Raw genomic sequence first — 144,179 nt, forward strand, 5'->3', positions numbered from 1 at the left:
CAGTTCCACGGTACTGGATATCCAAGGCCCTTTGTTTTTTATATTGTTAAAAATTTCCCAGAATTCGATCAGTTTTATTACAAAAAATTAAAAATGGGTGAAAATTGGTGCAAAACGTTGACTCATTTTCTGGGTAAATTTGAGGGTAAACATTGTGGGACCAGGAAGGCAACAAATAGAGAAAAGTAAGAGTACTGAAAGAGTGCAAAAACAGTATAAACTGTGGTTTATTTCAGGAACAGTGCATTAATAGTACATACGCATGTGCGTATATTTTTCACAACATTAAATTACATTGCTTTAACAGAGCCTCACATTTAGATTTAAGACTAATTTATCATCATTCGCGGTGTTGCTGTAGCCACGTTAGTCCCAGGATATTAAGAGAGAAGTGCCAATAGACAGAGAAGCTCAAAATCTGGTCTTTCAGCAACAGAAACTGGCCAAATAAAAGATGTTAGCTCACTCACCTTGTCTTTTGAATTTATTAACAAACATCTACCTAACAATGTATTGATTTTCTTAGTCATATTTTCAGGTACTTGAATGATCCAATATTCAGGTGAAAATTAGTATACCTCTACCCCAATATAACACAAATTCGGATATAACGTGGTAAAGCAGCGCTCCTGGGGGGTGGGGCTGCGCGCTCCAGTGGATCAAAGCAAGTTCAATATAATGCGGTTTCACCTATAACGCGGTAAGATTTTTTGGCTCCCAAGAACAGTGTTATATCGAGGTAGATGTGTATAAACCAAACAGTTTTAGTAAAATCCAGGAATTTTTTTGGTAAAAACCAGAAATGAAGGGCCGTATTGATATCTAAGGTTTTTTCGACAGCATTTAATACTGTAATGTCTGAGGTCTTGTCTACACTACAGAATTATGTCAACCTAACTTACATTGGCATACAGCGACTGCAGTTATTAAATCATTTGCGCGCACACACACGGCTCCTTGTGTCAGCAGTATGTCCCTTCACAAGGAGCGTTGTAACAATTCTATTGTAAGTGTGAGATGGTTCCTGAAAGCCAGGAACAGTTGAGGTAAGCAATGCAGTGTCTACACTGACACTGCTTCAACTTAATTACATCAACTGTGACTCTACACTGCTCGGGGAGGTGGTGTTACTAAATCGGCATAGAGAGGCACTTAGGTCTGTGGGCACCAAATGTAAGTGAAGACACTTCCATAGCTAGGTCGATGTAAAGCAGATTACATCAACCTACCACTGTAGCGTACACAAGGACTAAGGCCTGATATGCTGAGAGAGATTTCCTTGCCATGACGGACATGAGACCATGCTTCAAGAAATGCTGTTCATTGCCAATGAGTTGGACAGGTCAGCTAGATGGCTGAAGTAAAATCATTTCAAAAAGCAGTCTCTGGAAAAATATTGCTTGGCAAAGCTGTATCTTTCTAATAGATCATGTAGACAAGATGCACACACAAGTCTTATTACTGAGTTTCTTTACTGTTCATTTAAAGGTTAAATGAATTAATTAGATTAGAGAATAACACTACCTTATCTACACTCTCAGACTCTTTAAAAAGTACAAAGCCAAAACCCCTTGATCGCCCTGTGATAGGATCTAACTTCAGAGTGCAGTCTACGACTTCACCAAATTTGGAAAAGTAGTCCTTCAGATCTTTCTTTGTTGTGTCCCAGCTAAGGCCTCCAATGAACATTTTCCTGTAAAGACAAGATTAATAATTTGTTAATATCTATCTGTTCTAAAATTTGACATACAGGATTTTTTTCCCCCATAAGAGCTCATTTTTCAAATTAGGGAACTTTGGTAGGATACTATCAGCAATACCCCTTTATACATCTGATCATTACTCTACATTTCAGAAAGTGGTCCTGGTCAAATTTGCCACAAGTGCAAATACACCCTGAAAAAAATCTATGTAAAAGTGACATTTTGAGTTCCATATTTGTGTCTGTCATTTATTTAGTTTACAAATAAGACTTATTAAGCTGCCAGCCCTACAAAAAACTCAACGTGGGGGCTGAAAAGACAATGAGGATACTTCCAACTTCACATCACCACTACTAAAGATCTTATTAACCACATTCTGTTCTCAATTGCACTCACTCAGCCTCACAGGGGGATCAAATGTTGATTAAGTTGTCATTATTCCATAGTTACTATTCAAAATAAATGCACAAAGTGAGTGCAGATTACCCACTGAGCCGTATGCGCCAGTCTGGGCTGGACAGGCACAAATATGTCTGGTTTGCCACTACTTAAGTGCCTAGACAAAAACTCTACCAGGTTGGGGACAAATTACTCTACTCACATAGAAGGGAAGTAAGTAGTATTGAAACATGACCGTAAAGTTACGTGCTCAGACCAAGACCAATACTAAATTTATAAAATTATATACTGATGAGGCCATGTGTTTTTTCCCAAAATGTGTGCCCAAACAAGTTGTAAATCTATTGTTTTCCCAATCACACTGGCCATGCAACGTAATGTGAGTAGGCTCATCTAAGTTTGAGTTCCATTTTAAATTGTCAATATGAGGTGGTACACTAGATAGTTTGGAATCAAATCACTCTCTCAATGCAAAGAGTTGGGAAATAAGGGGTGAAAAGGCCAAACATCTTACCTCCTCAAAAAGGGAGCATTTTATTATTTGTGTCAACTTAAATTAACCAAGTGAAATTGTAAATGGAATCTTTCTAAAAGCTATTAGACAAATGTTATTTGTACCCATTCAAGTGAAGAATAATTTTAAAATAATTTTGCTTTATTTTGGCTCCAAAAATCACAAGAGAAAACAAGATCCAGCCAGACCTGCAAAGACATTTCCTAAAAGACCCAGTTCTCTTTACTGCCTCAACTAAAATGTACTTCCACAAGGTGGTATTCATTCTAGAAATCCCTAGAACAGGGGCGGGCAAGCTACAGCCCGCAGGCCGGATCCAGCCCAACAGGGCTTTGGATTGCTGGCCCTGTGTCACTGCTGGAAGTGGCTGGCATCAAATCCCTGTGGCCCCTGGAGAACGAGGAGCAGAGGACTCTGTGTGCTGCCCTCGCCTCCAAGCACTCTGCAGCAGCTCCCACTGGCCAGGAACAGGGAACTGCAGTCAATGGGAGCTTCAGGGGAGAGTAGCTCACGGAGCCCTCTGAACCCCTCCTGTACCCTACACCCCAACCCCCTACCCTGAGCCCCCGCTGCACTCCACACCACCTCCTGTGCCCCAACCCCCTGCCCTGAGCCACTTCCTGCACACTGGACCCCCTCTCACACCCCGCACTCCCTCCAACACCCCAACCCCCTGCCCTACATTCATGGCCCTGCATGCAATTTCCCCACCCAGATGTGGCCCTCAGGCCAAAAAAGGTTGCTCACCCCTGCCTAGAATGTTCCTCTGCACACAATATATATCCAAACTCCTCTATGTTACACATGTGGAGAAAGTCACTTAAAAAATATATATACCAGCACATCTATAGCATGAGTTATGTCACATCACTATATGCCAGACGACCTCTTTAAATCAAAGCTGCACATACAGATCGGAACATCAAGGCTACTCACTTCCAGGTCTTGCTATGTTAGTCATGGCCTTAGGAATGCATAGACTTTTGACATATTTATCTAATCCTTATGCAACTGCAGTGGACACAGAGTGGCTTCAGCCTGCAGATGTTACATGCATAACATCAGTGACTACAACACATCCCCCTGCCTCCCCTAACCAAAAAAAAATTCTGAATTAATCTCCAGCAGACCCACTCCTCTCCATCCATTCACATAGTATTCCAACAGCCTTTGCTCTCTACCGCAGAGTACTAGAAGCTTTTCCCAGGATTGTCCTTTCAAGACAAATATGAAGGGATTGGTTCGGCAACTGAGTGTTGCACCACCACATTACTGGTGACAGACACTCAGAAGAGCTCTACACTCCAGAGATGCTTTAAAACACTGATATTCAGACTTCGGTGGTTCAGGAGTCAATTAGCAACCAACATTACCTAAAACAGCCCCAGTAGCGTGAACTCTCTATTTTCCATTTTTATATATATATTATTTTCACTGCAAAATGACTGACCAAGTATAATTATTTTATCAACTATAACGGGTTAATAAAAGCATCCTTATTGGTTAATATTAAAACACTGTGGGATTTGATTATGTGCTGCAAAGAGCCTCAGGAGACACATTAAAGAGCCACTTGCAGCTCGCAACCCTCAGTCTGAGTAGCACTGATTTAGGAGGACACACTTATGGGATAATTTCTTCAAGTTTTCTATGACAAAAGAAAAGGCTTAGTGTTTTATTCCTCAACATGCCATAGATATATGACTTCCCAACAAACTATTTGGGGAACTTTTTGCTGCGTGAAGCAAGGAAAGAAAAAGACGACATGTTTACAGGACTCAATAAATGAGCAAATTATAGCAATGCAAACTTACCAAAACCTTCCCTTATATCATTATGTCCATGAAAAGGCTAAATAACTGGAAAACTTACAGTACAAATCAAACATTTTATGTCTACTTCCATAAAATAAGCACTGCAATACTGTTTAGATTAAGACAGGCTATTAGCATGACTAGCATTTTTAGCTCTTAAAGATGTTAAAGTACTCCAACCTACTGTAATATCTTTAAAACTAGGGTTGTCAAGCAGTTAAATTAATTGTGATTAATTTGTTTAACTGCATGATTAATCAAGATTAGTCACAGTTAAACAATACCATTTATTTTAAATATTTGTGGATGTTTACTACATTTTCAAATATATTAATGTCAATTACAACATAGAATACAAAGTGTACAGTGCTCACTTTATATTTGATTAAAAATATTTGCAGTGTAAAAAACAAAAACATTGCATTTTTCAATTCACCTCATACAAGTACTGTAGTATAATCTCTATCATGAAAGTTGAATTTATAAATGTAGAATGATGCACAAAAAACTGCATTTAAAAATAGAACAATGTAAAATTTAGAGTCCACTCAGTCCTACTTCTTGGTTAGCCAATCACTCAGACAAACAAGACTGCTTACAATTTGCAGGAGATAATGCTGCCCGCTTCTTGTTTACTAGGTCATCTGAAAGTGAGAACACACATTTGCATGGAACTGTTGCAGCTGGGTGTTGCAAGATATTTACGTGCCAGATGCGCTAAAGATTCATATGTCCCTTCATGCTTTAACCATTATTCCAGAGAACGTGTTTCCATGCTGATGATGGGTTCTGCTTGATAATAATCTAAAGCAGTGCAGACTGAGGCATGTTCATTTTCATCATTTGAGTCAGATGCCACCAGCAGGTTGATTCTCTTTTTTGGTGGTTTGGGTTCTGTAGTTTCCGCATCAGTGTTGCTTTTTTAAGACTTCTAAAAGCATGCTCCACACCTCGTCCCTCCCAGATTTTGGACGGCACTTCAGATTCTTAAACCTAGGGTCAAGTGCTGTAGCTATTTTTAGAAATCTCACATCGATACCTTCTTTGCATTTTGTCAAATCCGCTGTGAAAGTGTTCTTAAAACGAACATGCGCTGGGTCATCATCTGAGACTGCTATAACATTAAATATATGCAAAATGCAGGTAAAACAGAGTAGGAGACATACAGTTCTCCCCCGCAACAAGTACACTCACTAATTTAAATGACTTTTTTTTTAAAAAAAAAAATGACTATCAGCACAGAAGCATGTCCTCTGGAATGGTGGCCGACGCGTGAAGGGGCATACAACTATTTAGCATATCTGGCACATAAATACCTTGCAACGCCAGCTACAAAAGTGCCATGCGAACACCTGTTCTCACTTTCAGGTGATATTGTAAATAAGCAGCAGGCAGCAGTATCTCCTGTCAATGTAAACAAACCTGTCTCTCTTAGCAATTGGCAGAATAAGAAGTAGGGACTGAGTGGACTTGTAGGCTCTAAAGTTTTACACAGTTTTGTTTTTGAGTGCAGTTATGTAACCAAAAAAAAATTCTACATTTGTAAGTTACACTTTCAGGATAAAGAGACTGCACTTCAGTACTTGTATGAGGTGAAATTTCTTTGATCATTTTTATAGTACATATTTGGAATCAGAAATAGTAATATAAAGTGAGCACTGTGCACTTTTATTGTGTGTTCTAATTGAAATCAATATTGAAAATGTAGAAAAACATCCAAAAATATTTAATAAATTTCAATTGGTATTCTACTGTTATAAGTGCGATTAATTGCAATTTATTTTTTTAACTGAGTGAGTTAACTGCAATTAACTGACAGCTCTACTTTAAACATTAAAAAGTTGTAAGAAAGGACTGTCTACTTGACAAAATGCATTGTACACCTCTACCCCAATATAATGTGACCCGATATAACAAATTCAGATATAAAGCAGTAAAGCACTGCTCCGGGGGGGGAGAGGGGGAGGGTGCACACTCCAGCGGATGAAAGCAAGTTCGATATAACACGGTAAGATTTTTTGGCTCCCCAGGACAGCATTATGTTGGGGCAGAGGTGTATGTCTATTGAAGAGTGAAGTTAACATGGTATTTACTCTTTTATAAAAGAGTAGCAACTTGAGTTTTTAAGTTCCCACTTTCAAAGGAGTGTTTTACTTTTGGATTCCCTAGAATCTGGGCTTTTGTATTTCTCTCAGTGTTTAAATATTATGTTTGATGAGAAGTGAAAATACCCAGATCTACCTTATTTTTGCCACTGTGAGGATTCCCTTTGGCTATACAGGATATCAGATGAATACTACACATCTCCCCCCATCCTGCCATTTTAAAATTAATTTAAAGTTAGATGTTTGAATTTAAAAGATTTTAACTGTGTACACTCATTTAAAAGTGTATTTCACTTGAGATCCATCTTAACGACTCGAATAGTTTAAGTTGGTTATTAAAATGATTTTCAAGTGTTGGAAAGGATAATTATGCTATGCATTACATGTTAATTTTGTAATAAAAAAGCAGCAAAGAATCCTGTGGCACCTTATAGACTAACAGATGTTTTGGAGCATGAGCTTTCGTGGGTGAATACCCACTTCGTCAGATGTAATAAAAAGTTACTGAATTATTGATATAGAAATACACTGTATGAAATGCTCCATTTAAAACAGGTTAAACATGGGAAGCCTTGGGAAAAATCCACTAATGACATGAACTTGATGCTGCTGGTACAACCCAGCCCAGTCACTAATGTTATTTGAATAAGCAAGAGCTCATGTCAATCTACCCAGCAAAATCAACCAACTTCCAGCTCAAGTGCTAATAGCCATCTATTCTAGGATTTTATACTGCTGCGCATCCCTGTAGTATCTAAAAATCTTCCACTTAAAATCAACAGCAACAATAAATTTCCTAACAGACTTCTTGTGGGCTATGGGTCCTTTCCCTTGGTGTAAAAACTCTTAAGAAAAACAACCCAAAACTTATTTGTAAAGATTATTAATTTTCTTTTTAAAATAGGCATTTAGTGGCAGTGCTGGATGTCCATGTTGTGTCTTAACACTCATGCCCAGAACCATCAAGTGCCCCATCGAGTCCCTTCTCTTCAGGAGTATGAGGAAGCAGAGAGACTTTACACTGTGCCTCAAAAGCGAGGCTAGCTCTATCATCCAAACTGGGAGAGAAGTACCATCACAATCAGCTTGAGCACCTGAACTGATCTTAACTGTGGTGATTCACAGGTGGTATCTGGTAGGAATACAACTGGAACAGTTCACATGATTTATCTAAAAAACAGAGGGCACATTATTCGCACCAGCCAAAGTCCAGGAAATTTTGTATTTGTAAAAGTTATCCCAGTTACACAACACTGGGTTTTAGAAGTGGCAACTTGCATGTTGAAGTTTCAGATAAACAGGGTTTTGTTGTGTGTGTGTGTTTTTTGTTTTTTTTTTTTTAGAAACACCCACTCATGCTGAGTACCCACACTACCAACTGAAGTCAATGGGAGCTTTAGCATCTTCAGGGGAAATGAAGCCTTTATAAACCCAGAGGTTAAAGTTAAGTGGAATTAGCACCATAGAGTTTAAAGACCTTATGCTAGCTATGGCATGGACTTCTGTATATAACTACCCTGATGTACGGTGGATATATGTAGGTAGCCAGTAATGTATATAGTAGCCTGTGATGCAGTAATGTAAGAATGGAACAATTTCATAAGACTAATAAGGCAGAAAAGCCTTCACTGCCAATGAGAGAGACTGCAGGAATATATTTTACAGGTACAATAAATAAGGTTAAGATTTTGTCATGGTTATTTTTAGTAAAAAAGCCACAGACATGTCACGGACAATAAACAAAAATTCACGGAAACTGTGACCTGTCTGTAACTTTTGCTGCTGTAGCTTCATGGTTTCTCCCACCACCATGGTGGCTGGGAGCTGTGGGGTTCCCCCTCTGGGCACAGCAGCTGGAAACTGCAGGGGGTCCCTCCTCCACCCATGGAAGCTGGGAGCTGCAGGGTGACCATATTTCCCAAAGAGCAAACTGAACACCCCCAGCCATCCCGCCTTGCATGCGCATGAGGCTATTCCCTGTTGCTGGAACCCCAAGGCAGGCCTCCTCAGGAATCTGTCACCGGAACATTGCAAGGGGCCCCCTGTTGCCTGTCACTGCTGTCGCCTGTTGCTAGAACCCTGCCAGGGCCCCGCTGGCCGCCAACTCGAGTCCAATAACCCCTGAGGCTGAAGCAGAGAGTCATGGAGGTTTCTGGAAATCACAGCTTCCCTGACTTCTATGACCACCATGACAAACATAGCCTTGACAATGAACAATGTTAGCAATATGGCCTCTGGAAAAGTGGAGTCTCTTCAGAAGAGCATTGCCTAGGCAAATTACTAGAGAAAAATGCAGTATCAAACCAACTCTCTAATGCACACAACACAAATTCTCTGGATATGCTGAATAAAGCCAAACTGACAATGTCTGACCAATGAACAAGAAAGAATCAAACTCCCTAAAAAAACCCCTTCAAAATACCTTTAGGAAGAATGACAGTATCAATAGTTTCCTCAGTGCAGAGCATTTCCTATGTAATCAGTATGGCCCTACCAAATGCACAGTCCATTTTGGTCAATTTCACAGTCATAAGATTTTAAAATAATAATAAATTTCATTATTTCAGCTATTTAAAACTGAAATTTCAGTGTTGTAATTGGAGGGGTCCTGAGCCAAAAAGGAGTTGTGGGGTGGTCATAACGTTATTGTGGTGGAGAGCAGTGGCTGCTGGCCAGAAGTCCAGCTTTGAAGGAAGTACCACCACCAGCAGCAGCACAGAAGTAAGGATGGCATGGTGTGGTATTGCCACCCTTACTTCACTGCTGCTGCCGGCACAACTGAGTCCTCAGTCAGCAGCCACCACTATCAGGCAGTGCAGAAGTAAGGGTGGCATGGTATTGCTACCCTTATTCTGTGCTAATGGCAGGGCACTGCCTTCAGAACTGGGCAGCTGGCCAACAGCCCCGCTCTCCAGCCACCCACCTCTGAAAGCAGTGCCGAAGTAAGGGTAGCAATACTATGCCGCCCCTAAAATAACCTTGCAACTCTGCTGCAACTACCTTTTGGGTGAGGATCCCCCAATTTGAGAAACGCTGGTCTCTCCCATGAAATCTGTATAGTACAAGGTAAAAGCACACAAAAGAGCAGATTTCACAGGCCACGACATGTTTTTCATGGTTGTGAATTTGGTAGGGCCCTAGTAATCAGTTACCAATCCTCTGTAGAAACTTGGACCATCACCTCTTCATACATAGTCACTAATTCCCAAGTAATGCACTCTCACAGTAGTGGTTCAGTGGATAACATGAGGCATGCTCAGAGACCTTGACCACAAATCAAGACTATACTCTGAATTTACACTTCAGGAGCTTACTTTCAATATGAACTGAAATGAGAAAGCTATAACGACAAAGATTTGGGGGGCCAGCCAATTCACATGGATGAGAACCACTGCAGCCAGTCACGGCTGAACATATCATAGAATCACAGAATATTAGGAGTTGGAAGGGACCTCAGGAGGTCATCTAGTCCAACCCCCTGCTCAAAGCAGGACCAATCCCCAGACAGATTTTTACCCCAGTTCCCTAAATGGCCCCCTCGAGGTTTGAACTCACAACCCTGGGTTTAGCCAGCCAATGCTCAAACCACTGAGCACTCCCTCCCACAAACTTTCAGACTGCAGAAGCAGCATTTACAGGACAGAGAGGAAGCCATGTCTTTCCAGCTCTCAGAAGAAGGGTTACAATGTCATGAAACCTTTACAAAGAAGAGATCTCGGAAACATCCCAGAAAACATAAGGATTGGAGACTCAAAGCTATACAGAAATGGAAAAAAGGGCAGAAAATACGGAGCAAATTACTGGAAAATGGGTGTGAGGGGGAGACAAGACAGAGCTAACAAGGTGACGGGTCTACCTTTAAAAGGCTGAGTTTATGACTGTCAACCAGTAGCCAAATAATTCAGAACATACTCAAACTTCAAAACTCTAGGGTAAGAAAAGCATAGTCATTGAGGCACTTAAATTTACAAACCAAGATTTCTAACATATACAGGCAAATAGGTAAGAAGATATACGTTTTCATGATTATACCATAAGATAAAGTGTAAGCAAGCCTTAATCAAAATATTTCAACATATATAGCACCCACTGAAATCTGTGTATATGCTATATTTTTGCCAGGAACTGTTCCTGACCTTTTTGGAAGGTGGGTTTTTCTTTTTTTAAAGATTAATCACTTCTGACTAGTGGAGATTTATAAACTTAAAGATGCTGGAAGGGAAATCAGTTGGTCTCTACTCCCACCTCAACAGCAGGTGTGCCTGTGGCAGGTTCGGTCTCTGCTACTCTAACTTCACCAACCCCAGCTTTTCCCCTTGGATCATTCCCCCATACGAATATATCCACAATGCTTGCCTCTGCTGTTGCTCTGATCTTGCCCAAGCAGTAATGTGAAGATGACATGCTACCTGAGAGCTTCAGTGCTGTACACAAGGTTTTGAGTATCAGCAGAACTGAGGACTCTTGTTAAAGGAATAGTCATCTTGGGGGAAAAGTCTCAAGAAGTCTTTAAACCTGCTAGTTATTTGGAATGCTTAATTTACGTAAAAAAGTTAGAGAACACATTTTTTGATTAAATAACTTGGTGCATCTGACGGTACTTGTTTATGGACAATTTCTCCTCTGTGTATCCCTGCTGGAAAAAAGGCAGCTGTGTGGGAGAGCAGAACCCCCCTTCTGAAGTTTTATTTTTATTTACTATTTAAAGGAAGTTCTATCAGGAAGCGAAAATTTGGGAATGTAGTGAATTTCAAGATTTGAAGTTTACAAGCTCCCTTTAATTGTGCCTACAGACTTGGTAAAACAATACTTCATCAGTTTACAATCAGATGACATTTGGAAGGTTACTGTCACAACTGCAAGAGCTTAAAACTGAGGCCAGATCTATACTACAAACTTTTGCAAGAATAGCTATGGTGGTGAGAGATCTGATTTGCGAGTGACACACAACAATACTGGCAAAAACCCTTAATATACACATAATTACGCTGGCAAAACTGCACTTTTGGACCTATAACTAATTTTGCTCAGGGGAAGTGAGGGACTGGAATACTTTTACCAACAAAGCCTTCCATGTGTAGAACTGGCTTAGAGGAAAGCTTAAATTCTGCAGAAACTGTTGGTGCTTGAATCCTCCTCTGTTCTGGGAGACTAGATCAACAACAGCCTGAGGCTGAGGGAATTAATGCAATGTTACGGTGCAAGCATTACCTAGTACATTCTGACACCACTCAGAAAAGTTACTCTTAAAGTCTAGGCTGAAAATCACGATCCTCCACAAAACCTCATTCACAACCTAGTCCCAACCCTCAACTGAGCATTCAATTGACTGCAAGGACATGGCAGAAACAACAGTTGCAAACTTTTAAGTTATAAAATCCAAAACTAAGTCAAAGGAAAACAGGAAGATACTGTACGTAAATATTTACTTTGCCAATGCCAAACAAAGTGTTTGAAGTTGGTTTGTTTCTTTTAAAGAGGAAAAATATTTTTTCTGATTTATCTCCCTGCCCTCAGTGAAGCCATTGTGGAAGCAGGGAGGGAAATCAGAAGGCTTCCACGCATGTTTGCAGAGAGCGGGAGACAGATCTGCCATATAGAAGTTATCCTCATCCAATAGGCCTGTCTTCTACTCTACCACTTGACTGGCATGTCACCCCCAGGAGGGGAGGGGCTATTCTTAAGAGTAAGGGTACTTAAGAGAAAAGTAGCTTGCTGCAGAGTCTGACTGTACTGGAGATCACAAACATATTTAGGACTAAGCTTCAATGAATCCTGGTCTACTACTATTGCGTTGTATACAGAAACAGAAAGAAGGGTAATAGAAGGGTGAGTACTCAGTGCCTGATCTAAAAAGATCAGCATATTGAACATTCCTGGAAGGTATACTTAAACTGTTTACTTTAAAGGTACTTTGGATGCATTTAATTTCAATTACTAGGTAAGGTAAACTTTAATGAGATACTTAGCATACCTTATAAGTTACTAATTCAAGGCAAGCTTTAAAATGAAATGCTATTTAAAAATTGGTAGATTTGCTCATCTCACACCAAGCATTAGCAGTTGTCTTCCGAAGGGCTAAATTTACTAAGAATATTTTCATGTAAGCAATCTAAGACAACCTTTGGTTACAGTAAATTCAGTAAGATCTTTGCCTGTTCCAAGAGGATGGCCCTTATAATCCAACACTTTCTACTGTTTAAAACAAAATATTTACTTTCAGTAAACCTCACTTCATTTTACTTGGAAATGAAAAATGTAAATGCATCAGGATGAAAATCAGAAGGACATTATATCCATTTAACACCACTCAGTCAATATTTAGATATTTCTCCATTAATATAAAGAACACTAATACAGTGCATCTTGTTTGACTAACTGGTAGTTACACACTCATAGAACACAAGCCATTTAAGTAAGTATTTTTTAAGCCTATACATTAGACCCTGCACATACAAAATTTTAGTTTCGCAGGTCATATATCCTATTATATATGTAAGCAATAACCACCGGGAATTTGTCCTGGGGATTAAAAGTTGCCAGTTAGTGGCACAAGCCAGACAGGTGCCCCCCAAAATGCTTTTCAATTTATTGCTATCAGAGCCCTTGAGCATTTAGAAATAAATGTAAAGTTTTACCATTCTTCCCGCTGTGGCGCTGCCGCTTCAGAAAGCCATGGGGAGGAGTTTGAATTGCTAGAGAACAACCAACCAATACAGTAACTGATCAAAATTCAATTTTCAGCATTTGTTAGGATTACAATTTTAACTTATTTATACTTTTTATAAGCTTTAGTGTAATCACTGTAGCTAGCTATCAAGCACAGATGTTTAAGTGTCTAAACAACTTGAAGATGAGCAAGAGCCCACAGCAGCCATTAAAATGATACCAGCAAAGGGGCCAAAAACATTACAGGGAAAAACAAGCTAAAACAGCAATTGGCAGAGTACCCTATCAATAAGCTATAGATGGATGTTCACAGCTCAAGACTGCATCTCAGTAATAAATTATGCACATGCCATAGTATCACACTTGGTAATACAACTAAAAATCTTGCACTTCTGTTATGGTTTAGTTTCTTGATGTTTATATCACCTTCCCAAAGACTAATTTTTTGTTCACCAACTAGAATCATTGGCTAAATTTTTCCAACATCAATGTCTATCTACAGTTAGGTACCTAAACAGAAGCAGCCTGATTTTCCAGAGCTACTGAGTAGAAGCTCTCCAACAAGAGCAGCAATGGGCTCCCCGTTCTGAAATACAGGCCACTGATTTACAAGCCAAATATGGATTTAAAGATTTGTCTTGATTAGGAAAAGTTATCGTTATTTAATAAGTGTTACCTAACCACAACCAAATCTCAACCACTCAATCCACACAGACCCTACATCTAGATTTAGGTATAGGTTTGAACACTCTTAAGTTAAGTGTTCTGAACAGTACAAATTTTGGAGTGCAATTCTATTCTGAAAAATAGCTAATAGCATTGTAAGGTTCCATATTACAAGTCCCGTAAAATCAATTAAAAAAACAAAATAAAAACTAAGTTCTTTTTGGCTTATGTACCATCACCAACAATAAAGATGGTGCAATTAGAATTTAGCAAATACTCCTGTCAAGACACAAGGAGAAATATAATCCATCTAACTTTTGCTGGGTTGCCTCTGTATGGCTTACAAGTGAAAAAAGCAGTGAATGCTTATTTCAGGCAGCAATAAAAAGCAGATGTAACTGAAGGATAGACAACAGATTGGCTAAGTTAAGATGCCATTTCTGTTTCCTAAAAAATGAGAATAAAAGCCTAAAAAACAAACACAAAAATACTCCAGGCAGAGTTTTTATCCTGAGAAGAGTCAGAATCCATGAAGTCCACTAAAGACTTTACTGTTGCTATTAACTTTTCGTAGAAGGCACTACAATGATAAGCAGAGCATAAAACCCTAAAATAGGGATTCAATTTATACTTCACACTAGATACGATAATTACCTCCTTTAAAGCTAAAGGCAGCAATAAATGTGAAAATACCACATTTTGAGCTGGGTGATATTGGGGAAGAGGTTTTCAGAAAAAGGAGACTGGGAGCTGCTGATGGCTCAAGTGTACTTTACCTGGCAGAGTATAAGCCAACATGAAGGTGTGGGGCAGATGGGGTAGAGCAAGGGTTCTCAAACTGGAGGTCAGAACCCCTCAGGGGGTCATGAGATTATTACATGGGGGGAGGGTCATGAGCTGTCAGCCTCCACTCTAAACCCTGCTTTGCCTCCAGCATTTATAATAGCGTTAAATACATTAAAAAGGTGTTTTTAATTTATAAGGGGGGATCACACGCAGAAATTTGCTATGTGAAAGGAGTCACCAGTAGAAAAGTTTGAGAACCACTGGGTTAGAGGAATACCAATAGTTCACAACACTAGCTGAGAGAGCACATTAAGTAGGAACTCCTGGATTCCATTCTGCCAGTACCTAACGGTGGGATACTGAGCAGTCACTTAAACACTGTCAACCTGAGATTAGTCAATCTTATTAGAGTATGATCCACAATTGCAACAAGACTCAGGTACAGCGGCACTGCATTATCTAACCCAGCTCACAGCAGAACTAGCCGGTAACTGATGTAGTCAGTGCACAAAGTAAACCGGAAACCAAAAGTATGCCTGATAGCTTTTCAGTTATGGCAATCTTAGGCGTGATCTGCCAGAGTGAAAAGTCCTCAGACAGAAGTGCCTAAGACAGTGTGTCTAAGTGCCTTTAGCGGTTGAGGGACGGAAAAAGCCTGCTGGGCCTATGGGGTTGAGGATTAGGGGCTCGATCCTGCAACCCGTGGAAGTGAAGTTATGGGGAGCACTCGCCTCAGGGCAACACTAGAGTGAGCGGGAGCTGGGAGCGGTTTGGCTAGTCAGTAGCGCAACTACTGAACTTTCCTAGGGCGGCCCACAGCGTCCCAGCCAGCCTCGTTTCCCACTTGCACACGCACTAAGCCGCTGTCTCCCTCCACCGCTCTGCGAAGGAGCCAGCCGAGCAGGGGCGGTGACAATCGCGCGGCATCTCCCGACGCGGCCCGAGGCGCTTTACTGCCGCCAAGTTGCGGGCGGGCGGAGACAGGCAGCCCCGCCACAGGCACACAGGGCTCCCGCGCAAACTGGCCCCGGGCCGGGGCTGTCACTGCAGGCCTCGGCGGGAAACCCCACCGCGCGGCCGGGGAACGGGGGGAACAGGCCGGGAGCCACCTCCCCGCCCAGAGCGGTCGTTACTCACCCTTCATCCTCCTCGTTCTTGCTCGCGTCTATCTTGGCGCCCTCCGACTCGGCGCCGCCGCCGCCGCCGCCGCCTCCTCCTCCTCCTCCGCCTCCGCCGCCTCCCCCTTCCGCGCCGCCCGCCCCAGCCATCCCCTCCTGCTGCTCCGCTTGCTCCGCCGAGCCGCCTCCGGCCGCCGAGTCTCCCCCGAACTGCTGCTCCGACATGACGCTGCCGCGCCCGAGGAGCAGCGGCGAGCACGAGACCGGCGCGCGCGGATGCCTGCTTCCGCCTGCCGGCTAAGACCGCGAGGGCTTGTCCCCCAGGCGGCAGACCTAGCTACTGTGCTTCCTTCTCCCGCTTTAATGGCGCCGCCGCGAACCCCAACGTAAAATGGCGGGCGGAAAGAACGCAGGATGATCACGTGACTCCGGTCCCTTCTCCAGCCCGCCTTCCTCCCATTGTGTATACACCGAGAGAGAGGAAGTGAGCGGGTAGAGCGGCTCAAGAGCCATAGAGACGACAGAAAGAGAGTAATCAACAGGCTACTGTATCCTGCCCCCAGTAGTACAGACAGGCGCTAAGCCGCCCTGGGGCGGGGTCCCGTGAGGCAGCGGCGGTAGCGAGCCGCTGTGGCCGGTGACAACAGAACTGCGGGACAGGAGCTGCCCTGGCTAAGGCAGCTTGGGCGGCAGCGAGCAGAGGTTGCGGGGGAAGCTTAGTTACGCCCCTTCCCTGAGCTACCGGGTCGGGCTGCGCCCAGTGCAGGGCCGCCCTGTCTAAATGCTGGGCGGAGTCCAGCAGACCCCCACCAGGCTTGGGCAGCCGGACCAGATAGCAGGTGTGAGAAATCAGGACAGGGCTGGGGTCATTGGGGCTTTTTCTTCTATAGGCTCCTAATATCAGAACTGTCCTTATAAAAGTGGGACATCTGGTCACCCTAGGGGGGCCCCAGCTATTGTATAGTTGCTGATTGGCATGGCCCTAGGGTCCCTTATACACACAAGTAACGGTCCCTTAGCCCAGTCCTAAGAGGCAGGCAAAGCCCACACCCCCACCACAGCTCAGCCTTGGAGGTAGATTATGCCCCCATGCTTTAGGGCAGGAAGTGAAGAATAGCAGCTCTAGGCCCCTTTGTTTTGAAAGGTGAACAATGAACTTACCCATCCAGCTAGTTCCCCTCCTATGGCTAATGGAGAAGAGGTAAAAGGATTGTTAGTCCTGGAAGGAGGAAGAGGTCCTTAGGAAAGCTGGTAGGAAAAAGGTAAGTAGGTTTTGAAAAACTATTGCATTCAGTTTCATAAAGTTCTGTTAGCTGAAACATACCACTCATGGCTTAGAACTTGCTTTCCCCCTTTTCCACTGACTTTTTAAAAACATTTCAAAGTTGTTAGTCTTTTCTTGAGACTGTCAAAAACCAATTCATTGTTAAAACCCCTTATTAAAACAAACAAACAAACAACTGTCATCTGTCTTTCATTGATTGGAGAAAGCAGCACTCCAAAAAGGGCAGGTGTTGGGCTACAGGAGTCCTTAGGTTTGGAGGACCATATGCTCTTTGGACCAAGAAATGTCATCTGGGGTTAAGTGTTAAAGACTGGGTGAAATCTTGGGTCCATAGACCAATAGCTTGGCTCTCATGATAAATTTCCTATTACTTGAATGGAGAGAGAGGATGAAATGCTATGTTCAGTTGAATGTGGACTATTGCTACTAGGTGTAGCATCTGCAAGAAATCAAGTGAGGGTTGCAAATAACTCCACCCCAGCAGGTGTAGATTATCTTTTCTGAAGTCTGGACCACAGGGTAACAGTCCTTGTTTACCTTCAATTTATGTCTCCTGTGACCCTTCAGTAGCTCATTTTTTCCCCAATGACTAAGAGGTTGCCTTCTGTGGGCAGTCCTTATGAATAATCACATCCTGTTTAAAAATTCATTTAGTGTAATTTTTTTATACCTGACATTGTCATTTCCTCCCCCTCCCCTGTGCACCTAAACAGGTTCATTTTTGTATATAATAATTTAATACTAGCACATAATCAGAGAAGCACCTAGAAACATTTTGATCCAAGAAAATCTCTTCGTAAGATGAGATATTTTAAAATCAAATTTGGTTCCACTAACTTCTGCTATTTCCCTTCACGTAAAGTGTAAATACTTGAAAATAGAAAGTCTTAGCTGTTTACCAACTATACATTAGGAGAGATGCTGACTGCAATCCTAAAAAAAAATAAAAATAAAAAACAATTAGGATTAGTTAGTTGCCTTCATTTTTCAGCATTTGTCAAAAACTTTAGCCATCAGCATAGGTCAAGTGATTGAAGATCATTTTTTAACTCCATAGAATCATAGACTAAAGTCAGAAGGGACCATTATGATCATCCAGTCTGAGCTCCTGCACAATGCTGGCCACAGAATCTCACACACACACTCCTGTATCAAACCTGTGTCTGAGCCATTGAAGTCCTCAAATCATGGTTTAAAGACTTCAGGGTGCAGAGAATCTTCCAGCAAGTGATTCGTACCCCACACTGCAGAGGAAGGAGAAAACCCCCAGGGCTTCTGCCAATCTGCCCTGGAGGAAAATTCCTTCCCAACCCCAAATATGGCAGTCAGCTAAACCCTGAGCAAGACTCACCAGCCAGACACCCAGGAAAAAATTCCTTGTAGTAACTCAGATCCCACCCCATCGGGCACATTTTCCACTAGACTAATTAACTGCCAGAATTAGGCTATCCCATTGTACCATCCCCTCCATAAACGGATCAGGCTTAGTCTTGAAGCCAGATATGTCTTTTGCCCCCACTATTCCCCTTGGAAGGCTGTTCCAGAACTTCACTCCTCTGATGGTTAAAAACCTTCATCTAATTTCAAGTCTAAACTTCCTGATGGCCAATTTATATCCATGTGTTTTTGTGTCCACTTTGGTACTGAGCTTATATAATTCCTCTCCCTCCCTAGTATTTATTCCTCTGATGTATTTATAGAGAACAATCATAGCGCCCCTCTGCCTGCTTTTGGTAAGGCTAAACAAGCCAAGCTCTTTGAGTCTCCTTTCATGAGAAGTTTTCCATTCCTCAGATCATCCTAGTAGCCCTTCTCTGAACCTGTTCCAGTTTGAATTCACCCTTCTTAAGCATGGGAAACCAGAACTGCACACAGTATTCCAGATGAGGTCTCACCAGTGCCTTGTATAACAGTACTAACACCTCCTTATCTCTACTGGAAATACCTCACCTGATGCATCCCAAGACCATATTAGCTTTTTTCATGGCCATATCACATTGGCATCTCAGTCATCCTGTGATCAACTAATACTTTAAGGTCCTTCTCCTCCTCTGTTACTTTCAACTGATGCCTCCCCAGCTTATAACAATAGTTCTTGTTATTAATCCCTAAATGCATGACCTTGCACTTTTCACTTAAAATTTCATCTTATTACTATTACTTCAATTTACAAGGTCATCCAGATCTTCCTGTATGATATCCCAGTCCTTCTCTGTATTGGCAATACCTCCCACCTTTGTGTCATCCGCAGACTTTATTAGCACATTCCCACTTTTTGTGCAAGGTCAGTAATAAAGAGATTAAATAAGATTGGTCCCCAAACCCATCCCTGAGGAACTCCACTAGTAACCTTCCTCCAGCCTGACAATTAACCTTTCAGTATGACCCTCTGTAGTCTCCCCTTTAAACAGTTCCTTATCCACCTTTCAATTTTCATATTGAGCCCTATCTTTTCCAATTTAGCTAATAATTCCCCATGTGGAACCATATCAAATGTCTTACTGAAATTGAGGTAAATTAGATCCACTGCATTTCCTTTGTCTAAAGAATATTACCTTCTCAAAAAGGAGATCAGGTTGGTTTGGCATAATCTACCTTTTGTAAAACCATGTTTATTTTGTCCCAATTACCGTTGACCTCAATGTCCTTGACTACTTTTTACTTCAAAATTTTTTCTAAGACCTTGCATACTACAGCTGTCAAACTGCCAGGCCTATAGTTGCCCAGATCACTTCCCCCACCCCCCCTTTCTTAAAAGATAGGGACTGTGTTAGCACTTCTCCAGTCATACAGTACCACCCTTGTTTAGAGATTCATTAAAAATTCTTCCTAATGGGCTTGCAATTTCATGTGCCAGCTCCTTTAAAATTCTTGGATGAAGGTTATCTGGGCCCCCTGATTTTGTCCCATTAAGCTGTTAGAGTTTAGCTTCTACCTCTGATGTGGTAATCTCTACTTCAATATCCTCATTCTTAATTGTTATCCTACCATTATCCCTAAGCTCCTCATTAAAGACTGAGGCAAAGTATTTGTTTAGATATTGGGCCATGCCTAGATTATCCTTAACCTCCACTCCATCCTGTGTTTAGTGGTCCCACTTCTTTGTTTTCTTATTTATATCACTATAGAACCTTTTACTATTGGTTTTAATTCCCTTTGCAAGGTCCAACTCTACATGGCTTTTGGCCTCTCTCACTTTATCCCTAAATGTTCTAACCTTAATAAGTAGCTTTCCTTGCTGATCACTCCCATCTTCCATTCCTTGTAGGCTTTCTGCTCTTTCATAATCACCTCTCTGAGATGCTTGCTCATCACTCAGGCCTATATTTGTGTGGCCCGCTATGTGCTGGAGCACAAACACCAGAGCTGAGTGGATAAGTCAAAACCTACATTTAGTACAATGTAAAACTGCAGAAAGAAATTTAGATAGTTTGTTTCTTTGGTTGTATCTATTAAGTGAAAAGGCCAACTTCGAGGGCAAGCAACTGCAAACTGTAAAGAAAAAAAGGCATAAAACTGGAACAAAAAGCAAAATGCTAACAAAATACCTCAAATAAGAGAGATGGGATGGGGGGCAGGTGAGACACCTCACACTACGACATACTAAAGGAAAGCTACAGTTGAACCTTACAAAAAAGAGAAACAGCTGAAGACTACCTGGATGATGCAATTTATACTTTTTCAAAGTGAGCATGATGATTGAGTTCATGTTCTTCAGACAGAGAGGCTGGCTGATTTTACCAATTGTTTTGTTCCACCCCCACCCCAGAAGTGTCCATTAACATTGTTAGAAATCAACCTGTAAGTAACCCTGAGCCAGAGACAAATCCTTTTATTTGGATTACGCATGAAGAACATATAATCAATGCTTAAAAATAATAAAGAGGGAAAAATAGGCCCCCCTTTTTTATAATGGCTAGCCTCCTCTTTACAAGAGCAAAACATCTGACCCAAATAGATCAACAGGAACTGCCAATTAAGTAGTCTGTAAACCTTGTAATAGTTACGGATTTTAGATGTACGATTCCCATTGACATTGTCTTAATTCTTGCTAAAGACCCATGTTTCCAAGATCTGGCTCTTAAGTAACCTGTATACTGGAGCAGTGACTTCAAGCAGACTACTAGTCTAAGTTTAGAAGATCAGTCCCCTAGAAAGAAAATACTTGGCTCTATCAGTACTTCAGACAAATATGAAATGCTAAATACATTCTATAGCACGTTTCAACCAAGGTGTTAATAGCCTTTTATAAAAAAAAAAGAAAGCCTTTTAAAATCCATTAGATGGGCAAAAAATCTCTCATTTAGAGAGCAAACTGAGGCAGAGGATGAGTAACTTCCCAAAGGTCATACAAGAAAGGTATAGCCAGTTAACTACACATAATTGAAGATCTTGGATAATAGAACAAGTTAAAGCAAGCATTTAGGTTGTAGGCCATTTTGGACTGTAGAATGACAAAGTAACAGAGCAAAAAAGTCTTGAAAAATATGGTCACTTTAAAAATCCACTGATAGGTACAAAAAGGGAGTAAACAGCTACCTCTACCAGCCACCAGGTGTTAATTCAATTGCCAGCTCCATCAAGGTGAGGTTCAGCTGGGCCTCATCCATGAGACTGTTTTTTCACACTATTGGTTTACCAGTAACAGTTCTCTTAGTGGTAGTGTACACTAGCTGAAGTTACTTTATCACCATGTGCAACATTAGATGTAGTGTAGATAACTTACAGGCATCTTTACTACCATTCCTCCAACATTGCCAGCTCTGCTGGAGCTGCACCAATGCTTGACCAACCAAAGGAGAATGTCTAAGTGACTCATTTTAGCATGGTATATCCACAGGAGAGACAGATAAGATGGACAAGTGAAATGAGCAAATACATAGAAAAATAATACACCAAAGGACATAGGGATAGAAGAACAGTACAGAAATGGAAAGGTTTATACTGCTATGGATAAAGTGCTCTCAGCTATCTTCTAAATAAGGGTTTATTTTAGATCCATGATTGGACATATGAATGCATGTGTGCATGGCCATGTTGAAAGAACAACGGCCATGTTGAAAGAACAACGGAGAGCTGCAAAGCAAAGCCACACTGGAGGCTACGGTGACTGCCCAAGCATTCAGAACATGGACTCAAGTCTGTTCTACACTAATAAATTGACCTGTTACTAAAAAATGGTTGTTGGGAGCAGATCTCCTTGAACTAATGCTTTCCATAGTGGGACTGCAGTTATATGCTAGCCATTAAACCATTTTCAGAACTGGTTTAGAGGAACCTGTTAGTAAAAGTCATCTTTAGCAATGGGTAAAACGCCAACCTCAAGGTAAAACTCACTGAAGAGTTGACTGCTTGGAATTCCTATTCAGTAACTATTTTAAATTTAACCAAGTGATCATGAACCATCAACACAGATGTAATGCATTAATCGATTTTGGGAACACAAACCGCAACTGAAACATTTCTCCAAACTGTTTCAGGCACTATGGTAAGGTGAATTTTTAGAAGTATTTGTTAACTGCTACATACAATAAAAGGAATGGATTTTGACTTTTTGCTTTGTGGTGTCAAAATTCACTAGTTCCAAACTTGTCCAGTTATTCAGACTAAGCAATTCAATATAAAATCCTCAGGCTCTCTATACACATAGTAAACCCCCACCAGCTCAAAGTAATACATAGTAACCCCACCATGCCCCCAACAGGCACAAACTGGAAAGTCAGTAAGCAATAAAATACAACAGTAAGAAATATATGAAACGCTAACAAAAGATATTTGCCAAAAAAAAAAAAAAAAAAGGTTACTTGGGGGTGCATGGCAGGAAGAGGTAGCAAAGGATGATTTCTAACACATCTAAGGTAATCTTTGTATTTCTCTTACTGCAACTAGGAGCCACCTCATTTAACAGCAGATTTTAAGTCTGGTGATAACACTTAAAAAAATAACCTCAAGCTCAGGGCAGATCTAGCAAGTTAGTGACCAGAGGGCATTCAAGGCCCTATTCCAATACTGGCCATCTTTCCTCCCAAATGGAAAGACTGAGCAATAACAAGGACAGCAATTAAAAATTAAGCAGCAGACACAGGAAGACAGACTCACATAAGTAAGCATTTATTCAAGAATCACTTAACATGAAATTATACAAATAAAATTTGTATAAAACACAAATCCACATTGTGTCATAACACAGATGGCAAAAAGGACAAAGTAAAAACCATAAAGAAAACTAATCAGCCGCTATATACAGTTGGACACTTGTGTCATACTCTAAAAAGTCTTTTGTAAAAGTCATCTCATGTCATGAGGACCACCCTCCATTCAATCCTGATGTTCTGCAAGATGACTTCGCTGTGGTATCTCCACCTAAAAACAAGACAAAACAACAATCAGATCTGTGCAACTTTTATAAGAATCGTTAAAAGGTCCATTTTCATGAACTGCTTTAAGTCCTCTATTTATTCCTTTCTTCACTGTTAAAGATCATATGCATATTAACAAATTATCGAGTAACTAAAAATCTTTCGTCTCCCCAAATATAGCAGTTCAGCCCATTCAGGAAGCTGTTTCAAAACAATGATTCTCCAAATTAGGCAAGAAGTTGCAATGTCTGTCACAAACTGGGTTGTGGAAAAAGTTTCCACTAGAAACGCTGTTATGTAAGAAAACAATTTGTCTGCAACTTAATTCTTGAATGAATGAATATTGCCAAAAACATGATTAGCCTGATGTAGTTTGTGTGCATATGATCTTTAATTTTTTCCAGATTTAAAAGTTCGTTTTGGTTTGCAGATTTCACTATTAGCTATAAAAAGAAAAAGCAAGCATTAAATCTTAACGAATGCACACTTAAAATGAGGCTCCACAATTGAAATACAACACTAAACAGAAGACCAAAATGATTAAGCTGTAAAGGCATTTATGTACTTTAACTCCTGTAAAAAACCATTTAAGTTAAGACACTTAATCTTCAAAAAGATTAAAAAGAAGCCAAAGTCTGAAGTTTTCCACTTTAATCTTTACGCTGGTACATGAAGTTGGAAGAGACCATACCACAGGACAGCGTTTTCTGGTGTATGCCTTGCGCTCTGCCTGCAACGTGCGACCCCCAGAGATAGACGTGGTCAGGGTGACACACGGCCTGCAATGAAGTTCCCGCTGGCGGGTACAAACAAGGTATAATGTCAGAGTTAGAAGACAACATTCTTGTTTTCCTTAAGTTGTACCCATTTCAGTACTTTACCTGTTAATACTTCTAATAAGTTTAATTATTCCTCTAGACCACCTGGTACACAACGCAAACAGAAAAACTTTTAAGTTTTTCTGAAGTACTAAAGAAGATGAAATCACATTTTACAAAGTTAAAGATCTATAGACACTTTAGGCAAAGCATGTTTTAAAAAAAAGTCTTTTAAGTTAACAAAGTTCAGTTAAAAAAAGTCAGACTACACAAGAAAAATGTTTTTACTCATTTTAATTTGTCTATTGATCTTTAAATTAGATTAGACATACTGAAAGTGGTCCTTGCACTCATATACACACCTGCTGCCCCCCCAAGTACTATGTACTGCTTTAATATGGCTGGTAGTTGTTTTGGTGATTGCCGCCACCTCGGGATGCCTTTCCATATGTGCTTTGCTGACCTGTTGAGAGAACGGAAAATTAGTTTTCACAGGAAGTTTTGACTAGGATACAAGCCTCTCATGAGCCACCTCCCGCAGTACCCTGCATAGTAGTTTACAGCTTTATGCAATACTTTAATGTTTATCCAAACTTACTTGTGGGATGCAACAATGAAATTTACTATACACTAGAATATTAAAGTCAGATTTTATTTTTAGTGTTCTACATCAATACCTATGTGGAGTTAAGTCAAACATTCTTACCACTGTAGTCTGCATATCCCTGTCCATATCCATAGCTTGGATAATTGTAACCAGAATAATCATAGCCACCATAACCACTGTAGCTTGGATCACTGTAAGTGCTGTTGTAATTTCCATATCCTTGATCATAATAGTTATTAAATCCTTGGTTCCAGTTTTGTCCCTGACCTGAAATAAAGCACAGCAATTAAGTTCCATCCCTCTTAAAAATATATGAAATATGATCTGTACTGTAATGGCTAGAGGAAAGACTCCCATCACTCTGCAAGCATACAACAGTTCTAAAAAAAAAAAAAAAAAAACGCAAACCAAGACATCTAACTTCAAAACATCGCATGAGATGCAAATCATGCGGTCTCTTTTCTTAATTTACTGTAATACATGTTTCATCTTTCATTTTTTATGTCACTGTCGTATAATAAAAGCGCATGCGAATCACACAAACGGCAAGCACAACTTGCCTTTTGTCTAAAGAAACTCCCACTTCCTTTAGAGTTCTTTCAATATGAATTTTAATATTCTACATTATCTTAACATTTAAATACAATATGAAGACTTTTTGTTCTGTTCCATTAACAGTGACTATATCTCAATACTTATCATTGCAAAGAAACAAATGATCAATGTGTTCGTGATGTTGACAAAACTGCTTTCCTTTCCTTACACAGGATTACTTATAATGCAGGATTGAAGATATCTGGCTTTCTTCTATTTGGCAACTTTTTAAGAACTGTCAAAAAGACAACATTGCTCCCTTCCTCTATTTCAACAGAATAAATACATGCAGCTTTCAAGTAAGTCTCAGACACCTGAATTATGCCTTTTAAGGAATAGCTTCTAAACTGAGGAACGTGCAATCTGTTGGCATTTTTAAACATAAGTAAAAGGTGCACTACTAAGTCAGTGCACTTGTCAAGATTACAATTTTTAAATGAGTTTTGGTTAAGTCAGTACAGACCAATCCAGCTTATTTTCCAATCATTGGTTGGCCACGATCATGTTTATTTAAAAAAAAAAAAAAAAACTCCAAAACACAAACTAGAACTTAGAAATAAATACTCATATCCATACACATACAAGTGACAACACACTCACCCCTGCCACGCCCCCTGCCACCACCTCGGCCACCAGAAGAAGTGCCTCTTCCACCTTTCTGTTGTTGCTGCTGCTGCTGTCTATACACTTCTTTGGGCTGTGCTACTTTGATCTCACACTGTAAAAAGGAAGACATTGTTTTAACAGTATGCAAGGACTGACAGGCACCATCAAAAACACACTCTTGCTCTCAGGAACCCATACAAAAACCTAAAAGAACTATCAACATTAGAACTTTCTAAAGAAAACCCAAAACATCCATACATACCTTGCCAGAACCGATTTGATGGTATCTGCTTTCTAATAATTTTTTTACTGGCTCTTCATCTGTGTATGTGATGAAACAAAAACCCCTCCTTTCATTTGTCTTTGTGTCCATTGGAAGCTCAATATTTTCAATCTGTAAACAAAGTTAAATATAAACCATATCTGCATTACACATCCCACATGAACACTGCAGTGGAAGTCAGTGGTCAAAAGTTAAACACCAACAGTAGAAATGTAATGGGCTCTTTTAAAAATAAACCATCCCACCTCCATTTATAAACTATCAAAATATTACAGAGTTATTTATACATTAATAGGAAACAGTTTTGGTACAACTCTGTTAGGCTAAGATGGCCCACCAGGATCCCAAGTTGCTCCTAGTTCCTTATTCTACTGCAGTATAGTTTGTGTATCTTGTCCCAACAAAGCAGCATTACAAACTTGCAATTAACAAAGAAGCAGGCTTCTCACAACCACCATCTTTCCACATTTCAAATCAGAGACTGCCCTTTCTTTAATACCCTACCAGACTGAATTTTAATGTCCAATACATATATGAAAGTATTACGACGGCAGTTATACCATACCTCTCCAAAAGCACCAAAATATTCTTTAATTTGTTCTTCAGATGTATCTGGACTCAGTCCACCAACAAACACTTTTTTGGGTGGCTCTTTTCCCTTCAGTGCTTTTGCCCTTTTAGGATCAATTAACTTGCCATCCAGTTTGTGTTCCTTCAGTTCTAACACCTAGAAAACCCACAGGACACAAGAGTTTCAGAAAACCATGAAAAAACGAATGCATATAAGAGCCAACTACACAAACTCTACATACCTTGTCAACACTGGCAGCATCTTTGAAGAGCACAAAGCCAAATCCCCTTGACCGCCCAGTCACTGGATCTGTTTTAATTGTGCAGTCCACAACCTCTCCAAAACGAGATAAATATTCTGTCAAGTCTTTCTTGCTTGTATCCCAGCTGAGGCCTCCTATAAACATTTTACTACAATAGAAAAAGCATAAAGTTAATTAAGAGCAGAATATTTTGCTAGTCACTTCAAGTATCAAAGAAACTATAATACCCAAGTGGTAATTTTTCCAGCAAGATCAGAATCATGAATTGAAAAGAGACCACTCTCGGTTCACTAAACAGATTTTCAGGGCCTCAAAGCTAACTTTTACATAATTATACGAAACTAGATGCATGTTATCATCAAGTTTCCCGACCCCGACCCTGCAAAACACTTATGCGTGCGCTTAATTTTAATCCCATAAATCAACTACACTGTAGTGAAACGAATCGTGTCCATAAGCTTTTGCAGGGTGGGAGCTAGTTACGAAGTGACCCGAGTACCTCTGCTCTAATACCACCCAGACACGAGGTTTTGAGCAGCCCGACTCGGCCCACTGCTAACTCACTCGGAGGCGGTGGCTCAGCTCCTCCCGGCCCTGAACTCCCCAGGGCGCCCGACAAGCTACCGCCCGCTCCCTGCAGACACTGTCCGCCAGCGAGCTGTGTCCAGAGGCCCGCGCGACTCAGGAACGGGACTCGGGAGCAGCGTGGCATCGGCGCGCCCGCAATCTGCCCCCAGCCCGCCCCTGGCAGCCAGCTCGCGCTCTGCCCCGCCTCCAATTGGCTCCCGGTTACGTCATGGCTCGGTGATTGACAACGCCCCGCCCTTCGGAAAGCAGCTCGACGTGGAGACACAAAGAGAACGCGAAACGTGCCCAAGTGGGCCCCCCTCCCCCACCCGCAGGGAGGGGGGGCGGGAAGGGCACCGGCGCCCCCCGGGCAGGGGCTGCAAGGCGGGGCAGGGGCGCCCTCCTCCCCCGCCGCCCGGCCCTTACCCATCGTCCTGCTGGTTCTTGCTGGCGTTGATCTTGGAGCCTTCGGCGAACTCCTCCAGGCCGCCGCTGTACTCGGTCATGTCCTCCATAGCGGGGGCAGGCTACGAGGACCGGAGAATCGATAGAAAGCTGCCACCAAAAAGCGGGACAATAAAATGGCGGCGGAAGAGATCCGGGCACCGCCTGCGCCGCCTTTATATACCGTTTCCCGCAGCCAATCAGCGCAGGCTGGCAGCGCAGGCGCTGTAGCGGCTCCCGGAGGCCCAGGCGCCCGGGCCGCGGCGGGGGGGCCGCACATTACCCCGTCTGATTGAGCAAGGCCTGGGAAAAGCGTAGGCAATGGCGGCTGCACGTGGGCTTAGGTGACCCAGGACGGAATGGGTGACACCAGTCATCCCGGCGTCCCCGCTTGGCAGGGCATATGAGCACCCCGCCCGCCTGGAATCCCCTCGGCATTACAGTAATCTCCCTAGCAGGCTGCAGTGCCTGTCTGTGCATCGCCTGCCAGCGAGCTCATGGCCACGCTAAGCCCTACACTCCCGTCGCCAGCTGCTGCGACTATTGCAGGGAGCTTCTAGTGCATAACGAGATTCCTGTGTGTGCTTCAAAGAGACCCAACGCCCCCCTTCCCCCTAGAACAACCCGCAAAGTCCAACCCCTTCCCCCTAGGTGCGATATTCCTTTTCCCCTGTATACACAGAGGGGGAGATGATAGATGAAGACAGGCAGCAAATGCCCCCAGGCGCCTATCCCCGCAGTTTAAGCAGCCAAGCAATCTAGACAACCTCTCCCATCCCGCCCTCATTATTGCGGTAGCGGTCAGTTGGAGAGGGAAGCAGCTGCTTCTGCAAAGTAAGTCAGGAAGCTATAGCTGCAGCCAGCTGCTTCCCTGCCTTTCAGATCCTACTTTCTTATAAGGTGGAAATACAAACCTCTTTCATTATGCAACCATCGCTGTATTTCGACACAGCTGTGCAACTGGGAACCTACAACCTAGCAATCCCTTTAATACAACAACCATGTCACTTCTGCCTAAGAGAAATTAAATCCACTAGAGAGGGATCTCCACGGGGCAGGGGAAATTCAAGACCAAGTTTAGCCCCCGCGTTTGCGTGAAGACTCGTCTCCATCTGCAAAGCCACAAATTGAACAAAGCAGGCTCTTAGGCTGAAGGGATAGGCTCCTCTTAATGATGCTTACTGGGCGTACAACAGGAGGATAAGTATGGAGGAGAGGCCTGGCTTTATATGATTGCATGAGGCAGCCTTGAGCCCTCTATACTACCTTTCCCCCAGGGTATCAAGCATTTTATGCAACTCACCTTGTACTCGGCACCATGCACCCTATAGCTAGTGCCATGCAATTTATTTGCACCCTATGTACCATGCACCTCACATACTGTCCCTTTCTCGAAGCCTCTCCCGCCCCACTTTTTTACTGCACTCTACAGATCATGCGATAAGCACCTTCCCGCACTGCACTCCAACACACCTCCCTCCCCCTCTTTATCGCCGCCACCCTGCAGGCGCATTATGACGGCCAAGCCCCGCCCTTCTTTACTGACCTGCCAATCAGACGGCAGTCAGCCCCTGGATTGGCGCAGCAGCTCCCCCTTCCACCCACGTGGTGCTGCCCGGGCTGCGCGTAGGTTCCGCCCGCGGCGCGCGCTCTCTCCTTTCCGCGCCTGCAGAGCCGAGCGGAGCTGCAGGGGTCCGGCTGGGGGCGCGCGGCGCGGGCAGGGGCCTTGCCCGCGGGTGGCAATGGTGGTGTTCGCGGTGCCTGCAGAAGTCGCTGTGATCCTGCTGGATATCGAAGGCACCACGACGCCTATTACCTATGTCAAGGTGAGCGCTCGCTGCGCGGGGAGGGCAGGCAACGGGGTGAGGAGCCCTGGGCTGCAGTCGTCAGCAGAGACAGCGGGCAAAACAGTCCTAAGACCGGGCGGGTTTTTACAGGCTGGTGCTGGCTGCTGGAATCAGAGAGATCGGGGAGGTGGTGGGCTTGAGGCTGGCTCACTTCCTGGCTATCCTGCTGCTCATGTTAAATCGTGTTAGCAGTGTGACGCTGGGCGGACTGGAGGCAGCTTTCCCACGGTTGGCCCAATTAGAGCAGTTCTCTGATTTTTTTGCCTTTGCTGCTTGAGGGAACTGTGGCATGTGTAGGGTCTGTCTAAAGTGTTCATTTATTTTGCAACTCCACTAAACATTAAACCGAAGCAATTTGATATCACTGCCACAGCTACCCACATTAAATGTAAATATAGACACATTTAGAGAGACCACTAAATCTAGTCCATCCCTTGCTTCTCACAGAACACTTTCGTTTTAGGAATAACATCTTAATAGACTTTTGCCATCCAGCCACTGTTCTGCACCCTGCTACATAAATGCAATTTGTCAAATGTGAATAGATTACTTTAACTAGAGTGCTAGCCTGCCACATCAGGTATTCAAGAAACCAGGTCATCTGAACATTTCTCAGGCCCAGTCTTGTTTGCTAAGCTCTACTGTGGCTTAGCATACAGAACAAGAATAGTGAATTGAAAATATTTTAGTGGTTTGGGGTGACTGGTATGGAATTCCTGCACAGCTGGTGAATATGTATTTTAGTTTATTTGACTGAGTTTTTAATATAAATGTTTGGATGTAGCATTATCCAGAGGTCATTTTAAGAACGTTGTCACTTTGGATCATAGTTCCAGTTCAAGGTTATTATGCATGCTACTCTGTCAGGCTGGTGCTCAGAACATAGATGTCTGCAAAAGACATTAATTAAAAATGAAACAACCCTACTGTATATACAAGCCAAGATTTTTTCCTTGTTGTTTTAATTGCTGCTGGCATGCATTGACAACACTGTGATCAGAATTCTGATTCTAGAACATTACTTGCCAGCAAATCAGGACCTTATGAATGACTTGAAGGCAAAACAGTTTAGTTTCAAAACAGCTAAATAAAATGTACACCATTGTAAATGCAAAACAACTTCAGACTAATTAAAAATCCACCTTCTTATTCAGCAAAAGAAGGGCAGCCCTTGCTTATTAGAGGGGGTTTTAATATACCGGTAAGCTAGTTTCAGTCAATCAAAATACTGTGTGGTTCCTTTTTTTGTCCTGGGGTGCTTGTCTCTGCTGTTTGTGAAGCTGGCCCTTCATTGTCAATCGTAACATAAAATACTCATTTTTTAAAGAAAACAAAATCAAGTTTCACCAGTCTTCTTACTGATTATCCCATCACCAGCACCACCTTTCACCCACCCACTGGCTTTCATGTAGGTTACTCTTCTAAGATAATATAGGTTTATATGGTGGTATCTTTGTTTTTTACCATATGTAACATTTTTCTTCTCTGTAATTATGATTTTGGTAGATTGCTGATATACAAGGTCAAAACCTTGGATCTTTAAAAGGAAACTAAGTTTCTAAATCTTAGAATCATAGATTATTAGGGCTGGAAGGGACCCCAAAAGATCATCTAGTCCAGCCCCCTGCTCAAAGCAGAACCAATCCCCAAATGGCCCCCTCAAGGATTGAACTCACAACCCTGGGTTTAGTAGGCCAATGCTCAAACCAGTGAGCTATCCCTCCCCCCAGTCTTGCTTGTGGGGACTATAGGTAGCAGCCTAGTCTTTATTAGGCCTGGTCTATACTTACAAATTTTGCTGACATAGGGCTTAGCTACACTGGAGAGTTGCAGCGCTGGTGGTGGCTTTACAGCGCTGCAGCTTACTTACCGTCCACACTTGCAAACACATACAGCGCTGTATCTCCCTGGCTACAGCGCTGCATGTACTCCACATTTGCCTGGGGAATAACAACTGCAGCACTGGTAATGCAGCGCTGCTCCGCCAGTGTGGCCACCAAAAGCACTGTTATTGGCCTCCATTTGGAGGTATCCCAGAATGCCTGTTCAGCCACTCTGCTCATCAGTTTGAACTCTACTGCCCTGGCCTCAGGTGACCTGCCCTTTAAATGCCCCAGGAATTTTAAAAATCCCCTTCCTTTTTGCTCAGCCAGATGTGGACTGCAATCAGTGAATCTTTCCAGGTAACCATGCCTCCACGCGTCGAACGAGCCCCAGCATGGAGCAATGGCGAGTTGCTGGACCTCATCAGTGTTTGGGGGGAGGAAGCTGTGCAGTCACAGCTGCACTCCAGCTGTAGGAATTACAATACCTATGGGCAGATATCAAGGGCCATGCTGGAAAGGGGCCATGACCGGGACGCATTGCAGTGCAGGGTTAAAGTGAAGGAGCTGCAGAGTGCCTACTGCAAAGCCCGCGAGGGAAACCGCCACTCTGGCACTGCCCCCACGACCTGCTGTTTTTACAAAGAGCTGGACGCGATACTTGGTGACCCCACCGCCAATCTGAGGACCACGATGGACATTTCAGAGCGGGAGAGGCGGGGGAGGAGGAAACAGAGAGTGAGGGTACTAGGGTGGGGGGAGACACCCTGGAGTCCCAGGAGGCATGCAGCCAGGAGCTCTTCTCAAGCCAGGAGGAAGACAGCCAGTCACAGCAACCAGTACTTGGTGAAGGACAAGCAGAGGAGCGGGTTCCCAGTAAGCGGCTTTTATTTTCAGGGTGGAAATGTTTCGGGAGAGGAGGGAGGGTTAGGGCTGCATGTATGCATGCCTAGGTGTGGAAGAGCCCATTGATGTGGTCTGTCACATCGTGGTAATCGGCTGTGGTAATCGGCCTCGGTAATCACTTCAAAAGCTTCAGCCAGAGCGTGGGCAATGCGCTTGTGCAAGTTTATAGGGAGACCCACTGTGGTCTTTGTCCCAGTCAGGCTAACGTGTCCGCGCCACTGTGCTGCGAGGGGTGTAGACGATTGCTGCACACAGGCAAGCTGCATAGGGGCCAGGGCGGAATCCGGATTGCTGTAGAAGACCCTCCTGCTCTTCCCAGGTGACCCGCAGCAGCGAGATATCTTCCAGGATCAGCTCCTGTGGAAAATGTTGGCAGAGTTTAGAAACCCCAGTACAGCCCTGAAGCAATCAGTCCCCCTTACTCACCATTTCGGGGCTCCTGTGGGTTATGTGCGCTCTCTTTGGTATGCGAAAATTATGCTAAAGTGAAGACTGTAAACTCTTTCACTGTGTGGGAATAACTGTCTGAGATATGAACAATGCTGCCTCTGTTAAGTGTTGCCTTTTTTGCCTTTCCACAAGCAACCTTGAGTTCTCAGCTGCCCGTGTTATCAACAGCTCAAAGACTCCGAAACCTCCGGAAGAAGCCACGAAAAAGCAAAGACGACCTGCTGCAAGCAGTTATGGATCACTCTGCCAGAGAGAATCAAAAAGTACAGGACTGGAGGGAAAGGGAAAGCAGAATCCGCTAGAGAAACGCAGCGGCCAGGAAGAAAAGCACAAAGCAGCTGATATGCATCCTGGCGCGCCAAGCAGACTCTATCCAGGCGCTCGTAGCCATGCAGGCAGAGCACTACCACGCCGCCCCACGCCATCCCAAAGCTCTTTCCCTTGTGCCCCAATGTCAGCTCAAAACCCCCTTCCCCAGCATCCAGGTTCTTACTACCACCAGCCGCCTCCAACACCTGTACGTTCACACCAGCCACCCTTAGAGAACTACAGACTCTTACCCTCTGCACTCAGTGCCCCCATCACCATGCAGTATGAGGCATCCTTGAAAGTGGGCAGCAGTCATTGCCACAGCACTCCAGGACAGGACTATTTCAAAACCTGTGACTGTACAGTTCACCACCCCACCTCCCTGACCGTTTAGGTTCCCAAAATGTTGTTGTGTAGATTCTGGGCAATGAAGTTATTTTCTTTTCAATAGGATGAATTCTTGGCTTTGAAAACAGTCTTTATTATTGGCAGAAAGTCAATAGATTACCTTTAGCCCAAGAGAAGAAACAGCACGCAAATCAGCTTAGGAAAAACAAATTGCCTACTAACATTGTATCCATTGCACTTCCACTCCCGTGCAAGGCCACCAAACATTACTGCTTGTCTTTTCAGCCTAAAAATTCCTCCCTCAAAGGCCATCCTTGATCCTTGTAGCCCTTGTGCTGGCCTCGCTAGTTAGCGCCTGCTCTCTGCGCTGTTTTCAATTCTTCAGCCTCCAGGCATTGAGCCTCAGAGGGTCCCATGCCTGACTGAACTCTTTCACCCTCTCCCTTTCACAAATATATTATGGATGGGCACAGCACCCGCGGATATACACTGCAGGGATGCTGCTTTTCCCCAAGTCTTAGCTTCCCATACAGAGATCGGCCAGCGCACCCTTTCAACGGCCAAAAGCAAACTCCACAGTCATTCCGCACCGCTCAGCCTGTAGTTGAACCGATCCTTGGCTCCTGTCAAGCTTTCCCTTATACGGTTCCATGAGCCAAGGCATTAACGCGGTTAGTGGGAGTTCTCCAAGGATGACAAATGGCACTTCAGACGTCCCCTACTGTGATCTTGCAGGTCTGAGGGAACAAAGTTCGCTGCCTGCAGCTTTCAGTTGAACAGAGCACGATTGCTTCGAAAGATGCGTGTGCATCATATGCACCTTTACCAGCAGTAGCTGTGTTAATGTCAATGACAAGTGCCCATGGTGACTCCACAAGCGCCTGGAGAGAACCATAGAGATAATTACCCGTGCTTCCTGATGTAACAGGCTAGGGCTTCTCCCTGGATGGCTAGCCTCTGCCATGACGTGGTGTCAGTGATAGAACATATGACGGTTCCCATGCATATCACCGCTCCAACAGTTAGGGAAAAACCCCATTGTGGAACAATAGTGCTCTTAGCCAATCGCAACAAGTGGTGCTCATGCGACATTCCAGCAAGAGTCAACGGTTCTCTTAAGCAAGAGGCGATTAATGGCCCTGCAAACTTGCATCAAGAACATGATTCCAACAGACGGGTCGACATGTTCCCATTCCAAACGTCGACTTTCCCACTCCAAACGGGTTCCCGACCGATCGGTAGCTGTCTGGAGTTGCCATCTTCCAGACTGCAATAGCCACCCGCTTCTCCGCCGACAGGGCAGCTCTCAATCTCGTGTCCTTGCGCCGGAAGGTGGGGGTGAGCTCCTCACACAGTCCCATGAAAGTGGCTTTTCTCATCTGAAAGTTCTGCAGCCGCTGCTTGTCATCCCAGACTTCCATGACTATGTGATCCCACCACTCACTGCTTGTTTCCCGAGCCCAAAAACGGCGTTCCACGGTGCTGAGCATTTCCGTGTCGTACACATCAGGCGACTCGCTATCATCGTTGGACTCCTCATCATTTAAGGAATAGCTCAACTGCCAAAGGTGATGTGCTGGCGAGACTCGTCAGCATACTCCTCAGCATTTCGGGCTCCATTTCCTACAGAAATTGCGCTGCACAGAAACCGTTGAGAGAGTCAAGATGGCGCCAAACGTGGACAGAAAAACAGGGATTGCTGGGATGTGAAGCGATGCATCATGGGACATTGGGACAGGAAGCAGAATGACCCACCCCCTCCGCCCCCTTCCCAGAACCCACGGCGCCAAAATGGGACGAGGTGCTCTGTGGGATAGCTATCCACAATGCACCACTCCCAATAGCGCTGCAAATGTGGCCACACTGCATCGCTGGTAACTGTCAGTGTGGCCACACTGCAGCGCTTTCCCTACACAGCTGTACGAAGACAGCTGTAATTCCCAGCGCTGCACACCTGCAAGTGTAGCCAAGCCCATAGTTATGTTGGTTGTGGTAATGTGTGTAGGTGTTCCTTACAGCACAGGTATGCTGTCAAAAGGAAACCCTCCTACTGGAGATGCAGTTACACTGGCAAAAGGCCTTTTTGGCTGTCATAACTACATCTGCACAAGGATGGTTTTGCTGGTATAGTTTTCAAAAGCTATTTTAACCACGTTATATTTTCTATTCATCAGGACAAGAGTGTTCCAAGAGAAACATTTTCAAATGTATTCAGAGCATGTTGGCGGTTTGTTTCTCTCTGCGAGTGGTGGTGTAGGATAGGGTTAACAAACTCTTGGATGGCCCAAATTAGTTCTTTTCCCTAAGGGGGCTCAGCTTTCAAAAATTTGATAACTGTTGATTAGGCCCTAAACCAAATAATAATAGAATACGAGATCTCCCATGTTTAGTTTGCCAGTTTTAAATCCCATCCAGGCTATCAGGAACCTGAAAATTACTTTTAAGGTGACTTATATGAACTGAATTACTGGTCTCTCTTCACTTTTTACCAGATAAGTGTCCTGACGATAGTTGAAAAAAGCCCTCTTTCTTTTGTTCAAACAAGCATTGTTATTCTAAGACCACTCATGAAAAGGGCCTGTGGAAAATAATTGCAGATTCAAAGATTTGGGATACTGTTTTGGTTATTGACCTTCACCTAACAGATTTACAGTCACACTGTAATATAAATAGTTTAACTATTCAAATATCTTAGTCACTTCTTAACATGTTAATCAGTTATAAGAGTCTAACAGGTGAGTAGGTTGCTTAAGTTATAACCATTTAGAATGTATTTTGGTGATGTGTTAGTTACCATCAATAATATATGTGACTCAAGTCTCCTGACATGCTTGTAACCTCGACTGGCTCATTAACTAACCATTTATAAATTGAATCTTAATATACAGTGGGACCAGATTTTCTAGAATTTTCAATGAAAACTCAGCATGCTGGAATGCTTCCAAATATTTTAAACAACTTATTTTATTCTTTCACTTGATTTCTATTATTTTTTAGTATCTCTTCAGTAGGTCCCATATTGTCCCTAACTATTCCCTCTGCCCCCAAGATTGGCTGTATTTTGTTACAATTTAAGCTGCACAGAAGTTACCCAGACTTTATTCTTTTCAGCTTCTCTCACCAGTCAGCAACTCCGAACCCAGCATATATAACTTGTTTGTTTGGGCCTTCATCCCTCAGCTCTCTGAGCCTTCATCCTCCAGCAGCACATCAGGCAATGCAGAGTCTTCGTGAACATCCTGTGGAAAAATTATTCCCTGCAAATGGAATTGCTGCCCAAATTTTCCAAGAATGCACCAATGCAAACATAGTTGGGCCATGTAGTGAGTGTGGAGACGCACATTTGGTCAACAGAGGGTCGTGCTCTCTGGCTGCCACTTGGGTTTTTTATAGACAGGTCAGATAAATGTCACAAATTGATTATACAAATAAGCTGTAGTCTGCATGGGCGCTTACACTGCTGAAGAGTTGTAGGCCTGAGCCCTTATGATAGGAATTACTATTGAGCTCAGTGGCAGTTTTGCTTGGGAAGGAGTACAAAATTTGCCCCCCAGCATTGTATGTCTCACAAACACTGAACAAAAGGCATTACTTTAGGGCCCACTGACACTATAAATACAGCCTTGTTTGTTTTATAACTGATTTGACATTCATCTGACCACAAATGCTGTTGAGTTGTGTTCACACAACAGCTTTTTTCTTAACACAACCATTTTATTGCATCCACACCATAGGCCAGTGGTTCCCAACCTTTTTCATCTGGCAGGCGCCAGACAAAGGACCGTGGTGGCAGACGAGCATCTGCCAAAATGCTGCTGAAATTCGGCAGCATTTTGGCGGCAATCCCTCTGGATGACGTTGGGGACCCCTGCCATAGGTGCTGGAACTGGGAGTGTGGAAGCACCCCCTGGCTTGAAGTGGATTCCATTATATACAGGGTCCTCAGCACCACCGCTATAAAAGTGTTTCAGCATCCCTGGTCCACACCCACCGTGTTACCTAATTGTGTTTGTATCTGCATTTTTGGAAAAATCAGAGCAGTATCCCAGAATACTTCAGCAAGTGCCCAAAAGATATGCACATGGAGCAGCACCATCCTCACATTGATCAATGCACTCTGGAAGTCTTACTGCACGGAGAGCTGGGAAGGAGGAGGGCCAGACAAACGTGTTATACGGATACAGTTAGGGTTACCTGCCAGATAAGCAAAATTATTATGAACTGGTTACAGGAAGACAGTTCGTTCCAGCTTAGGCCATTGACAAGGGTAAAATATGGTTAGCTGCTCCTGTTACTTGAGCCTGGTCTACACTTAACTGACATAACTGGGCCGGCAAAAGCTCCAGTGCAGACTCGGGGCATGTCTACACTGTAGACTTAAGTCATTATGTTAGGTCCACTTACAGCCCCCTCAGTAATTACGGATGTCCACACTACCCTCCTCCTGTCGGTGTGTATCCTCGCCAGGGCTTCTCACCTCCGGTGGGGAGATTTGTACCCAGAGTCCAGTCAGGCGCCGCTCTCTACACAGACAGCGTGTCACCGCAACTACACCGACTTAAGCCCTACGCCTTTCGTGGAGGTGGAGTTACGATGTTAGTGTAGTTGGGCACTTACATCTGCGGGAGCAAGGCTGTCGTGTAGATATTGCCATAGTTCTCTTTTGCTAGTATACGCTGCATCTCTGTTAGGAAGGTTTGCCAGTGTAGTTATACCGGCAAACCCTTTCGAGTGTAGACAAGGCTATAGCCCTAACTACATGAAGTGCGGACACAGTTTGTATCTACAGTTAACCAGGTTACTAACGGGTTACCAACCCAGCAGCGATCTGTTGCACCAGCAGGGTGAAGGTAACCATACTGATTTCCTGAAGAACAGAATAGTGGAATCTTTTACAAAAATTGCTTCCTGAGAGGTAATCTTCATTGAATGAAACGAGAATCGCCCCCAACGAAGTTGCTGCCTTCTGGGTTCAAGAAATGATATAGTGGGATCACTCTCAAGAAGCATAAACCCTTTTCGTCCTCATCCTGCCACTCATTCTTCTAGTTCTCCAGTTTTCCAAATGCCTGTATTGTATCTTTGGCCTTAGCTCATCCAATTTGCCAGTACTGCTTTTAAATGGTTTGTTTTCTTCTACTGCGTGTATTTTTAAAATCGAATAAATCTGCCACATGAAGTATACTTTGGCTCTAATAAAGCTTCCTTTAATGGCTTTATTGTGTTAATTATTGCAGTATGGCACACATTACTCATTTTCCTCAAAGAAGCTTCTAAGCTGCATCTCTCTGCAACTTTAAGAATGGTTGCCACTACTCACTTATTCAATTCCATTTGCTTCCACTTCACTGATTAATTCATAGCTGGCCACTATAAATAGCTGGAAGAAGATTTTTTTCTGGTCTCAATTGGATTCTCCAAAGAGAATTTTATTATAGAGTATCTAAAGAGTAAGCCATTTATATGTCCCATCATAGACTTCCCAATCTCCTTAAAGAATATTCAGATTCCTCTTGTGCTGTAATTTCAGCCGATGATATAATTAATCTGGTTCCACTTCCATCACTTAATTCTCCAAACTCTATTAATCTACAGAGTGTTTTCTAATCTTCTCTCATATTAGAATCCGATTAGTAAGGAGCTGAGCATTTCAGCATGCTTTAGGGATTTAGGATTTTTCCATGTCCTAGGGCAGGGTTGTCAGATTTATCCTCTGCATAGGGCTGACTTCAGATTTTAAATTCTGGTTCATGGGGCATGGTATGAATTTGGGGTTATGCACTGTCCTTCACCCACAGCAGAACTTTCATTGATGTTATGAGAGGTTTGCATAAAGATCAAGGGTAGAATTTGCTCTTTATGTAATAACTAAGCATCTAATTTTAGTATTTTGTTTCTACTTTTGTTGTCCCATTCAATAGGAAGATAGTCTGCTAGTTTTGAGTTCTTTTTCTCTACCCTCCCAGTCTGTTCTCTCACTCTCTCTTTATATGTTGTCTTCATTCCCTTCGCTGCAACAACTAACCCTAGTTCCCAACCCTTTGAGCATCCTCCCATCCACTAGAATGATCAGCAGTGAATTAATCAATGCTAGCATTCACACATCACTGGGCTTAAGGTAGCACGCCAATTAGGTGAATGGAGTGTGGGGAATCATATCAATCATTGTTTCAGGCAGACTGCAGAATCAGGAAGACAGAACTGCAGTGGTCAATTTCTGTTTATATTTGGAAACCTTTCTTTGCAATCATGAGGGCTAGACACTTTTTTTTTTAAATGACAGTTGAGATTTTGCATCATACAAATGTCATGGGGGATGCATAAACACATCAAGCCAGCTGCATCTTTGACACATCTGTCACAAGGGATACTTTTTATCCTGTTTTCCCTGTTGAATTTAAGTGGACATCAATTTGAAATCTAATCACTTTCTAAAAATGAGCTAAGTAGCTTCAGATATTACTCCTGATCAGATTCCCTTGGACATTTTTGTGATTTGTAACATTTTTCTCTCTCTCTTGCTGCATGGAAAAACACACAATAGGGGAAATTGACTAGACAAAAGTTCTGTCCATTACAAAGTATTTTCAAGGGCACAGAGTAATCAAACTGAAGTTTCTTTCTTTTTTCTTTTTAGCTGTAGTAATCTTATAACAGTAGATAAAACAAATCAGACAAGGATTTTTTTAAATTGATAGTTTTGTTTTGTTCTTAATTAAAACGTGAAAAGCTTCTTACTCACCTGGCTGTAAAGAGAATCTTCAAGAGTATAATCCGATCCAATGTAGTCTAGATCAGTGGTTCTCAACCTTTACAGGCTATTGTACCCCTATCAAGAGTCTGATTTGTCTTGTGTACCCCAAGTTTCAGCTCACTTAAACTTACAAAAATCAACATAAAAATACAAATGTGTCACAGCACGCTATTGCTGAAAAATTACTTACTTTCTCTATTTTACCATGTAATTATAAAATAAATAATTGGAAAATAAAAAATATTGTACTTACACTTCACTGTATAGTATACAGAGCAGTATAAACAAGCCATTGTCTGTATGCCATTTTAATTTGTACTGACTTCGCTGTTGCTTTTTATGTAGCCTGTTGTAAAACTAGGCAAATATATAGATGAGTTTATGTACCCCCTGGAAGACCTCTGAGTACCCCCAGGGGTACATGACTCCTGGTTGAGAACCACTGGTCTAGATACTGTCTGACTGAAACAGTTGCACCAAGAAATTAAGTCAACACTGATGACTAGTGATAATCATTTGAACAACATTGAAAGGGACATAAAAAGGAGGAATAATAATGGGCTTGGGCCCTCTTCTGCTGCTTTGATACATAAAGGCCTGAAAAGTTTAGTTAAAAAATAAACTTTTTAAATAGTATTTCTGTACAACCACAAAAGACTCTTAATGGTGATTGGAGAATTACAGACATAACTTGAGCCTGAAAGCAGAACAGTGGAGATGGGAAGTTGTTCTTAGTCATGCTGTTTAAAACTCTTCAGAAAGCACTTGAGAGAGAGAGTTACTTTAAAGATACAACACCCTCTCCATTCACAACAAACATCCCTGGCATACTCCTCTCTCCTCAGTCATCACCCTGAGGTCTTTTAGCAAAATCAGGGTAGACCAGACTAGACTTTTGACATTTCTGACTTTTCCAAGGTAAAAACAAGCAGAAAAACCCACTTTCAGGCACTCGTCATGAGGAAGGAAAGGAGCAAAACCTCACTCTATTTTTTTTTCCTGCATGTCACCTTTAACAACTTCACTGCTGATCGTCATATCAACAGTTTATTCAGCCAGTGCGCTTTTCTATTGTTTTTGGCTCTTCTGTTCATTAAATGGACATTAACACAGGAATAAGGTTGAAGCGCTAACTGTGCGATGTTGTGTCCAGTATGTTTCTCTCTCCCCATCCCTGTGCAAATTGGCCAGAGGTCCTGGTTTGTCAGGACCGTGCTGATTCTCTGGAGATGTCATAAGGTCTTGGCAGACTATATGGAAACACACATTGTGCCTTGGTTGTGATAAGCCTTCCCTTGCTCTTTGGGCCTTGCCTCCATTCTCTGTACTGCTCCCTCCCTATGTAGAAACAATTCAGATCCCAACTTCCTCTACACTGGCCCCAGGGTCATACTCAAAAGGGAGGTAATGCGTGAAGAGAGTTCTGTAACCCAGTTGGGAGCCAAAAGGGGTCCCGTCTAGCCTTCCGAGATCAGTGCAAGTGACCATTGTGCAGGCAGGTTGCAGGTGACTTGCTCTGGGTAATGAGAGACTTTTGGAGTGAGGTACTGCACTGGGAGTGAAATAGACTATGGGAAGAACTTGGAAGCCAGAACGATGTGTTAAATGGGGAATTAATATATGGGATGGGATGTTGGGATGGGGAAAGTGTCATTTGCTTACTAGACCCTAGGCTTCCCGCTTTCCCTGCTAATTCATCTAGTGACCCATCATTGCATGAGTGAGGATTTTATAGTGCACTACTCTTCCCTTACAATAGTTAATGGGATGGTAAAGTCCAAGTAGCTTTTGATCTGACATGTATTTCTTTCCTTAAGCCACACTGGCTTAATGAATTTGTTTCTTCAACAGAGACAAGTGAAATGTTCTCGGTTCATACAGAATTTCAGGTGTATTACCTTACATTCAGCCTTTCAATTGAAGTCAAGTATGGATATCTACTCAGGCTGGCCCAGATAAATCAGTGTGCACTCAGTGCACTTATAAAGGGCCCCTGACCACTGGGTGTGGGGGGAGGAAGCCATACACATACCCAAGCCCATCTGGGAAGGGTGGAGGGTCCCCCTGTGGGCTGTGGTGAGAGCCAGGAGGCTGGAGCAGAGAGCTGGGCCAGCCCCACAGGACGAATCACTGCAGGGTGAGTGCAGAGCAGGCTCACACTCCAAATCCAGGGATGCAACCACCGTTCCACCGGGGCAGAGAAAGTGTGGGGGGACCCAATTGCCATAGTGCACTGCACAGAGGTCCCAAAATTCTTTAATCCATCATGGTACCCAGGTGTCTCAGAGGCACAGATTTTTTGTTTGACACAAACATCACATAACTGAGATGTCACTTTCACCAGAACAAAGTACAGTAATCTGTCCAGTTGTTAGACATTGTGTGTTTAGATTATAATCTGACAGGGCGGGCACCATTTTTGTTGTATGATTGTGCAGTGCCTAGCTCAGTGGAAGTGAAACCTCTAGATGTTATGCTGTGACAATACAAATAATAGTCTTAATGGTTTATTTGATGTGGAATTGGTAGAATGACAGAGAGAGAAAAATGGTGGCAGTCAGCAAGGTCTTTTCTTTAAAAGTTAATGTTTGTAACAGGAAGGTGAAATAACTTAAACAGGGATAAACTTTCCAGCTCCATCCAAGGGCATTCCCTCCTCATCCCCATAGTCCTAAGTGGGGTCTATTGGTGCTACTGTAATACACATGATTAGTGATGAGAAGGCTCACTTGTGTTTCTGCTCACCCTTAAGCTCCCATATGATGGCTACAGTTCTCCTCTCACATTTTTTCTAAGCTTGCTTTATTTCACTTAGAATTCGAAATACTGTCCAGTAGAGCTCAATTGAAAGCCTAAATATATGGTGATGCAAGACTTTCTTAAAAGACCTGTTTAAAAATAGTATAATTCTCTAGCTCAAGTCACAAATCAAATTTCATTTCTAGAATGACCTAAGAACAAGGCCCCTTTAAAATAGAAAAATAAATTCGTATAACTTGTTAGTTCTGAGCGTACGAGCAGTCAGCCTTGAACTCCTGTGCTTAGAAGTTGAAAGTCATGTCGTGTTATCTGAAAGATCTTCTCTGGGCATGCACTAAGATGTCAAATATGACACATCTTTTCATTTTGAGAATAGCTTGGCCATTATTAGCATAGCTGTATTTTAACTGGTCCTTCTGCTAATATTAAGTGATTGCAGGTACATAAGCACCTGTTTGGTAAATCTGTATTCACCAGCTTGCTTAAGGGGGCACCATCAATTTGGAAAAGAAAAAAAAAAAATCACATTTCTGCCAGAAAGGTTTGTGCTCACTAGTACTAGTGTTACAAGTAACACCCGAGATCACTACAAGATAAAAAGATCAGCGAGGAAAAAAAAAAAGTTATGCATCTTTTCAGTTCACTTCCTTTGTACATTTGACAGAACAGCTTGGTTTTCTGTTCCCTTGTACAGTCAGCTACCCCATGGTGAAAAGACCCTTCTAAACATCAGCAAGAGATCAGAAAAAAACATTATGCTTTTTTACACTTTTTAAAAAAAATTTAGGACATTGTTGGAAAGCAGCTCTATCAGAAATTGGATCAACTTCTCTTTTTGAAGTCTTTTCATTGTTAATAATACAAGAATATCTATGTACATAATGCTTTCACTTGGTTTTCAATGACCTATCTACTTCTAAGCACTTACTCGGATCACCTTGAGCCACACAGCACTTTGTGGTTCTGTTGGGTTCCTCTGTGCCATCTGGGTTGGTGTTTGTTTTAGTCATCGTTAACAATAGTTACCGAACATTTTTATCCATTTCATAGAGTTTTAACTGTTCAGTAATGCCTATGATACACAAGGTGACTAATTATTTAAATCATATGTGCAGTATCCCAGTAAGGGAAACTTACATGACTGTAAGAGCACCAGGTTAAATGAGTCCTGTGTGTTTGTGTTACCAGGACACACTATTTCCATACGTTAAAGATAATGTTAAAGAGTACCTGCGTGCGCACTGGGAAGAGGAGGAGTGCCAGCAGGACATCAGCCTTTTGAGGAAACAGGTGAGCGATTGGAACCATGTTATGTCTTGCTAGAGTTTACTGCCTGTCAAGGACTTCAGGTCACTCACAGAGCTGTGGCTGTTTTTACTAATCGCATCATATATTTGTGAAGTAGGAGAAGGAGTTATCACTTGACTTTGAGGAGCACTTTCCTTCTTTCTGAGCTTATTTGTTTTTGAACTTACAGTGTGTCTGTCCCTCAGACAATCCATGGATGTATTTACCTAAAGTACACGTCTGCTGACCGATGCCAGCCATAAATAGCTTCAAATCCCCACTTCCAGGGTACAGTAATGTGAACACAAACTAAACACACATTTTCCATCCCCATTCCTTAAAATGCCACACTGGCTCTGTTGGGCCAACACAGGCGTAAGGTCCAGAGCCTAGAGTCATCCACTGAGAGTCAGTGGTGCTCACGTCGTACTGCAGTGGGTACAGTATAAAAACCTACATAGGTTGAACCACCTGCTTCAGGCTTCCAGATGTTTAAATTCAAGGGCTGTTAGCTGATCTCTGTCACAACAGTTCACTGGTGGAGATGCAGTCTTCACCTCTGAAATTCAGCTGTACTGGAGCAGAACAGGAAGGCTAGCTCAATTCTAATCAGAGGCTGGGTGCTGTGAATCTGTTCTCGCTGAGAAAGTTCTTTCTGAAAGCTCTTTGTGGAGATCTGGCTGTATATTTAGCAGCTGATCTAAGCAGATAAATTTAAGGACTTATTTTGAAGGGTGCTGGGCATGCTTGCTCTGATCCAGTAAAGTTTAAGCACAGGAATAGTCCCATGATGGGACTTCTCGTGCTAAAAGTTAAGCATGCGTTTAAGTGCTTTGCTGGATTGGGACCAGAGAGCTCAGCACTTAGTTCTGATAGGGCTCAATCCTGTGACCTTCCATTTGCGGCTGGTTATGCTAATCGAGTCAGAAAACCTACCTCTATATCTAAGCTCACAGAGGAAATCAGTAACAGAGCTGAGATCTGACCCCAGAAGTTCCTGGCTCCTGGTCCTGTGCTTTGACCACTAGACAAGACTTCTCTCTCAAATTTGATACAGGGAGCACATAAATAGAATATTAACATCTGTTTGTCCAGGGCCAACATAACAGTAACTTTTTAGTTTTTGTTTTTAAATGGTAGTGGTTAAATGCAGAATCTGAATGTATTCCCCACTACTGTGTAACTATTTTAAAATCTAATTTGAGGCTTTATGTATGAAACTTCTGTTTAAATATACACAGTCTTTATGCCATATTTTATGCATTTTCTTATTTTATTAAAGCTTGGAGAGGACTATATATTTCCCACAAATCATTGTGTTAATACTAATTTATATTTAGTATTAAAGCAGTGTTGAAAGCATTTAATGTGCAGTTCAAATGGTAAGTATTGTTCTTTTTTTTAGAACCCATGTTTTTAATAGATTGAGGAAATCTGACTTTGTCTAGCTGCTTAATGTAGGATTTAGGTGAAGCCATTGTATTCTAACTCTTTGTTGGTGTACATTGAAATTTGTCCAGCTGGGACAGTATCTTATAGATGGAAAAAGGCTCCATATTTAAATGCAAGACCAAGATGTTTAACTAACGTCCAAAATGGTTTTGGTCAGTCAGTTATAAATACTTGGGGCCTTTATTTCACATTTTAAAAAATGAAGAATGTAAGATTAAATTTAAGTGTTTGAACTTAACTTATGTGCAACCTTACGTAGTAGGTGTTCAAATTAGGCTAGTGCAATTTACAATTAAAGTGCATGCTTCTAGACCCCAATTCTGGTAAAATTCCCTGTTCAGGAAAGCTGTTAAGCACCTGTGTAAGCCTGATTGACTTCATGTTTGTAAAATTAAGGATGTATTCAAGTACTGTCCTGAATAGGGATGGGCTTCTGTTCAACTGGTTTCCTGAAGCGGGGCCCTATTTAGCAATCTTGAGTCACCTTTTTTGTTCATAATTTCAAGGCTGAAGAGGATTCCAACTTGGATGGCGTTGTGCCTATTCCTTTAGAAACTGGAAATGGAGAAGATGAAGTGGAACAGGTCATCCAGGCTGTAGTAGATAATGTGCACTGGCAGATGTCCCTGGACAGAAAGACCACAGCATTGAAACAGCTGCAGGGTCACATATGGAGGGCAGCCTATGCAACTGGACACATGAAGGGAGAGTAAGTAACTCCTGGTCCTGAAGTTTCCTTGAAGTAGACCTTTTATATTTTGCTGAGCTAAGTTTCTAGGGCATACGTTGGAGCCAAGTAGTTACGTAGGGGCTGAAAGGTGACTAGTCGTAGCAGTGTAGTGCTGTATAAAAATATAATCCAGTTACGTCTTAGCTGAACAATAAGCATGGATTACTATGGGGACTTGAGTACTATCATGGAACCAAGTTCAGCCAGTCTCACCTTTCACCTCCAAAGCACAATGCAAAGCTAATCCATGATTTGTGGTTGATTTTACTGGTGGGATCTAGGGAGCAATATTGTAAATTGACTTTGGGAAATTGTCAGACGCTGGGATTCAGCTTAGTTTACAGTAGTCTTCCCAATGAGTCATGGGAAAACTTGAGGGGCCAGGGAGTGCAATCCCCCCCCCTCTCGCCCCCATAAAATGATCACTATGTTCAGCAGGTATGTGCTTACACATTTGAGCTCTTTGCTTTTGTCATCACCAGTAAACTGAAACCAAGGCAAGATGGCAAACACTAACTCACAGGCTCTATGGGAAATACAGAACCTGAGTGATAGAAACTTGTGAGAATACACATCGTGAGGAAAGTAGAGCGCGCAGTTCTGCTCACGTGATTAAGAGGGCTGTCTCATTATGTTTGCAAAAATATGTAAGCTATATATCATATTCTTCAGCTGGTAAAACTGGCTCATTCATTTAGCAAAGGAGATAGAAAGCACAAGTTTGTAATTCTCACAGTTTAGAGAACAGCCCGCCTTATTTCACACCATTTATCTAACAGTTACAATTAATTTTGGGACAAGGTGGATAGACAAACCTAAACAAGAAACTGGAGAGGAGTTGTGGGAAGAGCACAAGAAGTGAGATTAACTCCCATCAGTCTTTGGGACAGGCACTTTCATTCCTAGGCATCTCACAGTTGCTGGGAGTGGAATGGCAAGTTGAGCTCTCCATCTCCACTGATACCTGTTGGTTTTTCCAGCAAACAGGTTGCTAAAATATTTATGAAGTTCTATGAAGAGTCAGGATAGCCTTTCAGTTGCAGTTCAGTATAGATATTTGACTACGCTTAGTGTTTCAGTTCCATGGCCGAGTGAGAACGACCAGTCTCCAGGTGTTTTGGGTGTTCCTTGCACAGAGAAGAAGAGAAGGGAAATAGAATGCTCAAGGGAAAGGTAGAAATCTAGAAGACAAAGGAAAAGTATTGTAGTAAAAAGGAGGATGGGAAGCAGGAAGAGACTGTGCAAGTCTGTAAAAATGTTGATGGTTAAAGGACAAAACCCATTCAGCTGTTCATGCACTCTATAGCATACCAGACTTTGTTTTGGTACAGTCACCTAATAAACACTTTCATTCAGGATCATGCTGAAAACTGGCTTTTGATTGTCTGCCAAGATAAAGGCTAGGCAGAACAATCCACAAAGGAGCCATTGTGGAGCAGACACTCACACCTTGCACACAGCCACCTTGTTCCCCATCGTGTTAGCTGGTACTGGTACCAAAGCTGAAGTTGCTGTACTTAAATGCCTTCTAATTAACCAGCAAATGTTTTGTATAAACCCTCAAGTCATGTGGCTTATTGAGCATACGGTAGCAAAGAATTGGGGAAGAAGAGGGAGCTACACTCTTGTTTAACGTGAACCAATGTTCAGAAGGAAAGTGTATTCCTTTCTGTCAGCTCAAACTCCCCCATTTCTTCAGCTACCCAGCTCCCATTCGTGGGCCCGATATTGCCCTGTCTTGCATGCTGGGCAGTCATTTGCACCTGTACCGTGTGGCTGTCAAGTGCTGTCATGCTGACTCGAGACATTTTACAGCCCCACTGCACAGGTATAAACCCAGTCCAAATGCAGCTGTACAGATCACTTTCCTCGCTCGTTCCTGCCACTAAATCATGCTGCTCTGTATCCCCCTCCGTCGATTCGTCTCCTTCACCCTATCAAACACACATACACACACTCTCTCTTTCTCTCCTGGGCTTAATTTGTAAGGGCCTTCCTGGCCCATCCCTGCCCTCTCTGGCATCTCCCATACACTATCAAGCTGTTGACCACACTCTGCCGGTAACACCAGTCATCTTCATCCACTTTACGTTTTTCCAACTAGCACCTTCGTGCTCTCTCACTGGCCACCTTCCACACGGAATGAGCTCCTCATCCACATCTGCAAAGCCACCTCATCACCCTCCTTCAAACTCTCTTCTGCTGCTGTGCCGACAAAGAAAAAACTCTACAGTTATTGGGCAGCTGCTGGGCCGAAACCCCTGCTTATGCCGACCACTAGAGTCTGGTACCTTTTGCTCCACAAGTCGGTTTGTTGTATCCATCTGTTGTTTGTACTCCGATTGCAAGTTTTCTGTGTTTGTACCGCACCCAGCACAATGGGGCCCAAACCTGTACCTTACTATACATCATTATAATGATGTAAGGCAGTGGAGAAAGAGGCTATTGTTGAAGTCCTACCTGCATCATTAGTGGTTTTTTTCTGTCAATCTTAAAACTGATTATTCCATTAATAACCTAAAAATCCAGTCACACAAGGCTGAAAGCTAACTCTAAGTTACCCCCTTTAACAAAACCTGCACTGATTTCACCGTTTTCTTTTACCAAACTGATACAAAGCACCTTCCGCTCATCAGACTAGGGAACTGATTGTAAAACGAAGCTTGGAGCTCTGCTGTGTGTCACTCTTTGGATAAGAGCGGATGTCAAATAAACACCGTTACAAAGGTGTGATACGGGGATACTGTGTCACCTACTGGTTGGTCAGATGGGCTCCACTCTCCTGTTGCCGTCAGTTGGTGTGGCTGTGATAATGGAAACACCATTGCATTTTTCAACCGTCTGCAAAGCTGGAGTTTTGGGGCAGGGTTTTGGTGCTTAACTATCAATAGATCTTCTGTCATTTCATCCCTGATGTAACTTTTGTCTTCAGTGGAGTTAAGCCAGGGATGAAATTGATCCATGATTATTACTGTAAAATGAAAGAACAGGTCCCCATAAATGGAGTAGGTCTGATCTGCATTTTTTCCCCTGATTTGTTCTTAACCCTGGACATTTCATAGGAGCTACATCAACAGATCCTAGGGGGCTGCATTCTCATTTCATTTCCACTTTTGCCCCCCAACCTTTCCTGCTGCAAGTGTTCAGAACCAGGAAACTAAGCTGCTTTTTAATGGGTGGGAATGAGAAGGGGTTGCTCCTACTAATTACTACTAGAATGGGAATGAAAAAACTATTTTATGGGACAATCAGGCTTCAGACTGTGAGAGGCCTGTTAACTTCCTTAATCCCTCCAAATGTCAGGCTGGTGGGTGGAGAACATCTCTTTCCTCTAACATGTAATGAGCTGGAGAAGCCTCAGCCAAGTGTCTGAAACAGATGTTTGTAGCTACTTGCTGTTCAGTGATCAGAATAGACTGCTCAGTCAGTTGGAGTTAAGAGTATATTATTTGTTACGGAAATAACTTCCCCAGTGGAGAAGCGCTGAGCAGCTTTTAAAACCACCACCCAAAAAAATCCGTCCAGTAATAGAAATAAAGCAGTTTGCATGGGGCAGCACTATGTTTGTCTCATGCAGCTGTCCGCAAGTTGTTAATACTGCAATTATCCTTCACTGCAGATTCTTCCAGGACGTGGTTCCAGCCATTAGGAAGTGGAGGGAAGCAGGAATGAAAGTGTATATCTATTCTTCAGGGAGCGTGGAGGCCCAGAAGCTTCTGTTTGGATACTCGACAGAAGGTGATATTCTAGAGGTAGATAAGATTATAGCCTTCTTTACAGCTTCTCCATCTGCAAAACGGGGATGGTAGCTACCTTCCCCAAGCTGGGGTGAGGATACACTGGTTTGTGCTGGCGATGTGCTAGCCATTAATATTCTTTGATGCTGCAATAAGTTACAGAAAAATTAGACGTGTATGAGGGGCGAAGAGAAAATGGCTTGAGCTGCGGTTGTCATGTCTGCTACAATTTCAGAGACTGCATTCCCATATTTGCTTTTTCAGTTGATATTGTGCACTGATATCGGCACAAGCCTTTCCAGTGCGATGGTGTCAACACAACAAAAAGATCTCGCTTTTCCCTGCTCCCCCCTTAAAAAGAAAGAGAATCCCCCCATTAGGCCACCTCTCCAGAAGAGTCTGAATACACTCACTGCCAGCCAACCCTGAGGCACTGTGCAAAACCTATTTCTTTAGCCATTTTTAAGGAAAGGCGCTAAGAAAACTGTGCAACTAATGGGCCCCCCCTGCTCTGGAGGCTCTTTCTGTTTGTTGTATCATTGAAAATGGCGTGTATTCTCTGGCTGTCCTGTGATCAGAGCCTTGTTTGTGAAATTCCCGTCACCACATTGGTAGGAAGCAGGGATGCCAATTAAGGTTCTGTAGTTCATTCTCTGGGTTCTAGAATTAGTATCCTCCTCCAAAAGCCATGCTCTCTTCCATCTTTCAGCTCTTTGATGGTCACTTCGATACCAAAATAGGTCACAAAGTAGAGAGTGAGAGTTACAGGAGGATTGCATCCAGCATCGGGTGTTCAACTAACAACGTTCTCTTCCTGACGGATGTCACTCGAGGTAGGAGGTCTGGCTTTCCTGCTTTTCTCCACGTTGCAGCAGAGGTGGGATGTGCTCTCTAACTGTACAGCGTTAAGCACTTATCTCCTCCAGGGTTGGAATGTCTGCACGTCCATTAAACTTTCAGCCCATCAGGTAGCCTCACTTGGTGTGTAGGCTGTGTCATGCCAAGGGAAATAGAGCAGCTATTTAACTTGAGGCATGTCTACATGAACATTTGGTTTGTGGCAAGCTGGAGTATAAAGGGAGTAGATCAAAGCAGGCTAGGGAACTTCTAGTGCGCAGCAGCAGGGTCCAGATGGACACTTACTAGGAAGTAGATTTACACCCCCGCTTGCCACAATCTAGGTGTTTGGGTAGACAAACCCAGTCTATTACCAGGAGCCTAGCACAGGCCACTAAAACTGGGTGCAAAGTAGTAAATCCGTGTCTATGTGCAGTTGACGAGTGTCTACAGGTGCACTGGCACAGCCTAAAACTAAGAAGGAGGGTTACTGTATTTTATGCTACCGTTACAAGCACCTTCTTCAGAGGACCTGATTGCCTACAGCGCAGAGCAGAGAATCATTAACAGCTGTGCAAAGTGAGTGTGACCTCACCCATCGTGAGGCAGTAGAAGTGGGATCAGCAACCTTTGGCATGCAGCCCATCAGGGAAAGCTGCTGGTGGATCGGGATGGTTTGTTTACCTGTAGCGTCGTCTGCAGGTTTGGCCAATCGCAGCTCCCACTGGCTAGCACATCCCTTGGCCCATGCTGCTTCCTGCAGCCCCCATTGGCCTGGAACGGCAAACCGTGGCCAGTGGGAGTTGTGATCTGCCGAAACTGCGGATGCTGCAGGTAAACAAACCATCCTGGCCCACCAGCGGATTTCCCTGATGGATCATGTACCAAAAGTTGCTGATTCCCTGCAGCAGAAAGTCAGGTCCAGAGAGCTTTTTTCACTCGCCTTTTTCCTTACATAAATATAGCATAGTTTCTAATGTTATACCAGCATAACCCCCCAAGTAACTTGGTTCAGAACATACCCCTTAGTATGCTTCAAAGGTAGCCCCAGATTAGGCCTCTAAGCAATGTATTCATTGTGGAACAAATGAGTATATTTGTCAGTCAGTATATCCACAGTCCTTAATAAAGAAATGGAAACTTGATACTGGAACACAAGCAGTGGAAGACAAGACAGAAATCCTAAAGGGCAACTTAATCTTAACACTGAGTAGCCTGATTTTACACTCCAGTTTTCCCGGCATTCAGGTTCAAGTTATTAATAAACTGAACCCCCACCTCATTTTTCTGCCACACTGTCACAGGTGAGAATATTATGGAGTCTGGGATTAGGATGCTCTCAGCTCCCTTGCAGGAATTTACTTTCCTGCTGCTCTGGCTGAAGCCAAACTGGCCTGTGTTCTGGGCCCATTTTTCTTTAGAAACTTCCCCCCATGTGAGAACACTGCTGCATTCAAATATATTGGTGATATAATGTTCCCTGGCCTCCTACAGTACCCTAGAGTTCTGCTCTTTTCACAAGCCACAAAGGATCCTGTGGCACCTTATAGACTAACAGACATTTTGAAGCATGAGCTTTCATGGGTGAATACCCACTTCGTCAGACATGCATCTAAATGTCTGTTAGTCTATAAGGTGCCACAGGATCCTTTGCTGCTTTTACAGATCCAGACTAACACGGCTACTCCTCTGATGCTCTTTTCACAGTAAGGCAACAGAGAACTATTAAAAAGAGAAAATCCTGGTTACCTCAAGTAAGACACGGGAGGTATTTGTCTCACTCTGCTCAGCACTGATGAGGTTCAGATGGAGAAGTTTCCAAGTCTGGGTGCTACACTTTAGGAAAGATGTGGACAAATGGGAGAGAGTCAGAGAAGAGCAATGAAAATGATAAAAGATTTAGAAAACCTGATCTGTGAGGAAAGGTTAAGAAAACTGGGCACAGTTTAGTCTTGAGAAAAGTAGACTGAGGGGAGACCTGATAAGTCTTTGAATGTGTTAAGGACTGTTACAAAGAGGACTAGGATTAATTGTTCTCCTTGTCCAGCAAAGGTAGGACAAAAAGTAATGGGCTTAATCTGCAGCAAGGGAGGTTTAGGGGAGATATTAGGAAAACTTTCTAACTATCAAGATAGTTAAGCTCCAGGATAGGCTTCCAAGGGAGGTTGTGGAATCCCCACCATTGGAGGTTTTTAGGAACAGGTAGGACAAACCTGTCAGAGAGGGTCTAGGTTCACTTGGTCCTGCCTCAGCAGAGGGGGTTAGATTTTATGACTTTGAGGTCCCTGCCAGTGCTACACTTAAATAAAATTGCATTGCTGTATAGAGACCCAGTTTGATTCTCAACCTCCAGTCCCCTTATGCATGCTAAGATGCCTCCCAAACCTGGAGAGGCAGAGGGGTTCAAGGAGGCACATGTTGACTTGCCCAGCAACATGAAACACCAAACTAACTGCATAAACCTTCTTGTTTCCTAAACCCTGGTCTTTCCACAGAAGCAAATGCTGCAGAAGAAGCAGACATGCACGTGGCTGTGGTTGTGAGGCCAGGCAATGCAGGGCTAACAGACGATGAGAAGTCGTATTACAGTCTGATCACGTCTTTCAATGAACTGTTCCTGCCTTCTTCCACTTAGGAGAACTTGTGCACCTGCACAAAAGACAAAATTACACCCACTGGAATGGTCCTTGTATAATCATTAATTATATTGGTAATAAGAATTTTAAAAAAGATATGTACAGGATCCATGACTGGCTGCAGAAATTGATTTAAGTATTTTGGAGGAGATTTTTAATGCAGTGAAATTGAGGCCTGTCAAAGTCTGTTGGAGTTGTGAGTGGTGTGAGAAGCAGCATCCATGAAGCCTGTGTTTTATTAGCTTTCCTATCAGGGAATTTATTACTACAGGGTGACTGTTCTGCCAGCCAACCACCAGGTAATCTAGTTGTGAAAATCCATGTGACAACATTTGTCACTTAAAAACAAAATATTCTGTGAACAAAGAACTTCTCTCACTCCCACAGACTTGAAAGGAAATATGAATTTTCCCCTTCCAATAAGATCTGTAGCTCTCATGCTGGAAGTTAAATTAAGCAATATTAATTTCGTAAGAGGTTAGGACATGTATGTTGGGGATAGCCAAAGGTAAATGTCAAATGTGGACCATGAAGTTTGGATACTGCAGCTTAGATCTGCCACAGAGACCAAGTTAAATGTAAACCTGCTTGTGATATTGGGCTATGCGCTCCAGGACCTGCTGCATGCTAAAGCCAGATTTCCATTCATTTCAGAAATGCAGCACTCCTAGCAATAATTCCTGAAATTTTCCTTAAGCAGCCAAGAAAAGGTTTCACTAACTCATAACTCAGCCCAGCTATAACTAGACATTATAAAAGACAGCTCATGGCTTTCGCACTACCTGCTGCATTTGACATCAGTGAATGATTACAAAAATACAAACCATGTAACAGCACCACTTAATCTATGCCACTTTATATTATGTGGTAAATAAAAGTACAATTGTCTTCTGCCTAAAATTCCAGTATTTGCATTATCCCACCAGTAGCCAGCCTCCAGCAGTGGTGGAAGGGTTTTCTTACCTGTAACCTGTTAGCTCTTTCCTTCAGTGCTGCAACACCCTTCCCCATTGTTTCCTGCAGGCCATGTGAGCCTTCTCTTGGGAGAGGAATTAGTGTGTTACAATCAAAACCTTCCTTTGCTTTCAGTTGGAGTTCCATATGCCGTAGGAGCAGGAGCAGGAAGTAGGCTACCTGTTGTTAACAGCAGTCAGCACAGGTGTAGCACAGTGCCTAAGGGTCTGATTCATCCCTACCTTTTACTTGTTATAGGTCCCTTGCACCTGTGGGTATTGAGCACTATCCAATCAGAATGGTGATGTCTACAGCTGTGAAGAATGTGTGTAAAATAGCTTAAAGTGCAAGGCACTGGAGAACAGCGTATAGGGGATCCTTTAACTCAAGGAACATCAAGCATTCCCAGTAAAATGTACACAAACCTCAGCGTCTCTTGCTTGTGCAGAAAGGGTAGCGATGGATGCTACTGCCTATTTGGGCATGTGCTTGTCTTTGTTCCTCACTGTGCATGTTTTAGCGGCACAGCTGGACTGCTTAAGTTTTGTCTAGCTAATGGTCTGAAACATGTCAAGTTTAACAACTCTATCTACTTAAACACTGTATGAGGAAACTACAGAAACACAGGCTTAAAGAAGCCAGAAATTCTTACCATCCTAGCAGCCCATGCAAATTCATGAGCTGAACAGGAAGGAAGGAATTTTTTCCATAGCAAATCTGTCTAACTCCCAGATTCCACATTGTCCGGGATCCTTTCTGCCTGTCTGGGATCAAAGAACATGTCTCTACTTAGCCTATGTGTGGAGTGCCCCCTGCAGGGGAGAAAGTGACAATTCTGATACCATGAGCCAGTGGTGGGGGCATTTGATTCTACCAGGACATGCCCTCTACAGGGAAGGGGAAAGGTGCCATGTTCTGCCCTAAGGACCTGCCATCCCAGAGAAAAACAGAAAGCAGCTACTCACTCTCTATAGATCCAACAGCAGGACTGGGCCTTACAAGGAATGCCAAGATTAAGTCAACATTATAAATGCCCAAATCCATTTGTTGTTGCTAGTAACACAGAGATAGTCTTTGCAAAAAAATAAAATGCATCTCGACAGCACATCCTTTTTAAACTGGGCTGGCACATCCTTTGGGAAGTAAGTAGCTGGCCAGCATTAAGAGGGAGACCCAGCTAATCTGAACACATCTGTGGCCCACTGCTTAGTTAGAGTGATCTGAGCACACTGCAGAACTGAACCAGATTCACAGCTGTTACTGCTATAGCTGTAGCTGCATGACTGACTGGGCACTGGATTTAAGTAAAGTGGATGTGTACCATTGTAGAACAATGCAAAGTGAGTATCTGCTCACATCTTGTTCCATTTATCATAATGAAACTGTATATGGGGGAAGAGAATAAAACTCACTATTTCCGTAAAAGAAGTTTATTTAGTCATGTTTCAGTGTATATTAGTAATTGTTCAGCTGTACTGAAATGTGCTATTAGAAATACATTAAGAAATGTACAGTACATCACCAGAAGCCTGAAATTCAGCTTGGATTGCATATTGTCAGTGGAAAAAATTCACAAACTTCAATTTTTTCTTTGATAAATTTCAAAATATAAAATGATAAAACACAAGCATTATTTGATTTAAAAAAAAGTCTCAGTGGACTATTTACAGTAAACACTTTTTAAACAAAAAACTTACTACTCTTCTCAATATGCACATGTGTGTGAGATTCTCCATTTATATGCATTCCTACCAGTCTCACCTTCCCCTGGCAGTGAAGAAAAGGAAAAGATACGTGGATTGGCTTTGTTACTTCGAGTCTTCCCACCACTATTTCATTTTAACACATGCACACATTCCCTTCCCTGAAAGTGTCCTGCTAACTTTTTCATATTCTTAGATAATGTTTTCACCTCTTAGCTCAGAGAGCCGAGAAGGCCCAAATTCTGCAGCCAGATGTAAACTCTGTATTCAGTGGAGTTACTCTGGAATTACACCAAGGTAATCAAGTGTAGAATCTGCCCCAAAGTAATCAATTTCATAGGGCTGGTTGAAAATCTTCCATCAAAACTGTTTTTCAGTAGAAAATTGGGTTTTTGTCAAAATGAAAATGTTTGTGAAGCGTGTCCTTTCTGCAGAAAATCTAGACTTTTCCTCAAAAAACAAATCCCCAAAGCCAAACAATTTTGATTTGGAAATGCTGGTTTTTCAACCTGCTCTATAATTTGAGCTGTATTTATGTAACATTATGAAAAGTCTCCTAGTTTTGGCCATTGACTCAAGATCATTGGTAGTTTAGCTCTGTTCCTTTTAGGAATGGAATGAAAGCTCTTCCGAGTTCTGCGGGGGTTTTTGTATGGCCATCTAGCCTGAACTTTTGAGGTGATTTCAGCCCCAGGCAGAGGGCCAGAGCTTGGCCAGTCCACCATTTAAGTCACACTTAAGCCCTATGATCCTGATCCTTCAACAAAGTCTGCACAGGTGGATTCCAGCGGCCATTGGCTTCAGTGGGGCTCTGCAGGGATCCAACCAATCGGAGTCTGTTGCTGAATTGGGCACACAGGTAGGTAAGTTGAGGCAAAGGCCTTTGCAAAGGGTGAATTTCACCGTTAGTGCATAAGCAGTAAAATAAACCTACATCCAGTAAAATCTGCCTGAATTTATGATGTTCTGATCAGACATGACCCAGAGAGTCTTCACTCAGACTAAGCTCAGACAAGGTTCCCCTTGTCAATGAGAAATGGTGATAAAAGCGGCTTTCTAAATATTATACACAGCATTTTATGGAAGCACTACAAATAAAAAAATCCACCCTCTTGGTCCCCACTGCGCAGAAGGAACGTTCACATTTTAGCCCAGTGCTGTTTGTGCCTGTGGGTCACAGCTGCTCAAACCATACCACACTGAGATGTAGCCCAGCCCCACCCATGCTGTGTTGGGATGCGTTTTCTATTTTCGCTTTGGTGCAGGTGGGCTGCCTCAGTACCACAACAAGGTAGGAAGTTGCTGACCACCACTGTCTGTTTCACCGCCTTTTTAGTTATCTAGTTTTTCCCAAACCAGGCCTCACCTTTACCTACTTTCCAAACGGGAAGTAGTGCCTATCCTTAAGCAAAGGCCAGTATGTTTGTGCTCTCTTCTTCCACTGACTGATTCCAAGTCCAGCTGCCATGAAACCAGCTGGTAATTCTTCCTCACTTCACAACCAAGCTACCCCTGTCCAACAAGGAGGCAATAAAAACCAGTTGAAACCTGAGAAAGTGCAGTCTAGTGGTCTGATTGCAGGAGAAGTCGTCTCCCCAGCTGTATAATGGGGATAATACCACCTACGTGACAGCGGCCTTGTGAGGATTAGGATGTTTCTAAGATGAATGGGATGGGTTGAGGGGAGAGACAGCTCTAGCACGAACTTAGCAGTCGGCCTTTCTTTACACATACATGGGTGTTTTCAGATTTGATCAGATAGGTCCTTGCGTTTTTGCTCTGCTCTTAAGCACCTGCCCTCAGAGCCCTTTGGCAATACATCTGTGACTACATGGAAAATGAACTTGTCAAAAAAATGTAATGAGGACGTGGGTTAAATCTCATGACCACGCCAGCCCACCTGCCATGTAACGAGGGCAGGGCTACACCTGATCCGTTTGATACTCGGAGGCTTCAGATGGGCTTTCGGAAAAGCTCAGAAAGTTTTCCTGGTACTCGGAGCAAATGATCTCAAATCTGCAGTGTCTGAACTCCACAGCAAAGGTGCCAAAGTAGCAGAGGAAGCACATCACCAAGCCCCACTGGATCCTGGCTGCGTGCATATGGATTCCCTGTATCATCAGGATGAAGTCTGGAGAAGAGCTGTCAAGGAGAACATGTTGGAGCAGACTCAGTCCTGGATGAGAGGAGGTAGGGCAGCTCTAGGTTGTTTTTCAAATGCATGCGGTGATAAAATCTTGCCTTCCTTTTACAATTAAATATAATCCACTGGGATAGTGGCAACCAATGTGCAATTAAAAAAGGTAGAGAGAATAGAGAATCAGGGACAGGGTGAATGTCAACTATCTAGTTCAGCCGGAAACTCGACAAACCAGGGACATTTGCAAGCCTGTTACATGTGGCAACACTTCCATGTGGATCATGAACGTGCTTCTGTTTCCACTAAACCGTGCTTAGCTCTTGCACCGCACTGTTCACCTGTACATCTCAAAGCATTTGACAAAGAAGGGGAAGTATCATCCTCATGATGAAAAGGGCACAGAGAGGTAAAGTCACTTGCTCAAGGCCAAACAGCCACTCAGTGGCAGAGCTGGGAACAGAACCCACTTTTGGGTCTCAGTTCAGTACCCTAGCCACAGACCATGCTGCCTCTCAATGAGAACAGGATCAGTCCCATTCTGGGCTAAGGTTAAACCCACTTATTTCTCCTACCACCCTTTCCAAATCCTCTGCAAAGCCAACCATTTTGGGGAAGCCTAGAAACACTGACCTACACCAGTAAAAATACCATCACTCGCCCATTATACTGAAGAAGAAACAACATAGTCTGAGATCAAACCTTCCTCCAAGTCTCCTAACGGTTTTGGCGTTGTCTGCCTATTTGGACTCAACTCCGTGGGATAGGGACTGTGTCTTTGCCTGTATCTCATGCTGTGCCAAGCACACTGATGGCATTTAACAAAACACTGACATCACACTCCACTGTTACTCTTTTGTCTTATCTATGGTATTAAAATGACCATGCTGGGGACCCAGTTCCAACACAAACTTCCCTAACATGGTTAAAACCAATTGGACTTGGCAGGGCTGGAAAACGGTTAAAGCAAGATTCAGCTCCTTCCTACAGTCCAAGACCCGGCCAAACTGGGCGACCTCCACGCTGTAACTGGGTCCCTCAATGCAGTGTAGATGTGACCTTTGACTCTGTTACAGGACCCACTTATCTGCCCACCTTTTCTAGAAGGTTGTTGTTTAACCTGCACCCTGAGAAGAAAGGATCACACACCTTTACAGCTAAAAAAATGAACAGCCTCCCATATAGCTTCATGCTCAGGATTGGATTTATCACAAAACGGGCCATTAGAATCTGCTCCTTTGGGCCATATTCAGCCATCGCGTAAGCAGTTCCAGTGCCCATTGCAGTGAATGGGAGTTGCGACCATATGGCTGAGTTTGGCTCTAAAGATCTCCTATTTCCTCCACATTTTCAGGGTTGTTCTCAGGTTGTGCCCAAGAGTGAAATTCACCTCATGCAAAGGGCCAGGTCAAGGCTTCTACCCCATGTAAGGCCTGTTTGGAGAGTTTATATGGGACTTCAGTGTTGTGGCCCTTTGCACAGGCTGAATATCCCCTGGAGTGAGTAACCAGAAACCAGGGCACTGATGATAGGGTTTTGCCAGTAACATTCAGCACATTTGTTCGTGAGCTTCTTTAGAGGTAACGAGAAGGACTGAACACTGACTTGCTGGATTTCCAGCTAGAGCAACCTTTCCTAAACCTCTCAAGATGATGTCCTTTTGCCAGACTCAACTTGCTGCAGCTATTTGTGCAGAATCTTACACAAAGAGCCAAAGTTGCTGGTAGAAAAGCATGCAGGGACACAGACCTGGCACATTACCAGTGATATATAAAGCAAAATCATGAGATAAACCTCTCTGAAAACAAACTTTTGTAGCTGGAAACGGGGGACGCTGCTATATGTTTACATCAGACTGGTGTATTTCCTGACATCAGGTGAAAGTTTCAAGAGCACCTAAGTCACTTAGGAACTTAACTCCCATTCTGAAAATGAAAATTAGGTGCTTTTTAAAAATTTTACCCAAATAAACCTTCAAAACACTTCTGATGTTAAGAAGCTCAACTTCTTTTGTTTTCCCAAGTTTTTCTCCTAAAATATTTCATGGTCCTACACAAGAGTTGCTAATATGCCCAATGGGGTAACAGCAATTTAGTCACATTGCTTTATTTCTTGGGATTTAGATACTGCTCTATGTTATAATAACCTCTGAAATGCTATAGTAGTTGTTTTAAACCCACTGCTGACAATCACAGTGAATGATGAGAATTTAAATGTTTGTGTAAAGAGACTTGAAAGAAACTTCCAAAAGTGGCAGCTTTTCCTGGCTCTGTTTCTTGACAGGAATGTGATGATGACAAAAGGCAATTTTCTCCTGTTATGTCCACTACTACAGTGAGAGATGAATAACAGTTCTATAAAGTGCCCATCACAATGCATCTGACGCTGAACTAAGTTAAAACAGAGCTGGGCCCCATGGCTCAGAGGGGAAAAACCACTCTGCTGACAAGAATTACAATGAAAACTAAAATGGGCAACAGAACAAGCACAATAGGAAGAGTTGACGAAACAGGGAGACCAAATGATCACTGGTGAAAGGACCCAAATCCTGAAGAGAAAACCCAGTACCAGGGGACTCTAACAGACAGGCTCAGGCTGAAAAGCACTAAGGCTGCAATTCCAAGTAACATCCTTATTCAGGATAATATTTAAGCACGTGCTTTCCTAAATCTGTCCATTAACAATAACAGTACTTAGCATTTCTACAGCATTTTCCAGCTAAAGGTCTCAATGGGGGGTAAAGATTGTTCTCCTCCTTCTAACAGATGGGAAGTGTGAGACACAGAATAATTCAGTGACCAGCGCAGGTCACAGGAGGTCAGGGGCAGACCCAGAAATAGCTCTAAGGTCTCCCGTGGGGCTGATTTTCAAAAAGCCTGCACAAACACCTGTGTACGCACTCCCAGGACTATCACCTGCACATGCAAATGGCAGAGTCTAACAGGTGCACATGCAAGTGACAGAATCAAACCCACTGGGGAGGTGGGCTTTGCATGTGTAAATTCTATCACAACCGATGCAGGTGTCAGAATTTGCTGACTGCACGGCCCGACTAGAGGGCAGGCAAGGCACAGTGAGAGAACTGAAGACCATGCCCAAAGAGGTAACTTCTTCACTCCTTGGTTAGTCAAATCCAAGTGAATAGGGAGGACGGGTTTGTGGTGTGGGCACAGGACAGGGACACAAGTGATGGGGGTTCTGTTCCTAGGCCTGCCGCATAGTGCTGCTGTGCAGATGACCTAGCACAGGTTACCATCTCTCTGTGTCTCAGTACCCTCGCCTGTAAAACAGGGATAACAATATTAACCTACCTCAGGGGGTAAACGTGAGGCTAAATTCATTAGTGGCCATAAACGTTTTGAGGTCCTAGAACAGACAGCGCTATAAAGGGGAAAGCAATTTTATACCATACATTACTTTTTAAATCCCCTCCTTCCATGATAAGCAGGCGTGTTATTTTAGGTGCTTGCAGGTCCAGCAAGCAAGGCAAAAGGATACAAAGGACCACACACAGGGTTATAGTGGCTGACAAGACAACTCTTGGAATCCCAGCTTTTCTTCCTTCATTCTTTAGGTTTATTTTGAGTGTCAAGGCAGCCTGAATCCAGCAGGCCAGGGTCCCAAAACCGAATGTCAGGGAGGTGCCGACATTATGGATTTCTTCATCGCTGGAGAGCTACCAAAAAAAAAAAAATTATTATAATAAAGGAACTTGTGATTGCTTTGATACGCCCCAAAGAAACAAACATCTATACAATTCCTCAGTGTGATCCTACTTTCGGGAAGAGGGAAGGAGGGGTGTAATATTAAAGCAGAATCATTTGTTGCAAAATACACAGTCAATGCTGCCTTCCTACCCCAGCTGCAACACAAAACAACACAGGCGTATGGAAGGTCCTGCTGCTTATAGCCTTGCTGCTGCTGCAAGCAGAATTTCCTCCCAAACCAAAGAGCAGTGGACCAAGTGATGTCCTGCAAACATCCCCGCCAGCTCTCTGGCAAGGCTGCTGGAAAAAACAGCCAAGAGATTTTTCCTGCAGAAAATCCTTTGCTGGTTCACCGAGGCCAACGCATGCCGGGACAATTCTTTGGCCCTTGGTCAGTGCTGTTCTGTGGACATGAACACGGACGCTCATAGCCCTGCAGTGAATGAGCTCCGTGCAGGTGGAGCCCCACGACTTCAAGGGGGTTCCATTAGGACACAGGCATCCTCTTACTCTGAGCTTGAAGCACTGGGACTGTAGTTGCATACTAGCTATCCAGTCACAGTGACTTCATTTAGGGGAGGCCAAGTCACATGGGAAGTAACAAGCAAGACAAGAGCATCACAAGCCTGGCTTGGACTCTGACAAAGGGAAGCTTTTTGGGCGAGATTCTCAAAGCCACCTAGGGGATTTGGACGCACAGTTCCCATTCCAATGAAAAGGAGAGGTCTGTCCAATTTGTCTGGGAAGCTTTGAAAATCTCAGATTTTATCTATAAATAAAAATTCACCTAGAAAAAAAAAACCCTGTTGGGAGTGTCTGCTGCTACTTCACTGGGATCAGAGCAAGTCAAATGCAGCCTGTGTCAGTGAAGTCAATGGAGACTCACTGGGAGGAGTCTGGGACCATGACCCTGTCTGATTCAGACTCTGAAGGCAACATGATACATACAGCATTGTGGCTTTTGTTCAAAAAGAGAGAGGCAGACCCTTTCTTTAAGCACCTTGCACACTTTGGAAGCAGGTATAAATAATAGATTTGCTTGGTTTTGTCTTTCAGTTTTCCAGCTTGTCCTTGACACAGCTAGTGAAATTCACTCCACTCACAAAACGCCTGAGTATTACAGGGCTCTATGTAGGTGGCATGTAGGGAGCTGAAAGCCATCCATCCACCCCTAGCCCAGTGACAGGGAGTGGGGCTGCCACTGAGCCAGCAACGAGTTGAGACCTGAAATTAGATGCAGGAGTGAAGTTTTGGAATGGCCTTGCAAGGGAAGCAGAGGGGTAAAATAACCTAACTGGTTTCAAGACGGAGCTTGCTAAGTGTATAGAGGGGATGGTATGATGAGACTGCCTACATTGGCATCTGCTAGTAACAAATATTTCCAATGGCCAGAGATGGGGCGCTCAATGGGGAGCACTCTGAGTTACTACAGGGAATTCTTTCCCAGGTGTCTGGCTGGTGGGTCTTCCGCACATGCTCAGAGTCTAACTGATCGCCATATTTGGGGTTGGGAAGGAATTGTCAGATTGGCAGAGACCATGGGAGGGTTTCACCTTCCTCTGCAGCATGGGGCACGAGTCACTTGCATGTTTAAACTACGATAAATGGTGGATTCTCTGTAACCTGAAGTCTTTAAATCATGATGCGAGGACTTCAGTAACTCAGCCAGAGGCTAGGGATCTATTACAGGAGTGGGTGGGTGAGGTTCTGTGGCCTGCGATGTGCAGGAGGTCTGACTACATGATCATGATGGTCCCTTCTGGCCTCAAAGTCTGAGAGTCGTTATACCAGTCTATGACCTGGAATAGCAGCAACAGCCCCTCTGCGCTGGTTGCACGTGGTACAAGATCCATGTGCAATGGTGAATCCATGGCCTGGCCTCAGACCTCTCTTACCTCCACTCAGCACTGCCTTCTACATTATGTGGGACAATTTCCACAGCACACACGTCCCTTTGCATGGCTGTACAGCCTCCCCACTCTCATCTATATCTATATTCATTCTCAGCTGACACAACTCCGCCATTACTGAAATGTCAGAAAAATCAACAAGAAATTAGCTCTTGGATGAAGACCGGCTGTCACAAGCTGAAGTGATAGTGGTTTGAAAGGGGAAATGCTTAGAAGAGCTGGCCCAGACACTGTCTCCACCTTCCACTGAAGGTGCACAGTCCTCATTGCCATGTTTGACTCCTCCATAAGCCTGGATTACCAGGTGGCACCAGTTTCTAGAAATGCCTGTTTTCACCTCCAGCTTGCAAGGAAACCTCATCCCTTCCTGCCAGACAGAGACCTGGCCACAGGGATCCATGCATTTGTTCTCTCCAGCCTGAATCACGGTAACTCACTGGGCCTGGAGCTGAATGGGAAGACAATGCCCAGGCTCCAGCTGGTTCGGAATATAACTGCCCAACTTCTCCATGGCTCAAGCCACCGTGAGCGCATCAGCCCTCTGCTCAAGTCCCTCCACTGGCTCTGGTCAGCTTCCGAGGCCAGTTTAAGGCATTGGTCCTAACTTCCAAAGCAATTAATGGATCAAGCCCCAGAGTTACATTAGAGACCGAATTTCCATCTGAGAACCACTGTCATATCTGAGCTCCTCTGAGATAACCCAGATCATAAAGCCCAGGATGAACCATGTGAGAGCTGGTGACAAATCACTCTCTGTCAAATGGATCTGGCTACAGAACAAGACTCCAGAGGAGGTCAAGAAATTCCTGACTCTGACCACCTCTAGGAAAAGCTGTGAAACCTTCCTCTTTGAGAAATCATTTCCACCATAATAATGACAATCTTAACATGAATCCCTCTTTTACCCAATACACAATAAGCAACCAAAACAAACAAAAAAAAGGGGGAGGGGAATTAATAAAATCTAAAATAATAAAAAGCCTACCCCCAGAAAAGTGTTTACTCCCAAAAAGGGAGAAGAGCCAGAGATTCTGTGCAGTCCACTAAGGATCTAGCTACTGATTTCGTGTGGAAGGCATACAGATATACAGATAGATGGTGTGAGCCAACAAGGGACCGCGTTACCTCACCTGGGGTAGCTTTTAGTGGGTTAAGCTCTCCCTCTCAACATCCCCCAGAGAACAGATCTTATCCAGAGACACTGTTGCAAGCCATCTATTACATTTTGTGGCATTCTGACTAAGCAATAAGGAAGCAAAAGACATGTACTATGGTCTAACATTGACACACTTTGGTGGTGGCTTGGCACAAGACTAAAAAAGGGTGCTCTTAACCAGCAAGGTGTGGCTTTATTAAACCAGAATATACAGACTACAGTAATTCACTGTAACAGCTTCCAAAGATCCAGCCTTCACTAGAGAGGAAAATGCTGGAAAGAAGGAAGGAGAACTTTGAGATTTGGTTTCCTAAAGCCAGCCCCACCTCTCACAGATTCCCCTTCACGCAGCTGGACAAGCATCGGGCTAGCTCTTACAACTTGGGGGTTCACAGGCAAAACCAAGGCCGCAAGCTGCTAGACAGGAGAATTGGGCAGTGATGTCAATGAAACTACATCGAACTGGTGACCACCAGCTGAGGATCTGGCCTAAAGTATCTGATTGGCTCATCCTTAATAAAAAGTCAGACTGGAACATGTTACAAGCAGACACATGATTACTGCCAACAGGTCACACACTGAGATTGTTTCAATTTTTTTTTTTTTTTTTAAAAAGAAAACTGACATTTTTCCAGTTCAATAAAACTAATGGACCAAATTCTCTGCTGTCATGATACCACGGACTTCTCTAGAGCTATGCCTGCAGAGAATTTGGCCCAGCACAATTTCTCATACTTGCACAGCAGTTACCAGTCAGAGTTGCACTGCTAGCAATCCCATAGGGGGAGGCTTTCAAAGACACGTAGCGGATTTAGGAATACAACCTCTATTGACTTTAAATACTTTTGAAAACATCCCCCTAAGATTTCATGACAGGTTTCAGAGTAGCAGCCGTGTTAGTCTGTATCCGCAAAAAGAACAGGAATACTTGTGGCACCTTAGAGACTAACACATTTATTTGAGCATAAGCTTTCGTGAGCTACAGCTCACTAGCTCACGAAAGCTTGTGCTGAAATAAATTTGTTAGTCTCTAAGGTGCCACAAGTACTCCTGTTCTTTTTGCTAAGATTTCATGTTCACCGAAGAGACAAGAAGACACATGAGTACAGTGGATACTTCCCACTCTAGAGCAAGCTTATGGTGTCTCAAAATGACAGCTGACAGCTTGTTTGTAACAATAAGGCAGGCAGAAAAGACTCAAAATTGAAAGAACTACAGCCCAGGCTATGACTCACAGCAGGAAATGCCTTCAGTGTTTATATATAAAGTCCCTCTTGTGGCCAGTCTAAGGATAGGCAGGAGGTAAAACACCGACATACATTCTAATCATAGGTTTCAGAGTTGCAGCCGTGTTAGTCTGTATCTGCAAAAAGAACAGGAGTACTTGTGGCACCTTAGAGACTAACATTTATTTGAGCATAAGCTTTCGTGGGCTAAAGCCCACTTCATCGGAATCATACAATGGAACATATAGTGAGGAGATATATATACATACAGAGAGCATGAAAAGGTGGAAGTTGCCACACCAACTCTAAGAGGCTAATTAATTAAGATGAGCTATTATCAGCAGGAGAAAAAAAACTTTTGTAGTGATAATCAAGATGGCCCATTTCAGACAATTGACAAGGCTGTGTTGGCAGCCCTGCTGTTAGCATAGAAGTGTGTGCAAGCTCCCAGAGCTGGTCACCCTCCAGTGCAGTCCCCATGCCTAGGCACTTGTCTGTCAAGCCCAGTGCCTGCCCAGGGGTAAGGCAGGCTCCCGCTGCTGTTGGGTCCCAGGAGATGGAACACCAGATGTCACAGTTTCAAATTTTAAAGTTTATTAGGAATAATCAATCATCAGTGCTACTAATGGCAGTTGCCACCTTCCCTTTGCCACCAGGGAAGCACTTTAAGAGGCAGTAGCAGGACAGAAGGGAATGAGGAGGCCGAGAGCATTAGGGTGAGAAGATGTCCTGATTTTATAGGGACAGGCCTGATTTTGGGGTCTTTTTCTTATATAGGCTCCTATTACCCCTCCACCCCCTGTCCCGATTTTTCATATTTGCTGTCTGGTCACCCTAGAGAGCATGGACAGCCATGATAGCAGTTGTACTTCTGTCGCAGGCAGCTCCAGGAGCAGAGAGATCTGTGCTCACAGCAGGTAGGGCTGATAGATAATGGATGCAGCTCTCTTGACATACCCATGGAAATCCAGAAAAGAATGACATATCAGTTACCAATAAGCTAGAGGGAGGGGGAAGTGGGAGTGGGGTACCTGAAAGTTGCCAAGTAAGGTCATTCCAAATGAGGTCAAGCATAACGCAATCAGTCCGATGACATTCAGCCAGGGGTTTAGCACTTTTGGCTTCAACTGTATAAAGCGGAGAACAGCAACAACAAGTGCTGAAAAAGGAAACAAAATGCCAGACGCACAGTTATAAACCCACACAGCACAAATCTAGTGGGTGGGATTTCCAAAAGCACTTAACCCTGCTCCTGGTAAAACTCGCATGAGCTGCCATGGGAGCAGAGGTAGGCCAGTGCTAAGTCCTTTTGAACATTCCACCTTGCATTTACTTGCAGAAGATGCAACAGCACAGTAACTTGGGTAATTCCTTGTCTTCCCTCCCTGCCCCATTCTTTATTGCTGTCACTTATCGCATCTTGTCTAAAACCTAGACAGAAACTGTACTGGACAAGGACTGTCTCTTTATTATTGGTCTGTAAAGCATTTGACACAGTTTGGACATTATGTACATCACTGTGTGAAGTTATATTCCATTAGCTACGTTTGTGATGAGTTCGATTTGATGATACAGCCGCCTCCAGAAGCACACAGCAGGGACCCAATCGAAAGCTTGGATTAGGCCCTCTCCCTTCACATTGTTTTATAAAACAAACATTTGAAAAGCATCCTTGCAAATGTGGGGCACAACAGAGACAGCACAGAAAGCTTCTTCTCACTGCCCTGCCAACTTATCACAATTCTGACCTAGAGGGATCAGCCTCTAGAGGTGAGAGTATAGGTCACTTTGCAGGACTATTCCATCCTCAGCCCATCTACTAAGACTGCCAGCAAGGGGAAAAACAAACACAGGTAGGTGGGAACCTGTCCACAGGGAACTGGACTAAGTCTTCCATGCTCCTTGCCCATAGCACAAGGCATTTTAGGCAGCTAACGCTGCATTTCATACAGGTTTCAATATCATCAGTGTCATTCTCAGCACACTCCTAACCAGATCAGTACTGGTCACATCAAGACAGGGAACTGCCACTTGTAAGCAAGAAGTCAGTTTCCGAATGGGAAAGGAGCTAAGGGAGACATGATAGCTTTAAGAAGTCACAGAATCTCCTTCCTGGACTAGGAATGGTGACGGGCAGCAAGGCATGGGGACGAAGAATTAACACATCTAGACAAACCCAAATAGGAATTATGGGAGTCTAAGAGACTAAGGTGCCTAAATGTGGGAGTTGGACACAACATTTCCCTTATGTTTCTTTTGAAAATCCACTTTAATGTCCTTCAACCTCCTGCACATACAACCCTGTTGTACAACGACTGCAGGGTTTGACTAGATCTTCTGTTTTAACAGATATCCATCAAGAATGAAATTCACCTCAGCACAAAGGGCCCAGCACCTGCCTTATGGTCCCTATTTTAAGGTTTTATGTGGTGCACAAGACCTTGTTCATGCTCTCTGTGCTAAGGTGAATTTCTCTCCTAAGTAGGTTCCATTGATTTAGTTCAGTACATTAAAATACATTAATTTAGCATTATTTTTTTTTAAATAATAGGTCAGATTTTTTGATATAAGACAGATGACAGGAGATAGAGCCCTGCACCTCTAGGTCACAGGTTGAAAACCAAACCACATCAGTAGGGACACAAAATAACCACCACTTGGTGGACAGTCATGTAAAAATGAACTGCTGCTCTCAGTCTAGCTCTCCTGGAGCACTGTCCATTTCACAGGTAGAATTTTGCTAGCAGCCTCTGTAGAGAGACCAAGAATTAAGCAGATATCCAGAATGAGAACTGGGCTACTGAATCTATTAATGAATTCAGTCCAAGCTGGCAAATAGTTCCAGCCACATTTAAAAAAAAAATGAAGAATTTGTTGGGGGGGAAATTTTTAGAAAACGTTGATTTCATTGACCGTAAAAAAATTTTTTAGAGTTTTCATTTTGATAAGAAAAACTAAAAACATTAAGTTAAGGTTCAAAATGAACCAATTTTTCAGTTCAGCCACTGAACCAAAAAATGAATGATTTGTTCACCTCTATTCAGCACAAGCTCCACTCTCATCCCTACATGGTCCCTACAGATCACACCTGAGACATTGGGGTAGGGCATTGTTGGGATAATGGCATTGCTGATGTTCATACTGGACTTGGTCTGTGCATACAGGATTTGGTCCTAAGCCATTGAAGTCAATGAGAGTTTTGCCATGGACTTAAGTGGGATCAGGATCAGGCATAAAATGAAAGTTTCCAGGGATTTCAGTTCAGCATGTTGCCCAAGCAACACATTTACCAGGTATTATCCTGAAAGCGTTCAATTGTATCTGTTTGACTTGATGCAGAGAAAATGTATTCTTAAAGTGGGCTCTAATGAGTGTCACCCTGGAAAAAATGCCAACATCAGCAGCCATCCAGTCAACACATGGGCATGACTTTTTCATCTTAATTATTTACACTTTCTGTTTTGTAACTCCAACATAACGTGACAGTCTATTTTGGAGGACGGCATCAGCCATTATATAGGTGCTTAAATTACACAACCTTCATCTTCACGATGCACCCCAAGGCAGTAATATGATTAAATTAACTGCCTTTCTGTGCTGTTGTCTCATTATTGTCAGAATATATGGGAGAGGGAGAATCCTAGCTCATTCACAAGTGATGTGAATGTAAATGTTCAATTATGTTTTGAATCTGTTTAAAAGATAAAGAATCTTAAAATGTTAATTTCCATACACACATTGATCCTGTTCTTAGGATTCTGCCACTGATTGGAAGACAAACTGGGCACTATACAACTATGTGGTACAAACTAACAAGATCTACTGGGCCGACATTTTCAAAAGTTACTAGTGATTTTGGGTCCCTCAGATTTTGGATGACAGTTGAGACATCTTAAAGATGCCAGATTTTCAAAGATGAGAACTCAGTACTTTCTGAAAATTAGGTTCCTGTAAACACGTCTCAAACTAGGCACCCAAAAATTTGAGTACTCTCAAAATCACTAGTCACTTTTGAAAATTTCAGCAATTGATGTTGTTATCAGTGATTAAGAGTATTCAAAAATAAGGCAGCAAGGGACCAAGAGAAAAACAGCAATGTTCGCAACAACAAAAAGTGTTCCTTCTCCATATTAAAATGGAGAGATGAACGTTGATGGTATCCTTTGCTGAGCACTGATGTTAATTATTTTTGCATGTACCAGATGGTGCCACCCCAGATGAAAGATCATAAAGCAGTACTGAACCTTGTAATGTCTCTGAGCTAAAACTAGTAAATCTCAATCTCATTAATTATTCCTTAGAATCATGGGAGAGAGTAGGGAGGGGAGCTACAGATGATAAAGGATTAGCAGAAAGCTAGATGTGATCTGAAAGAGGGAAAATATTTTGGTAATTAACTAGCTTCAAAACTAAGTAGAGCTTGTCAGGAATTTTCTTCTTAATCTTTTTTCAACAGAAAATGCTGATTCATCCAAACCAAAACAGTTTGCCGGAAAGGCTTAGTTTTAATGATTTTTCAGTGAAAAACAAAACCAAAAAAAGCTTTCAAAAGTTGTTGAAATATTTTGTCTGCAAAATTTTAAATTAAAAATTCCAGTTTTGTTTTAACTTTTCACTTTGAAATGTAAGAATTATATTTGTAGTAAAAATTAAGAAATAGTTGAAATCACAATGAAATTATGGAAACAAAATAGTTTCAATTGACCCAAACCAAGATTTTGATTTTTCATCCCAATTCCCAGAATTTCCCACCCTCAATATCTCTGAAGTATTTACAGCATGAGAAAAACATTTCCTGCCCACCTCTAGAACCAAACAGCTGCATAGCTGTCATGTGGAATGCTCAGATAGGGCTATAAAGGAAGGCTGGAAAATATAACTCATTTTGTTGATCAAAGTGCTGAGCACCCAGCCTCTGAAAATCAGGCCCCTTTGAGATATCTCAGATAGAACACTCAAAAAGTTGCCCACAGTCACTAATCACTTTAGAAAATCTAAGCCCTATATGTACTATTCCAGCCAATTCTGTCAGTCTGTAATGACATTACTATAGATACTGCTGGATTTGTCCCAGATTTGTCCCTCATTGAAGTCAACAGCAAAATTCTCAGGACTGGACTCCATGAATGTATTGAAATGAGTATCCCAAGATCCTCCATATGTTACTCAGGCAGATTAAAAAAAATTGAACATTACATTAATTTCCCTTCAAGAATGAACGAGGGGCCCTCCTACCCTAAAATTCTGGCAATAATGGTGCAATAGGACATGAAAGGCAGTATACTTTAAGGGGAATATTACTGCATGGTCGGGGGGGGGGTGTTGAAGGGAACAAGACTGAAGGCTAGGTAACCTGAGCACCTGAACGGTGGCTGAAGTGGACATCGGACAAAGCCTGACAAAGGCAATATGTTTCAGGGGGAATATTCTGCTGCTAATGTTGTGTAGCTTTTTATCCCTTCATCCATCTCTGAAGCGATCAGTAACAGAGCTGGTCAACATTTTTAACTGAAAAAACAGCCTTTTCAAAGAATGAAAATTTTCATGAAAAATTGTATGACATTTAAAAATTGGTAACTTTTATTGAAATGCTTTCCAAAATGTTTTACTTACTAAAACCAGCAAAGGGGGGAGTGGGTTGTAAATGAAAAATTGCAGTAATTTATTTTGAAAAAATAAAAATAAAAACTGGGTCCATTTTGACCTCTTCAAAATAAAAGCAGTTTTTACCTTCCCCTGAGATTGAGTGATCCCTTTAACGCATGTGGTACTGCTATAGTGCTAATGGGAGTTACGGAGGAAAACAAGAAGAGCGCACTATTGTGTCTACAAAAGGTCAACAACCTCAGCACCAAAGCAACATTTAAACACTGTGCCTCCTTGAACTTTCACTTTCAGTGCGGTTAAGGTCAATAATGGTACAAGCTGGAAGTAGCCCCCATAAGCATCCAATGTAACAGACATTCAGCCTGCTCTAACGAGCTCTGCTTTATCCCGATAGGGTAATGCCCATAAACAACATAATAAATGTGTTGTTGTTGGTTTCCAGCCTTGGGCTTCCATAGCTATAGTTTTCATTGCAATACTGGGAGAGGTTCAAAGAGAAAATGCTGAAGACATGTAGTAGGTTTTAACCTCAACACCTTGTTCATTTGATCTTTCATCACAACTGCATAAATAACTTTCACTCACTCTCATACATATAAGATCAGATCATGAAATCGGCTGCACGCAGGCAGACCCCTGCACCCACATAGAAGCCCATAGACTTCAATGGGGCTTTGTGTGGGTGCAAAGTCTACAGGTCTGATTGCAGGAGTGGGGCTTTAAATTTCAGTAGCTCAGCAGGGAGATGTGTATTTACTCATGTCAAACACTGGAATCTGACAAGAAGTTTCCTACATACATATTGTTATATTTGGTTTTGAGGGCAGAGACTGCAATTGCATGTATAGAATTGTATTTAGCCTTCTCTATATGTGTCAGGCACATACACATGTTATGACCAAGGACCACAGATGGCGGAACTGCACAAGTTTACACCAAGTCAGTGGAGGCAGACTGATTTATACTAACTGAGGTTCTGGTCCAATATATATCCATAAATATCAGTGTGTATAGATATTGATATTCCCCTTTTCAAAATCTACTCTCAACTTTCGCTCCATCTTAATACACATATCAGTAATTCAGGGTACAGTACATTAGTAATAATAACACTTTGCTGTTATATAGCACTTTTCATCAGTAGATCTCTTAATAAAGGAGGTGAGTATCATTACTGAGGCACAAGGAGGTGAAGTGACTTGCCCAAGGACACATAGCAGGCTCGTGTAGAGCTGGATGTTGCAATTTACCCCCAAGCTTTAACTCTGCCTTGGAATGATACTATGAAATAACCATATGAAGATGATGAAGGCATTATAGTGTTTGTAGTTAAACTTATTTTTAAAGTCAATAGATTCCCCCTATCACCACCTTTACAATATCACTCCAGGGCAGAGTTAAGGCTGTTTCGATGCCCTAACTATACCTCTCCATCCTTAACATCATTTAAGTGTCACCTGAACTCTGAATTTCCTGGGTTTGGGGGAAGATATGCTGTACTTTTCATATTTAACAAAATGATTCCCCGCTTTAAGTGTAAAACTCAGCTCAGCCTCGACTACGGAACTCTGAGTGGTGCTTCCATAATATACACAGCCACACTGGCAAAGACAGACTCAGTAACAACAATGGAGCACTAACTCAGCATTATCATTTGCCTACGTAGCTTCAGGAGAAAATACTTGAGGTATCTCAGGCATAACAAAAAGTTTTATTTACAAAAACAATGAAACATTTTTTTCAAGCATTATAACCAAAAAGTGTTCCTCCCAACTACGTTAGTTTGAAGCTTCGCCCTATCAGAAGCAACCTGTGAACGTCCATATTTTTACTAATGGAATTTTAAAAAAAAACAACCTCAGAAATAACATTTTGTCAAATGCGATGACCAATTACACAATGTTTCCATGCAGGATTTTATAGCAGCAATAAACCAAAAATACCATTCCATGCACCGAAAACAAAGTCATACAGACTTAACGCTAACATGTGATGATAAAAGAAGAGAATAAAATGGAAAGTATGAAGGTCAAACATATCCAGCTTTGTTCTGTCCTTTTACAAATAGTTACAAAATAATACTAGCTTCATACTAGCAGCACCTCTTTAAAAGGTTTCAAATAATCAGCTTTGACAGCAACATCTACTGGATTTTACTCATGTTCCAATGACTCATTAAAGTGAATTAAAAGAGAGGGAAAAAAATTCCCCATGCGGTTCCTACCTAGAAATGCTGCCATGTTCATGACTTGGCTAAATACACAGCTTGCAGGGGGTGCATCACCTGCAATACTTCAAAAATATAAAGTGTATCATTGTAACTCTACTAAGACAGCTACAGAGAGAAAGAAAGAAAGAACGAACACCCATTGATCAGAATTATATGTGGGGAATGGGAGTGGGGGAGGAGAAGATCCAGTTACCTTATGTAAGGGGGACTTTTGGAACCAGGTTTCCTAAGTGACATAAAAACACAGGAGCCAGAATTAAAGATTTTGCTGTTTTGTGTCTCTAATAATATTTGTTAGAAGTTACTGATTTAAAAACAAAACAAAAACAACCACCACCATCACCTCTTACCGATCTGGGACGTTTAATGGAATAATTTTGTTATCTTCCACAGCTATAAAATACCTGTCAAAAGAGGAAAGAAGCAGTTTAGAAAACACAAACAATGCCAATATAAGACCAAGACAACCACATTTTTTAATTTATAAATTCATTTGGGACCCAATTCAGGAAAGCACTTTGAAGTGTCTAATATCCGTTCATATTCAAGAAAGCATCCAAACATGGGCTTAATTTTAAGTATGTGCTAAAATTGCATTGAAATCAGTCATACTTATTTAGCTTTAAGCATGTGCTGAAGGGCTTTTATGGATTTGGGCCTTGATTAGTAATGATAATCAAAGCCCCTTGTTTTCCTGAAAACAATTCTTTTCTACCACAGACCACAACACTATTTGCTACCAGCTGACACTACTGATATCAATGCTCAAGCTATTGTATAAAGGAAAATATAGCTGTTCAGTGTTTGTCTTCTGCTTCCGCAGCAGAAAGCCATTAATGGGAGGAAGCATGGAAGCAATCTAAAGGACACTTTTGGAGATAGGGTTTGTACCTTTTGGTCACATAGATCATATGATGTAACTGAAATGCAAACAGGCAGTGCCATTGTGGGTACTGTGACCGGATGACTAAGGTTTCCGTCCATCTAATTATAGGATAATTGCCATTTAGCCTTATTTTATTTCTATAGTGTCGATGGCTTGTAATTTAAAGATCACCTTAAGGCAAGAGTTTTAATAATGACCACTTGCCCTACTGAATGATATCCCCCTCAATGTATACTGTATAAGCCACTTTCCACCTTTCAAAGTAGCTCTTCTCTCTTTTTTTACATCCAGGGTGAAATCCTGGCCCCACTGAAGTTAATGGGAGTTGTCACTGACTTCAATGGAGAGAGAATTCTACCTCAGCATGATGCAGTAATACAAGTGCAAGATGTAGGAGAGCTGATAAGAGACGAGCCCTTATTTTCTGACTCCAGTCATCCGACATGGGGCAGGATTAAAAAGGTTAATTCCCTGTTATGTGACAGAGGTCAGGATCCAGTGGTTACTGTTACAACTGTGACCACAACATACATACTCGTCAGTCAGGATATCATTAACACATAGTTCCTGGACCGTGGCCAACAGTGAATTCCTGCAGGTCTGTGGAGAGCTGGTCGCTTCTCCTCATTTCCAGCTGCTAAATCATATTTTTTAAAAGAAGTTAAGGTACATAATGACTGGCTTAATATTATTTTATAGTTATGCATGAGATGGCCCATGCACCTGTACAGGTGAGTGTGGAGCCATAAAATTCCCCTTTACTTCCCTGGGTACATCCCCTGCATTGCAGGCCACACTGCGTGAGGGGAGAGAAGCCTCTCTGGGCTGCTGCTCTCAGTCCCACACATTGAGTGAGGAGTGGATGGGTCAGGGTAGGGGGCGGGTGGCAACTTGCCAACACAGAGGAAGAAGGAAGTCGTGCCAGGAAAAGTAGCAAGGGTGAAGCAGGGACCAAAATGTGTCTGCTAGTCATGAGTGGTCACTGCTCTGCTCCTGGGCAACGCAGCTCCATGCTGCCCCTTGCTGGAAGCAGATTACCAGCTGCCAGTCCAGCCTGATGAAAGCAGTTGCTGGAGTTGCCTCAGTGGCACGGAGAGGTCAGTGAGCAACTCTCTCTATTCAGATGTGGTCCGTTCTATTGCAACGTTTGGGAATGCCTGATTTACCTCAGTCCCCTCACACACACACACCCCAAAACCCAAGCGGAAGATCACTTACACTATCCATAGCCCAGCAGAAGTGAACAGGGTGAATACAAGTGGTAAAAACATCCACACACTGCATTTCTTCCCATCCATGCCTGCTAGAAACAAAGACAATAAAGTGTAATGCAAAACAAAGACAACAGAGGTAAGAGCTACTGGAGACATCACATCCTTTCCCCCTTGAACACGTAAAACAAGTCTGACTAGGGTATGTGAAACTGAGAACCTGGTAATGCAGAATGATCACTATTGCTCCTAGTTCATGCAGAGTGATCCTGGTACTCCCAGAGAAACCCCTCTGCAATTCAGCGAGAGCACTTGTGCAGTAAGGTACTATTCAATGCATGGAAGGGTCACAGAATCCAGCCCTGATGACCGTCAGCCCAGGAATGCAAAGCAGTCTCTAATCCTTGTTAAAACATTAGTTACATTTCCCCAGGCCCCCATAGGGCAGGTATTATTTTCATTTTGCAAAAAGGAGAAACTGAGGCACAGAAAAATCAAATTGGGGGAAGATTTTCAAATAGGAATTTAGTAGCAGGCATTTTTTTTTAAAGCCTCTCCCTGAGTGATTAGCCCAAGAACACACAGCTAGGAATAGAGCCCAACAGTCCTAGCTCCCAGTTCTCTGCACTAACCAGCAGGACACACTCTCCCTTAAAAATGGCAACCTAGCTTCCCATCAAAACATGCTTGTTACTAAAACCCACATGTGCTTTCTTAGTGGTGCCCACAGCTCAAATAAAGGTTGCCAAGCCAGAGAACTTCCCCCAAATAATTCCTGGTGAGTGAGTGCTCTTTCTCCCCATCTCCCTAGTTCTCATCCTCAGCTCACACACTGTGCGCAGCAACCAACTAATCTGAGCACTCGGCTGAATTCAAAGGTTCTGCATTTAAATGCTGCCATCCTGAATGTCGATGAGACTAGGAATTGTTACAAAACTGAATTCTTGACATTTAGGTTTAAAGAAGCTATATGTGGGTGCACAGATTCTTGATAAATTAAAACAGGGAGAACAGCTCAATTCCACAGGGAAACACTCTCTGGAGGAAAACATGCAAGATGAAGACTTGAAATAACAGGACAGGAATGGGGGCTTGCTATTGCTACAATGTATGTCATTTAGAAATGCTAATATATGTCACAAAGCTCTTGAAATATGTACATCCTCATTCTGTGTGTGCGCGTGTAGTTGTCTATTACATGCACATTTCCTTCAAGCTTGAATAAAGACTAAGAGATGCAAATTGGAAAAAACAAGGCTAAAACATCAACTTTCCTTTCAGTAGGATACCAGCACCTCTTTCACTCCCTCCTGTCTTCCCACCACTCACTCACTTCCAGTTGTTGAGTTGATATTTCTTTGGGAGACTGAGGATCACCCAGTATCTCAGTGATGATCTGAGGCAGGTTTTAGGATCACTGATTTATTGGCTGAGTTTGCCATCAGCCTGATGGCATTTCTTTGTCTGTTTGTCACGTGATAACTTTTGAATGCCAAATCCTATCAATTCCAAAATCTCAGAGAACATCATAGGCATCAATGGCCAGAACCATCTTGATTTTGGGGGAAAGCAGAAAACCAGAAGGGGGAAAATTGGGGACACATGGAGCCCCTGCCATCTGATTAGCAGAGGCACAGCTTTAAGAGATGTTTGATCGATAGACAACTGACCACTAGTTGATGGCACCTATTAATGCCTTCCAGCATAACAATACCCTATCTCATCTCTACTCATCCTCCCAATAGAGTTTACTATGTTGACATCCTGAATGACTTATCTCCCAGACTAACAGTGGGGAGGGGAAGGGGAGTATACACACAGCCCTGGGCACGGCAGAGAGAATGGGGGACCCTGGAATGGGGGTCAAAGATGCTGGTGCAGGGAAGGTAAGAATGGGGGCACACAGAGCCCCTGCCATGTGGGGGAGACTAGAGGACCTGGGAATTGGGGGCATACAGAACCCTTGGCAGGGAGGCTCTGAACAGAAGAGGATGGGAAGGTGGCACACAGGCTGCTTGTGAGGGGGATAGGAGGAAGGCAAAGAGAACCTGGTGCACGCCATAATCTCAGCCTACCTAAGCTATGAAGTATGCAACCCCCTCAGTTAAGGCTAGATTGTAATATTACGGTCTGTTTTGACTAAGGGGCAATGTGTAGCCATGCTGCTCCACAACTAGCCTCAGGAGACATTACATGATTCCTTCCTGGGTTCCCTTTGCTCCAGGGAGGAAATAACCCCATAACCCTACCAAGTTACTTCCTCCTCAGCTGTGTCATGCGGGAGACTGTTCTCCCTGTTGCACTGTGACCTGCAATGCAGGTAGCCTACAAAGGCAGTAAGGGGACTGCTTGCATCCCAAGACTCCCGTCACATTCCTGCCCGTAGCTGATGACAGGCAGTAATGAAGTAAAGACAGCACTGATGCTGCTGCTGTGATCTAGCCTGGCTCCATTCTCCGCAGCTGGCTCCTGTTCTGTCGTGTGTGAGGCAGAGACTGGGGGAGTCCATGGGAAAGGAGGCATTGCACTGTAAGATGCGTGGCAGCTTCGCACTCTCTACTGAACCTCAGCACCCAATACTCTGCTCTGCCCTATGGGTATCCAGGCCTTGGCTCCCATCTTTCACTCCCCAACCCAGCAGAAGCTGGGATCAATCAACCTCTGAGGAACAAGGTGAATGTTTCACATAACTCTACCCTACTTCTCCCCAGCCCTTGATGGTTAAGGAGCAGTGTGGACAGATGACTGGACAAAATATGACAGTCCTCCATGGGCAAAAGGATAGGGATTGCATCATCACTCCTCAAGGCTGGAGGTGGATAGCAGGCAGTATCAGGCCTGACTAGGACACAGAGGACCCATAAAGGTAGAAAACAAAATGAGAACACCCGTAGATTCATTGGGCCTATCTGTACCATGAAACTAACTATGTTTATGCATAGTTGGGGGATCAACATGTTATGACAGAGTTTGGTGCTGTCTGCATGGATGACACCAAACTGCCCTGTAACAACAAAGTTAAAAAACAAACAAACCAGGCTTTAGCCCAGGGCTAGATGGTCTTTCACACATTGTGACCACACAGTGTTATAGCCATCCACACAGGCAGCACTGAACCATGTTACAACATGGTTAGTCCCCAAGACATTACACATCAGTATTTAAAGGCAATCAATCAGTTTCATAGCATACCCAAGCCCCTCGCACACCAAGTAGAGAGAGGTGTTATTGCGGACTACACTGGAGCTGGAAGTAATGTGACGCAGTTAAGAAAAGGAAACTTCTTTGTGACTTATCACAAAAATCTTGCTGCTAGAGAGATCTACTAGGGAGTTGAGGAGGGTCCCTAAGGAAGCAGCGGAAACCCCAGTCTCAGGAAACACAAAACTATCTGAACAAAGCATTAGTAAGCGTATAGTAGGGAAATGTACGGGAGGATGGACTAGACACAGGTCTTTTCCATCTGTAATTTTTATTGCTCCATTTCCACAAACACCGCATGAAGAATTCTATAGTGCAGTTCTAGCTCACAGCCTCTGCTGCAGCAAGCTGCAGATCTGTCTGGGACACAGTTCTCTCATTTTTTCCCCCTGCAGCCCACAAGAAAAAGGCGACATCCAGGAGCATTAGTGGAAGTTGTCACTCCAGTATCTAGACATACTCACTCGTACTGACAAAAGTCAGTCCCACTGTGCTGCTGGCTCATCCACAACAAAGCTCCGTCCATGCCAGTGTTTGACGCATCAGTGTGTACCAAAGGCTGGCTCAATGCTGCAAGACCATGGTAACTGATTTCCTCACTCCCTTCCTTGCGTTAAGAAAGCAGGTGGGCACGCGCCATGTCCTATCCACACACCCATCATTGCCAAGCCTCCTATAACTACTGCTTACATTTCTTCACTCTGTTGGTTCCAAACATTCCTTGTAACTAAGCCAGGAGAATATAACCCTTGTATGACAGAGGACGCCAGTGTTTTCTCATGTGTTTTCCTCCCTGAAACAATACTGCAAAGGATTGAGGTCTCACTGATACAATAAATTAATAATAAAAATACTGTTGATTATTAATGCCCTTTTTTAGCCCCTGGCATTTCTACAGTCCTTTTCACACAAAGGAACTTTACAAGCTATTTTGATTTCAAACATTCTACAGATGAGGAAACTAAGGAAAGAGAAGTTTGTGTGATTTCCCCAAAGTCAGGCAGCATCTCAGGAGCTGAAGTTCTTCAGCTCCTGTTCCACCCACTAGACACCACAGGGAAGCAAAGAAAGATGATGTTTCCCGCCGAAGTTCTGCATCACTGCAGTTGGAAGGAACGTTTGAAAAGGTGAACATGGTAGTCTCTTAAATGGCCTCCTGCTGCAGATCTTTTCCTTTTTGAGGACAAATAAAGGCCTGATCCAGTGTCCATTAAAGTCAGTGGAAAGACCTCCCTTGACTTCACTGGAAGAAGCCTTCAGTAAACAGTGCTCAATTTAACATTCCCTATGCCGTACAGAGTTCAGCCTCGACTGATTGTTACTAGAAAATGACATTTGAAATTGTAACTAAAGAGATCAGATCGAAAGGGAGAATACCAGAGGGAAGCCAGATTTTGAAAAATAAAATAATTTTTCAGTTTGTGAAAAGATCAAGAGAGTAAACAATGTGAGGATTCCTCTAACAACATCCATTAGACTTGTATGACGAAAACCAGCACTACTTATAAACACAGAACAGTAACCTAAAGCTAGGTTTTCAAAGAGCTCAGTACATTAAGGGCTGGATTTATTTTAAAAACACAAAACCACACAACCTGGCCACAAGCATCTCACTGGGAACAACTGGGTGCTGAGCTTTTGAAAATCTGGCCCTTGGGTCCAATAAAATATTAGCGGCAGCACAACACCCAGTTACTGTTTGCGGAGGGACCAGAGGCTGCTAGAGAAGGTTATGATTTGTTGCCAGCTGCTGAATTTCTAGTGCTTACTTTAATACTAGACACCTAGTTTTGGGGGAATGAATGGCTCAGGGGACTGGTAATGGGTAAACATAAATCTCAATTGGTAAAAAAGGTGTGAGAGGTTCTAGGAGTGGCCTGAATTTCAGAGGAGCTGACCACCGGCAGTTCCTACTTATATCAATAGAAATGGAGGTCAGTCATCGCCTCTGAAAATCAGGCCAAATGATAACAGGAGGCTCAGGAGCTGACAAAAGGGGTAGCGCAGATACAATATGAACATGTAGCCACATGAGAAATTAACATATGTACTTTGAGGGCTACACAGTTTGGACTTTTTTTCAGTTGCTGGGTTGAGTGTGCAGTGCTGGGTGGACTTGGGGCCCGTGTTATCCTGGAGGTCAGACTACATGATCTGGTAGTTCTGCTTGGCCTTAAGCCGTCTGCCTCCTTGACTCCAATTCTGTATGCACTTAAAATATTAGGTTATTCCTGCCTTGTCTTACAGCTTGACCCTACAAACACTTAGTACTAAATATACCACTTATTGCCAGAAGTAGCCCCCTTGTCTTCAGCAGAATTGTTCACACTACTAAGTACTACATCTAGAATCACATTTTTGCAGAATCAGACCCTTAGACTACAAACTCTTCAAGGCACATCTCAGAGCCTGTATAATTAATAAACAACAACAAATAGCAGAGCCTTTATCGCCAGGTTGCTACATCAGAAGTGCCCAAAGATTGTTGCCCTCAGATGGCTGGTCTGTGAAATCTCAATGGTCTGAGTCTAGTTCCAGCAAACAGGTATCCACACCACAACATAGTCCTGAGAGGATTCTGCACCAAAAAATTAAAAATTCTGTGCACAATATTTTAAGAAATTCTGCAGATTTTATTTGTCAAATAAATGTGCAGGCTCCAGCATGGCACTGGGGAACACAGGCCACTGACCGCACAGAGGTGGGAGATCACTCTGCAGCTTCTCCCCTCCGCCACCCTGGGACATGGATTCAGCGGTGACGCTGCACCCAACCCTGACATAGCACAAGGACCAGGCCTGCCCCAGAAACACCCCAGGACCCTGCCCCTCCATGCCAGGTGCACTAGGTGTAGACAGGCAGGCTCAGCCCGGCAGGGTCCAAGTGTGGAGGAGCTTAGTGTGGGGGGGATCCAGAGGAGGGTTGAGAGGGTCCTGTGTTGGGCAATCTGGGTGCAGGCAACTCAGTAGAGGATCTGGGTGTATGTGCATGGGGATCTTGATGCACAAGGGCTTGTTGTGCGCGTTCTGAGTGCAACAGTAATGGGATTCTGCAGGGGGGGTCCAGATGAAGGTGGCTGGGGCTCAGTGGGGATTCCAGATGCTGGGGGAGTGGAGCTCAATGGGGTGGGGATCCAGGTGCAGGTGGCTCATTGGGGTGGTCCAGGTGCCAGGGGAGTGGGGGTGGTGAGGCTCAGCATGAGGGTCTGCATGCACAAGGGTTGGGTGGATGTGGGAGCAGATCTCTGTACAGTGATTCCCTTCCCCTGCAGCTGAGAAGCGATGGTGAGCGAAGCATGTGGGGGGGGGGGGAAGCAGGGGAGAGGAGGGGAGTTTTCAGAGCTCCAAGCAAAAGAGAAATACTGTGTATGTTCTGATCACAGCCAGATGCTGTCAGGAGAGGGAAGAATCTGTCACCTCCATGACCACCAAGGATTAGCAGCTGAGCTTCGGCACATGGTAGAAGCTACAGCGGAATCTCCTCTCATCCCACCCATGCTCCACTTGATTTACCTCTGTGCGCTCCCTTGGGCAATCAAATGCTGGCGGAGTCACATGACGCTGCTTCTGCTTCCCTTGCTTCGCCCATCAGAAAGTAAATTTTCTGCGGAAGCAAAGAAATCTGGGGGGTCAAGGGGGCACGTGTGGAATAATTCTGCACATAGCGCAGTGGCGTAGAAATGCCCAGGATGACCGTAACTGGCATCTCCTCAGTAATTTAAAGTTGACTATGGAGGAGACGCCACCTATTCTAACGATAAAGGACACTCCCTTGACTCAGGACTGAGGCACAACTGCAGCAATGTATGCTGTCTGTCTGCGTTGCTCCATTCATGTGGCTAGACAGGGGAGGCACTATTGGCAACTAGTTCAAAGGCGCACCGTGAGCTTATTTCGTGGCACATCACCTGCAGGTCCTGCCCCAGTCCAGGCGACTCTGTTTTATTTATTTTAAATGAAGCTTCTTAAACATTTTAAAAACCTTATTTACTTTACATACAACAATAGTTTAGTTATATATTATAGACTTAGAGAAAGAGACCTTCTAAAAACGTTAAAATGTATTGCTGGCACACGAAACCTTAAATTAGAGTGAATAAATGAAGACTCAGCACACCGCTTCTGAAAGGTTGCCAACCCCTGGGCTAGACAGAAGACCATGCTCTCTGGAGCTGTCCACCAGCACCACAGACCGACTGACTGTCTCACACACACAGGGTTAGTTTGCATCTGAAAGATGAAACAGTGGATGTGGGAAGGAAAAAAAGTTTCCTTCACTCACATCATCATGACACCCAGAAAGATACTTTGACTGATATTCAGGAAGGAGAGGGGGAAAGTGTTTAAAATGTATTACATTCAGACTGCTTATTTCCATCTCTTCTTTTGATGAGATGCCCACATGCTGCCATCTTCTAGCGGGTTTCTGTCAGCATCTCCAACGTAGTCAGTCAATCACTGCCTTAGTCATTATAAAACATTTGTATAATTTACAAGGGAATTTACATTTTTGCCTCCTCTCCTCTGGAGATATTTTTCCCTATTCTCCCTTGGCCAGTCCAGACTAACGAAGACAAAGTGTGAGAGGGGAGACAGGCACAGATTAGAGATGTGAATTACCCAAGGTCACACAGCAGAGCAGTGGGAAAAGGAGAAACAGAACTCAGGTCTTGTGACTCCTAATCTAGTGCCCTCTCCACAAGACCATACAGGAAATTCAGCTTCTCTTTTTAATCTTCCCAGTTTAATAACCCTCCTCCTCCTCCATCTCCATCAGCTGGAAGCTCTGGTCAAGAAGGGGCTCAGGCAAACAGGATGAAGTAAATGCCAAAGCAGCTGTTAGATTATTAGCTACAGTTGGGCTCAAATAAAAATCCCAGGTGTGACCATCCCAAACTTCAGGGACATTCAAAGTCAGGATTCAGATCAGAATTTCATATCTCGGTGCATTTCTAATTCACTTATCACTGTATTAGCTAGGTACCAGATGCAAAATTCAGAGCTCATTTCCTTCCAAAGAAAAGACTGCCTCTTCCAACTCTTCCTAGCTTAGTGCCGCTTTCCTAAGGTCATCATCCCTGGTGCTTGCTTTTGAGGACAGCCTCCATTACCGAGCGAACAAGCACAGAGTGAGAAGAGTCTTTCATCACACCCTGAAGGTGACAAGGCATAAGCTCACCCTGGGACTTGCAGTTGCGGGGAACGGCACCGCTTGAGGCCTGCCATTAATAACATCCTGTCCCTGGACCTCAGGGGTGAAATCAGAGGGAGTTCTGTCAAGAGCTGACAAGGTATTGCATCTTCTCTGGCTTTTACTATCTACTGAGGGGCAAAGCTGCATGTTGCCAGTGCTGTCACAGGGAAGTTCTGAAATCACTGAAAGCATGTCTAAGGCTCCTACCTAAAGCCTTTGAGATAAACAAAGATTTTCACTGAGTTCAATGGGCTTTGGGTCAGGCGCTGTGTGCTATTGGGACAGCTTCTCAACTAAGGTGGCAGGTTTGCCGTTCTCTGCACTGACTTCCTTCTCAGCGTCAGACATTTTTTGTCAGGCAAAGAGGATGAAAGGTCATTGTCCTTATCTTACTTTACAGTGTGTATTATTAGTCATAAATGTAACCAACCCTTTAAAAAAAAATCCCGCTACAATATTTGGCTCTTTTCAGTTCAGGATTTTTCATTTCAACAGTTTTGATGGAAATTTTTCAATTTGCCCTGCAAAGGTGGTGTGAGGAGAGAAAATGTGGTATTTTGAAAGCAGTTGAGTGTTACATACATGCTGCTGTGTAGCTCTGGAGTATCGCCTCTGTCCGTGGCATCCAATACACATACGGTGACTGTAAAAAGAAAAAAAGCTGAACGGGCTCCATGGTTGCCGTATGTAACACTCAACTGCTTTCAAAACACCACTTTTCTCTCCCCACACCACCTTTGCAGGGCAAATTGAAAAATTTCTATCAAAACTATTTTTCAATGCAAAACTGAGTTTTCACAGAACAAAAATTTCCCTAAATAAGTGTCTGCTTTCCAGGGAATTTTTTGATTCGGTGTCAAAGGGTACGTCTACACTACGGGATTATTCCGATTTTACATAAACCGGTTTTTATAAATACAGCTTGTATAAAGTCGAGTGCACGCGCCACACTAGCATATGTAATGCGGCGCGTGTGCGTCCATGGTCCTAGCTTGCGTCGATTTCCGGAGGCTTTGCACTTTGGGGTTAGCTTATTCCAATAGCTATCCCATAAGTTCCGCAGTCTCCCCTGCCCCTGTATAAGAATTACTGGTTGAGAGCCCAGGTGGCTGATGGGGCAAAACATCATTTCCGCGGGTGGTTTGGGTAAATGTTGGTCAGCTTTCCTTCCTCCGGAATAGCAATGGCAAGACAATTCATTTCGCACCCTTTTCCTTGGATTGCCCTGGCAGCGCCATAGCATGGCAACATGGAGGCGCGTTCAGCTTTTTTCTTTTTACAGTCACTGTATGTGTATTGTGGATATAGCCTACGGACAGAGCCGATAACTCCAGAGCTACACAGTCAGCATCATTTGCTTTTGAACATGATAGCAGAGAGGTTAGTCCAGTCATTCTGTACCGTCTTCTGCCGCGGTAAATTCGGCAATGAGATGACGTGATCTGGTCCCTCTTGTTACTGTTCTGCTGCTATCTATGGGTTTGCCCCTGCTGAGATCGGCTGGGCACAAAAGCAAACCTGGAATGACTCCCGATTCATCCCTCCTTTATTGGTTTTCTAAATAATAGAGTCAGTCCTGCCTAGAATATGGGTGCAAGTGTACTAGAGAACAGTGTATTCAGAGAGCACAGCTGCTCTGTGTCAGATCCTTGCATTCACGTGGGGGTGCCTGCAAACCCCGCCTGTTTGCTTCCCTCCTCCCTTCAACCTTCCTTGGGTTACCATTTGGCAGTGTCCCGTTCATCCCCTCGCCCCCATTTGTTCAGAAGTTAGTTAAAGAATGCTGCTAAGTAAACGTGATTGTAAGTGAGACAAAATGAGGGAAGGCAGCCTCCCGGGCTATGGACAGGTCCAGGCAGGGCCATTAGCGGTGTGGGGGAGAGGAGGCAGCATCCCACTGCCTATGATAGTCCAGGCAGTACAGAATCTTTTTCTTTATAACATTGAAAGGGAGGGCTCTGATTGAAGCCTCAGCCCCCGTTGCTATGATTGAAAACGGTTACCAGCTGTTCTGTCCCATCACTGGGAAGGACCAGGAATTCATTCCTAATTTGTACCCAGCCACCCTCCCCGGGCTTGCCTCACCTCAGGCCAGCCAAGGTATTCAGCAGTATCAGCAAGAGGCAATCACGGGACTGATAAGGACCGTTACCAGTCCTACTCACCATCCTGCACCTGAGAGGGGAGAGTGAGCGATACTGCACTTCACTTGCTGAGCATCACGTCTACCAGTCAAGCATTCAGTAGACATAGGGTGACATTTTGTAAACGAAAGTCAAGAAACGAATTTCTTTCCCTTTTCTTTCCACTGGTGCGTCGTGGGGGGGATGAAATTGAGAGCTATTCCCTGAACCACGCCGGACAATGTGTTTGAACCTCAGGCATTGGGAGTCTCTGCAAGAATGCAAATACTTTGTCGGTAGACTGCTGGACTGTGGCGATAGTGGACGTCCTTCAGTACCCGTCCTCCTTTATGAGCGTCCATTTGAGTCTCTGGCTTCCCATTACGCTTGTCACGCAGCGCTGTGTATCCTGGAGATTTTTTTTCAAACGCTTTGGCATTTTGTGTTCTGTAACGGAGCTCTGATACAACAGATTTGTCTCCCCATACAGCGATCAGATCTAGTATTTCCCGTATGGTCCATGCTGGAGCTCTTTTTGGATTTGGGACTGCATTGCCACCCGTGCTGATCAGAGCTCCACGCTGGGCAAACAGGAAATGAAAATCTAAATTTTGCAGGGCTTTTCCTGTTTACCTGGCCATAGCATCCGAGTTCAGATTGCTGTCCAGAGTGGTCAGAGTGGTGCACTGTGGGATACCACCCGGAGGCCAATACCGAAGATTTGCTGCCACACTAACCCTAATCCGATATGGTAATACCAATTTTAGCTCTACTCCTCTCGTTGAGGAGTACAGAAACTGATTTAAAGAGCCCTTTATATGGATATAAAGGGCCTCGTAGTGTGGACGGGTACAGCGTTAAATCGGTTTAACGCTGCTAAAATCGGTTTAAACGCGTAGTGTAGACCAGGCCAAAAACATGCCCAAAACATCGTAGCCAAAACCCAAGATATTTTGATTTGGAAACGCTGCCGCAGTGCCTCAGAGGAGTTGTAGTTCAACTCCCCATTCTCCTCTAGGGGCCAGGCTTTATCTCCCTTCACACAAAATGGCGAGGGGCTCCCATGATACACTCCTCCTCTCTCCTTCTCCAAGAGGGGAGATTATGGTATATGATGGAAGATGTAGTTCCACATAAGAAAGGCCACAGTGGCTCAGACCAATGGTCCATCTTACCCAGTATCCTGTCTTCTAACAGCAGTCAGGGTCAAAGGAGGCTTCAGAAGGAATGAACAGAACAGGGAAATTTTTCAGTGATCCATCCCCCATCATCCAGTCCCAAATTCTGGCAATCAGAGGCATGGGGTTGCATCCCTCACCATCCTGGCTACTAGTCATTGATGGATCTACCCTCCATGAACTGATAAAATTCATTTTGGATCCAGAATCTGGACCTATAGAGGAGAATGGGAACACAAAGCACTCAAACTACAGCTCTCTTGAAGGACCATGGCAACGTTTCCAGAGAAAAATATTTTGGTAATCAGCCAAAAATAATTGAAATTTTCCATGGAAAAACTTAGAAAAACATTTTTTTGGTTTGTTTTTGGTGAAATTTGCCTTCGGGGTAAAGGCCCTTTTCTGACCAGCTCTACTTCCTTTGCTCTGTATCGCTACCTTGACTAGTGATACTGGACCAGAAGCCTGGACTCTGACTTGTGAGAAAGATTACACTAGTGTGCACACATTTTTTACCCATACCCTAAACCAAATATTTATGTTACGTTTAGCACATAGTTGGGTGTGTATGCTCACTGCTTTGTTACTTTGCTTTCCTATCAGCTACCATATGGCACATGGACGCTGTTGGATTTGATGTAGAGGAGCAACGACCGTGTCACAACACAGTACAAGATGCAAGCATCATCACTTCCTGATTTTTTTCTTCTCCTGAACAGGACTATAACATCATACGGATGCAGACACCCTTTGTGCAGATGCTATAATGATGTTCTCCCGTGTTCACCTGCTCATCCATTTCTAGCTTCTGCCCTTCTTTGTCCATCAGTTGGAAGCACATCCTGTCGGCTCCATTCTCCACTGCTTCTGCCTCTGTACAAAGGTGAGCATCAAACCGTACAACTAATCAACTATCCCCATTCTACACTTTGAAGGTAATTTGCTCCATCTCCAAAGCAGATGTGATTGAAGTTATACTAGCTGGCTCTGTGTGCAGAAGCAGAAACACTACACAGTCAAGAGTGGGGAAATGTCATTTTGCAGGCTAGTGCAAATTCAGGGACACTGTGGCATGAGCAGCAGAGCTTTTTTAGAGGAACAATTTTCCTCTGCAGATTTATTCAGCATTTTCCTCAGGAATGGCTTGTGCTTCCTTCCACGTGCAGCTAACTGACATCTTCTTCACCCCTGTGCTACTCTCCAAATTACTAGAGCAGCAGTGATGAGACTAGTTCAAGGATTACCATAATCCAACTGCTGCAGACTAGGGAATGAATCCGGGGGAAATGGGAATACTGTTGCAAGGCCCACCCCTCTTGGCTCCTCCATTACCCAAAGAACCTCCCATCTCTACCAAAACCATCTAGTGCACAACTACTAGCAAATTAGGATGGCATAATTTACTTACCCCAGAATTACATGCAGGAGTGCATCTGCAGAGCTCACTGGACACATGCAACCCAAAAATGAAGCCCTACATTTCCTCACACTCAGTATATCAATATGCCATATATATTCTGAATGGCACGTTTACATGAGGGAGTGCAAATACCATGAGAATTAACCATTTACACACTTCTGGGAGTAAAGATGAGAGAAAAGAAGTCAAAAGACCAATGTTCCTAGCTCTGCTCAGGCTTTCTGGGTGACCGTACACCAGTCACTTAACTCCTCTTTGTCATTAAATAATCATTATTTATAAGCATTTCTGTGGTGCTCATCACAATAGTATTAGCCTTGCTAGTGGGGATTAGATGTATTTATCAGCCTCACAGGGGTACTGTAATACTAAATTTATTAATGTCTATATAGAGTTTTCCGATCTTCAGATGGACTGTGTGACAAATATATGCAGCCTCAGCAGCCTTGTATGAGAGCACACTTGAGAGATCAATGGTGAAGCGTCAAGAACAACTGTGAGAATGGAACACCCTCTCTCTCTGCTTTCATTAACAGAGGCCTGCTGTAACCCTTTCCATTCAGCTACTTCCAGAGAGCTTAGAGCATTCGTTCCCTTAAAACCTATTAGAGATGATGGTTTCCACTACCGACTGGCCCACAGCGAGCCTCCAGATCTGGAATCCTCCAGGATCTCAATCAAAATTTCCTCACTGACTCAGTAATACTGTTTCCTCTTCTAAACTCACCCACCATTTGTGTTAGAAAAACCAACAGGCCTGTCCTTCCCTCACTCATGCTATATCAGGAGTTCCTCTCCATAAATCACTATAATTACACTCAGGTTTAACACATGAGGCGAATCAGGCCCCACCTTTGGCGACTTGCACAGATACGCCGATCAGAATTAACCCATGTGATGTAGAGAAAATAACTAGTACGGTAGTCATCTGGATCTGTTCGGTAGAGTCTCCCATTCTCCCAACATACAGAAGAAGCCACAGAAAAAGTCCCTAAAAGCCTTGTAAGATAAAACCAATACTCACTGCACTTCATCTTTATGTCTTCTTTCATACTTTTTTTTATAGTATACACCTCTATCCTGATATAACATGACCCGATATAACTCAGGTTTGCATACAACACGGTAAAGCAGCACTCCAGCGAATCAGCACATCAGCTCCCAGCCATGGCACTCCGCTTCTCGCCGCCAGTGAGTGCAGGGAGGATGGGGAAAGGACACCCCCCGTACTCACCTGCGGTGGGAAGCGCAGCACCGCAGCTGGGAGTTGGCAGAGTGGAGCAGGCTGGGGCCAGGCTGCTCCACTTTTGCTGCTGCCGGTGAGTGCAGGACCTTTCCCCAACCCCACCCTCCAGCGACACGGCTGGGGCAAGGAAAGCGGAGCAGGCTGGGGCCGCGATGCTTCACTTCCCGCCACCAGTGAGTACAGGGAGCAAGTATCCTTTCCCCATCCTCCCTGCATTCACCGGCAGCAGGAAGCAGAGCGCTGTGGCTGGGAGGTGGCAGAGTGGAGCGGGCTGAGGCCACATTGCTCTGCTTCCCACCACAGGTGAGTACGGGGGGCGTCCTTTCCCCAACCTCCCTGCACTCACCGGCAGCAGGAAGTGAAGCACCATGGCTGGGAGTTGGCAGAGTGGAGCAGGCTCAGGATGGGCTGCTCCGCTTCCCGCCGCTCAGTGCCTGTGAGGGGGCAGGGGGGGCATGGATAGGGGGCACGGCAGTCAGGGGACAGGGAGCAGGAGGGTTTGGTAGGGAGTGGGTCCTGGGGCTGATTAGGGATGGGGGTCTCTGGAAGGGGTAGTCAGGACACAAGGAGGAGGAGGGCCAAAGTAAGTTTGATATAATGTGGTCTCAGCTATAGCACAGTTAAGATTTTTTGGCTCCGGAGGACTGCGTTATATCGGGGTAGAAGTGTATAGTAGAAGTTGCTAAAGAGCCAGTGTCAAATTCACAGCTTTTAATCCCCTGTAAAATGACACTTAGTCCCATGGCTCTAAATGTGTCTCCATTAAGGTAGATTTAAGCAAGCCCTCTCAGTTCCCATAAACATAAAGAGGACTTGAAAAGGACTCAGCACCTCACAGAACTAGCCCATTAATAAGGTCATGTAGCCACAGTAAGACCCAAAGACTTCCGGGAGGAGCCATTCCCCTCCCTCCAAGAATGGTCCATCATCAGCTCAGGAAATCTGAGATAGGAGCATGACTCCCTCTCCATCATTGTTGTGACAAGGGAAGGAGTCTCTCATGCTTCTGCTCCTTTCACAGCACCTCTCCTGCTACAGGCCAGGCCAAGGAGTGGGTCTGTCTCTATTTCTCCAATCGCAGTTGCATTGCGGAGGTGTTACAGCCTTATCACTAGTGTAATTTGTCCCCAGAATAGAGCAGTGCTGCCCAGGAGCCGACCCTCATTTACAAGCATTCCTGCTTCCCAAGCAACTCCATGCCTGAAGACAGCACAGCTGATATGCTAGATCAGCCTGTCAGTGGAATGGGTCTGCGAGGACGCACCAACCATTTATAGGGTGATCTGCTCCTTAATAGAGAGGGAGTCTCATCATGGACAACTCCCCTCACATCCGCAGCTGTATCAGCCCTGTGACAGCCACAGCAATGGTAAGGTGATAGTAGGGGCCTCAGTGCCTTCTATCTGTGTTTAATACTACAAATAAGTGGGAGGGGGTAATTATATTGCAATCTTCTGCTCTTCATTTCATTCTGTTCTTCTCTCTCCATCTTCCACTTGTTCCCCCCCTTCTACTTTCCCCCTGCTCATTCTTCCCTGCAACTAGGTTGTCCTCTTCTAATTAGCATTTGTAGCATCCCTGGTGCTAAGCATTGTACATATGGAGTAAGAAACAGTCTCACTAACATGACCCCCCCCCCAATTTTTTTCCAGTCTAAGCAGAAGCAATATTATCATCCCCATTTTATAGAACTGAGGCACAGAGATTAAGTGATTTGCCCAAGTCTCACTCAGGAAGATTGTGGCAGAGCGAGGAATTGAACCCACATTGAGTCCCAATCCAAGCCTTAGCCATAAACCCATCCTCCCTTCTCACCTGCTAGCCATATTTTCCCGTCACCTCATCTTCTTCTCCCCCTGTTCCTCTGGGCTTACTATCTAACTGCATCAGTTTCTTTTCCTCTTTTCCCTCTTCTGCTAGGAGTTGGCAGCTTTAGTTCCATTAGTAGCTCTGGTCCCTAGCGGAAGCTCCTGTTTCAAATCTGATTACAGGATCTGGGCCTTAAAGAATCACTGTTCACTTACATTTGGGCCAAACTTTAAATGCTACAAAAGTCAAGTTGCTTATAAAACCTAATGCCAAAAAGGATTATGTCATAATATATGTTTCTTCCAAGGAGGGAAAACAAGCCAACAGAAAACAGTTGTGTTTACACAAGTACACATTCCCATGCAGTGTCAGAAACAAAAACATTGCAGCACTAAAGAACCTTAAAGTGAAACTGACTTAATTGATTTTCACTGTCCCAACTGAGCAACACTAAAAATAAACACAGAATACAAACAAGCTTTCAAAAAAAATTTTGCTTCTAATAATCTAGAAGTTAACAAGACCATAACTAATATTTGTTCACAAAATAAGGCCTATTATCTAATCTATTACACCAGTATAAAAATAAGTTGCTACCGTCCCTTTAAATAAATTGTTATAGGCATTCTCATAAATATGTATTTTTAAGCTTCTTATATACATTTTCTCCGAAACAAGAAGTTATTAAAAATTTCCTGTATACCTATATTGTTGTAACAATATGATGGCACAAATGCTAGTTAGATAATGCTTTTAAATCTCTTGCAATAGAACCTTTTGTTAATCAAAATCAAAACCAAACAGAAGGAACCATAAGCATGGGAAAGCTTAACATTGATAACTTGAGGATTTTAAATGCATGATGAGATGTAAACTCTAGGCTATGAGCAAGAGCTAAAGGTTATGTCATACCTTTGGATAAGGTCATCCATATCAGCAACCTCTACTGAGATAAATTTATTAATTAGTCTGGCTCTCTTCTGCAGTTTCAAGGCCAGATCCCACCCTGCCCTGAAAAAGAAGTGGGTTCAAGAGATAATAGGATTGCTTGATGTGGTTCACCTCATGGAATTCTCTGAAAGCCATCCCCTCAAAGGTATAGGGGTAGAGGAAGACAAATGATTGTTTGCAAGGGGAGAGGGTGAGTGTCAAGCATTCAAACCCTACATCCTTGTGGGAAAAGGACATTCCACCTCAAATCTGGAAGGAAGTGATAAAATCATCAACGTATCTAGATACTTATTCACACCCAGATCTTGGGGGGAAAGAGGGAGGTAGTCCACTGGATACTTTACCTCCAAGCACAGCTACTTCCGAGCTCCCATCCCTTTCAAATAAAGCCTAGCAGAGAGGCTGCCACGGGAGAGTGAGTGTGGGGGCCTGGAGATTGCACTTCCACCTTTTTATAGAGAAGGACAATTCATTATATGGAGATAAACATCTAGATCCCTGGGGAAAACTCTGGGTCCACTTTTTACACTGAATGCCATATATCTTGTTTGTCAGGTAGCTCCAACAGCACAATAGAACAGGATTAATCAAATCAGCATCTGTCTTAATGTAGAGGCTGAGAGTGCCAAGAAATGCAATGTCAACTCACCTTGATGTGTACAAATATTGCAGCATATATGGTGCTGTATGTAGGCTCACCTCTTGCTCTCAGCCTCCTTGATAGAGGACCATATATCAGTTGCAACACCTAAGCACATCACAGCAAATTAATGCAGGATGAAATATGGTAAGATAATGGCATAAGCAGGTAGTTTCCTAGACCCTGATCCTGGAATCTGTTCCCCACAGCTAGGTTTCAGCACCCACACAAAACCTCACTAAGATTTTGCACAAGTCTCACATGGAACAACTTGCAGGATCAGGGCTTTAATGACTCATCTCTCTCTTCTCCACTAATGTAACTAAAATTGCACACTGAAGCCTCCAAACTGTATGTTCTGCTACTAACCCATGCAGATTTGTGTGTCAAATGACCCTGCCACCTCCTCCTCTTGCATCTTGTCCTTGTTTTCATTGTAAGCTTTTAGACTGTGTGTGTTTGCACAGCACAACGAAACTATCAGTCTTCAGATATTACTGTGATAAAAATCAACATCCCCATGGTTTCCCCTCCCAGTTTAATGAAAATCCCTGGGCTTAACCAGCCGGTGGGCAAGGAAGACTGATGAGTCGACAGGCACTCTAGCATTGGCAATATTTCCCATTCAACCTTTTAAAGAGATGGGGATGCAAGGGATGAGAGTGGGCTGTTACAAACTGATCCCCCAAGACCTATTACCGTAACAATGTGGGAACAGAACAAGCTACATTCTCCATGCATTTGCCAATGTCCTGGTCAATCACAATTTGACACAACCCCCATTTTTAAATGTAAAACCCCGGAGCGAGATGAGGGGAGGAGAAAGCCCCTGGCTGAAATCCTAGTAGCCTGTGGTGTTGCAATGTCTGCTGTAGTAGCTGGTCCCAGAAGCAAGCGGGGAAGGCGATGTCCCTATTCCCACCCCAGACACCCACCTCCTTCGCAGGCCGCCTTCCTCCGCCCCAGCCGCGAGACCCACCCCGCCACAGGCAGCCCCACACCCGCGGCGCGAAGGGGGACGAGGGCTGGGGGCGGGCCAGGCGCTGCGGCTGCACCGGAAGAAGGACAGAGGCGGGGGGGACACACCGAGATCCCAGGAAGGGCTGGCGGAGGGGAAGCGGCACGAGACAATAGCAGCAGGGAGGCGGGAGGCTGCTGCTTCTAAGCCCCGGAGAGACCAGAGAGGCCCCCCGCGCGCCACCAGCCCGGCAGCCGGGCGCCCCTCCCCGGGCACAGCCCGCGGCGCTGCAGCCAGGCCGGCGAGCAGCCAGTCACCTACCTGCTGCCAGCTCCGGGCGGGCCGGCGCCAGCACCTGCAGCAGGCGGCTGTGGCAGCGGCGGACGAGGCTGGGCAGCAGGGGGCGGGTTTCTGTCAGGAAGGGGCGGGGGTTGCTGTTGCCGTTGCCGTTGCTGTTGCCTCCGCGGCCCCCAAAGGGAGCAGACTCCCTCCCCCAGCGGAGCCAGAGCCTGCCTGCTGCCCCGGGGTTTTGAAGGCCTGGGGGGCCTTTGCAAGCAGCATCAGGTTTTGCCTGTGCGGTTCTTTTTAGTGACACGAGTGTTAACTACACTCATCGACTTCCCTTATTTACGTAAGGCTTGTTTGCCCGGGGCAGAGAGAGCAGGTCAACACCCAGGTCATCCTGCCGTACCTCCAGGAAGGACACCAGGGCCCCCACACACCTCCCTCTCCAAGGGTTGGCCTCTCTGTCCTGCCCTTAGCCCGCTCCTGAGCCCTCTGACTGAGGGCTGCAGAACAGCCACAGCGCAGCATAGGCTGGCCCCTTCCTTCCAAAAACAGTCCCTGAAATTTTGGAGTTGGTCAAATGAGAAATTTAAAAAAAAGTTAGTACCTTACATTCAGCCAGCCAAAGAGAAATGACAGGAGGTTGAGAGAAGGGCCTTGTTTTCTTCAGCTAATTAAAAAGAAAAGCAGTCGGAACTTTTGTACGCACAGGGAATTGCCCACACTATCTTGAGATAAAATTTCCCTCAATGCTGTTGTGTAATTTATGGTTCTGTTTTCTGGGTGTGCAGTGCTTTTAAAAGTCTACAAGTCCCTGGTGTTTAACTGCCCTTTTACAGTCAAGTCAGCTGTTCCAGAGGAGGAAGAATGTTCTCTCTCCTGGAGGAAACTTTGTTATTGCTCTTTGTGTTCCTTTAACCTAAAGATAATCGTTTAGACTGGAAACGCACTAGGTCTATAGAAAGATATAACATGCACTATAAAGTTACAGCTACAAATGGTTGCCCCCTTCCCCCTGAGAGTAGGCTGGATTTCACTTGTGTAGAGCATTTTGGAATGGAAAGGTCCTACACTACAAATTTAGGTGTAATCGTAGCACCAGTAGGCAGACCTGTGCTAGCTTTAATTTGGCTAGCACGGGTAACATTACCAGTGAAGACATGGCAACACAGGCATCAGTGTGAGCTAGCCTTGGCGTCTAGTCAGCGCCAGGGTCCATGACACCACACCTTCACTGCTACCTTTGCGCACACTCACTAGATTAAAGTTAGCATGTGTAGCCATACCTGCACAATAATTACACATTGATTTGTGATGTAGACATACCCCTGGAAGAGGAAAGCCCTTTGGGCAGCACTGATTATTCTTTGTGGGGTTCCACCACATTTGTTCACCAGATATTGTGATCCTGTGGCAGTCCAGCATGGCAACTACCTAAACTTGGGGAAAACCTGCACAGTTTAATCCCAACCTAAAATATATTCACCCGGGTTCAAACAGAAACACAGACAGCTTGCAGCCAATAGGATGTTTCCATCAGCTCCTTTTATGCAGCCCCACCTTGAGCTTCTAGCAGAAGCAACCAGTCCTCTCACTAATGGATTTGAAGCTTTACGTACCTAGCTGCTAGCTGTGTCAGCAGGAGGTTCCTGAGGTGCAGGGCTGTCCTTAGGTATACACAGCATACACATCTGCATAGGGCACCACTGGGACAGGAGGTAAGAGCAGGTTGGCTCCCGCACACCCAGCGTGTGCTGCAGTCTCCTGTGGCAGGGGCCATATTCACAGAGCCAAACGTGCCAGCACAGCGCATTCTGCATGAGGGAGAGTGTAAGGAACTGTGGCTTTCTGCTGCCATGAGGCAGGCTGGGCGGCTCAGTATTCTCTGATGCCTCATCCCTCCCCCTCTGGGCTGCGAGCCCGGATTGCTACAGCATCTGCTGCATATGAAGCTCAGTGTGTGTCAGCAATGGGAGGGAGGGGTTTCCTGGGGGTCCATGGGCAGGGGTGGTGGCTGTGCCCCCTTGACACACTAGGGTCAGCGGTGCCGGCTGGGGACCACCTTCAGTGGAGCCCCTGCTTTCCCCTCCCCCATCCTTCAATATCCCCCCTCAGGTAACTTGAGGGTATACAAGACAAATCAGACTCCTGAAAGGGGTACAGTAGTCTGGAAAGGTTGAGAGCCACCGCTGTAAACAGATCAATGGCATTATCCAGTTTAATAAGCTGGGTTTTCAAGGAGCAGAGTAGATGTTGGTGAAGAAGGAAAAAAGTCTGAAAAAGCATGCTGATGTTGAAGTTTTGGAGACTTTGTGGGATTTCATGGATGGTTCATGCACAGCTCTAGAGTAGAAGGAAAAAAACCCAACCCTACTTCTAGGAAGTCTTTCTTCAGCATTGGATAGTCATTGTAATGGCTAGCCAAACCTGGCATTACAATAAGAATATCATTTGCAAAAATTATTGCAAGGCAAGCAGGTTAATCAGTTCATATGCAGTCAAGATTGCAAGTGATCAAAAGTTATCAGCTGATTACTCATTTGTCTATGTAAAATGAACTGATGATGGAAGTTCAACATCATAATTGACATTGTTTATAAGAAAGGATGAGTGACAAAACCTGGAGAGGGCCCTTCTGTAACAAGGGCACATTGGGTTGGAAAAAGAAATGAGCTTCTCTCTGCCCATGCTGCACTAATTTTAGTTGAATGGACTTCTGTAACATTTCTGTCCTACCTTAATCTAGATGAGATGATTCTGTGCTGGCTTCATTATGGTGACTTTGTGCTTTACCTAGGAATAAAACTAGGGTCCTATTTTCCTGCTGCTTGGAAACCCAACTTATTAAACTGGATAATGCCATTGATCTATTTACAGTATAAGGTTGATAAAGAATTGTAACTGACATTAAGACTGACACCCACTACACATTTAAAACTAAAAAGTGACTTTGTAAAAATGTGTCTCAGTCAGGATGGAGTGCCCTGTGTGGGTATGTACATTAGCTCAAGGTCACAGACTCACAGCTATCCTATGTTAGTTATTTTAAATAATATTTCTGATAATCTGACAATTTAAACAGTTATTTCTTTAAAAAACAAAACAAAACCACCCTTATAAGTTATGTCAAATCGAAAACAACTTTCTGGGTCACAAAAAAAGAAAATGAAAAGATGACATAGAATTAGCTATACAAGCACTGAAGGGTTCTATACTTAAGTTTGTATGTCATGAAAACAAAGTTGCTCAAGCTCATCAAGTAACTGCCAATGAAAAATGTTATGCAGATGAAGTTCAAGAAACTCAACAAAACATGGATCATTTGAAACAGATGCAGAAACAAAACAAGAAATTACAACAGTTGAAACTGATTAGCATGGGATATAGATGACATTGGTGCATGGCCACAATCTTTAAACAACAAATTACGCAACATTATACTTGAGAAAGGCCCTGTGAGAAAGAAATTCTCAAATATCCTAAAGACATTAGAGGTAGGAAATTCACAGAAAACAATTACTACAAAAGACTTTCTAATGGTGAAATTGTCAACAGACAATGGCTTGTGTACTCTAAATGCGAGAATGCTGTATTTTATTTCCCATGCAAGATTTTCAACAGTTGCAATTTTAACATAGCAACTATGGGTATTAATGATTGGCAAAATCTTAGTCAGGCATTACTGCAAAGTGAAAAGGCACACCACCACATTGAAAGTATGCACAAATGGCGTGAGCTGATTGTAAGGTTAAAAAAAAATCAGACAACTCTCGATTCCCAAAAATCAAAGATTGCTGGAGTCAGAGAAGCACCATTGGTGTCATGTTCTTGAACGTCTATTATCTATTGTTGAATATCTATTGACAAACAATTTTACTTTTCGAGGAAGCATTGACAAATTATACCAGCCCAAAAATGGCAAATTTTTTGGGCCTTGTACAACTGCTGGGAAAATTTGACACAGTGATGAGTGAACATCTCCGAAGAGTAACTGAAAATGAAATACATGACCACTATTTGGGACCAAGAATTCAAAATAAACTGATCATGCTCATGAGTGGTAAAGTGAGAGACAAAATTGTTTAATTGGTTTCTTTGGCAAAATATTTTGCTGTAATTCTAGATTGCACTCCGGACATAAGTCATTAAGAACAGATGTTGTTAGTGGTGAGATTTGTCGACATTAGTGATTCAGCACAGATTCCAGCTAAGGAATCATTTATCACATTTTTTAAAGTAGAGGACACTACAGATTTTGGACTTCTTCAAGCTCTCCATGATGAACTAAAATGAATGGTATTGTCCGTAATGAACATTAGAGGACAAGGCTACGATAATGGCGCCAATATGAGAGGATGTATTTCTGGTGTGAAAGTTAGATTGCTGGTGGAAAATCCATGAGCTTTTTTTGTTCCATGTGCACGCCACAGCCTTAATTTGATTTTGATATGGGCAAGTCTTCTGCAGAAGCTATTTCTTTTTTTGGATTGCTGCAACGCATTTATCTGCTCTTTTCAGCTTCCATTCAACTATAGCAAATATTCAAAGCACACGTCAGTGGTATTATTGTTAAGCCCCTAGCCGAGACACGCTGGGAAAGCAGAATAGAAAGTGTAAAAACACTGAGATATCAATCTGAGGAAGTTTATGAAACCAGAGATCCGAAAGCTAAAAGTGAAACCCCTGAAATATCCAGCTTCCAGTTTCTAACATCTGTCATGATCTGGTATGACATTCTTGTTAAAATCTCAAATGTAAGCAAAATAATGCAGATTCCAATGATGCAGCTTGATTCAACACTTACCTCACTATCACACAGGACTTTAGTGAAATACAGACAAACTGGTTTCAAAGAAGCACAGGTTACAGCAAGAGAGTTTGCAGAGGCACTCTGCAACCAAAATTTCCATATCTGAACATGACAAGAGTTTTGAGATAAAAATGGCAAGTGGAATATGAAGGAGAAGATAAGCCCATAGAAGATCCTGAAAAGAAATTTGAGGTTGAATTTTTTAACATTGTGATGGATAAAGCAATATCTGCCGTTGATGAAAGGTTTAATATCTTATGAGCACACCATGAACAGTTTGGATTTCTGTAGGACATAACTAAATTCAACAAAATAGGAAAACAAGATCAGCTAATGACAAAGTGCAAAACACTAGAGAGCCTCTTGAAGCATTGTGATAGTTTTGATTTAAATGGACTTGAAACGTATGAAGAATTGAGTACATTGTCATCAATATTACCACATACAAATTCAGCTGTGGGCATTTTTTCAGTTTATTCATATCAGCAAACTTGTTGATATATATCTTCATGTGTACATTGCCACTCATATTCTACTGATAATTCCTGTAACAGTAGCATCAGAAGAATGGAGTTTCTCAAAACTGAAGCTCTTTCAAAACTCTCTCTGCCCTACAATGAGTCAGGAACACTTGCCTGGTCTTGTTATTCTTGCAATCGAACAAGACATCACTTCGTATTTGTCATATGATGACATTATTACTGATTTTGCAGCCAAAAAAGCCAGAAAGATTTCTTTTAATTAAAAACAAATCCTTGTTTCAATATCTCTTCAAAGTAATTTCCAATAAATGTTGACAAATTAAAAAAATTATATTATTTACATCATTCTGTCAATAAATCAGATTTTTTTCTATAGCACTACTTTACTGCAAATATAGTCCATCCGCATTATAGTGTGCTTAATTTGTTTAAACTGTTTTTAGTAAAGTGCATGTGGCAAGTTTTCCAATACTGTAAGCTTATGTTTGTGTTCCTAAGAGCAAGTCGGGCATAGGGCACCAGTTTAATAATGCTGCGTAGGGCCCCATAAATCCTAAGGATGGCCTTGCTGAGATGCCTACATTCTGGTAGTTGTGGGACCAGCTGCCTGAGCTAGGGTTTTCTGTCGAGCTATGACTTATTTGGGGACACTAACATCACTGGCAAACGTGGCTTGATTTTTTGGAAAGAGGTACTATACAGATCAAGTTCAGTTACAAGAAAATCAGTTCATTAGTGTAGAAGGTACTCTAAAGCAGTGATTCTCAAACTAGGGCCGCCGCTTGTTCAGCACAAGCCCCTGGCAGGCCAGGACCTTTTGTTTACCTGCCATGTCTGCAGATTCGGCCTATCGCGGCTCCCACTGGCCGCGGTTTGCCACTCCAGTCCAATGGGGGCTGCAGGAAGTGGCGTGGGCCAACGGATGTGCTGGCCGCCCTCCCTGCAGCCCCTATTGGCCTGGAGCGGCGAACTGCGGCCAGTGGGAGCCACGATCGGCCAAACCTGTGGATGTGGCAGGTAAACAAACCGTCCCGGCCCATCAGAGGCTTTCCCTGAAGAAGCGGCGGCCCTAGTTTGAGAACCACTGCTCCAAAGTCAGCAAATGTAAGACCAGTGTCATCCCAGAAATAAGGAAGTACATGAGGAATTCAGCGAAATAATGATGAGCGGAAAAATGATTCACTATTTCCACACAAAGAAATTGAAGTAGGTGGCTAATTATTAGAATTAATTAGGTTTTCTGGAAGCTCCAAAAATCCCTAGATTGTTTCAGGCCCAACTGAAAAACAATTTTTTAAAAATTTCCAGCAAATCAAAGAGTCCAGAAAAATTGGTTTGGGGTCAAACAAAAGGTTTTGTTGCAACAAACATTTCATTTCGATTTCAATTATTTTAAAATGTTTTTGATTTTTTTTAAAACAACATTGAGGAAATTTTGAAGTGAAAAATCATTTTGAATTTAAAAATCAAAACTTCTTGTTTCAGAAGTGTCCAAAGAATCAAAACATTTCTTCTCTGAACTTTTTATTTTTAAGTCTTCTTTTAAAAATCACACAGTTTGGCAAAACCAACATAAATTTGTGAAATGTTATTGCAACTTGTTATATGGAAGGGCCAATGAGTTCTATGTAGGTACAACTCACAGCAGGATCAGGACCTCATGCTGTATAAGAAATTTCATATTGTATGATTATAACTCATGGAAATTCATTAAATATATCATTTCAAATTAACCATATTTTAAAAGCTTCAACATGGGAGCACAATTCAGCCTTAATTCTGCATATCCTGACTTGTGAGTGCTTGATATCTTATCCTTAAAAACTAAAGAAACAGAAAATAAGGGTTTTTTTGTGCTTCTTTGTGGTATATGTAAGAGGCCTAAAAGTCTGCTTCCCCTTCCCCAAAAAACAAACCCAAAGACACTTTATTCTGCTTGTTGTTTTACATTAGAAATTTAAATCTTGTCACACCTTTTTTTTTTCTTGGAAGACTATACAGATAGCTAGAGAATTAGTAGTAGGCTTATGATAAAATAGATACCATGGATGTGAAACCTGATTAATTGCAGGCAAATGATTTTTACTCAGGCTGTTCAAAATTGTTTGTTTTTAATTAACATTTATTTAATTCAAATGCCTAAGAACAGTTGGGAGAAAAGCTCTCTTGTTTAAAATTTAACACATCAGCCCATTCAGTTAAGTACTGAGTGAGAACCCATTCCATATATCTGGGTCCTTTGCTGAAGTCTTCCAACTAGGCAGAGAGGGAAAGAGGACTGGGGGCCTGATTACCCATTACCTTGCACTTGATGTACTTATTTTACAGCAGTGCAAAGTAGGTATAAAATGAAGCCATTCAGATTTGGTGGTGTTTTATGCTCACTTTGCACTGATGTGAATGGCTGTACATCAGGGGTTCTCAAACTGGGGGTCGGGACCCCTCAGTGCACCGCAAGGTTCTTACATGGAGGGTCATGAGCTGTCAGTCTCCACCCCAAACCCCGCTTTGCCTCCAGCATTTATAATGGTGTTAAATATATTTAAAAGTGTTTTTAATTTATAAGGGGGGGGTCTTACTCAGAGGCTTACTATGTGAAAGGGGTCACAAAAGTACAAAAGTTTGAGAACCACTGCTGTACATGGTGCAGGCCAGGAAAGGATCAGTCCCTTGATATTTCTAAGGAAAGGACAAGCAAAATAAAACAAGAAAGCTTGTAGGCCTTCTGCATACATGATAAAGCAGAAAGGGCACATACCTAATTTATTTTAAATCTTCTCCAGGTCATCTTTGCCATTGTGTCAATTTTACTTTCATTCCTGTGGAATATATTTATTAAAAGATAGGTTTAACCACCTGACTTATGTCAGGCTCCCTCCTCTCAAAAAACACAGCCAAGTCTGGAAAAAATTGGCCAGCCAGCAACTCTAAAATAATAAAATCCTGGTGTGTGTTACATCCTCATATGGCTGCCAGTAAAGCCTATTGTTTATGGTCCAGTGCAACTCCTGCTGAAGTTTGTGGAAAGATTCCATTTGACTTCAATGGATGTTGGATCAGGTCTTTAGATTGTACGCTATACAGGGCAGGCCTTCTATGTACCGTCCATGAAGAGCTTTGCTCTATCCGAGAGAGAAAATTGCATTTGATTTCTACCCTCTCCTCATATTTATTGGCTTTTCTATGGCACTTAGGACCATAGAATCTGAGGTGCTCAGTCATTAATTAATTTATCCTCATAACTCCCCTGTGAAAAGGGTGAGATTGTTCCATTTTATAGACAGGCAAACTAAACTGCAGGGATATTAAGGCTTACTACAGGAGTGGGTGGGCAAGGTTCTGCGACCTGCAATCTGCAGGAGGTCAGACTAGATGATCATGATGGTCCCCTCTGACCTTAAAGCCTGTGAGTCTATAAGATTTTGAAAGGTATTGGTGTGTAACTCCTACTGAATTCAATGAGAGTTAAGCATCTAAATGCCTTTGGGGATCTGGGTCTAAGGAACTCATCCAAAGTCGCAGAGGAAGTTTGTGGCAGAGCTGGGAACTGAGTCCAACTCTCCTGAGTCTTAATGCAGTGCTTTCATCACAAGACCGTCCTTATTCTTTTACAGTTCTTTTCTAAGCTTGTATGATTTTGCTGTGCTATAATGTCTTTTCTGTAAGCCTCCTTATGTTTTCACACAGGCTTTTTTCCTTCGTATCTAAATCTTTCCCTAGAGATGCACTCTCTGCAAATGAGGAGAAAAGGACTCACATGAGAACAGTTGACAGTCGTCTCTCAGAAAGTTCAGTTGCATTTGGATGACCACTCAACTTCTATATTAGTTTCCTGGTGTGTGTCCTATCTCTTCCATAACACATTTGCTACTATCAAAAACAGACTGTTGATCAAATACATTAAGACTGTTTACAGTTCAACACTTTTTTTTTTTAGCTTGTCACATTAATTTTAAACCTTGATTTCCGTGGGACAATTATATCTCAGAAATGAGCAAAACACACTACATTTTATCAGGTCATTTGGCATATGCTTTTCTAATTCTTCACTGATACAGTTTTCTGGAAGGTGGGGCATTGTTAAAGAAAAATAAACCCAACCCAACTACTATAAAATAGTCTTAGCTAGCAATTTTACTTGGACTAAGTCTCATGCAATTTTTTTTCAAGCTTCATGTAACTAGAAGTATTAATCTCAGTGGTCTTTTTATGATTCCTTCTTTTCAGATCAGGTTCTATGGGAACAGTTGTCAAGGAAACCCACACCACGTGACTTTTCTAGTAAAGGGTTCATTCTGTTAGTCCCCAGTATAGACAGCATCACTGTTCTGTTTTTATCTTTGTCGCTTATTACAGTTTTTTTCCCTTTGTTTAATACAGCAAGAGTATAGAGGCTACTTGACAAAAAGAAATATCCCTGTTTTGATGGTGCTTTAAAAAAAAAATCTACCTGTTATTTTTCTGTGACTGCATTTTAATAGATGCATCATCTAACCATTATTTTCATAATCTTTGTTTCTCTCTTATAAAGCATTCCTTTGCAAAATTGTGTTTCACTCTAATAATGAAATCCAAGACAAAACCGTGAGAAATTAAACAGGATTGCAAATACTTAGCACTAAGATAGGCCACCATTTTCAGTAGTGGACATTTGCTTTCACTGGTAGGTAGATCAGAACTGGGGTGCCCTGCCCAGTTAGAGACATGTTCGGCCTAATTGTCAGAACTATGACCCCAGCAACCCAACTCCCATTGGCTCCACTTGGCATTTGGGCTCTCCATGCTTCTGAAAGTAAGCCCTAAGACTAAGACCCTGAGATCCTCAAAGGTATTTTGGTGCCTAAATCCCATTAAACTCCATGGAGGTTAGATGGCTGAATATCTTTGAGAATCTGGAGGTAAGTGTCTCAAAAAACCAAAACCAGTGATTTCTTGAAATCATTGACATTTTCAGTGCATTCTGCTCCTAAAGGATGATCCTGCATCACTGAATTCATTGGGTGCAGATTTCAGCTCCTACTGAGGGTGCTGAGAGTTCAGGGCATTCAGCCCATTGGGGACCCAGACTGTAGGATGCTGGACAGAGATTGGCGCAATTCCTAGATGTATTTACTCATGTGAATAATAACAATCCTGTCTATGGGGTGGAGGGGTCCTAATTTGTAAAAACAGCATGCCAAGCCACCTTGTTTTATAATATTATCACAGCAGAACCAAGAGGACTCCACTGACATAGGTGCTCCACTATGCTTGGTGCTGTACAGACACAAAGATAAGGGGCAGACCACCCCAAAGAATTTACTGTCTAAACAGACAAAAGGCTGGAGGGGATACAATCACAGTTGAAGTGCTTGTCCAAGATCATACAGATGAGCAGAAGCAGAGCAGGATAACATAAGAAAGGCCATACTGGGTCAGACCAATGGTCCATCTAGCAGTCTCCTGTTATGAGAGAATGTACCCGTGTTCACACCCTATGGTACAAAGTACACCTTATAAGGTATCATTTGAAAACTCAATTTACTGGTCATTATTGTCCTGGTAAAATGTGTGTGGCAACATTGTATGTTCAGTTATAAAATTCCACGGTATGGTGTTATTAACACATGTTCCAAACCACACAACCCTGCCCAAATTGAGGTTTGCAAACAGGTCTGTCCTAAACAAAGGAATGTGTGCTCTGCTTAATTTGCATTTAAGCAGTAAACAGAGTCATCAAGCAGGGAGGGAAACAGAAGCTCAAACAGGTGAGAAAAAAGGAGCAGGGGACATCCTTCCACATAGATTCAGTCTCTGATGCCCAGCTAGAAATATTTTTCAAGAAGGGGACTAAAACTATACAGGATGGAGAAACACCTCAAGTGAACCCTATGTATAGTTGGGATTATGTTTTCCAATGTACATTACTTTGCATTTATCAACATTGAAATTCATCTGCCATTTCGTTGCCCAATAACCTAATTTTGCGAGATCCCTTTGTAACTCTTCGCAGTCTGCCTGGGACTTAACTATCTTGAGTAGTTTTGCATCATGTGCAAATTTTGCCACCTCACTTTTCACCCCTTTTTCCAGATCATTCATTTATTAGAACCAAGATTTGGATTCCCAGTCCTGCACTTTATCCACTAAACTACACCGCCTTTCCTGTTGGTATTTGCCAAATAGCCAACAGTTAGCCTTGATGCTCAGAGACTATAGAACAAGTACTTGATCCTACAATGTGGACTCTATACCCAGATGGAATCCCATTGACTTTAATCCTTTTGCAGAGCTGGAGCCTATGGCCACAGAATAAGTTATGAAGAGCAGAAGAATTTGAGGAAGATAGACTGTTAAAACCAGGCATGGGTAGCATATGTTAAGAAGGCATCTCTGGCCATTAGAAAGGTATGGAGCAGCATGGAGCTAGTGTAGTGGGAGAAATTAAGTGCCCAATCCCACAAATTTTTCTGTATGGGGTTATTTATGAGAATAAAGGTTTGCAGGATCACACCCTGTGAAAGGCTGGTAGATGTGAACTGGGCTAGGGAGATCTGGTGATGAGTGTCTCCTGGATGGGGTGAGGGATAATGCAAAGGGCTTCTGAGACTGGTAACAATGCACAATCCTGTGTTATTAACACTGTAGAGCACACCTGGCTTCTGACATGCTGTACTATGGGGGCTATTTTAGCTATTTCATATTTGTAACAGGTTTTAATGCATTTGAATCCACAAATACTGGTGGTTTGCTAGTTTGTGTATGAAAGAGATCTAACGCACAGTTCCCATGCAATTTGGATAAGGATAATGTTCTTGCTGTTATCTGTCCATATTGCTTTATGTCCTTGCCATAAAGCACACAATATTCGGTTACCTTTGTCCGGTGAGATCCAAGAATATACTGTATTTGCAACATCTCTGTACACAGTTATGCTCTGGAGCAGCCCTTTTTCAGTAGACTTTCTTTAATATAAATCTGACAATTTAAAATGCTATAAGAAATGAGCACATGTGACTCCATTAGCCTGCTACTGGGAAGTACTGAAATAAAAACGGAAATGATTCAGAGAGACTGAAGAAGCAGCAGTTTACAGTAATTACTAAAACATGTCCTAACTCCTTCCAGGATTCCCCTTGAGACCTGGGAAACATTATTCACATACATACATATACTCCTATCCATTCCCTAGCTTTAAACTTTGAATCTCAGCCCTGGAATGGCTATAGCAGACCATCCCCTCTCTTCTATATATTTGTTTGCCATATCTTTTCTTAACTATATAATGAAGTGCTGATCTCAGCGTTGAGAACTTAGAGAAATGCTATACCACTTCCTATTTCTGGGAATTTCACAAATAGTTCATTGGTTGCAAAAGGCAACGCTAGTCACAGTTCCAACAAAAATCATATCATAAGCAAAAGTGTCAAATGTAGCTGTTTAGACTTCTCTCTCTGCCCCAGCAGCTGGGAAGCTTGTGCAGTACTGTAGGCCTCACATGGCTTTCCCCACCCTGACTTCTACACCATTCGATCTAATTTAGCCCCATGTTTAGGCTTCAGGAGAACAAAATAGTTGCATAATCAATAAAAATGCTGCTAAGGACTTTTAAAACCTTCAGTGAAAGCTTTGTAAACTAACATACTTTCAGATCACACTTTATAACCCAACACTGCAGGTCTGAGAACCTGAAAATAAACCCCACTAAAATATGAAAACAACTTGATTGATTCTCCTCACACCAGCTATTTAAACAAACATACTATCGAACTGAAACTTCACACACTGACGGACGTGATTTGTCTTCTTTAGAGTCAGCCAGGCTGTCTGCTGGTGTAAAGGTTGACAGGATCAAGCTCTTTGGTTACAAAATAGGAGTTAAAAGGGACTCTGTTCTCTTCAATAACCCCGAGAAGTGCTAGAAGTCAGAGCCTGCATCTTTCATGCTGAAACCACATCCTCTTTTTTTAAAGGTTTTTCTAATTCATCTACTGGTGCATCTGTCACATTTCCCTTCTATTGATTATATTTGATCTGTTATCCCATGACTACTGTCTTCCCTTTCCAACTCTCACTTCTCTCTCTTTAATTTCCTTTGTAGCCGGGGGATCGAGTATCAGGGTGGATTAGTTCAGCAGCTAGGGAGTGGATAACGCTATGCAAATAGCTTTCGGGCCAGGCTGTTAAGATAACATTTTTAACAATGCACGGAAGTGCGAGCTAAGATACTCCAAAATCAGCAAGGCAAAGCTGGAATAGCGGCAACAGAGGCCGTAACCTGATTTCCCATTCGTAGGTGCTGCACCCCTTGGCTTGAAGTGATTTCCATTATAGGGTTTACGGTTTAGCTGAATGTCTCTCAGCACCCTCACTATAAAAAATTGCTCCAGCTCCCCTGTTCCCATGATTTGAGGAGACTGAGACATTTTGTATTGCTGAGGCCACAATTTGCAGTACCATATGCACTGCAGGTGCTGTTTTTCTTCTTGATAAAACCATGGAAACCCATGCCTTAGGGGTTTTTAAACAAACGAACCAACTAATCAACCCTTACCGGAGGATCAGAGCCCAAAACAAGGAAGAATGCTCCTTAATACTGTTTTAAACTGGACACTAGGAAGTTTAGACTTGAAATTAGGTGAAGGTTTCTAACCATTAGAGGAGTGGAGTTCTGGAACAGCCTTTCAAGAGGAGTAGTGGGGATAAAAGACATATCTGACTTTAAGACTAAGCTTGATAAGTTTATGGAGGGAATGGTATGATGGGATAGCCTAATTTTGGCATTTAATTTGGCAATTGATCTTTGATTATCAGCAGGTAAGTATGCCCAGTGGTCTGTGATGGGATGTTACATGGGATGGGATCTGAGTTACTACAAAGAATTCTTTCCTGGGTGCTTGCTGGTGAATCTTGCCCACATGCTCAGGGTTTAACTGATTGCCATATTTGGGGTCGGGAAGGAATTTTCCTCCAGTGCAGATTGGCAGAGGCCCTGGAGGTTTTTCGCCTTCCTCTGCAGCATGGGGCATGGGTCACTTGCTGGAGGATTCTCTACAGCTTGAGGTCTTCAAACAAAAATTTGAGGACTTAATAACTCAGACATAGGTTAGGGGTTTGTTATAGGAGTGGATGGGTGAGATTCTGTGGCCTGCATTGTGCAGGAGGTCAGACTAGATGATCATAATGGTCCCTTCTGACCTTAAAATCTATCAGTCTATGAGATGCAGTTGTAGCCAGGTCCCTGGATAGTAGCAAGACAAGGTGCATGAGGCAATATATCTTAGTGGATCAAACATCTGTGGGTGAGGAAGATAAACTTTCAAGCCACACACAAGCACTCTTCTTCAGGTCTGGAAAAGGTACAGTTAAGTGCACGATGGAACAGATTGTTTAGCATAAGTAGCTGGCACATTTCAATACTTTCCCAGACCTGAAACAGAAATAGGTCCAATAAAAGATATTACCTCACTCACCTTGCCTCTCTCTTTTATTAGATTTGGTTGGTTTCAGTTTCTCTCAGCATTCCACACAGTGGATGAAATCCTGGCCCCAGTGAAGTCAATGGGAGATCTTTCTTTTGATCAGGAGGTCTGTGGTACAGCCCTTAGTGTGTTTGTATTTTTATTAATCAGTATTTGTGTCCATACATCTACTCAGAAGTTTTCTCACTAGATTTTATAAGTCTTTTAGGTGCAGTTCTGTACCCTCACTCCTATGGTATAAATTTGTCCTCCTTGTGTACTTTATTACCAGCATTTTTAGTATTCCATCAAGAAAGTTTAGTGTCAAGTACAGATTAAGAGCAATTTCATTAAGAATATGCCCCCAGAGAATGCTGCACAAGTGGGTCAGGCCACTGCAAATTAGTTTAGTGCCAGAGTACTCCCTCTGACCATGAGAGTAATGCTACTGGTCTTGCAAAAAAACCTCCATCTTCCATTGTCCAATAGCCCAGAACTTCCAAGCCTTAATAATACTGTGTGGGCAAACTTAGGGTATTTGTGACTCTTGCCTATGTTCCATTTATTCCTTTGTGACAGATTTACAGCTTGGTGTTTATTTAATGATAATCTAGACAAGCCAATATCCTGTAGCATTTCTCAGGCAGCTATATTGTGTTGAAGGATCTGTTCACACTATGCCAAACAATACTTACCCAGCTGAAATAGCAGGGGAATTTATGTAGGACGATGTGATTACCCAGGTTGGAATTTGGCCTGAATAGCATTCCTACATTCGCAAGTTGTTTAATGAGATTTGTGTTCACCATAGTGACCAGAAGCTCATCTTTCAAAACACAACATCTCGTCGCTTCAGCAGCAGAATGCCCTATGACATGTTGGAGCACCAAGGGAAGAGCACCACTTATTGCATCAGCATAGTACAAATAAGTGATGGTCACATTAACACCACCCTACACCGAAAACCCACCAACCGCTCTGCCTACCTTCATGCCTCCAGCTTCCATCCCGGATGCACCACACAATCCATCATCTACAGCCAAGCGCTGAGGTACAACCACATTTGCTCCAACCCCTCAGACAGAGACCAAACACCTACAAGATCTTCACAAAGCATTCTCAAAACTACGACACCCGCACAAGGAAATAAGGAAACAAATCAGCAGAGCCAGACGTGTACCCAGAAGCCTCCTGCTACAAGACAAGCCCAAGAAAGAAACCAACAGAACTCCATTGGCCATCACCTACAATTCTCAGCTCAAACCTCTCCAACACATCATCAGGGATCTACAACCCATCCTGAACAATGGTCCCTCACTTTCACAGACCTTGGGAGGCAGGCCAGTCCTCGCCCACAGACAACCTGCCAACCTTAAGCATATTTTCATCAGCAACCACACACTGCACTATAATAACTCTTACTCCGGAACCAATCCATGCAACAAACCTCGATGCCAACTCTGCCCACATATCTACACCAGTGACATCATCACAGGACCTAACCAGATCAGCTATATCATGGGTTCATTCACATCCACCCATGTTATATACGCCATCATGTGCCAGCAATGCCTCTCTGCTATGTACATCGGCCAAACTGGACAGTCCCTACGTAAAAGAATAAATGGACACAAGTCAGATATTAAGAACGTCAATATACAAAAACCTGTAAGAGAACACTTCAACCTCCCTGGCCACACAATAGCAGATCTAAAGGTAGCCATCTTACAGCAAAAAAAACTTCAGGACCAGACTTCAAAGAGAAACTACTGAGCTTCAGTTCATTTGCAAATTTGACACCATCAGATCAGGATTAAACACAGACTGTGAATGGCTTGCCAACTACAAAAGCAGTTTCTCCTCCCTTCGTGTTCACACCTCAGCTGCTAGAAGAGGTCCTCATCCTCCCTGATTGAACTAACCTCTTTATCTCCAGACTAATTCTTGCCTGCATTTTTATACCTGCCTCTGGAAATTTCCATTACTTTCTTCTGACTAAGTGGGTATTCACCCACGAAAGCTTATGCTCCAATACATCTGTTAGTCTGTAAGGTGCCACAGGACTCTTTGTTGCTTTTTGCAGTATTATCCCTAGAGGTCTTGTCTCTACCATGAAGCCTGATCTGGTCACAACACTATCTTGCTTTGGAGCATCCATCCACTTACGGCTCAAGTTTCTTAGCTGTGAGTTCAGATTTGTGTGCTTGTATGACTGGTGTTCCTGATGAACCACTAAGAAACACTGAGACAACATCCTCAGTCCTTTCATGACATTAAAAATAAGGCTTTGCTAATATGTTCTTAAAGCTATGACTTTTTTTGGCAGTTTTCCTGTCAAATAAATTCTCTTCCACTCCGGAATGAAAACTCAAGTCCATCTGACACCACTTAAACTTGAATTTATCCAGGCAACAGAGTAAGAAAGATATTAGTTTAATGGGGCTGGCAGAAAGCTCAGCTCAGTCAGTAGTCTTCTCTCTGGCATTCGGCAGAGCTACTAAACTAGTCTTCTACAAAGGGGCAGGGACTGTGTTACTGGAATACACATTAAACAATGCAAACTAGCACCCATAGGGATTCATCGATTAGACAATTTCCAATAGAAATGTGTGCTGTTTCAAGGCTGCTTCAATAGTTTAAAGTGATGGTCAAGTAGTCAGTCATATAAGGTCAACTACCTTCCTTCGGGAGACCTCCCAGAGCTTCATAATTTGTGAAGTACAAATGTTTATTAATATTACTAGGTCCTGGTGATATTAGTGCTAGAAGCAGGTATCTAGGTACCCAGAGGTTTATTAGTGGTTGAATTTTAGACATTTATATTTGAACATTGGCCTGATATTATTAGAGAGGCATGTTCTAGTGGGGTGAATGAAGGACAGGCAGCCAGGAACTCTCTATTTCTAATAGCAGCTCTAACACAGACTCCCTCTTGACTTTGGACTGGTCACTTAGACCCAGATCCTCAAAGATATTTAGGCACATCCCTTCCAGTGAAATCAGTGGAGTACCTTGAAGACCTGGGCCTTAGGGCCTTTAAAATAAATCATGTTGAAGAGACTGGTTACAGGATGATTGTCCCCCAGCACACTTAATGCACAGTGCTGTGCTGCTGTATAGATAAGACCTGTGTTTCCCTGCAGCCTTGACTCTTGCTACAGAGCTGTATGTGTGTGGAGATATAGGTCCCAATTATACTGCAAGACAGAGCCGTGCTTTAACCCTGTTAGGTTACAAAGGTGGAGGCAGAAGAGGAGGTGGAAGAATTGAGGACAGGAATTTTCAGAATTGCTGAAAAAACAGAGGACAAAAGAAGCTCTGCAAGCTGCAGTTGTTCCCAGAGGTCCAGCCAGAAAACTAGAAACAAAAAAAGTAGTTTTATCTGCAGGATAGCTGGTCAGTGACTGATCGGTAAACTACCTCTACCACAGAAACAGGCTGCCCTGGAGGTCAGATAATACTTATTAAGAAAGCTTTGCCTCATGCTCATGTGTGTCCATATGACATGGTAGCATTTACTTAGAAATGGTAAGGAAAAAAAATTGCCTTCTAAACTGTTCCTTGTAAGAGATTTAACTCCCCTTTTAAAACTGCGTGCTGAATCTCTTAGTAATTAAGCATATCTAAACTGGATCCATAAAGTGTGCTCTTGTGTGTCTTTCACAAATGACATGATCTATACCACCACCAGAGGAAGGCAGTGTCTGCACTGAAGCACCTAGCCTATGACCAAATTGGCAGTTTTCCAGAGCACTAAAAAAATAAAAAACATTGTAAGTTCAGAGCAAGCTGCAACCAGCAATTTAGCTCACAGGTACTTCCCAGAACTAGCCACCCCTTGCTGGTGCTAGTCAGTCTTTGTTGTTTTCGAACATCAGAGCTGTGCCCTTGAACAGTAAATTAAGAGAAAAGACATTTTTAATCAGGTACTTTCCAAGCTCAACTATAGTTTTACGGTATCTTGAAACTCTTCCTTCCTTTTCTCCATGATGTTTAAAGTCATTAGTCCACACTAGCTTCTCTCAGTCCTGCTAGAGGAGGATAGGAAAGACATTAGTGAAAGAGTCTTAGAGTTATAGACTCTACATGTTCTTGGTCAGAAAAAAGAAAAAACAACCCACAAACTTTTGATCATAATAAAGTATGAAGTTTTCTTCATAAAGCTGAAAGAGTGTGAAGGAGTGGGAGTCCTGAGGGAACCCTGGAAACAAAAATATCTCTCTGTACAATTTCCTTCCTAAAGGAAGGAAAAGGAAGTCTCAGAACTCTTTGCTTGAAGCGCAGCTATGCCTTTGTTCAGTACATCCTCTGCTCCAACACCGGGAATGTTTTTTTAATATTATCTTAGTGACAGCAGTAGCATGTGACTCAAGCCACATTGGAAAGGAGCCCTACGATTGCCTCTACAAATGTATCTATATTGCCCATACAGGAATTATACAAAACAGGACCCATCTTGCCATGATAATAATCAAGCACTGAAATGCAGGTTTTGAGGTCATATTCTGGGTTCAGACACATGCACAAGGTGCTGATTGCCTTCAAACGAAGCGCTTACTGACATATCCAAATCCAGAGATGGACTCATGATATACCCTGTGAATCCAGATGTGAACTTGAATGAGGGTCCATCTCGGTATTGTACAAAAGATTATGTTCTATTCTCTTTGCACTAATTGCTTATTAGACAATACTGGGAGCGAAGACAACCTAAGCCTTGTCCACACTATAGCATCTGCTGCTACTAGCACCAAAGGGGTGGCACCAGAGGTCAACTTTGCTAGAGCGCATAAACCCAGACTGCTGGAGTTCTCAACCCCACCAGTCCCCTCCAAAGCTTAACTATGGAGAAAACTAGTCATTCGTTTTCCACATGACTGACTTTTTAGATATTGCACATCTCATCTGAACTGTTCTCTCTCTCATTCAAATTCTCCCAGACACACAAGCTCTTTTAGATCAGATATTAGTTAAGGGGAAAGTCACAGCTTTTCTAATACAATACCTACAGATTTAACTGAAGCAAAATGTGCGAGTATTACTTTGACAAAGCAGTGTCACAAATTGCAGATGTCTGGGTTTGAAAAGCAATCAATACTGCAGAAGCAGAGGTGATGGATTCAGTTTGCATTGTTCTTGCTAGCTGCACAGGGAGATTCTAGATGTGGGTATCACCAATCATGTTTAAGACAGGAATGACAGGACTCTTGAAATGAATAGGAACTGGAGGTAATCTGCAGTGTACTTTTACCTACCAAAGAACTGATTGCTCTTCAGGGCAGTTTCCACAAAGTAATTCATCACTGTGATCCATTGCTTTAAAACATCTCTGAACAACATTACTCACAATGGGCCTGATCCTGCATCCTTTGCATGCCCATAGGTGCCACCAGAGTCAGGGGGAGGTTTGGGTGCAGAGAGACTGCAGGCTAAAACCCCATATCTAATTGCAAAGAAGAGTAAATCACTAAGAAGCATTTGGGAGCCTTGGCTATACGTAACAGACATGAAACCTTCACCTTGAGAACCCTAACTATGGAAAGTAGCACTGAAAGGGGTGGCTTTCCTGTTACAAAGCATGGAAAGTCAACTCATCCAAGTTGTAATGCAGGTGCTGCAATTTAGGTTTTTGTGTGTCTGTCACTTAATAGCCATTAAACTGATTGTTCAATTAACCCAACAGTTTTAAATTCCAGAGTTTGCTTTAAAGAGTTTCTAATTCCTGCAAGTCCATTCCATTTATTAATTATTTGTATTCCAGTATTGCCCAGAGGCCTCAGTGAAGAATGTACATATGGCAGGAAACTAGCTCTGCCCCAAGAAGTTTACAATCCAGGGTACAGACCCTGCAAAATTAAGACCATGTATAATCCCTTGTACACTCAGGGTCTAAAGTGACTGATAGCGGGTGGGAGAAAGGAAGTATTATTCCCATTTTATACATAGGAAACTGAAGTAAGAAGTTAAGTAACTTGCCCACAGGGAGTGAACCAAAATATCCTGAGTTCCAATCCAGTGCCTTATCCACAGAGTCAACCTTCCTCTCATCCAGTTCTATTTTATATCATCAACAGGGGCATCTACTGGAAAGCATCATCGCTAAGGTGATTGCCCCAATAAAAGGCAGCTCCCCTATTCACTGAATGAGCTGCTGAAACACTGTTGGGAAGGTTTGTGGGGGTTTTTAATGAGTACACAGATACAGCAGGCACAGCAGCACTCATGCTGGCTACGTGTTTCCATTCCATTCCTTTGGTTTCTTTCACTTAATTTCTTGAAGACTTTCAAAATTGGATCTGAAGTTTTCCATATGATTTTATGAAAAGTATGCTGATGAGTTTGAATATAATGTAACTAAAATATGCTTCATGCAAAAGGTCTCTTGTAAGGCATCATTACAAAGCTTATAATCTACTGAGTGTGGTCATCCTATTTGTATAAATGTATCACTTGTATCTGAAACTAGAAATATTAAATATAACTCTGAAATCCTATTGTAGTTATACTCAGTGCTGCCCGGGGGCGGGGGGAAGGGCAAGTGGGGCAATTTGCCCCAGGCCCCCACAAGAATATAATATTCCATGGTATTGTAAATTTTTTTTGTGGAAAGAGCCCCTGAAATTGCTTTTAGCCCCAAGCCTCCTGAATCCTCTGGGTGGCCCTGGTTATACTAAGTGTGGGGCATGAATGGTGGTTTGGAATCTTAATGGCTACCATTAAACAGGACAATTGACTGTAGATGGCTCTGTTTTACTTGTAAGTCTTCCTATATACTTGTGTGCTGGCAAGAGGATAATGAAGGCTTACAGTGACTGGAATCCATCTTTAACCTGGTGTCTTTCCATTGAGAAGGAGGGGTGGGAACCCAGAGGGACAAAGGATTCCTACCTTATGCAAAAGATATGTTAGTGGGTGGAACAGAAAAAAAGGGAGCAGCCATCATGAGAAATCCCCTAGCTAGCACCTGAGTTGGAACCAGGGTTGTACCAGGGGAAAGGATTGTGCTCGGACAAGAAAGGCATCCAGTCTGTGAAAGAAACTTATTGAAACATCTCTAAGGGTGAGATTTTGTCTGTATTCAGTTTTATTACTGTACTAGGCTTAGACTTGCATGTTTGATTTTATTTTGCTTGGTAATTCACTTTGTTCTGTCTATCACTACTTGGAACCACTTAAATCCTACTTTCTGTATTTAATAAAATCCATTTTCTCTTAGGCATTTCCAGCCGCCACCTTGCTAAGGGATCCACTGAAGCAGTGCCTCAGCTCTATCATGACTGGTCTTCAGAGATATGTACCCGCAGGCGTCTTCAAAATTTCTAAGATGGCTCAGTGTCCATCACTGCTTGTAGGTGGGAAATTTTTAGCTGTGGAACAATTATTTGGTGCATGCTTGTTAGGTTGGCTCGTGTTCCATTGCTGTAGCCTGTTCAATTCCAGGGCCTGTGTTGTGGGCCTCCCCTCGAGTTCTATCTCTTCCTCTGTTTTCTTCTGTAGCCACCTCTTCTTCTTCTTTTTTCTTTTGGGGCTGCTCTTCGTGCTATTTTGCATTAATTAAGTTCTACTCCGTTCTCCTTATGTTCATTTTCGTTTGTCTTGCTTTTGCCGTGCTCATTCCTGTCTCAGCTTTCCTGGATCATGGTTCCTGCTTTTCTGTTGTGAGGCATCCTTCTGGTGTTTACTGCTGAAATGCTTTGTTCTCTGTTGCCTTCCCTGAGTTGCTTAGGCAACAGAGTCCTTTTACCTTACTACCTCTCCGAAAGAGTTAAAAAGCAAAGAAACCTTTTTAGTTACAGAATGTGTCTGGCGGACCTGGCTGACCACTTAAGCCTGCTTTGTTTAACAACGACACTCGTTAACCTTAATAGCCTCTCATGTACGCCGAAGCGAGCAAGAAAAAAATTCTCTGCTGTAAGTTTAAAAAAAAAAAAAAACAACCCCCTCTGCTATAACAGCATAGCAAGAAAAGCAATTACTAGAATCTACTGGCTTTTGGATTCTTATCGTTCCCACCCAGCTGCCACAGTCATAGTATTCCTTCCAGATCTGAACCTTAGAGTTCAAAAATGAGATACTAGCATGAATCCTCTAGCTTACTACAGCTTAGATCTGATAGCATTGCCACCACCAAAAATATAGTGTTTTGGACACTCTGATCTCCCAACCTTCCCTGGGACCCCAAGAACCCAAACTCCCTTGGGTTTTTAAATCAAGGAGAATAAACCATTCCCCCTTCTTCCTCCCCTCCAGACTTTCCCTCCTGGCTACCCGAAAGACTACTGATGCAAACTCTTTAAATCAAAATCAGAGAAGCCCGTCCTCTCTCCAAAAGAGGTAAACAGTTCAAGAAACAGAGAGAGATTCTACTTCTCCCCTCCTATCTCTCCACCAGTCCTGGTGAGTTTAAACCCATTCCTGGGATTAAACAAGGGGAAAAAAATGAAACAGGTTCTCTTAAAGAATCTTTTAATAAAAGAAAGGAAAAGTAAAGAATTATCTCTGTAACTTCAAGATGTAAAATATACAGAGTCCTATGCTTACAGACACTAGAGAGAAACTTTTTCCCAGTACCAATACAAATCAAATATCCCAGCAACTACACATATAAAAGTTAACAGCCGATCCACATGTGCAAATAGAGAAAAACAATAAAAAGACTAAAACCCTTTCTTCTTACTATTTGAACAGAAACTGAGAGCCTGTAGTCATGTCTGGTCTCTCTCAGATTCCTCAACCCCTCAGAGAAGAACACACAACGGACAAAGAACACACGCAAAAGCTTCCCTCCACCCAGATTTAAAAGTATCTTGTCTCCTGATTGGTCCTCTGGTCAGGTGTTCCAGTTCCCTGCTTGTAACCCTTTACAGGTAAAAGAGACATTAACCCTTAACAATCTGTTTATGACACCTTCACAGGGGGTTCATAGGTAGACGCTTCTGTCTCACCTTGTCATCTGCAAGTGCTTCATCCACATCCATCTTCCTTCTTTGTTCCAATTAAAGGGGCATCTGCTGGGGTCTGCAGCCTATTGTAACAAAAGCCAAAGGACAAGGGGCCACTTATATCAGGTTGCCATGAATAGAAGAGTCAGTAGACAAGCTCACCAATGCTACGTATCACCTACCCCACTCCATCAGTTCATATACCCCCACCCCATACCTTGAAACCCCTCACATACAACTCCCTAGCAGAGCCCTACCAACTCCCCAGTCCACCCCAGTGCTTTGGGAGCAAAACCCATCTGTAAGTACAAGAGCTATACATGATCCCAGCAGGTCCATCTCCTACCACTCCTTGGTCTTGCATTAACCCCTTCCTTACCCTCAGGGAGCATGGGATTCATACAGCCCCTCCTGGGCACACTGCAGTGTTTAGTCTGGGGCAGAGTGAATAAACCAGGGCTCTGCAGGAGTCCTTGCCTCATTCAGTGCATATTTATTTTGTAGGACAGTTAGCAAAGGGCTCATTGCCGTGGCAGGAGCAGGGATAGAGGGTTCCAGTGGTGTTTATCCAAATCAGTCAATAGCATAGAATTGCTGATTCCTATAAAACAAAAACCTACCAAGCCCACCTCCATAAAACTCACTAAGAGGATGTCAGGGCAGATAGTGAGCAACTCAAGAGCAAGGAAATGGCAAGGCCTGCAACAGGTCTATGGACATGCCTCATACTAAGCATTGGCTTAAGCCCTGGCAGGATCAGGGACAGGGCAAGGCCTATCACCCTAGGGTGGTCCCCTGAGAATCCTTTCTAGCCTCAGTCACTCACCACAACAACTCCAGATTACTGTCACCACCATCACCTTTTATTGAAGTCTTCCAGCAGGCCACAGACTGTAGCATTAGTAATATGTATTTACCCATTTGCTGCTTAGAAAGGGAATCATACTAGCAATATCTAAACCTGTCTATGCCAGGCTCCCTTCCTGTCAGTTTGCATAATCCCAACTGCTACAAGGGGTGGGGAGGGTTCTTCCCCCTCAATTAGCCCTTCAGCGGTAGCTCTACTCAGTTAATTGACACCCTCTGTCAACTGTCTGTCTTTGAATTAGATCCTAATTACTATAGCCTGGTGGGTATTAGAGAGTACAGGGTGCTGATTTAACTCCTGATTTAGCACCCCCCACCCCAGTTGCAAGGACCCAATCCTGCAAGCTAGTGCGGCAGGGCCAGGAGCTCATGCAGAGCTAATTACAGGATGAGGCAGGGCCTATGTTTGCATTAGACCTGAGCAAAAATTTGATGTTTTTGGTTTGGGGGCTGAACTAAAATGTCTGAAAAATAAAAAATTGGTTCTGCTCAAACCAGAAGTGAGGTGGGTTTCTTCCAGTTTGTCTCAGCAAAACAAAACAGTTTGGTTTTGGATCAAACAAAATATTTTGTTTGACCCCCCAAACAGTTTTTTTGTTTGTTTGTTTGTTTAGTTTTGGGACATTTTTAGATTTTTTTCCTTTTAAAAAATAGCTACATTTCAAAATGAAACACTATTTCTGAACTAAAAGTTGAAACAAAACATTTCAAAATGGCTGGGATGAAACATTTCAACTTTTTCAAAAAACAAATTCTTATATTTTTTCAGCCTAATCTATTGACCGAATTTAACCTGAATTCATGAGTCATGTCAGTGCCCATCAAAATGAATAGTTTGACAAATTTACTGTTCCCTGAAAAAATTTCCTCAGCTTTACTTTGCACCTGCAACATTGCACATTGGCCCATTGTTTGTGTGCATTATGATTTGAGCCCTGATCCTGTACTGAGTGCTAACTGGGTGGACCCCCTGTGCCCATGCACAGCCCCACGACTTTAACGGGAAACTGCGTAAATCCAGAGTCTGTCCTTGCAGAACTCATTGCAGGATCAGGGCCAAAGCAATTCAATATGACACCATTTGTTTCCCTTACAAACTTCAGTGCAATTCTCTAGCATCTTGAAACATGGGCTCCATATGCCAGACAAATACAGCCGTGAAAGTCAAGCACACAGTAGACTGTGCTGATACAACGTTTAACACAGACTAAGCAGAACAACATAGGCCTGAGCTACACAAGGTCAGTTTTTGACAATGTTCCTACTCTTGTTTGTGGGTGAACCAGAATTAGCAATGGTGGGCAACTGCTCCAATATTTCCCTAGTATAGCCAAGGCCCCAGGGTAATGGAGGAAATGTGCAGATAGTCAAAATCCATGTTAGCTTGCTGATTAGTATCTGCATACTTAGCTGGTTCATCTCCTGCGTGGCCACTGAAGAAGGCCGTGCTGCTGGTTAGTAAGAGAATGTGTAGTGCACAGGTCCCAAGTCTGCAGTGAGCTCCAGTTGGGGGACTTTATTGCAAAACTAGGCCAATGTTACGGAATAAAACAGAGATTAGAAAAGTTATCAGAAAAAAGGATGCAAAAACGTGTCAACCTGTTGCTCCTGTATTTAGGGTGGTAGAAAACTTCTGTCTCATAGTGCATTATCTAATAGGCCTAAACTTGCAAAAGTGACTGATTTGGGGGTGCTCAGCCTGAGATACCTGAAGGGGCCCTAAACACTGAGCAGCTGCCCTCTGAAAATTAACCCCCTTTCAAATGTCTGAGGTTGGACAACCTGAAGTTGAAGTACCAAAATCATTAGCCAGTTTTGCAAATGCAGGCCGCAGTGTGTAATCATGTAATGAAATGATTTGTTACTGTATGCAGAGCCCCATTTTGGTGTTGAGTTATTACAGACCGTATGAATTATTTCAAGAGCACAGCGAAACCTGCCTCACCCGCTAACCAGTCCCTCTGCCCTAACAGCCTGTAAGAGCTCAGGCCTTCCAGATTAACTGTATCCTGCAATGCAGCCAATTATATGGCCAAAATAACTGCAGGGCTGTTTTTCCACTGTTAGACCTAAGTGGCGAATGCAGTTGGGCCTACGGTGCTCCATTCGCCGTGGTGTACTTCTGGTCAGTGCGCAGTGGGTGTATCTGACCATACAAGTATGAGGCGATGGCCACTTGGACCCATGGGTCTTCTCTTTAAAGTATTTTATTTCTCTATGCTTGCCTGTTACATGCTTCAGTGCCCTTTCCCCTCCCAATGCGTCGATCTGTTAATAAATTGCAATATGTATGACATATGTCATAGCAGAGGTGTGTGTACAATCTGTCTGTCAAGCATAAGGTATTATAAGCATAATCCTGTCTGCCTGCAGATCTAAGCAAACAGAGTAAGCTGCTTACTGAGAGACCTGCAAGTTGAACTGCAGATCCACAGAGCTCTCTCCTGCTGGGGTAAGTTGGCATAGCTCCACTGAAGTGGCTAAGGGACCTGGCCCGCAGTTTGTGAGCTTGTGAAGAAGTCTGGCTACCCAAACAGCATCTGGCATAGAGAGGAAACCATCAGAAAGGATGTTTGTAACAGAGTAGGCTGTTAACGTGACCTCTGATCAGACTGTGCTCTTAGCCACTCAGCTGTATAGCAGGCATAACTCACTTGAAATCCAGAGAGTTACTCTGGGTTTCTGATGGTGTAATTGAGAGCAGAATCTGGCCCTGTGGCTCTGAACTACATGTGGGGGGCCAGATTCTCAGCTTGTGTCAATCAGCATCACTCCAATGAACTCCATTGAAGAAGAAGGAAAGGACTAGGTCTTTTGGAAATCAGGCACTCAGCATGAACATTGTATGAATACCAGGGGGTAGTGGCCTGAATGAAGTCTGTTGGAGAGCTGGGGAAAATAAGAGTTTAGGGATATGATTTGGGTGACTATATTTTAAAACAGAAAGCCCCATTGCCATTCCCTCCTAGGTTCTGCCTACCAGCATATTTTTCACCCTGTTCCCCCATACTCCTTTTTTGCTCTTCATCTCATCTCACCTCAAGTCAAGTCCTACCTTCTTCCTTGCTGCTCTGCTCCAGGCTTCTGCCTTTGAAGCTCAGCCCTAGCGAGCTGCATCACTGTTTCCACAGTGGCTCAGTAAGCCTAGTATGATGAATATTCAGGGCCGCCCGGGGCGGGGGAGGGGAGGACAAGTGAGGCAATTTACCCCAGGCCTCACTGGGGTCCCCACAAGAGTTTTTCCTTCCGCTCCGGGACCTGCCTCCGAAGCATCCCAAAGACCCGCAGCGGGGGGTCCTTCCACCCCAGGACCCACTGCTGAAGTGCCAGGTATTCTGCAGAAATTTGGCAACAGGGCCCCCCCTGCCACTGAAGACCCCAGACCCCCTGAATCCTCTGGGTGGCCCTGTGAATATTACAGGCCCCAGTTGAGGAATAAGGAATCTGCCAGCAAGGGAGGAGATTTCTGTCTGGTATGACGTGTAAATAAAGCTTGCTCCTACTCAGAATGAGAGCAAAGGGAGCTGTGGCAGTAGCACCTGTGAAAATCAGGCTGCTTTTATTCAGGTGCCCAAATATCAGAGCCAACTGAAATTTTTCACAGAAATATTTCTGTGACCCAAAAATGGGTTTCCTGATCAATTTTTGTCTTAGAAATGCCTTATTGTGGTGGAAAGTTTCTGGGCTTCTGATGAAAAAATGGAAACTGAAAATGTTAATAGAAAATATATATATATTTTACCAAAAGCAGTTTGCAAAAATAGCATTTTTTATTTCTTGTTTAAGATTTTTGTCAAAAAAAATGTTCCTGGGAAATTTTGCGTGCAGATTTAGGTGCTTTTTTTTTGCCACCTAAATGCAAAGTAAAGAAGAAAGTAAAGCATAAAGAAATACAATGTACATTGTTTTGATGTGATAGCCTTTTTTTTTTTTTTTTTACAAAATCATGTTTCTTTGCTTACTCTCTAATTCGCAAAAAGCATCTGTCATTTGCAACGGGTTCCCTAGTCTTAGGTCCCAGTACTGCCGAAGTGTTAACTAGTGTGAATCTCTTACACAGTGCAAAATACCAATGAATTCAGTTTAACTCCATGCGGTCATAAAGATTCACACATCACCAATACATCTATTTGCAGGATTGGGTTCATAATATACTGGCACTGGCACTAGAAAATGTTCAGAGAAGGGCAACTAAATGATTAGGGGTTTGGAACGGGTCCCATATGAGGAGAGATTAAAGAGGCTAGGACTTTTCAGCTTGGAAAATAGGAGACTAAGGGGGGATATGATAGAGGTGTATAAAATCATGAACAGGGAGATTTACTCTCTCCATACATGGAAAGATAAAGAAACAGAACATTAGCTGTGATACAGTTCTGCACATTCACCTGTACCAATCCTCCCTGAATGAATACTTTTGCACTTAATCTGCAGTCTAACCTTCTAATAAAATGAAACGCTAAGGGTAGCCAGTGTGAATTCACTGCACCTGTTAGCTGGGTACTTGGCATTCAGCAAATGACAGAAAAAATGTACATCATATTATCATTTTGGACATNGAGATGGATGGCAGGAGAGAGATCATTTGATCATTAGCTGTCAGGTTCACTCTCTCTGGGGCACCTGGCATTGGCCACTGTTAGTAGACAGGATACTGGGCTAGATGGACCTTTGATCTGACCAAGTATGGCCATTCTTATGTTTTTAATAGGAAGTAGTGAAGTTTTGCTCTATAGATGTGCTTGGTGAGAAATGAACTCAATACAGTCCAGGGGTAGTACTGGTATAATTTTGAGATCTTTTATTCCGAAGATTAACTGAAAGTTATAAACCCAGGTTTAGCTTTCCATTGCATTCATGTTATTTCCTCAACTGGTAAACCGCCATAACAACAGGACTTTTTATAAAGGGATGAATCATTTGAGAGGTGTATATATCTCCCTTGCCACACTCCCTTACATACATCATCACCTCCAAACCCACCAGCCAGCTACATTTTGGACATGTGGGTTCCTAATCATTTTAGCCACTCTTTGTTGGGCCCAACTCAAGGAAGCAGCTGATGATCTTGTAGTTAAGACCCTGGACCAGGACTCATGAGATTTGGGTTTTGTTCCTGGCTCTGATACTAATGTCCTATGTGAACTTGAACAAGTCACTTCCCATAGCTGTGCCTCAGTTTCCCCACCTGTCATATAGGGATGATGTGAGAATGAATTCATTAATGTTTTGAGATGGTAGATATTATGGAAATGGGGGGAGCCATGTTCAGACCTAGGTGAGACTTCACAAAGAATTGGAGTAACCACTGGTGACAGAGCAAGAGTGTAATATTTTTGATCATTCATTCATAAAACCACCATTTAATGAAAGATCTTCAAATAAGAACCAGGCCACAGGCTAATTCATAGCTGTTTATTGTAAATCACTCATGAGTTTACATGTCATTAATGGCAAATTAACACCGTTAAACACCTGCTGGTTGAAGTACAGAATAAGGACAATTCTTTTATATTGGCATCATTTAAAAAACAAAACTAAAGAAAACCCGAACAAACCCCAAAGAACTGAGTTTGGTTTTAAAATTGTACATCTTTCCTGAAAATAACTAGTCCTGATTCTCATTTATATTAAGACCATCTTTCCCTTCCTCCCTTTGCAGTGTAAATGGGCGTGAAAGTGCGCATATGCACACTGGCAGAACAGGGCAAAGGGAATCTCAGGCTGGGGCTACACTAGAAAATTAGACTGGTTTAACTATGTGAAAAATCCACACACCCCTAGAGCATAGTTAAGCCGACCAAAGCTCCCATGTAGCCAGTGCTAGGATGATAGAAGAATTCTTCTGCCCTCGGGGAGGTGGAGTACACTACCTAACCCCTCCCATCAGCATAGGCAGTGTCTACACTCAACCCTTAATGTAAATGAGAATCAGGCCCCTCCGTCTTCAAAAGTGCTCCAGTGCAGACAAAGTCTCTCCTCTGCACTGGCTACCATCTAACACAAAGGGTTGTAGGTCCCAAGACATGCTGCTTTTAAAAGGCAACTGTTAAATCCAGAAGCTACATAACTTTTTTAATATATATTTTGCTTTGAAACCAGTAGAGGCTACATGCACTTGTAACATTAGGAAAGAAACTGATCTAGATAAAGGCCAGGTTTTAAAGACCTGATAGTGAAACTTGGGGAAAAAAATGAAGATACTGACTTTGCAGAAGTAGCTAAAATATGCATGCAGCAGTGGCTGTGACCTGTTAGAATATAAATTAGGTCTCCAAACATTTAAATCAAAGCTTTTTTTGGTTTAAGACATAGTTGAGCAGTACATCTTTACAAATTACAATGTTTATGTGACAATGAATGAATCCGCTAAGCATGGCATCAGTTTGTATTTTGGCTTGTATAATGTGTAGCTTTTAACACAATAGCCTGCTTAGCAATAAATGAATTTATATAAACAAAGACAGTGGAGCAAGGGTCTTGCAAACAAAAAGAAGAAAACAGATTTTCAGACAAACATCTTTTTTTAAAACTGATTTTTCCCCAGTATAGGGGATTTTTAAACATTCTTTTCTCTTTGTTTTTGTAACAGCATATCAGGCCCTATCCCCAACCCCCCCCAAAATTATGTCTCAAAGCATGTTTGGTTGACTAGTAAAAACAAATAAACATTCACCTGAACCGCACTTTGAAAGGATGGTTAATTCCTCCATCTTGCCAGGGTTAACACGAACAAGCATATTACAGCGTACACAGGATTTAAACTAGAATGACTAAAATCAAAGATCTAGGATGTTTAACGCTAATATTAAATAATATCCAATATTTTTTACACTTAATAGTCTTGGATTCGGACATAAGACAGCTAATAGGAGAAAAAAAATGGGACTAAATTCACCTCTGACATAAAGCCACTAAAGTCAACGGAGTTATCCCAGGGATTAAATTTAGCCCATTTTATCTGAAAAAAAACTACTTTTCCCAAAGAAAAAATGCATGCGCACACACACACATACATACACGACAGTGTAGATTTACACAGAAATGTTACATTTTCAAGCACTGCCATCACCAGTCCTCTCTTTGCGGGCTAAGATCATCTCCTTGGGAGCCTGTTTTCGGTCAGTAACCAGCCCCAACCAAAACATGAAGTCAATGAACCATGTGGTTGGGTTGAATTTCAAGCCAAGCTCGCTGGCTGAATAATCAAATGGAAAGGTGTGATGGTAATTGTGGAAGCCTTCACCTGGAAAAACAAAGAGAGATTTTAAGTGCAGGGGTCAATATATGTCTTGTGATTAGATAGATTAGGTAGATAGATAGAAGATACTTGATCCTATAACATGTTCTACTCTGGTATAATCCCACCAGGTGCATCATTGATTTAAAATACAGAGAGAAAAAGTTGCAGGATCATGGCCTCATCTATCTATGGCTTCCCTATATGCAAAAGTTGCACCAGTTTCACAAATATTGGCTTTTACATTGATTTAGTTAAACCGGGCAAACTGCGGTGTGGATACTCATCTCAATTTACAACTGGTTTACACTGTTGTAGCTTCATGTGAACTGAATTAAGCTACATCTATATCTGTGTGAGATTTCTGTAGCAAGCTTGGTCATCACATCAATAAAAGTGCATTGTGGTTTTGTTTCCCCCATTGAGGGGAGGCAGCAAAGACATTCGACAAACAAACCCCTATTGCTAAACCACATGACAGAAAACAAGAAGGTAATGGGGTGCCTACTCCACACAAGGTCTGAGTAGAGAGGAAGGGGCAATTAACCCTGAGACAGGCTGCACAGGGAGGTGGAGGGGAGAAGAGTCAGGGCTGAAACTTTTAGTAGATGAAGCCGAGCTGAGCAAGAGGCAGGCTAAGCTGCTCTAAATCCAGGAATTAGAAAATAAGAAGGGGGCTGCAGTAACTTTCTGGGCTTAGAGAGGGAAAGGAACAAATGGGAGGGAGAGCTTAGAAGCCCTTGGATCTTAGCCCTGAGGGAAGGAAGTACCCAGATGAGGGTGGAGAAGGAGCCAGATAGAGGTGAAGTAGGATGCAGCTCAGGGAAACAGCAGCAAGATCTGGACAGTGCAAACATTGCCTGCTGGTTGTAGAGTCCCTGGGTTGGAACCTGGAGTAGAGGGCGGGCCTGGGTTCCCCTACCAGCCACTGGGGAAGTGGCACAGACTGGGCAGTGGGGCAGAAAACTGCTTGAGACAGTTTGTCCAGTAGGGCTTGAGACCCCGGAAAGGAAGGACTACAGTGACCTGGCCAGAGGACCAAGCCATGAAGGGAGAGCACCCTGAGGGGTGGAGGAGCAGTAACCTGACTCCAGAGAGAGAGAGAGAGACCGACCGAGACCATGGGGTGAGAAACTGAAGGAAGGGACATCAGACTGGTCACGAGCTAACTCCCAGTTGTGGCCACAGGGAGGCGCTCCCGCAAACCCCATGACAGGAGTGATCCAACGTGATTTTACAAGGATGCCCCCAGATGAGAATGACTGAAGAAGTTCCCTTTTGGCCCAATCACACAGGAGAAATGGCCTATTCCAAGGCTGTCACGAAGGAATCAGATGGACCCACTGTTGAAAACAGCTTGACTGCTAGTGTAGACAAAACAAATCTTTTTTCAGCTCAACTGAGGCTTGAGGCTCAACCAGGCCTCTCTAACAGGGTGGTGCAAGGTTTTTGTCTCTCACACACTAGAAGCTAAACTGGTTTCAATCCTGGTTCCAGTCTCCCATTCCTGACAGCCTTTGGCAGTATCCAGCCCAGCTATTAGACAACACATGCTGCCGTCAGCCAGAGCCCCACACACGTATCTGAAGCAGAGCATTGGGGGTTGGACAAGATGACCTCCTGAGGTCTCTTCCAACCCGAATCTTCTATCATTCTATGAGCCCAAAAGAATAAGTTAAGCATTCTGAGAGCAATAGCTCAGGTTCCCCATCAAATATCTCGATGCTGAATGGATGTTTCCGTTAAGGTAACAGAGAGGAGTGTAACAGGGCTTGAGTCATTCGTTGGTAGAACTCTTAAGACAATAATAAGAGAGAGGATTAAAAACTGTGCAGCAGCAGGGAGCCAAGAAAACCTGCTGTGAGAGAGAGTCAGGCTGAGGTGAGAGCAGAGAGAAACTCCCTGACTTCCTTTCTATTACAGAAAAAATTGTACATCCCCTGTGGCAGCTAATAACCCTTTCTATCCATTTCATTGCAGCACTTGTTCAAGAGGAATGTGGACAGGCCCTGACATTTGCATTCAAGGGTGTCTGACATTCATGTGGTATTTACGTGTGGCAACGGTGCGACTAACTGTCAAAATAGCCACTACGTCTATTCAAATAATAGGGGAAGAGGATAATCGTATGGTGTGAGGCTTCAAGTAATGCTGGGTTAGCCCTAGGAAGTGGGAAATATCCACTTTTATTTTAGAGTAGCAGGTCAAAGCTTTAGTTTTGGGACACAGGTGTGTGCCGTCCAGTAGGCAAAATTATTGTGATTAAAAGGGAAGGAGGAGGAGGAGGAGGAGGAGGAGATAGATGGTCACAAGCTCAGCAGCACTGACAGCGGAAAGAGCAGAAGTCAGGTTCAGTTATGTATCATGAATATAGAGGCTAAGGTGGTCCAAAGTAGGTACCTCATAGGTACCTAAATCCATAGTTGGAATCTAAGGGTGGAATTTTTAATGACTTCGCAACCTGTGCCAACCTTACATAACCTATTACTGTTCTAATTGGGAGGAACTGTCCAAGGAAACGGAAAAAAGAAACCTGATTTCAGACATTTAACGCTGATACACTGTACAGGACCCCTACGTAGGCGGGCACCAGAAGCAGGCAACACAAACTAAAGTTGAGGATGATCAATGCAAGATTTGCCGCTAACAAATAATATACAACCTCATCAATGACAAAGCGCACAATATAGTCTGCATCCCCAAGACCTGGCTGGATGATATTGCAGCAAGCCCTGTGCTAGTGCAACTTGTTCCCCCAGGATACTCGGTACATCACAGACCTAGACAGGACAAGAAGGCAGATGGCCCTGCATTCATCTTCTCAGCAAACATCCAATGCAAGGAGATGTGCCCCACATAAGACAATTTCATTTGAATTGATGCATCTGGCAGTCAAAACCAGACCCAAAGCTAACATAGGTTTTATGCTCATTTACAAACCACCACAGATTAAATGATCCATAAAGTTGCTCACTGACCCCTTGTCAATGATGGGGGTGAAATGCCGCTGACTTGTCATCCTGGGAGATTTCACCACACATATTCAACAAGGCCACTGGTGCCAAAGCCCACAAACTCATCTTCTCGTTTTCCACCCTAGGACGTAAACAGGTCACCTCTGATCCAGCCCACGTGGCTGGACACACTTTGGACCTGTTTTTTGGCCTAAATGTCAAAATGGAGGACATCACAACCCAGCCACTGTCTTAGACAGATGATCACTTCACGAAGGCAGTGGGCAGAGACCATCTAGCACCCCGGCAACAAGAAGGTCCAGTGATGCTGATTCAACCACGAAGACTCATGGACTTTAACCAGTTCCAAAGCCTGCCAAAGGACAATAGCACTCCATCCACAGGACGAGGGGTTGAGAACCTAGTTACCATTCTACAGTCAGCCACTGACACACTGGCCCCCACACGGCCCCTTCCTCCACATTGCTCACACAGATCTCCGTGGCAACTTGCACCTTACGCTGGGTGAAGGGAAAGGAATGGAAATTTGAGCACTGATAGAAGAAAAAGGCTGATTCAGAGAGGATAAAACATAAATTCCTCAAAGTCTAGGCAGAGGCTATATTACAGGCCAAGAGAACCTTCCTATCAGCCTCCACTGTGGCTGCCAAATCCCTCCCCAGGCAGTTATCCTGAATGACGACGGCCTGCTGTGGAGCTGAGCACCAAGTGCTGTGAAGATCTATCATCCTACTTCACTGAAAACATCACGCACCATTAGGAAGCCTTCTCAAACAGCTGAGATCCACTCCACCTCCACCCACCAACCAAACAGCCCACCTGTATTTCAAGTGTTCATTCGTCAAGAATTTCTCGACAGCTTAAATGAGTCTTAACCCAAGAGCTGTGAATCCGGCCCATGCCCTTCCTGACTTGTGAAAAAGAGTCAGGAACAACTGGTTCCACTCCTGACTGAAATGACCAATGCCTCATTCACAGAAGGAAACTTCCCTTCCTCCTTCAAACACACACTAGCCTAACCAGTGATGAAGTAACCCACCCTGAATGCTTTGGTCCTAGCCAGCTACCATCCACTGTCAGACCTCTCATTCCAAGCTCGTAGACAAGCTAGCAAAAGCTGAACGACAAGCTCATGTAACCGAAGCCAACATCCTAGACCGTCTCATTCTGGATTCAGGCCAGGACAAAACCAAAACTGCCCTACTGGCACTTTTAGATGATCTCCTGCGGACAGAGGAGAGAGATCCATTCTCATCCTCCTGGATCTCTTGGCAGGATTCCACAATGTTGCCTGAGATTCTTTTGTCTCACTTGAGAGAGATGGCAGGGATCCAGGGTAACATGCTAAAATGTCTTAAGCTCTTTCTGGAGGGATGCATCCAACAAGTAGTGCAGGGAAACTGCTCCTCTACTACCAGACTACTCACATGTGGAGTTTCACAAGGATCAGTTCTCTCTCCAATCCTTTTCAACATCTACATACAACCATATTCACACATGACCACAGCACTACCACCAAGAGGGCCTAGTGCTTGGATAAGATCAGCTCACAGGTGAACAACAGCTATCTGAAGCTGATCCTGAGCAAGACGGAGGTGATGCTAATGGGCAGAGGAAAGTATTTTGAAGAGCTTTCAGCTATGGTACAGTCTTCATTGGTTGAAGATACACACCCACTCCTGCCAAGACTATAACAATTGTTTCATAACTGAGTGCCATGGGAGTGCCTAGCCAGTTGGTAAAATCGATTTAGTTTAGTGCCCCTTGTGAGAGGAGAGAGACAGGGCTCGGGTGTAATAAACACACAAGGAATCTTTACTTAGGATGCCAGATACTCCTGGCCTGCTGTCTGGATCACAGACTGTGCTGCACAGGATTACTGCAGACAGACTCCCTAAATCCTGGCCAGGATTAAGCACTCAAGGAATGGTTTGCTGACCATCCTTTGTGCATGGTTCTGTTTGCAGTGAAAGGAAATCCGACTTCTAGCTAGAGCTCGGCAACACGCAAAGTAACCCAGGGTAAAGTTTCAGAGAGACATTTTGGCTGGTACTCACCAATTGCTCCTAAAGTGACAAATGCATTCTGCCGGGGGCCAATGTACTTGTCGTAGGGTCGATTGCCGTACATGTGAGCTGCACTGTTGACCAGCCAGGTGACGTTGAGAGAGACGGTGTAACGAAGGATGGAAGCAAGGAAGTAGGAATTCCACAGACTCTCCCCCCAGATGTACCAGGGCACCAGGGTGGGGATCACAAAGCACATTAGCACTACCGAACTCTTATAGTACCTACAGAGAGAGAAAGGGACAGGAGTAACATTACTGTGACAGGAGGGGGAGCTGCATGGTTACTGAACTGGACTAGGATTCAGGATACTTGGGTTCAATTTCTGTCTCTGCTACAGATGTCCTGTGTGGCTCCCTGTGCAGCAGGTCGTTTCATCTCTCTGTGTCTGGATTCCTCATCTGTAAAATGGGAATAATAGTACTTCATTTGTCCTAGCAGTCTATTTAGATGGTAAGCTTTCTGGGGCAGGGGCTGTCTCTTGCTATGTGTGTACACAGTGGCTAGCATGATGGGACCCTGAGCTCATTCAAGGTCTCTCGGTGTTACTGTAATATAAATAATAATTATTATTATATGAAAAATATATTTTAAATGAAAATCTGGCATGCAGTTCCTGTAACTCCTCTTTTTTTCCCTAAGCCTTGTACAGAGCTATTTATTGGGAGATTTATTTTCTTTAATAGAGAAGAACATCTGTATATTTCACTGGCTATTGGGCAGTTTACTCACTTGGTGCTGAACCATGGAGTTTTAACTTATTTCTGATAGCCATATGTGCTAGCGTTGCCTAGTGGACAGAGCACGGGAGTAGCATTAAGGAGGTCTTGGGTTAGTCCAAGTTTTGCCACTGGCTTTCTGTATGACCTTGGGCCAGTCACTTCACCACTCCATGACTCAGTTTCCCCATGTGCAAAGTGGAGGTAAGATGCTCTGTGGATGAGAAGCCTTATGTAAAAGACAGATATTATCATTATTACGCCAAAGAAAGTTCACTGGAACAGAACTGCAGCAGAAGAGAAGCCCTGCAGATTATCAACTCATTCCAGCAGAGGAAAAAGTCCAAAATGTAACTGGTTTTCCAAACTGAAAAAAATAGCATTAGAGCAGATATTCGCTGCATTCAGCCATTTAGACCTTAATATGTTTTTGCACAAAAAAAACAGTACTGACTTAAAGTAAAGTAAATGCAATCTGCCCTCAGTTGTACCTTCAAGTGCAGATTTCTGCTTTAACAACACATTTTTTAAACCATTATTCGGAATACTACGAAATAGCTGCCAGCAACAATCATGCATTAGGAAGGTGGTAAACAATTTTTCATTCTTAAAAGCTTGTTTCCTCCCTCCCTTTCTCCCCATCTTTGTGGTTATGTTTCCAACAGCCCGCTTCAAAACTAAAGTGTGAAGATTAATTACTCGTGAGCAGTAAGGCCAATACACCGCTTGTTAAATGTCAGGAGTTTTTCTGTTCCTCCACAAGAATGTTTGTAGTGGAGTGTTTGGTAGTTTCGTTTCAGCTCTCTTCTTGCCTGTTTGTCAGCTGCTGTCAATAGGCTACATGGAAGACGTGTCGGCTTTTAATGGTAAATTGCGCAGGCTGACTAAAAGAGGAATAATTAAAAGACTTTGCTGAAAGGAAAAAAATTACCATAAAATTGCAGCTGTTTTCTATCGGAGTGAAAATTGCATTCAACATTAATCTGTCTACAGGGAAAAGACAGGTAATGTCGGCTAAGCCAGGAGAAGGCTGAATGCAGCAGGGGAAGTTCCAGATATACATAACTCACTTGTTTTGTGTTTCAAGGGGAAAAGGACTGTGATTCAAGGTTCTATGACAGTCAGAGTATTTAAAGCTGTAAATTACAATTGATCGAAATACAGAGATCAAATTGTATAGCGCAACCCCCGTCTGAACACCCTGGAACTTTGCGAAAGTTCCATTTTGGCTGCAAATTTTGCAACTGGAGCCTGTCTCTATGAAATGCACCAAAGACCATTTGCCCTATGTCCCAGAATGGCAATTAAGGTATATCAGTAGGGCTGGACTGCCCAACCATGTGTGTGTGTCAAATGCACTATTATCCTACAGCTAGTGAAGATTCTTCTTGAGCACCATCCATAGGAAACTCTGGGTTTGGAGCTGGGATATTGGTGTTTTCTCCCCACTGCTGCATGAAGCACCAAACGACTGCAGCAGCAGAGTGAAAACAGCCATGAATAAAATTCCTAAGAGGCTACAGGTCCGTTACAATACGTATGAAAGTTCTCTCTAGGCACATTGAGCCCTGATTAATTTCCCTAGCAAATTACAACTTGCACTGGCAGCGGTCCCATGCCCTTAGGTCTGCTAATCACTTGAGATTAGCAATAGGATGGACTGAGAACTTTGATGCTAAGGAATTAGCACAGATTCAATGAGAGGAGAATGATCATGCAGGTTCATGTTTCTCTATATTTTGGTACTGAAGCACATTGAGCATGTTGGCCATTGGCATGGTTTTTATTTTCACTTCCACTACTCAGATCGCAAAGGCACAAACTCCTCCATGAAGGAAGAAGAAAATGAGAAGATGTGCTCTAGCTCAAGCAGAAGTAGAGGGCAAGAATAACTGGGAGAGGTTCTATGGCCTACGTTATAAGTCAGCCCAGACCATAATGGTTCCTTCTGGCTTCAAAATCTGACTGAAAATTCTGTCATTTAAGTGGGTAACACAGATGTAACTGCAAGAAAATTTTAGCCTTTTAGTTTTGGTTTTAAAAAAATCTTCTGGAATCTAGGCTGATTTGATTGGGCACCAAGTCTCCGTCACAGAACAAACTGCATTGGGCCTGAATTTGCCTTCCTGGCTATCCAAGTAGAGCCTTAGCTAGCACCCACTGAAGTCAATGGAAGGCCTTTCATTGACTTCAATAGGCAGTGTATCATCTAAATCTTTTACTTGATTTGTGGTAGCCCCTAGGGTCCCCAGTCGCAGACCACAGCTCCACTGTGCAAGGCCTTGTACAAACACAGACCAAAAAGACAATCCAGGCCCCAAGAAACTTACAATCCTAGTCATGTCTGCAGTCCCCCCACTTCTTTTTAAAAATTATTTGTATTCTCACAAAATACAAAAATAGAAGAGGGATTTTCCTTCAAACTTTCGAGTGAAAATCAACCCTTTGCTGAGACTGCATAGAAGATTTCAGTCCCCCCTGGACATTTTGGAGACAGTTATAGGTGAGTGTAAAGAAGAGATTATAAAACAGAGGCAGATACAGACCAGGTTTATGAAGGTGCAACTCCAGTGAAGGCCAGCGGTTTGCATCCATTTACTTTCAATCAAGCCCCCAAATCTATAAGCAGCTGTACTCTGACCCATCTATTTCTTCCTCAGAATTTTGTGAGGGAAAGTAGTTTACAAAGCCCTGAAATGTGACAACTTGCTCCAACAGTTCAGCCAAGTTTGTATGATCAAATGTGGGGACTGGGGAAGGGGAACAAGATACACACACACACACAGGGATGGAGAAAATAAAGCTGAATAGTGCAAGAGGCAAAAAGAAAGGGAGAGCAGGATGATAAGTGAAGCAGAATGCTAAACTAAGCCAGGAGGCAAAAAGGCGGTGGCGGGGGTTGAGAGAAAGGAGTAGGGTTCCCAATTTTCTGATTGCTGCAAACCAAACATCCTTGCCTTGCCCCTTCCCCTAAGACCCCACCCCTGCCCTACCCCTTCTCCGAGGCCCTCCCACTGCTCACTCCATCCCCTATCCCTCTGTCGCTTGCTCCACCCCCCTCTTGCTCAGGCGCTAATTTTCACCAGGCTGGGGCAGGCGGTTGGGGTGCAGAAGTGGGTGAGGGCTCCAGCTGGGAGTGCGGGCTCTGGGATGTGTCCGGGAATGAAGGGTTCAGAGTGTGGGAGGTGCTCAGGGATGGAGCATGAGAGAGGGTTCTGGACTGAGTCAGGGGGTTGGGGCGCAGGAGGGGTGAGGGATGCAAGCTCCGGGCAACGTTTACTGCAGGCGGCTCCTGGAAGCAGCCACCATATTCGGCTCCTAGGTGGAGGTGCGGCCATGAGGTCTCCATGTGCTGCCCCCATCCTCGGGTGCTGCTCTCGCAGCACCTCTTGGTTCCTGGCCAATGGGAGCTGCAGAGCCGGCACCTGGAGTGGGGGTAGCGTGCAGAGCCCCCATGGCTGCCCCCCAGCTGGAGGGACATGTCGCTGCTTCTGGGAGCCACATGGAACCAAGTAGAGATGGGAGCCTGCCTGCCCTGCTGTGTGACCAGTCGGATATTTAACGGCCTGGTCGGCGTTGCTGACTGGAGCCACCAGGATCCCTTTTCAACCAGGCTTTTCAGTCAAAAACTGAACACCTGGTAACCCTAGAAAGGAGGGTGAATGGCAGAAAGATTATAATGTGACAAAAGGGGGTAGCAAGCCATGTGGAATGATTCAGAGAGAGGAGCAGCAAAGAGGCACAAGAGGTGGGGAAGACGGAGAGACAGATAGAAGATAATGCGCAATAAGATGGAGAACAGGCCAAGAATAGCTGGATAGTCTGAAGATAAAACAAAATCAGAGGCTGACAAGAGAATGTAAAGGTGCCACAGACGAGCAGGGTAATGCTGTGTTGCACAAGGGCTCGGCCCTGGAGAATGAGAGGCAATTTATCCTCTGACTGACAGGCAGAGAGCGCCCTGGCTCAGCATCCCTCGGTGCTTAAAACTGTATGGGGAGAGTTGCAAGGGGTCACACACAGACCTGGCAAAAAACAATTTTAAAAAACAAGATGGGTCATTGAGGGGAACTCTACAGTCTTACCAAAGTTGCTGCTCCCAGATTATGACGCACACAAACAAACTTTTTTCAGGCCACTTTAAGCACTAGTATCCCTCTGAACTGGGCCTCATCAGACAGGGCACCTCTTATTTTTAACCCAAATTTACCCCCATCCATGCTGATCTCACAATATCTTGCTTTCATTTCTGTAAAACAGTGGCGCCAGAAATGCAGCTGTCACTGAGGCAACATTATTGTTAGACCTGGTCCAAAATTAAAATAAAGAAAAACATTTCAAAGTTGTTTTTATTTTGCCAAGATCATTTTTATTTTTGTGGGTTTTTTGTTTGTTGGTTTATCAAGATGGTTATCAAAATTTTGATAGAAGCTTTTTATTTATCAACAATTTAGGTTTCAGCAAATGGAATGTGCCACTACACATTTCAACAAAAAATGCAATTCAATTTTCAGTTTAAAAAAACCCCACAAAAGTTTTAGGAAAAAGAGTTAAAAAATTCAGTAATGGGGACAGTTTTTTGCAAAAAACATGGTTTAAAGTCAGCCATTTTACAAGGAAAAAAAGTCCTTACTTGAAATCTTTCGGTTAACTCTAATGATTACTTATGCAAAATAAGTGACCCTCCCTTTTCTGCAAACATGGAGCACAATTGTGTGTGTGTGTGTGTGTACGTCCTTCATTCTGAGCTTTTGTCCCATGTTGTGCAGTTAAGGGCCAGAGATTGTTGTACCTTTACTCACACACAATTGTACATTACACCAGGTGTTCTTAACCTTTTTCTTTCTGAAGCCCCCCAGCAGACTATAAAAACTCCACAGCCCACCTATGCCACAACAACTGTTTTTTTGCATATAAAAGTCAGGGCCGGTGTTAAGGGGTAGCAAGCAGGGGAATTGCTCGGGGCACCCCACTACTGGGGACACTGTAAAGCTAAGTTGCTCAGGCTTTGGCTTCAGCCGTGGGTGGTGGGAGCTGGGACCCTAGGCTGCAGTCCTGTGCGGTGGGGCTTTGGCTTTCTGCACTGGACTCCAGTGAGTCTAACATCAGCCATGCTAGATGGACCCCCTGAAACCTGCTTCAGCTCACAAGGGGGCCCTGAACCTCTGGTTGAGAACCACTGAGTAGTTTCATTGCAGTTAATGGAGTTGATTATTCATGTACTAAGGTACTTCTCAGTGGGCCAAGTTCTGCTCTCTGCTACACCAGTGTAAATGTAGAGAAGCTCCATTGAAATTAATGGTTTTACTCCAGTTTTACATTAATGTAACTGACAATGGAATTGGACCCAGAGTGAGTAAGGATGTCACCTAATCTGGTCCTAAGAAATCCACTATGGAGGTACAATTCAATATTATTATTACCGATCAGACTTCTTTCTTTTTCCAGGGAGTAAATATTAAGCTTCTGTTCTTACAACAATGTGGTGTTGATATAAACAGGAGCATGTTCCTGAGAAAAAGAAATTTTAAACTCTAAATTCCCTAGACTAAATAGTCTAAAACTCAACTGTCAAATCCAGAGCAATATCACTTGCTAAGACAATCTTCCCTGCACAGAAATGTACTTTATGCCACAGTTATATAAGCACTACAAGAAATGCCTGTCTGAGACAGGATATGATTCACTCATGCAAAGGTGAGAAGACCATGATGGAAGCTCAAACATACTGCAAAGGAGACTTTGCAAAGTCCTGGGGAATTCTCCACTGCTCTCCGAAAAGCAACTAAAACAACTAGACGAACGCATTGCATCAGTTTCATCTCTGGTCCAGTCCCATTGACCAGCTATTCAGCCCTTCCTGGGGATTTTTGCAATGCAAAGACAGGCATGACTGCACTCTCTTCCCAGAAATAACACTCTGCTTACCAAACAGAATTGATCCAATCTGGCTTTTAGAACCCTCCTGTGCACAGATTCAATGCTGGGAATAGTCCTTCACCTAGGCAGTAACTACTCATCATAGAAAATATTATAATTTCAATATAGGCGGAAACATCCAGATCCGTATCCCCTACCATAGTGATGATAATGGACTGGGGAAGGCTGCAGTCTGGTCTGTACTAACCCAGCGGGCCAAGCTTATGACAACTCATTTAATACAGGATTTAAGGTACTAGGAGAGGCACCAGTTCAGCTCAACTGGGCCCTGTAGGCCGGGTTGGTGATCGTCGGATAATTCAGACAGAGGGATGTGTTTTATTCCCCATGGAGGCTATTAATGATCATATTTATTGCATTAAATTGATATAATCCAATTAAAGATCCAGATGCAGACTTTTCTCCCTCCTCCATGACTACATGCCCTGGTGTTCTTGAAAGAGGGGAAGGTAAGAAAGGGGCAGTTTGCTCTGGCAAGGGGGCCTGGAAGTAAGAGCTTGCAGTACTGATCTCCTGATACCCAACAGGTTACCACTGCATGGGGTGGGCTCTACTATTTCCAGACAAGTTTAGGGAAGAGCATGTTGGGGAGGAAAGAAAAGGGAAGTATAAAATAATGTATCAAAAACAGACCAAGTGGAACCCTCCCCATAACCCTCGTTCCCCCCAAATTTCTGCTCAGATCCCCCCTTGGGAGCAGTTCCAGAGCTTTCACTTACTTTCTTTGAAACCGCACAACGGGGTCATCCAGCAGGTCAGTGAAATCCAGCTTCCTGCCTTTTTCTATGACATCACGGTGCTTGCGGACAAAGAGCCAGCCGATGTGGGAGAAGAAGAAGCCACGACATGCATTGTGGGGGTCAGCGTCCGTCTCCGAGTACTTGTGATGCACCCGGTGGTCTCGACACCACTCAAAAATGTCATTCTGTGCAGACAGCCAGGGATGGGTGAGAGATACAGACTTGGCATGATGACTTTGGTAACACCTTATCTCACTCCCTCCAACCTCCAACCACACCCTAATATATTTGAACCACAAAATGATTCTCTGAATCGGCTAAGAAAAATAAATCACGTCAGATTAAATCAGGGATTGAAATCACTAGGGAAAATGTGTGTTTATATACACAGAGGGTTGGCACTCGTTTAGCCAGACCCTGCTGTTTCCTAGAATCATAGGAAATTAGGGTTAGTAGAGACCTCAGAAGGTCATCTTGCCCAACCCCCTGCTCAAAGCAGGACCAACACCAACTAAATCATCCCAGCCAGAGTTTTGTCAAGCCGGGCCTTAAAAACCTCTAAGAATGGAGATTCCATCACCTCCCTAGGTAACCCATTCCAGTGCTTCACCACCCTCCTAGCAAAATAGTTTTTCCAAATATCTAATCTAAATCTCCCCCACTGCAACTTGAGACCATTGCTTCTTGTTCTGTCATCTGCCACCACTGAGAACAGCTTAGCTAAATCCTCTTCAGAATCCCCCTTCAGGTAGTTGAAGGCTGCTATCAAATTCCCCCTCACTCTTCTCTTCTGCAGACTAAATAAGCCCAGTTCCCTCAGCCTCTCTTCATAAGTCGTGTGCCTGAGCCCCCTAATAATTTTTTTTGCCCTCTGCTGGGCTCTCTCCAATTTGTCCACACCCTTTCTGTAGAGGGGGGCCCAAAACTGGACACAATACTCCAGATGTGGCCTCACCACTGCCAAATAGAGGGGAATAATCACTTCCCTCAATCTGCTGGCAATGCTCCTACTAATACAGCCCAATATGCCATTAGCCTTCTTGACAACAAGGGCACACTATTGACTTTATCCAGCTTCTTGTCCACTGTAATCCCCAGGTCCTTTTCTGCAGAAAGTCACAGCTGCTGCAGGCCCACAATAATACATCTCCTTCATCATGAGCATTTTTCTTTCCCAGGATGCAGATTCACTGCCCTAGGAAGAAACGAGTGTTTGCAAGACCCAGAGCTGAAAGAAATCCGATTCACTTTCACAGTGGTTACTGCAGACCAGTGGCCTAACTGGAGCTCATATCCATGAGAGAGCTCAGAGGATATTTTTTTGAAGATGTTTTTTCCTGCAAGTCTCTAAGTCAACAGCATCTGGCCACAGCCTGGAAACAGGTAACTCTCACTCTAAACAAACCATACTGCTGGAGAAGATGCAGTTGGGAGGATGTCTTATTTCTGAGTTCTGGTTTAGTTTGCTCCGCAATGGGGTCAATGTCACTGTACTGTCCACAAACCAAACAATGGTACTTATTCATTACCATCCCACACATTATCCACTGCCTACAGCTCACCATCATCATCAACTTCTCTAGGGACGAATGCAGCACAGAAAATGGGTCAGATCTTTTGAGGTGCCAACTACCTTCTTCTCCCATTGAACTTATCAGGAGTTCAGCATCCTACAAGAATGGGCCCAATATATGACAACGAGCCAAAAAGACCTGGGAGAAGGAACAAACTTTGGTAGCCTATCCCTAGGCCAAAACACAGCTTCAACAGAATTTTAAACGCCTTAGCTATCCATAGCTTCAGCACCAACAAAAACCTGCCCACAGATATGCTGGAAAATTAAGGCTCAGAAAAGCCAAAGATGATTTTCACTCACTGTACTTTTGTCACTAGTTTTATTTTTATCTTGAGGTCTTTGTGAAAGTGACTTGGGAAGTCAGCGTTAATGATGGTTGTTGGAGGGAGAAGGTAGGGAGTGTACCCATTTAGAGATTAGAATGCCTTTGTTCTAGGATCTGGTTCCTTCATGGGCAAATGGGCCAGGACAAAAACCTTAGATCCAAAAACCCTCTGAAATTGGATTTCAGGTCAGGATCCAAATTACAGGTCAGGCTTATGTCTGCTCAAGCTGCCATAAGATATGAAGGTCAGTTAAAAGTCTGAGGGCAAAGAATGGCTGTTAACAAGCTTACCTGTCCCATGGTCAATCATACATTCAAGAACCACAGTTTTCAAGAGTGGGTACTTAAAATGAGGCACTTGAAGGGACTGAAATACCATAAGTGGTCTGAATTTCAGTGGTCCTGAGTGTCCATTGTCTGAATGTCTCTGAAAATCAGGCCTAACTATAAATTTGGGCTCCTAACTTTAGGCCCCCGCATTTCAAGATGTTAGTCTGTGCTCTCATCTATAGCAGTGTGTTAAGCAAAAACCATTCAGCAGAGTAGCCTTTTCTTCCTTCCCCTCTTGGCATGACATGGAAGGCAATGCAGCATACGCCATCCAAAGCGGCAAGTGTTTCAGCAAGGGCAATAGAATCATCACTGTCAGTTGCAGCAACTTTCTTTTCCGCAGGAGAAGAGAGCAGACAGACACCTGGTTTTTTTTGTGAAACATCCAGAGAGTGAGGCAATAACAAAGACAGAGTGTATGTTTCACCATTATTGATGAAGAATGCAGTAAGTCCAAGAAGACAACTGCGTAGGTCCACATTTTGTGAACTGGGTAGCTTTTGTTGCCAGAGTTGGTAGACATCCACTGCCCTGTATATCAGCTGCCGACTTCTGAGAGACTTTATGGTGTGAATGATTAGTATTGCTGAGGGAGACTGAGCCACAGAACCAAAGAACCTGCCTCAAATCTGTAAATGAGGAAAATTTCATCATCCTAAACTTGTATCTGGAAGAATTCCAGGACTGCACATAAATAACTCCTTTCGACCTCCGTTCCAGCGGAGAGTTATAGAACAAAGACACTGGAAAAAACTCAGCTAGACTATTGTCCCCACACTATAGTAAAGTGAGACTAAGTGACATTTGTATGGGAATGTTAATGTAACAGTAACCACTGGAGTCCTGATTCCTGTCATGTGACAAGGGGATTAGTTTTTTTATAACATTAACCCAGACAAGTCTTGTTCCAACATTCCTGTCTGTCACACCTTTATTATATGATATCAGAAGAAAACTAAAGCTTTGTGAAAACGAAGCATATGAAGTCACGTGAATCTCAGACTGGGTGAGAACTATTGGAGATGGTTGCAGTGCTTCCAAATCAGTCAGGAAGCAAATAGCATTGCAGAGAAACCACAGAGGCTGAAATCCTCCATAATGCTACAGGGGCAGGTCCAGAGGCACTGGAATTTTACATTACACTCCAGTGGGAGCAGGACATGGCCTGAGGAGTGCAAGACAAAGTTATTTACAAATGACAAGAATGTCACTTGTGAAAGGCACATATTCTTTACCAAATGAAACTATTGATCATTATGGGTGCGTTCAGGCTACCCACCGTATCAGGGGTTAGCGATCGATTTATCACTTCTCATCTAGACGCGATATATTGTTCCCTGAACGCACTCCCATCGATTCTGGAACTCCACCAGAGTGAGCAGCAGTAGCGGAGTCGGCAGGGGAGCTGCAGCCATCAATCCCGTGCCTTGAGGACGGGAGATAAGTTGAAATAAGATACATCGACTTCAGCTACGGTATTCCCGTAGCTGAAGTTGCGTATCTTACATCGACCCCCCCTCCAGTGTAGACCAGGCCTCTGTTAGAAGCCTACCTAATAAAGCTAGTTGTGGGTTAGCCAACAACCAGGTCAAAGCAATCTTAGTGCAAGAAATTAACTTGGCTTTTCATAGACCAATGAATATTTGCAGGGTTAGTGAAAAATGTGCTTCCCCAAATGAAAGTGTTAGTGAGCTGCGAAAGAGCTGAAGTGCATCTAATTAAAAAAAATGCATAATGACAGAATAGAAGGGCAAATAAAACAGCAGAGACCAGAACTGTTTGTAACAAATACTGAGGCAATCACAACGTGATATGTAAAAGTGTCAGACACGAGGAGTGTGGTGTCGTACATGTAATAACAGGAAACATTAGCACACATTTGAAGTAAATGCAAGAGTAAAATACATAAATGAACATATAGCTAGAAGACCAAGCCATGAGGAAGATGCA

The 144,179-nt window shown here is 43.3% G+C and overlaps 5 protein-coding genes across 15 annotated transcripts in view; 1 reads left to right on the forward strand and 4 right to left on the reverse strand.

The window, feature by feature from the left end:
- HNRNPD (heterogeneous nuclear ribonucleoprotein D) overlaps positions 1-16,177 on the reverse strand; it is a 33,302-nt gene extending 17,125 nt beyond the window's left edge. For 2 of the 5 annotated variants that reach the window (XR_004376002.2, XM_032796855.2), the window contains exons 1-3: positions 15,794-16,174; positions 13,174-13,230; positions 1,525-1,693 (exon numbers count right to left, since the gene is read on the reverse strand). Coding sequence is in view for 4 of the 5 variants with exons in the window: in XM_032796855.2 (XP_032652746.1) it covers positions 1,525-1,693; positions 13,174-13,230; positions 15,794-15,999 (432 nt within the window). In the remaining variant the exon portion in view is untranslated. Of the gene's footprint in view, positions 1-1,524; positions 1,694-13,173; positions 13,231-15,793 lie in introns of all 5 variants that reach the window. The other 3 variants (XM_032796858.2, XM_032796857.2, XM_032796859.2) reach the window with 3 other exon arrangements.
- A 6,977-nt stretch (positions 16,178-23,154) lies between these two features.
- Positions 23,155-28,345, reverse strand: HNRNPDL (heterogeneous nuclear ribonucleoprotein D like). Of its 2 annotated transcripts, XR_004375998.2 has the most exons (9): positions 28,153-28,345; positions 27,139-27,307; positions 26,892-27,053; positions 26,306-26,437; positions 26,038-26,155; positions 24,943-25,110; positions 24,599-24,699; positions 24,110-24,214; positions 23,155-23,422 (listed from the first exon to the last, which is right to left on the reverse strand). XR_004375998.2 is itself a non-coding variant. In XM_032796838.2 (8 exons), the coding sequence occupies exons 1-7, from the start codon at positions 28,239-28,241 to the stop codon at positions 24,629-24,631; spliced, it is 909 nt and encodes a 302-aa protein (XP_032652729.1). In that variant the 5' UTR covers positions 28,242-28,344; the 3' UTR covers positions 23,155-23,422; positions 24,599-24,628. The 2 variants fall into 2 exon arrangements, 1 of the variants encoding a protein (XP_032652729.1); XM_032796838.2 differs by lacking the exon at positions 24,110-24,214 and having other exon boundaries at positions 28,153-28,344.
- A 1,469-nt stretch (positions 28,346-29,814) lies between these two features.
- On the forward strand, positions 29,815-56,428 carry ENOPH1 (enolase-phosphatase 1). The gene is made up of 6 exons (XM_032796860.2): positions 29,815-29,996; positions 44,556-44,657; positions 46,613-46,815; positions 50,456-50,588; positions 51,283-51,406; positions 53,906-56,428. The coding sequence occupies exons 1-6, from the start codon at positions 29,913-29,915 to the stop codon at positions 54,043-54,045; spliced, it is 786 nt and encodes a 261-aa protein (XP_032652751.1). The 5' UTR covers positions 29,815-29,912; the 3' UTR covers positions 54,046-56,428.
- TMEM150C (transmembrane protein 150C) lies at positions 56,415-97,623 on the reverse strand. 6 transcript variants are annotated; one of them, XM_032796869.2, is made up of 9 exons: positions 97,397-97,623; positions 96,385-96,447; positions 76,781-76,865; positions 75,027-75,080; positions 74,870-74,902; positions 74,671-74,738; positions 67,871-67,998; positions 62,339-62,516; positions 56,415-58,834 (listed from the first exon to the last, which is right to left on the reverse strand). In XM_032796869.2, exons 3-9 carry the CDS (start codon positions 76,858-76,860, stop codon positions 58,626-58,628), a joined length of 750 nt encoding a protein of 249 aa, XP_032652760.1. In that variant the 5' UTR covers positions 76,861-76,865; positions 96,385-96,447; positions 97,397-97,623; the 3' UTR covers positions 56,415-58,625. The 6 variants fall into 6 exon arrangements, with proteins under 6 accessions (XP_032652760.1, XP_032652754.1, XP_032652753.1 ...); XM_032796863.2 differs by lacking the exons at positions 96,385-96,447; positions 97,397-97,623 and adding exons at positions 94,544-94,642; positions 95,814-95,886 and having other exon boundaries at positions 76,781-76,862; XM_032796862.2 differs by lacking the exons at positions 96,385-96,447; positions 97,397-97,623 and adding exons at positions 94,544-94,642; positions 95,814-95,886.
- Positions 97,624-125,719: 28,096 nt separating this feature from the next.
- The window catches only part of SCD5 (stearoyl-CoA desaturase 5), an 83,856-nt gene continuing 65,396 nt past the window's right edge, over positions 125,720-144,179 (reverse strand). Inside the window, exons 3-5 of the mRNA XM_032796846.2 lie at positions 139,978-140,183; positions 132,591-132,823; positions 125,720-127,564 (exon numbers count right to left, since the gene is read on the reverse strand). Of these exons, the coding sequence (XP_032652737.1) occupies positions 127,374-127,564; positions 132,591-132,823; positions 139,978-140,183 (630 nt within the window). The 3' untranslated portion in view covers positions 125,720-127,373. The remainder of the gene's footprint in view (positions 127,565-132,590; positions 132,824-139,977; positions 140,184-144,179) is intronic.

This window comes from Chelonoidis abingdonii, chromosome 5 (genome assembly GCF_003597395.2).
Source record: "Chelonoidis abingdonii isolate Lonesome George chromosome 5, CheloAbing_2.0, whole genome shotgun sequence".
NCBI classification, from domain to species: Eukaryota; Metazoa; Chordata; order Testudines; family Testudinidae; genus Chelonoidis; species Chelonoidis abingdonii.

Coding starts and splice junctions, on each gene's coding strand:
- HNRNPDL (XM_032796838.2), bottom strand. CDS start 28,241: ATGGAGGACATGACCGAGTACAGCGGCGGCCTGGAGGAGTTCGCCGAA. Junction 27,308..28,152: donor AAGAACCAGCAGGACGATGG/GTAAGGGCCGGG, acceptor TTTCTATTGTAG/TAAAATGTTTATAGGAGGCC. Junction 26,438..26,891: donor ATTTTGGTGCTTTTGGAGAG/GTATGGTATAAC, acceptor CTTTGTTTACAG/ATTGAAAATATTGAGCTTCC.
- ENOPH1 (XM_032796860.2), top strand. CDS start 29,913: ATGGTGGTGTTCGCGGTGCCTGCAGAAGTCGCTGTGATCCTGCTGGAT. Junction 44,658..46,612: donor TCAGCCTTTTGAGGAAACAG/GTGAGCGATTGG, acceptor CATAATTTCAAG/GCTGAAGAGGATTCCAACTT. Junction 50,589..51,282: donor CAGAAGGTGATATTCTAGAG/GTAGATAAGATT, acceptor TCCATCTTTCAG/CTCTTTGATGGTCACTTCGA.
- TMEM150C (XM_032796869.2), bottom strand. CDS start 76,860: ATGGATGGGAAGAAATGCAGTGTGTGGATGTTTTTACCACTTGTATTC. Junction 74,903..75,026: donor CCATTAAACGTCCCAGATCG/GTAAGAGGTGAT, acceptor TATGTCACTTAG/GAAACCTGGTTCCAAAAGTC. Junction 67,999..74,670: donor GAACATGGCAGCATTTCTAG/GTAGGAACCGCA, acceptor TTCCTTTTTCAG/CACTTGTTGTTGCTGTTCTC.